The 144179-nt window shown below is 38.3% G+C and overlaps 3 protein-coding genes across 4 annotated transcripts; 1 reads left to right on the plus strand and 2 right to left on the minus strand.

Annotated features, from left to right (window-relative positions):
* The first annotated feature begins 10353 nt into the window (after positions 1–10353).
* Positions 10354–44309, plus strand: TSPAN13 (tetraspanin 13). Its single transcript, XM_027102589.1, has 6 exons — positions 10354–10678; positions 32453–32620; positions 33609–33689; positions 34542–34655; positions 35971–36084; positions 43197–44309. The coding sequence occupies exons 1-6, from the start codon at positions 10616–10618 to the stop codon at positions 43269–43271; spliced, it is 615 nt and encodes a 204-aa protein (XP_026958390.1). The 5' UTR covers positions 10354–10615; the 3' UTR covers positions 43272–44309.
* A 5799-nt stretch (positions 44310–50108) lies between these two features.
* AGR2 (anterior gradient 2, protein disulphide isomerase family member) lies at positions 50109–61831 on the minus strand. 2 transcript variants are annotated; one of them, XM_027102592.1, is made up of 8 exons: positions 61788–61831; positions 58922–59067; positions 58596–58659; positions 58425–58477; positions 57015–57088; positions 53991–54054; positions 51584–51667; positions 50109–50409 (listed from the first exon to the last, which is right to left on the minus strand). In XM_027102592.1, the coding sequence occupies exons 2-8, from the start codon at positions 59058–59060 to the stop codon at positions 50360–50362; spliced, it is 528 nt and encodes a 175-aa protein (XP_026958393.1). In that variant the 5' UTR covers positions 59061–59067; positions 61788–61831; the 3' UTR covers positions 50109–50359. The 2 variants fall into 2 exon arrangements, with proteins under 2 accessions (XP_026958393.1, XP_026958391.1); XM_027102590.1 differs by having other exon boundaries at positions 50118–50409; positions 61770–61829.
* A 38888-nt stretch (positions 61832–100719) lies between these two features.
* AGR3 (anterior gradient 3, protein disulphide isomerase family member) lies at positions 100720–115809 on the minus strand. Its single transcript, XM_027101334.1, has 8 exons — positions 115764–115809; positions 113289–113424; positions 109221–109284; positions 103204–103256; positions 102585–102661; positions 102278–102341; positions 101524–101607; positions 100720–100769 (listed from the first exon to the last, which is right to left on the minus strand). The coding sequence occupies exons 2-8, from the start codon at positions 113395–113397 to the stop codon at positions 100720–100722; spliced, it is 501 nt and encodes a 166-aa protein (XP_026957135.1). The 5' UTR covers positions 113398–113424; positions 115764–115809.
* Positions 115810–144179: the final 28370 nt, after the last annotated feature.

The raw sequence follows: 144179 nt of genomic DNA on the forward strand, positions 1-144179 counted from the left end.
ATATTTTAACCCTAATCAGCTGACATTCTCTGCTCCAACTTCTCCTCTGTCACACTTCTCCCTCCTGTCAGGTGGCTTTGTAGAGGCTGTCCACATATTTGAATTAAGCTAGGGATATATTTAGTTTGGGTTTAGTGTGATATAGTTATGTAGCCTGAAGTCACTTCCATATACAGATATTCCATATATAGTTTAGCTATTTTCATGTAGGAATGTCTTCCAGGAAAATTCATATTGCTACCATGTTAATCCACTCCATGAAACAAAGGTGCAGTGCCAGAATCAGAACCTCTTATGAATTTATCCTATGGAACCCAGCACAAAAAGAACATGGAGGAGAAAGATTGTGATTTGCAGAGCTAAAAGGAAGTCTGTGGAAAATTCTTTCAATCATTAGATATGTAAAATTGTAAATGGAAGATTCTGTCTCAACTGTATGTATCTCATCGAAATGGAAGTTTTCTCATATCAGGTACAATTGCATAAAACCTATAATATGTCACTACTTATGGACATCAATGCAAACTTACTGAGTTGTCGATTCAAGAGTATTTAAGATTATGAAATGCCTTGAAAGGAAGAGAATATATATGAAAGAAATTTGTTAGGGTGAGACCACTAACATCAAAGATACCCCCAATGCCTTCTGGTATTCATGCCCTTGTACAATCTCCTCCCTTAAGTCTGGGTTGGCCATATTGCTTGGTTTTGACCAATGTGGTAGAAGTGATGAATTCTTAGTAGGTGAATTCATCTACCAAGTAGTAGATCACCTTAGTAGGTGAATTCTGAGGCTAAGTCCTAAGAAGTCTTGCAGCTTCTGCCTGGATCTCTTGAAACATGTACTGTAGGGGAAGCAATACATTGTATAAAAAGTCCAATTACCCTAAGATTGCCATTCTGTGAGGAAGCTCAAGCTAGTCATGTGAGAGGGCCTGCATCCTCCACCTATTTCAGCCATGACAGCTGAGGCTCCAGGCATTTGGTGAGAAGCCATCTTTTATGTCCTGCCAATTCAAGCCTCCATGTGATTGCAACAGATTGAGAAACCTCAAGTGAGAAATGCCAGACTGAGTCCAGAAAACCCACAGAACCATGGGCGATAATACCAGATTATTGTTTTAAGCCTCTCTTTTTTGGGAGGGGGTTGTTAGGTAGCAATAGGTAACTAAAATAGAATCACTGTGGTATAGTAAAGACACCCCCAAAAAATCTTTTCCACACTCCTATCAAGAGATTGGGTCTAATTTCCTCTCCCTTGGAATCTGGCCTGACCAGTTAATTCTCTGCCCAGAGTACAAGAAGTGATACTGTGCCAGTTCTGAGGCCTGTCTTTGAGAGGATTGTAAGCTTCCACTCTGTTCCTTAGAGCACAAAGACGTTATGTGGTAAATTCACACAGAGACCATGTGGATAGTCCCTAAGACTAAGTGGAGAGAGAGAACATCTCAGCTGAACCCCAACAGGTGAGGATGTGAAAACAGACTCTGCAGACCAACCTGGTTGCCACCTCAATATCACCTAAGAGTCCTATCAACGTTATAGGGAGCAGAAGAATTGGCCAGCTCAGCCCTGCTCAAATTCTTGACCTATGAAATTATGAGATAGAATAAAGAGATTATTATTATTATTATTATTTTTCAGTACACGGGCCTCTCACTGTTGTGGCCTCTCCCGTTGCGGAGCACAGGCGCCAGATGCGCAGGCCCAGTGGCCATGGCTCACGGGCCCAGCCGCTCCGTGGCATGTGGGATCCTCCTGGACCGGGGCACGAACCCGTGTCCCCTGCATCGGCAGGCGGACTCTCAACCACTGTGCCACCAGGGAAGCCCCAAGAGATTATTTTTTAAGCTATTAAATTTAGGGGTAATGTAATATGTTATGCAGAAATAGATAATGGAGATCAGGGGTTTCTCCAAATTTATGTAACATTACCGATAATGCATTGTGACTGTAAGTTGTAGAGCAAAAAAAAAGTTAAATTATTGATAATAAATAAATTTCAGTTAATCATACTAGAGAGAAGATAATGACTTTTCTGTTTTCTCTGTGGAAAATATTACAAAACGTTTACCACATAAAAAAGAGATCAAAAGTAAGTAGCCAAAAAGAAAAAATGTATTATACAGTTATATAAGGCAGTAAATTAATAAAAGCTATGTTTTTTTTTTCAGGATTTTGTGAGATTTTAGGACTGATCATTTAAAAAATTTATAATTTGTTGTGTTTACCTATTCTAGACAATTACTTAATTTTGTACCAAATTTTATTTTTTGCACTGTTATTCTTTCTCTTAAAGTGTTCCTCCAAATTTTCAGAACACTGAGGTCAAAGAGAAGATTCTATAAAGAGAATAGAATCTTCAAAGAGAATAGAATAGAATAGAATCTTCAAAGAGAAGATCAAAAAAATACAAAATGTCATGAGTGAAGTATCAGGAATCATAACGGCTTTGGACTTTTCAACAACACTGCAAAAGAGAATTTAATAAAGACCTTCAAACTTCTAAGGAGAAATAATTTCCAACCTAGATCAATACACTGGGCAATTTCAATAAAATGAGAGAGACGAATAGAAATATTTTCTGACCAGTTGTATAAAGTCTCAAAAAATTTACCATGCTCCTTTATTTTAGGAAAGTGCTAAACAATGTGTTCCAGTATATTTGAACTTGTAAACAGGATATGACTTAACTCAGACACACTTTTATTTCCCAAAATTATGTCTTTGCCCTAAATAGTACCTGGTAGATTGCCAAAAATATCATGAAGACACAGTTGGCATTTTATGGCAGTAACAGCTACTATACAAAACCCCCTGAGTTGAAATGACAAAAGTCACCTTACGAACTGTACTCCTTAATAAACAGTTATTGTTTTAAAGAAAAATTTGTGCAAGAAACTAAGTTTGAAAAATACACAGGTGGTTTTACTATTTTTTTTTTTTTTTTTTTTTTTGGCGGTACGCGGGCCTCTCACTGTTGTGGCCTCTTCCGTTGCGGAGCACAGGCTCCGGACGCGCAGGCTCAGCGGCCATGGCTCACGGGCCCAGCCGCTCCGCGGCATGTGGGATCCTCCTAGACCGGGGCACGGACCCGTGTCCCCTGCATCGGCAGGCGGACTCTCAACCACTGCGCCAACAGGGAAGCCCGGTTTTACTATTTTTTTCCTAGAATACCATTGTTTATATAATATAAAATATCAGATTACTGCTACTTTAGGCTGTAAGTATTTCTCTCCCCGCTCTCAACTCTTTCACAGTCTAATCCCAAAGTGATCATCCAGGAACACTGTCAGCGCCCGGGGAGTCCCCGCTCACCCTTTCCCAATCACTGTTTCCACACACACTCCCTCAAATGCACGACTACCTGATATTTATGGTTATCGATCCCTCGATTTTATTTATAGTTTTTAAGTCGTCTCTAAATACTGTCATTAAATTTATGTTTTTGAGTTTTATATAAATGGAATTATAAAATCTACATTCTTGCATTTGGGTTTCTTTCACTCAACTCCACGTTGGTGAGACACATCCATATTGTTGAGTTAGCTGGATTTTGTTCATTTTTGGTTTGGGATAGGTTTCCACTATGTGAGTGTACCATGATTTAGTTATCCATTTCTAGTATTGATGGATATCTGAGTTGTTTCCAGCTTGGACGATTTCCAGTGCAACAGAAGCTGCATTAGACTATATCAATCTCACTTTTAGAACTCATAAACTGTTTATAGGTGAGGCAGAAAGATACATTTTTATACAAATTAAGAACATTTAGTCACCCTTATAAATGCTAGGTTTCCTTCCATTTTTCTCAAACATAATGATAGCTTATTTAAATAAGCTATAAAGCTGTTGACAGCTTTAATTGCACCTTTTCCTGTTCATTCTAATATATTTGTATTAATTAAGGCAGTATTATTCGCTTTCAAATAAAAATAATGTATTTACTGAAGTAGCCATTGGACTAAATAAATACAACACATATTGATCTACAGCACTTAAAATGAAACACATTCAGGCCTCAGAATTGAAATAGGGTAGATTTCCAGAAAGATTTTTTTAGGTGTGATGGAATATTAATAAATTGCATCAATTCCCTCTAAATTGTAATCTCACTGGTATGTTGTTAATATAGTGAATAAAGAAAAATTGGAAGGGAGAATGTGGAGACAAAAGAGGCAAAGGGCCAAGAGGATTATCCCATCACTAAAGCTGATTGTCCCACCTCTTTAAAGTCAGCTGATCAGGTTGGATTTGTCTGGCCATCAAGCTGAATTTGCCCATTAGGCCCTGGAACTGTATGTAATTTTGTAATAGCTGAATATGCCACCAAAAATAGTCACTTACAGACATTTAGAATTGAGATTTTAGTGTCATATATGAGAAGATAGTCATATATATCTATATGTTTTAGTCTTCTTGGCATCATATGGAGGGGAAAATAAAGCAAGTAAAAGCAATAAAAACTTCAAGTTTAATTTGTGGTTAGAAGAAAAACATTTTCTGAAAATGAATTATGATTTGAGGTCTTTTAGCATGAATTGTGAAACATCCTACATAGCAAAAGGGGGTCTGAATATTATTGTAGGAGGGATGAATGTGTTGCATTTAATTGCTAAAGTTTGGCAAAACATCAAAAAGGATAACAGAGAAAATAGAGCAAGAGATAGACTCCGAAGGAGACAGACAGTTATTGATCAGCTCCTTCGTCTCCTTCTTGGCCAAGAAACTCCCTTCTCAAGCTTCATTCAATGCAAAAAGCTGCAAATCATTACAAAGGAAAGTTTCTACAGTTCTTTCCTTTATTTCCCTGGAGACACAAGAGTATCAGAGGAATAGATGACAAAGAAATTTGTAATAAAAAGAAAATCGTTATAAATAATTTAACTGGATCAATTCTAGTAAAATCACTGAGAGACATTTAAAAAATTGGCCTTTAATTTATTTAAGGATATTTTATTGACTAAGGAAAATACAGTGGGGTTTAGATATAGCAAAGTGTACTATAGTTGAAGCAATTTAAAATTTGCAGTATTACTGATATTTTATTTGACTATAAATTGTGCATGAGCAATTTTATTTTATATTTTATATATTTTATATTATATTTCTGAGAAGTCTAGAAAGTCTTTTGGTAACATAGTTAAAAGTTCTGTACAATAGCTTAGGAGTAATTTTACTTAGGATTTGTTGAACACAATCAAGTCTTGGTGTTGAATTATTAAAAAAGAAATGTTGACCTTAAACTGAACTGATAGAAAAAGAAAAACAGAATTAAAAAAAATTAAGATCATGTTAAGCTAAACCTAAGCCACAAATAAAGAGTTTTTAAATGAGGATTGTTAAAACATGCAATAGATTACCCAGATGAAGTGAGAGAATTTCCTTCCATGGTAAAATGACGAAGACTGAAAAATTGAAAGATCGTTTGAAATGTGACTAGAGAAATATTTTTAGGACAGAAGGGGAATATGTAGTCACAATTATTTTTCAGGAAAACACACCTCTCAGATCTCTCGTGGGAGCATAACTGAAGCCAGCCCCAACGCTATACTCTGAAATTCATCACAGCATTTGTGCTGATGTTTCTAGCCAATTACTGTGGCAGAGATACCAAGGCAGGCTCATTACAGGAGGGTGTGCTGGATGTCTCTGACATTTGGCTTTGGCTTGAAGACTCCCTGCTTTCCTTGCCAAAGCTTTTAAAAAGTGCACTGCAGTCTAAGACTTTCCTTCCTTCCTCCCTCCCTTTTCTCCTTCCTTCCTTTCCTCCTTCCCTCTATCCCTCCCTCTCTTTTATCCTTCCTTCCCTCTGTCCTTCATAGAGGTCAGACCTGAATTGTGTTCTTTTAGCTCTCCTAGCCTCCTATGGCTCCTTTCCTATTTTCCCTCACAGATGTTTCTCCCAATAAATCTCTTGTGCATCTAATCCAGTCTTGGTGTTTGCTTCTCAGAGAATCTGGATTAATGCACGAGAATTCTGTTTGAATTAGATCAAAAACAAAACAAAACAAAACACATTTAAAACAAAGGAGAAAGAGAAAGGAGTATAGTAATCTCCTAAATTGTTAGAAACTCATCTCATATTACAGATTTATTTAAGGATTAAGAAATTATATGTAAAACTGATTAGATTTAGTTTGTCATTGTTATTCCTATTTAAAAACAGTTAAAAAAGCCGTTTTCTAGGAGACTCAATTTTTTTTTTTTTTTTTTTTTTTGCGATACGCGGGCCTCTCACTGCTGTGGCCTCTCCCGTTGCGGAGCACAGGCCCTGGACGCGCAGGCTCAGCGGCCATGGCTCACGGGCCCAGCCACTCCGCGGCATGTGGGATCTTCCCAGACCAGGGCACGAACCCGTGTCCCCTGCATCGGCAGGCGGACTCTCAACCACTGCGCCACCAGGGAAGCCCGACAAATTTCTTTTATAAAAATAAAACTTCCTCTTCCACTTAACAAAATAAACAGTCTCTTACCTTAGTCTCCAATATAATTCTCTGAGAAGAACTACAGTGCAATGTCCTATTTTTTTTCTCACTCAAAAACAGCAATTTGTCAACAAAGGTGCAACATCAAAGCATAATTTGGAAAAAGGACATTACCTGTGGCAGATTTTATTTTCCAAAGATACACTACAGTACCTAGCATCCTCTGTGCTCTTCTGCAGTGTGACTTGTAACCCTCCCATCAAGAGGTGGGTCTGCTTTCCCCTCATTTTGAAACTTGTCAGGCTTGGGTTCTCCTGACTAGTAGAGAATGGTGGAGGTGATCTTCCTTGGATCTGTGCGTTGATATCTCTTACTAACTTTGGAAAATTCCTGACCATTATTTTCTCTTTACATATTTCTTCTGCCCCGTGTTCTTTCTCTTTTCCTTCTGGGACTATAGTCACACACACATTACTGGATTTTTGTCTCACAGGTATCAAATGCTCTGATCCATTTTTCCACTTTTCATCTTTGTGTTTTAGTTTTGAATTATCTTCAAGTTTACTGTTTTCTTCTGTTGTGTCCAGTCTGCTGAAATCACATTTTCAAAAATCTCTGATTATATTTTTCATTTTATTTTCATTTTCCCCTTAGTAATCTTTATCTTTCTGCTGAAATTCTCCGTGTGCTCCTGTATGTTTTCCACTAAATCCTTGAACACATTTATCATTTTGAGTTTTCAGGACCTGTCTGATAATTCTAATATCTGGATCATCTCTGGTTCTGCTTCTACTGACCATTTCTTCTTTTGACCATAGGTCATATTTTTTTGATCATCCAAGTCTTCCATAATTTTTGATTGTGTGTCAGGTAGTGTGTATAAAAGAACACTGAGAGTAAAGTAAATAATATTTACCAGCAGAAATGGGTACATCCTTTATTCTGCCAGGCTGCGACTATGGGTACCTAAGTCAGTCTGCACTATAGTTGAGCTGGGTCAGGATTTGTTACAGGTTTAGTTAGGTTCAATTCAGCATTGGCTTCAGATGTTTTTGAGGACACAATCAAGATTTTCCTTTTATAGGAAGGAGACCTCATACAGATCTCTTTGTACTTTACAGCTCAGTCACCAGCATTCTCAGCCTCAGATGTGCTTTACAACTTGGCTGTTCCTTTTTTTTTTTTTGCTGGGGAGTGTTCTTTGCTCTTCTGTCATGTCCTTGGCTTTCACTCATGTCCTTATGAGTCCTCTCCCTTTCCTGCTGTTTTAACAGCTTTGGAGGGCTTTTGCAGTATACTGTAAAGAGATTCTTCTCTTCTGCTAATTCCTTAGCCTTTGGCAGCCACTGCTTTGGATTAGGTAAAGACCCAGATTGCTTTGTCTTTCCTGTCCTAATCTGTTTTTAGCCACTGTCATACTTGAGGATGTTTGTGCCCATTGAGGTAGCTGGGGAGGGAGCTCTCTTGCCTGACCACAGCCTATAGAGCTTCAAATCCTTGTACTATGTGAAGGCCCATGGGTTAGAGTTGGCAAGTAGTTGTACACTCACTCTGTGGCTTTTGATCCTTGCATTATAAACTGCCACACTAGACCATACACCCACATTAAAAGATGGTTAAATGATCAGCTAGTTTCTCTTTATCCCTCTCTATGGCAGTCTTCTTTCTATAGCTAATCCATAAGAGATAAAAACACTGTGGGCTTTTTCTTCCTAAGAATGTCTTATTACTTCTTGGATTTTAGTTCCTTTAGATGTCTTTGGTTCCTCAGTTCCATGAGAGGCTTTTTTTTTTTAGTTGAGGTGAAATTGATATATAACATTTCATACATTTCTGGTGTACAACATTATAATTCTACATCCACATACACCACAAAGTGATCATCACCAGAAGTCTCATTATCATCCATCATCATACAATTGATCCTCTTCACTCACTTTGCCTACCTCCCCACCCCTTTCCTCCCTGGTAATCACCAATCTGTTCTCTGTATCTGTGAATTTGTTTTTTGTTTGTTCATTTGTTTTGTTTTCTGATAGGTTTTTTTTTTTTAAAAAAACGATAGTTTTGTAGCTTTTCTAGCTCATTCTTGTTAGGGTGGGAGCAAATGGTCTTTTGCAAATTTCTACATCCAAATTCTAAGGTGGAATCCCACTATGTTCACTTGTTTTGTTTTCCGATTTGCAGTACTTTCTTGGTTTTCTCTCTTAAAGGCCACAACTCCTAATGCAACCCTCCTACAACTTTAGCTCTTGCCTGGTTTCCGTAACTGCTCCCTTAAATTGCCCCCCAGACTTAAGGGGAATTATAATAACTACCTGCTCTTGCTAGCTCTGAGCTGCTTCACTATCCTTTGTTGGCTTCCTTTAACCTTGTCCATATTTTTCAAAACAGTCCCTTTATTAAACTCTTCTCAGTCATTGAAACGAGCCACCTCCTTCCTGCTGGGCCCCTGACTGATAGGGCACATTCCTATGAGAAAAAGTAAGAGATTCAACCCACAGGCAGATAGTAGAGTGTGTTATGAAGAAAGCAAATAGAGAATTGTCACAGTTGGTTGAGTTATGTTGAAGTGGTAGTAACGTTGGTGACATCCACGAATGAGAAGAGAAAGAATAGATTTCCCCCCTAATTCTTCTTTAATAAGCCTCTGGCTTCTCAAATGGAAAGCTGAGCCACAAAGTTTTATTTGGGTTTGAGGGTCATTTTCCAGATTAAAATTAAAAAAAAAAAAGGAACTCATTTGGGTGTATACAAAAGGTTAATGTGGAATACCAAGGCTAAAGAATTAATGTGGCTTTCTTGGTATGGGAAGGTAAAGAGAGATTAGAAGAGGAAGCAGACAATTCCAAGAAGACAAATTATTTTTATCAGCTGCAATATTTTATTTAACATATACAGTATCATTTGCTATCACATAACTTACTCAGCATGAACCCTTAGGTTTCATATAAGTACCTGAATATTTCTCTCGAAGAACCTTTTTTGGTAGAAGGCACCATGAAATAACCAAACCTTTATTGGCTTAGCTTAGTGCTTGGAACACAGCAGGTTTTCAAAAACTGTTAGATATATTAATACTAGCTGACATATATTAAGGACTAGCTGAGTCCTTACACTGTGCCAGGCGCTCCGCAAAGAGTGCTTGACATACTGTTAATATCCCAATTTATAGGTGAGGAATCTGAGGATACATGAAGCATTTCTATAATAGACACTCAAAATGATAATGAATTGACAGAGGTGGAGACTGTGTCATTAAAAAATTTTCACAGTTGTTTGTGGGAAAAAACCCCTCAGCTTATTGAAATGCAAGATTGGAAGACAAAAAACCTCTTGATTTTCTTTTGCATGTATGATAAAATTTATCAGCATTTTTGCAAATCCCTGAAGGATACATCTGACCTGACAAGAGTCACAATTATGGGCCATATACCTTACCTATTTTCTGAGAAAAGCAGAGATTTCATCTCTCCGTTTATTCTTTCACTTGTTTCCTTCCTTTCATTTTCCCCCACTTCATTCTCTCTTTTAAATCGTTCACGTTCATTCATTTATTGCTTCATTCCTTCCTTTTTTCCTTCATTCAAACAAGGCCAGGTGCTTAATTTTAAAATCTCATTCAAAATGGTGCCACGTCACCCGCTGGGGCCAAGAACCGAGAGGTGCTGTCATCTTTCTCCCTGCCAGCGTGGATCTCCGTGGAGTCCCGCCCTCTTCTCCTCACCTGCTCCCCAGGAACCCGCGGCGAGGTCGCTGCCACGCACTCTGGCCTCAGGCACCCTCCCTCAAGGCCTTCGCCCCTTCCCCCTCTCCCAGGGGCCGCCCCTCCCCTTCCCTGCCCTCCCCTCCTCTCCCGGATCCCAGCTAGCTGAGCGCATTTATTTGCATATTTCTACCTTTGTTCCCCGCCGGCGGCCAATCAGCGCGCGGGGCGAGGCGGGGGTCTGGGCGGGGCTCGGGCTCCGACTCCGTCTTCTGCTGCTGCGGCCGCAGGTTCCAGAGCGGATAGGAACCGCCGCGGGCGCGCCGCGCGCTGCAGCCCCTTCCCAAGCCCCGGGCTCCCCACCGCGTCCCCGCTGCTGCGTCGCCTCGGCCAGGCCCCGAAGGCAAGGACAAAGAGGCTGCCTGGAGGCTCCGCCGGAGCCAGACTTTACCTGCAGTTGCCGGGAACCTCAGGCTCCAAGATGGTTTGCGGGGGCTTCGCGTGTTCCAAGAACTGCCTGTGCGCGCTCAACCTACTCTACACCGTGAGTATCCCGAGCCCGTTCCTCCCCGCCTGGGGGCTTTGCACCTGCTCGGGTGCTCCGTGACTTCCCTGTCTGGCCAATGACTCTCACTTCATCCCGCACCCCCTTTCTGTCTTCCCACGCTCTGGCCTCCCCCGCCCGGCCTCGCCATCCGTCCCCGCCGGGGACCAGGAGCCGGCGACTGTCGCAGTCTCTTCCTTTCATTGTGAAGCCGCCGTCTTTCTGGCTCACTGGCCGCGTCTCTTCCCCATTGCTCTACCCCGCCCCCTCACCCACCGCCTTGTTTTTCAGTTATTTGACCAGACCTCTCCACTTTCCCATCCTTATACCTTCTGCAACTCGCTCTTGGCTCCCAAATCCATCTGGGGCGGATTTGGAGGCGGGAGCCGCCTCGGGTTTGAGGACAGTTTTGCAAAAATAGCGTGATCTGAAACTGACAAGGCGGCATATGGATGGTGTGCGTCGTGTTTAGCTCTACGTGCGCCTGTGATTTTAATTGAGGCCACCGTGTAGGTTCACAGGATATCCGCAGCTTCCGAAGTTTGTTTCGTGCTTACATAAAGGAATGTCTTTTTGCGGGGAGCGGGAGTTGGGGGGAGGAGTTTTGCTTATACCTGATGCTTTTTCCATGTATCTCCCCTCTTATCATTATCCTAAATCCATTTTAAGCTAAATTCTCCAGTAAATAAGCGAGCCTCCACCCAGGTTGTTTCTTTTCCTGCCAACCAGCTTGGGCTTTTTAGTTTTAACCGTGCAGTGTATGTTTGTAATTTTTGAGGGGCAATTCAGGGTGAACAGGAGGATGGGAGAGTAGATTGCCGTTTACCAATGGCCTACCACGTCCCAGATTTTACATACACTTTCCTTTTTCTGACAATCATCCGAGGCAAGGGGCATTGTCTAAATTTTATACGTAAGATAATAGACCGAAAAGGGCTTTAATAACTTCACATAGTTGATAGTTGGCGACTCAAGAAGTGGAACCCAGGCTGTGGGATCCAGATCTTTCCACAGGCTTCTTTACCATGCAGAAGAAACTTCATCTTCTGTCATCATCCCTCCATCATAGTCTTGCTCCTGTCTATAAATACACCTGGGTTTGTTTTGCAGCATCCACCCTGAAAACAAACCCAGCTCCTGTGCATTAGCAGAGAGCTAGGCCATCTGTGCAAGCTTAGGTTACATCCTTGGAGTGCGGAGTCTGCCTGTGGTCCCCAGCAGGAGGGAGAGGCTGGGTCCTTTTAGCATTACTGTTCCCTTGTATGTGAACAGGGTTGCAAAGCTTTGAAAGCAAGACATAAACCTGTAAAAAGTATGTCTTTCTGACTAGTTAGTAGGAATCTAATCAACGTGTCACTAATCCTAGATTTGGGAAAAATTCTAGACCACCTGGTGATTCAGGTACTTGTAATCGGAGATCCATGTCAAGTTTCAGATGAGAATCCACCTTTGTCTCACCTGAACATGCCTATCACATTGATTATTTATTAAGTAAAAGCTGACCAATTCTCCAGGTTTTCTTTTGTTAGCATGAATGGCCTGTTTAGAACTTCACATTCCCCATTTTATGCTGACTTCTGCCCCTCCCCCTCATGATTTAGCTACCTGTTTGCCAGACATTTAACCTTATTGTATCTGCTTACACACAGTAGAATGTCTGCGTTGCATACTTATGTCACTGAGGAGGTCTATATAGATTAATATGCCGTATATATTTTTTTTCTAAAGGCAAGTTATTTTTAAGTCTGGTTCTGTTGCTTTTGAGATGTGTCATTTCTGCTTGAATCTCTTGTGTATTAGGAAAGCAAAGAGAAAGGTAACTCTGAAGGAACATATTATATAAGACTTTTATATCTGTTCTAAATTATTGACCTTCAGAGTGTATTCTATTGATTTTAATAGCACTGTAGTAAAAATTAATTGGAAATTCACAGGACTGTAAAGATGGTTGGCCCTTTTAAATCTAAACCTTTTTATTTTTTTTAAAATTTATTTATTTATTTATTTTTGGCTGCACGCGGGCTTTCTCTAGTTGCGGCAAGCAGGGGCTACTCTTTGTGCTCTTTGTGCGGTGCGCGGGCTTCTCATTGCGGTGGCTTCTCTTGTTGCGGAGCACGGGCTCTATGCGTGCGGGCTTCAGTAGTTGTGGCTCGCGGGCTCCAGAGTTCAGGCTCAGTCGTTGTGGCGCACGGGCTTAGTTGCTCGGGACCAGGGCTCGAACACGTGTCCCCTGCATTGGCAGACGGATTCTTAACCACTGCACCACCGGGGAAGCCCTAAGGCTTTTTAGAAAGAGGATATTTCTTAAAATGAATTACTGTCTACTGCTTATACATTGTGAACAAGTTTAGATGAGTTCAGCAGTTTAAACTGGAAATGAATGAAAGGTAAACATTGAACCAGGTCTCAAATAGATGATGAAAATGTGCCATTGCTATTATTTAGATTCTGTATCTTCCCTGGTTTCACCTCAACATTTTAAGATGGGAAATGTCAGGTGGTTGGGGGAAGGGTTAAGGCTGAAGACTTGGGAGACATTTATTTTTAAGGCATGAATAGGAGGACCCTTTATAGGTTCCAATCCCACCTGGGTCGCTGCCTCCCAAATAAGCTCAAAGTTGTGGGATTGGATCTGAGATTATTTCTAAAAGTGTTAGTAAATCCAGGATTGCGTATGGGTGTGGTAGGTGTAAAGGCCATGGTCTGCTTTGAGTCATCACTCTTGCCCTGAAGCATTTTCTTGAGGAACTTAGGGCAGCCTGACTGTCCACGTGCTCAGGTGGCCTGCTTATGACCTTGAGATTAGGGCAGAATTCGTGACCAGTCCAGAAAGCATGTCATTAAAATAGGTTGGATGGAACATCCCCCAAACTTGTCATGGATTTTTGATCACTAGCCAGAGGCGGGGCTGATTTTTGTTGTTGGTTATGGTTTGGTTGTTTTAATTAATAGAATCCCTAGTAATGAACAACTTTACGTTAGTGTAGTGAATATCAACAGTTTATAGATACGGGAGGAAAGGGAGAAGCTATGGTTTCTTTATGCACTTTCATGATGTTATACAAAAGAGAGTGACTTGCTCTAGAACTTCCTACATTTATAGAAACTGAATGTTTCTTCACTCAACAAATATTTATTGAGTGTCTACTGTGTGCAAGGCACTGTTCTGTCTGGGAATACAGCAGTGAACCAAACTGGGCTTTGAAATCAACGTGCCTTATGAAGCCTCTTTTTCATTCACTATCTTCTCTACATATGATCTCAAGAGCTTTCTTCAGTCAATAAACATTTGCTTACTGTGTGCATTCTTCTGAGAACTGTGGGAAATAATAAACACATACAAAGGCAAGTACCTCCTCTGTGAAGACAGGATCTAGTGGGGATTTATGGAGTGGAAAAATTAATGTTATATAAGGGAAGGACTGACTTCAGGTGCCACAAAATTTAGGACTAGGGTAGGTCTTTGTGGGTTGGAGAAGAAGGTATGATTGAATTGAGGAAGTGTGGAAATAGCTTGGTCTTTTTGATACTGTTCAGGATATAAACACAAGTGAAAACTGCTTTGGGAAAACGGTCTATTTTATTTTTAATCGTTTATTTTAAAATAATTTTGATTGAAAGTATTTTGAAAAAAAGTGAAAAATAACTTTATTCCTAGTGATTTGTGGGGAATTTTAGAAGGTATGAAATAAGTGTTGTATTAAAATATGTAACATTTTGAATATGTCTCCTTGTGCTTCTTAAGCAGAGAAGAAAAGACTTCTAGGAATCGACTGCTGTTTATATGTATGTGTGTGTGTGTGTGTGTGTATGAATAGTTTTAATTAAGAACGTAAGGAACAGAATATAACTCATGGTCTTTAAATAAGGGTCATTTCAGAAGTTTCAGTTTTGTTTCTTATTCTGTATTTATTCTTCTAAAATCTAAGTTTGCTTCTGTTGGTTTTTTGCAATATTTTTTCTATATCTTTGGTTGCTTTGGGGAAAAAAATCTCCATGCAGCCAAAAATTATACCAGTTTACATTCATTTTAAGGCATATGTTTATTTGCGTTTTAGGTATCTCTGAAATTGAGGTTGTCTTAAAATAGGTAAAACATAGCAGATAAATATATATATATATATATATATATATATATATATATCTGTACAGTCTATGGAGAGAAAAACAGCTGGGTTTCGGAAGAAAACCTAAATTTGAATACCAACTGTACAGCTTGCTTGGAATTTAACCTTGGGCAAACGTCTCCATCTGAGTTTCACTTTTTTCATTTATAAACTGGTGATGATATTTTTCATTCTTCCCTTGTGGAGTTGTTAGGATAAAAGGAGAGAATGTGGATAAATGCTTTGGATGTGCTATAGAAAAAAGAGCAAGTTGTTACAGCTTCGTGGAAAGAAGTTGACTTATTTTAAATTTCTGAATTACAAACCTGTAAGTTACAATGGAAAGGTTTTTAAGCTACTGGGATTTCTAACACTTACAGGCTGGTGTTAACTCAAGCAGGCCCTACGGGGGCAAGAGTTCATACCCTCAAAGCAGTAATATTAATCTTTCAGTTGTAAGAAAAAAATGACTGAGGTATGGTGAGTATAAATTTGGAACGATTTTCCTGTACATTTTTAAAAGTCCTATTCTGGTCATTAGAGGGCTGGAAAAGTATAATTTTGTTCAGTTTCTACTCCAAAATAAATGAAAAACGCTAATACTTCAGCCAAAGAAAAAAATCTACTTTTGTAATTGCCTTCAAATTATTGTATTTGACATTTTTCAAAATTCTGATCATTATTTTTCAAATTATTCTTATTTAATATGTGGTTAGGCTTATGTTATTTCTCAGCCCTTGTTCAAACTACTGAATGAATTTAAAATATTTAAGTGGTTGCTGAATATTTACTTGGATTTTGAATTTAAAAATGATTCACTGTTTACAGAACCTGGAATTTTCACGTGATGCTGTTGAGCTGGTGTTCATAGTCAGCCTTTGTGCCAAATGTGTTTGTGAAATTTCCCAACTTTTGATTTTAAAACAGTTACCGAAATGTGCTATTTATGTCATTTCTTACTTGAAATGAGGTTATTTTCTTTCACAAAGTTTAACAACATAATGAAGAGGCTTTTAGAAAGAAAGAAAATTTATTAGGGAAATAATTGTATTTCAGCCTACGTTTGAAAAGTGAGATTTGAACATCTCAGTGGTTTAATTTGCATACAGTTTTAGGTAGTTTAAAAGTGGGCCATCATCACCTCAAACACATATGAATTACTGGTGAAGACAGGCTAGGTTTAGTTCGTCTTCCTTCTTATCACATTTCACCTGAATTGTTCCTCCATATTATCTTATCACTGTAAAATGAATAACGCACTTGTAATAGTGGATGAAAACTCTCAGAGAATAAACCCGAATTCCTTAGCATGCCATTCAAGATCTTTCACCATCCGCTCTTCCCGTGTGCATGTCTTCATATATTTCAGCCACAGAGGGTTCTCCAGACATTTTGCCCTTTGTTGCCTGTCTTTGCTGATCCTCTGCTCTTGACTTATAATACCTTGTTCTGTCTTTGTAAAACTACTCAAATAAAGCCTCCCGTTTCTTAAGTCAGAAAGAATTGTTTCCTTAAATTTTCACTTGGGAATCAATCTTACTACCTGAATGCCACCCCAGACTAATTCAATCAGTATTCAGAGACAGGGAGAGGCATGTGAGTTTTTGGTTAAAAAAAACCGTTTTTAAAATCTTCCTAGCTAATTCTAAATTACAGTGAGGGCTGAGAGTCTGTGTTGTAAGATTTTATTTTACTCTGTCTTTGCCATTAACCATACCAATGCTCCACACTATAGATTGCTTTGTGTTTGCTTTTTCCCCAGCTAGACTATCCACCGTTTATTGGCGGAGATCATAGCTTTCTCTTTGTTGCATCCTTTGGTTTGTAGCATTGTTTTTTTTTTTTTTTTAGCACAGAGCTTATACTTTCTAAATACTTCTTGGATGGAATTTGCAGAATTCGCTGTTCCCTTTTCAACAGAGGTAAAACATACCTAATGAAAGCTTGCATAAACAGGATAATATGATCAAAATTAAATCTAGAAGGCAGCCAAATATTTTAAGACATGAAAATTAGCGTTGGGTTAAAAATAATAAATAGGAATTGCTTTTACATGTCTACTGTAGAATCTAATGTTTCTTGAAATACTCTTTTCTCTTTTCTCTCCCATTGTTGGCCAAGCTCTCCTATGCATCTGAGGTTTTCCTGTAACCTTTCCCGTGAACAAATCAGCTTTCCGTAAAATTGTACTAGAGTCATTGTTGGATAGGGTTCTTTATATTATTAGTCTAATTTATTATTATTAGTCTAACATAAATGTTAAGACGAACCCAAATAATTTTTCTTTTATTCATTCCAATAATATTAATTAAGCAACAGCAGCAGTGAGCGAAACAAACCAAAAGGTCCTGCGTTCATGGATCTTACGTTTGGGGAGGAAGGTAGATGATAAGCAAATAAGCAAATAAGTTATACATCATGTTAGAAGGTAAAATGCTATGGAGAAAAATGGAGTAAGAAGGCTGAAGCACAGTGGGGCAGTGGGGGGGGGTAGGGGAGGATAAGGGCATATTTTTATGTGTGGTGGTCAGGATTAGCCTTCTCGGTAAGATAGCAGTGGAACAAAAACTTGAAAGAGTTGAAGGACAGACATCTGGAAAAAGTCAGTGGAGGGAACGGCCTTTGAGAAGATCCTGAAGGAGTATTTCTGATTTATGCAAGGGACAGAGAGGACGCCTGTGGCTGGGACAGAGTGAGCAAGCGGTGGGTGGAGTGGTTGGAAATGAGTCAGAGAGTTTCTGGGACCCAGATTGAAGGAATTGAACTTTTACACCAAGGGAAATGGGGAGCCATTGGTGGCTTTGGGCCTGATTTTCATTTAAACGTTTGTCTGGCTCCTGAATTGAAAGTAGATTATAGATGGCAAAAGTAGAAACAGTGAGATCACCTGTAAGGCTACTGCAGTAATTTAAGCAAAGATGATGGAGGTTTGGACCAATATTATAGCAATGGATAAGAGAAATGGTCAGCTTTTGGGTGTATTTTGAAGGTGGTGCCAACATAGTTTCCTGATGGATGAGAATATGGGGTGCGACCAGTCACAGATTACTTGTGGTTTATGGCCTAAACAACTGGCTTGCTGAATCTGCTGTTAACGGGAATGGGGAGACTGGGTGGAACAGGCTTTGGAAGGAACATAAGAGGTTCAGTATTAGATGTGATGCCAATCAGATACCCAAGTGGAGATGTCAGATGGCAGGTAGTCTAATAAAGGACACTCCTTTTTTTTTTTTTTTTTTTTTTTTTTGCGGTACGCGGGCCTCTCACTGTTGTGGCCTCTCCCGTTGCGGAGCACAGGCTCCGGACGCGCAGGCTCAGTGGCCACGGCTCACGGGCCCAGCCGCTCTGCGGCATGTGGCATCTTCCCGGACAGGGGCACGAACCCGTGTCCCCTGCATCGGCAGGCGGACTCTCAACCACTGCGCCACCAGGGAAGCCCAGGACACTCTTATAATAACAGTTTTCGGAGACAAGGAGGAACTGGCCAAGGAGCCTGAGAAGCAATGGCCCGTCAGGTAGGAGGAAAACCTGGTAGAGGCGGGTGTCTTAGAAGCCAAATGCACGTCATTTTAAGGAGGCAGAGTTGAACATCTGTGTCAAATGCTGCCAAGTAAGATGAGGACTAAGTTATGATTATTAAGTTGATCAATGAAGAAGTCACTGAAAAAAGCAATTACCCTTTTATTTTGTCATATGATAGACTATATGTCCCTCAACAGTAAGGACCGTGTCCCAATCACTCCGGCTTTCCTGAATGCCCAGCACAGCCTTGCCATGTGGTTGACATTTAGTTGATTGAAAGAAGGAGGCAGTGCAGGGCTGTTTCACCCATAATTCCACTTCTTCTCTCCCAAAACTGCTCCGAAGAAGGAAGACGTAGGGTGGGGTTGAAACTTTGTTGGCAGTTGTGAGTGCTACCTCAAACCAGTTATCCTTGGAAAATGGCAAGTCAGGATGCCTTACTTTTGATTCTCTTTATAATTTCTTCCCAGCAGATATTATATATTATGTATTCCGTGCCTTGTAAGTATAAAGCAATCTGCTTGGCACCAAGGAGAACACAGAGAAGAAAAATATGTGACAACAGCACATGAGCCTTCCTTGTATCATCTGAGGAATGACAATGAGACGAAGAACTGCGGTCTTGGCTTCAACACTGAATGTCTGGATATTTAGCAGTCTCCAGATTATTTACAGAATTTTCAAGTTTCCATCCAGATGTTTGGTATCAGAGAAACACATGCTTCATAATCACTGAATTGTTCTTCAGTTGTTCACATTAGGCAGAAGTTCAGAGGGAGAGTCCAGTGTCACGTGTAATTACTCTTATGACTGTTGAAGCATGGAGAGGTCTGGGGCCTTAGTTTTTCATGTATCGGTGGATGCTGCGTTACATTTCGGTGGTACAGTCCTTTTAAATCTTATTACTGCTTTAAGTTCCTTACCCTCCACTGTCATCACGTCTTCTCTCTTGCTTTGGTGCTGACAAAACATTTTTGAATGATTTAACTGCAGAATCGCATCCAGTTTTTTCAAAGTTCTACGTTCCTCTTTCGTCCTCAAAACAATTCACTTACCCTGGTAGAATTTGGATGCTCAAAAAGTGTAGCTGCTCTAGAAATGCTCTCTCTTTGCATGTTGTTTCTGCAGTGTGGTGGATATTTGGTGAAAGAATGAAACTCTCTTTTATAGGTTATATAGAGAAAGAATAATCTGGAACACATGAGGCTGGATTTCTTCACCCCAAATATTGATTATGTTAGGGAATAAGCATTTCCCTATCCCTAAAGCATAATGAACAAGATCATGAGCTCTTTCCATCTGCGGTGTATTGTGAGTACCTCTTCTGTACCAGGCACTTAGCCACATTCTAGGAATATCAGGTCAACACGTGCTTTGACTGTATGGCTCTCAAAGTGTAGAGGGCTCATTAGAAGAATTCGAAGTATGACTGGAGGTGGGGAATAGTGGCTAATGAGTTACCTTGAGAGGTAAGCCAGGCCCTTCGCATTCTTGGATTTGTCAGCCTGGTATTTGGACTTTATTCTGAGATTAGAAACAAAAGATAGCCGGCATGGGAATCACCTGATCTATTGGCTTTAAGTTAAAGACCATCAAAGACTACCATATTAGGAATAGAGTCCAGCTGCTGGTAAGAGAAACGCAGCTACTGCTGCTTCGAATAGTAAGCTGTATTATTTTCATGTAGCAAGATGTCTAGAAGTAGGTAATCTACAGAAGGTGCACAATGCAAGCATGTTATCAAGGTCCCAATTATCCTGCCCTACCATCCTTGGTATGTGACTTTCTTCTTTGTCACCCAATTACATCTGCAACTCTAGGCATCAGGATTTGTTCCCTGCTGCAAGAAGGATAACGCTGTAAAATGCTTTTCCTCATAAAGCTCTGTGTGTGTGTGTGTGTGTGTGTGTGTGTGTGTGTGTGTGTGTGTGTGTGTTAGAATAGTTCTATTGAGGTATTAATGACATACAATAAGCTGCACATATTTAAAGTATAAATTTGATAAAGTTGTGACACATATATACACCTGTGAAGCCATCATTGCTTTCACGACCTTGAACATAATCAACCCCCAAAGTTTCCTTATCCTCCTTTGTAATCCCTCTCTCCTGGCACATAACCTTTGCTCCCAATTTGCAGGCAACCACTGACCTGCTCAGCAGTAAAATTGAGGCTGGAGTTCAATTTGGTAAGCCTGGGGAGGGTGTTTGCAGGAGGGAGGTGGCCTAGGACATTTCTCTGGCCCACTGAGTCACTTCTCGTGTGGTCCTTAGAGTAAACAGTTTCAGGGAGGTCTTTTAGGCTAAAAGGAAGTGCTCCTGTTTTGTAAAAGCCCATTGACAAAGTGAAGGATTTAGAGTTAGTCTAGGCGGGGAAGGTGGTCACAGTGGGGAAGGTAGACAGGGTCACTGCAAGTTTGCAAGTATTAAAAATGTTATGATAAACACTTGCAAGATGAAGCTTGCCTTGACCAGAATTCTTTATAAGTTATAAATGAACTTAAAAGAATGTGTTGGCGGGATAGCACAAACTCTTAGAAGGATATAATTGGGAGATTCAATAGTTGGATCATCAAGTATGGCTGGATCAAGGGGCTCAGAAAAGGTCAGAACTCTCTTGTTCTTCTATCCACTTCTCAGCCCAGCTTGCCTCTGCGTAGATTCTTTTTGAGGCCAGAATTTTCCATGTGCAAGATGGCCACTGGCAGAATCAATTTTAATTGTCCTTATGGCTTGCTATACCAGAGGAACCCTTTTTTTCTCTTTCAATATTCCTGTATGATCATATGGGACATACTAATTAACCCTGTTGGTTTATGGACCCAACCCATGAACCAATCACTGTGTGTAGGAGGATGAGCAACCATGATTGCTGCTGGCAGTGGTTAGAGGGGGCCAGTGAGACACTGTGATTATGGGTTTTATAAGAAATGTATGTGCTGGGTTGTAAAAACACCGTATGTCCCCTACAGAGATCACTTGTCCTCTGAGTAGGAATTTGAATCTTCTATTCCTAATTCTAGAATGTTCTAGCAACTCCATCACGTGAAAGGCCTACTGTAGTGGTTTAATGCTTCAACACCTACTTAAGCTAGATTGTAAAGAACATTATGCACAACACTTTTTTTCTTTCTTCTGGAGTGGCATTGTGTGTAATTGATCCAAAAAGTGCGTAAATACATGTTTATTAGTTTTAAATAATTTTATTTGCTAGAGTGATCTCAAAAATAAAGACTGTGCATCCCGACTAGGATTTCTTGCTCCCCTCCTCCAGGCAATGCACTGTGTGCTTGTGTATGAATGTTGGCATATGTGACAAATTTTCTAGGTCGGGTAAAAGAAAAATAAGCACAAAATGAATAAGCAAGGATTTGGTAGTTAACTAATAGCAAAGCTGTATGAGTGAGGACCTTATTGTTCGTTTATACGTGACTGTGCAACCAGATCTCATAGGAAGTAAGTCAAGGAGACGCTAGTCAAACCTATATCAATCTGGCTACAAAGCAAGAACTACAGTTTCTTATGCATTATAATATTGTCTTTACTATTATATCTCGATGTTAAAAATTACTTAACTATGTTGCTAGGCACTATGATATGGTCCTACAGGAAGAAAAAAATGCACCAAACAGAAAGGTTGCCACAGTTCTGCCTCTGTCATTGGGTATGTCATTTTGCTACTCTGATTTATCACCTATAAAATGAGGGGACTCGGTTAGGGTCACTGGCCAGATAGCTTTGTGCCGCTAGTGCCCTCCTTCATCAGAATCTATGGGATTTCCCTGGCAGTCCAGTGGTTAAGAATTCTCCTTCCTATGCAGGGGATGCAGGTTCGATCCCTGGTCAGGGAACTAAGATCCCTCATGTCACGGGGCAACTAAGCCCACGCATCGCAACTACTGAGCCCACGAGCCTCAACTAGAGAGAAGCCAGGGCACCACAATGAAAGATCCCACGCAACTAAGACCCGATGCAGCCAAAAATAAAAATAAAAAAATTTTTTTAAAAAAAGAATCTATCCATGTGCGCACTAATAGTTTTGCCACCACCTCCTTTTTTAAGGATTTGCTTGGGGAAGCAATACCAGTTATAGACACTTTTATAATCTTGCCTTGGCATGGCTTTTCAGAAATTTTAGCTTTTGTACTGTCTCCTTTAAAAGCTCATTTTTTGTATGATTCACTTTTCTTTGTTTTAAAGAGAGAACAGGAAAGGTTGGCGCTTCCTGTTCATAAATAACATTGCTATCAACAAGTTAACAGATCCATAATTTGTTTTTATCAGCCTTCTGTCTCCCAAAGGAAGGAAACTATTTGTCATAGGTCTAAATTTACTTTCTATTACCATTGGTCTCATAAGGAAACTGTTGTTATTATTAAACAAAAAATTCATGCAGTTTCTTTGTCTACCAGGTTCTAGTTACAAGCAGGCTTTTTAATTATACAGTTAGAATCTTATTGGAATCCATAATTTTTATATCACTCATTTGGAAGACTTCACATAATCCCATTCTCTTCAAAATTACAAACCAGCCATAACATACAATTACCACTATTCAGAAATAAATTGCTTCATTATTACCTTTAAAAGGCTCCTTCTTAGTAAAAGTTAAAGAAACACTGATAATCAGATCTAATTAGAGGCATATCATAAAACTTTAGGTGTGGTTTCTAATTTAAAAAGTTAATTATGAGTACTTGGGGATTTTTGTTACAGTGTGTTAGAGACAGCAGTCACACCCAAAAACATTTATGTTTTCAATTTTGCTTTATTAAAAAATCCAAACAGGGCTTCCCTGGTGGTGCAGTGGTTAAGAATCTGCCTGCCAATGCAGGGGACACGGGTTCGAGCCCTGGTCCGGGAAGATCCCACATGCCGCAGAGCAACTAAGCCAGTGCGCCATGACTACCGAGCCTGCATTCTAGAGCCCGCGAACCACAACTACTGAGCCCCTGTGCCACAACTACTGAAGCCCGCGCGCCTAGAGCCCGTGCTCCGCAACAAGAGAAGCCACTGCAATGAGCAGCCTGTGCACCGCAAGGAAGAGTAGCCCCCACTCACCGCAACTAGAGAAAGCCCGCAAGAAGCAATGAAGACCCAATGCAGCCATAAATAAATAAATGTTTAGAAAAACCCCAAAAAACCCAAACATATTTTGGGGGTTTATCATAAAATTGAGTCACTTAAGTAAGTTTATGTTTGGACAGTTTCTCTGTTGTGGTAATAAATGAAAAATTTGTCTTTGATTGGACAGTTAAATCATGTTCTCTTCCACGTTACAAATGAGAATGTGTATATAGGACTCGGGTACCAGAAGGAGGTGATAGGGTGGTGTCAAGATGCACACGTGAGTCTTCCCAAGTATGACAGACCTAGAGCTTCACTTTCTGTTATAAACAAGTGGAGAGTCAATGAATTACTACCTACTGTCTTCAGGTCTCTACCACCTTCATTTGAAAGCCTTCCTTTTTCTTAAGTGGGTGCAAATTGTAGGGGAGAATGTGAGCAGTACCTGGAGATGCACAGTTGGGAATTAATGTGAAATATTTGAGAGACAAATGAGAATATCTTGATGCGAGTAGCCATGTTTGGGGAATTGTGAGGAAAAAAGTTGGATGAGGCAAGTTGGACAGATTTACAGAGGAAAGCAAAGCGGAAGATTTAGTATTGGTGTTCCAGTAAGAAAAGGGTTGTTACATTTTCAGGCTACTTGTAACTTGGAAATGCTTTATGTGCACAGAAAGTAATATGGTGGACTCATGTGATCCCAACAGCCTGATTTCACAAATGCCAGTGTTTTGCTATGTCTCTTCCTAAGAGGTTCAAAGTTATAAAGGGCCCCTCTCTGTTCCCTTTCCACCCACCAAAAGTATCATACTCACTATCCTAAAATCAACATACGTCATTTCTATGCATGTTTATATATGACAATTTGATCTGGTAATCAACCACAGAGAAAATATAGTGGGTTTTTTTAAAAATAATTTATTTTTCGCTGCGTTGGGTGTTCGTTGCTGCGCGTGGGCTTTCTCTGGTTGCCGAGAGCGGGGGCTACTCTTCCTTGCTGTGCTCGGGCTTCTCATTGCGGTCGCTTCTCTTGTTGCGGAGCACGGGCTCTAGGCGCGTGGGCTTCAGTAGTTGCAGCGTGTGGGCTCAGTAGTTGTGGTTCGCGGGCTTAGTTGCTCCGTGGCATGTGGGATCTTCCCGGACCAGGGCTCGAGCCCATGTCCCCTTCATTGGCAGGTGGATTCTTTTTTTTTTTTTTTCTGCGGTACGCGGGCCTCTCACTGTTGTGGCCTCTCCCGTTGCGGAGCACAGGCTCCGGACGCGCAGGCTCAGCGGCCATGGCTCACGGGCCCAGCCGCCCCGCGGCATGTGGGATCTTCCCGGACTGGGGCACGAACCCGTGTCTCCTGCATCGGCAGGCGGACTTGCAACCATTGCGCCACCAGGGAAGTCCTAAAGTGTTGTTTTTGTGTTTGCAAACTTATGTAAATGGTCTGTTTTATCAATATTTATACAACTTGTTTTATTTTTATGTTTGGAATTTATAGATTTAATAGAAATAGATTAACACTTGTATACTACTGTGTGATCACACCAGAGTTTGTGAATTCCCTAGTCATGGTGTTTGAGGTTGTTTTACATTTTTTACTATTACAACCAAGGCTGCAGTAAAATCCTAATACATGTATGTCTGGCTGGGGACATGGGCATTTTTCTTGGATATTAACCTAGAAGCAGAATTGCTGGGTTAGTAAGAGACACGTATCTGTAACTTTTTGAGGTGCTGCCAAATTGTTCTGTAAAGTGCCTGCAACAGTTGACACTTCTACTGGAATGTGAGTTCTAGGTTCTCTGCATCCTCATGTCATCAGGCTTAATGTTTGCCAATCTAGTGAATGTGAGATCCACTCTGAGGTTCACTAGTGAGTACCTCATTGTTCTAATTTTTGCTTTCCTGATATATAATGAGATCTAACATCTTTCATTTGTTTATTGGCCTTTTGGATTCTTCTTCAGTGAACTGCCTCTCATTACCTTTGACCACTTTTCAGTGTGCTTTTTGTCCTTTTAAATTGATTTGTAAGTGTTCTTTAATATATACTTCTGTGCTGGAAATATCTTCTAGTCCTAGGCATATCTGACATTTTTCTGTTTTTTTTATCATATAGAATTTAAAATTTTAATGTGAGGTATAGTTTGGTGGGTTAGAACATGGATTCATATCGCAGTTCTATCCCTTCCTTGCTGTGTAACCTTGAGCTAATTTCTTAACATCTCTGTGCACAACTTCCCCCATCTGGAAAATGGAGGCAATAGTACTACCTACGTCTTAGGGTTGTTGAGAAGACTGAATTAGTTAATAAATGTAAAATATTTTGAATACTTCTTGTATGTAGTAAATGACATATTTGTATTATACGTGCTTTTGGGGGGTCTTGTTTAAGAGTGTTTCTTTAACCACAAAGGCAAAATATCTTTCTGTATTTTTTTCCCCAAAAGTTAAAATTTTGCTTTTTATATTTAGGCTTTAAATCTATGGCATGAGGTAGAGATTACTACTATTATTTTTCAAAATGGGAAGGTAGTTGTGGAAGAGCTATTAATTAAAGACTGCTCTTTCCCTACTGATGTAGAATTCCGTATCTCATCAAGCCCACACTGTTGGTTTGTTTAGTTACTTGATTTTAATTACCAAACCATTATAATAAATTCTGATGTTTGTTTGGATTATTTTTAACTTCTTTAGTTCTTTTAGTTTTATTTATATATTTAATTTTACTAAATAAAAAAAATAAAACACATTCAAAAGCTATAGAGTCAGGCTCAGGTTTTGAAGAGCATGGTGAAAGCAATAACAAAGACAGAATTTGGGACAGTTAAATGTGACCACTGACAAAGGTTGATTTGCCACTAGGAGCATTTCTTATGCAGGGTGCTAGTGACAGTGTAGCTGGGCTGAGAAAAAGTGCAGCAGACACAGGCCTTTCTCTTTAATCTTCTTAAAAATATTCCTAGCTCTTTGATGACATTTATTCTTCCATGTAACTTAACGGATCATTGTATAAATTTTTACCCAAAACCATGAGACTTTGACTAGAAATACGTGAAATTTGTAGGCTAAATTGGAGGTGAATTGATGCTCTATTATAACGAGTGTTCCCACCGTGAACATGATAAATCTCTTCATTTAATTTAGGTCTTTTCCATGTTCTTCAATTCATTTCATAATTTTCTCCATGGATGTGTCGTAATACTTCTTTTAGATTTATTTATATGTACGTCATATTTTGGGCACCTATTACAAATTGCTTTTAAGGAAGTGCATGAAGAGATTTAGAGGTGCATCAGCATGCTGTTGATTTTGTATAGTGACCTTTCTGTGACCTTTTACACTGGAAATACAGCTTTCTGGAGGTCTAGACATGCAAGGGTCTTAGTTCAGCTTCCCGCTTCTGCCTGGTTTAAAACCCAAGTCCTTCCCCTTTAGGGACAGTTCTGATCTGGGAATTCCTTTGCACCCTCTCATGGCCACACAGTGCCAGTTGTATGCTTGCCGTCTGACTTTCAGTTCTCCTTTCCTTTCTGGCCTGTGGGAATTTCCCATAGTTTCTCTGCACTCAGCTATATATATATATATAAATATACATATAAATAAATATATATTATTTTAAGAGTTATTTGTTTATCTTTTTTGTTAATTAATTTATTTTTGGCTGCATTGGGTCTTTGTTGCTGCGCGCGGGCTTTCTCTAGTTGCGGCAAGCAGGGGCTACTCTTCGTTGCGGTGCACGGGCTTCTCATTGCGGTGGCTTCTCTTGTAGCGGAGCGTGGACTGTAGGCGCACGGGCTTCAGTAGTCGTGGCTCGAGGGCTCTAGAGCGCAACCTCAGTAGTTGTGGTGCATGAGCTTAGTTGTTGCACGGCATGTGGAATTTTCCTGGACCAGGGTTGGAACCCATGTCCCCTGCATTGGCAGGTGGATTTTTAACCACTGCACCACCAGGGAAGTCCCTCAGCTAAATATTTAAATAAAATGTTGTCTTTTTCAATATTTTAAAGTATGAGTAGCAGGAAGGACTCAGTTACGTGGGTAACTCAGTTGCCCAAGTTCTATGGTAGGATGAGTAATACTCTTCTCCCACCAAAGTTTCACATCCTCATCCTTAGAACCTGTGAATATGTGACCTTATGTAGCAAAAGGGGCTTTGAAGATGTGATTAAATTAAGCATCTTGAGATAGGCGATTATTCTGGGTTACTGGGAGCCCTATATAATCACAAAGGTCTGTATAAGAGGGATGTAAGTGGCTTATACTCAGAGAAAGTGATGTGCTTAGAGAAGCAGGTTGCAGTCTGAAAATTTGAAGATACAACACAGCTGGCTTTGAAGATGGAGAAAGGGGATATACCGGCCAAGGAGTGCAAGTGACTCCTAGAAGCTAGAAAAGGCAAAGAAATGGATTCTCCCCTAGAGCTTCCAGAAGGAATGAAGTCTTACTGACACTGTTACTTTAGCTTAGTAAGACCCATGTTGGACTTCTGACCTCCAGAATTACAAGAGAATACGTTTGTGGTGTTTTAAGCCACTAAGCTTGTGCTAATTTGTTAAAATGGCAATAAGAAAGTGATACATCCTCTCAAATGTTTTCGAAGGAGAGGTGCCTAGTATCATTGATGGGGATGACTAAAACTATATTAGAGACACAGCAGAGCGAACTTGGTGAGGAATACTCTCGAGTGAGAGGTACATAGAAGGGTGTAACCTTTTTCTTCTCTTACCTAGAAAAAAAAAATCAGAGGAAAGATACTTGTGAATGTTCTAGATAATGTTTTCAATAACAGCATAAAGCCTAGTCTGGAAGCTAGAACTTCTTATAGAAGTGATAAAGTGCCCTACCCCCCTTTTAGTTATAGACATTATTTTTCAAAGGGGAAAAGATTCTCATTATTAATACGCCTGTAACTTGGGTAGCTGAGAGAGCAGAGAGCAGTTTTCTCCTTTTGTTGAAATGCTGCTGTTGTCAATAAAGGATTTGGTTTGCTGGGAGGGTACTGACAAGGGATACCTGAATAATTCACTCCAGCTACATGGTAGGGATTACGTTGATGGTAAAATATCACGCAGCTTTCTGTAACATGCATTCCTGACTTGTTCATCTCCAAATGCGAGAATTGTTTTGTGTGGGCTGCTGTGACAGATTACCACAACCATGGTGGCTTCAAAACAGCAGAAAGCTATTCTAACAGTTCACGAGGCCAGAAGTTCACCATCAAGTAAGTGGTTGCACTCCCTCTGAAGGCCCTAGGGGAGAATCTGTTCCTTGCCTCCTTGCCACTTTGTCTCTTCTGTCTTCTGGTGGCTGCCAGCATCCCTTGCCTTGCGGTCACATCACCCTCTGCCTCTGTCTTGATATTGCTGTCTCCTCTCTCTGTCTCTACTCTCCCTCTGCCTCTCTCGTAAGGATACTTTTGATGACACTTAGAGGCTGCCTGATAATCCAGGATAAGCTTGTCCCTTTTAGACCCTTAATTGAGTCACATCTTTTGCCATGTGATATAGCATTCATTCTTTTGCTGTATACGGTAATATTCAGTTGGGGTCACTTTTCAGCCTACTATGTGTTCTGTTATGGTTCCTTTGCAGTCTTTGATGTGTTCTGTTTATCTGGATATTTTTGATTATTGTTCTCTACTCTGACCCACTTTGTAAAAATCTCTGACATAGCAATGATTTGTCCCATTGTAGTTTTTCATTATCTCCTACATTGAATTCTAGAATGAGAGTCAGCGAGCTGCAGCCCATGGACCACATCCATTCCATTGCCTATTATTGTACAGCCTGCCGACTAAGAGTGGTTTTACATTTTTAAATGGTTGAAAAAAAAAATCAAAGGAACATATTTTGTTTCATATGAAAATTATAAGAATTTAAATTTCAGTATTTAGGGGTAGCTTGTCTCTGGCTTCCATGTGTAGTGGGCACCAACCATTTGTTGATGAATATTTAACTCGTGATAAGAATTTCGTTAATGTTGTTAAGGATTTGGTACAATTCCCAAAGGATTCTTTAAAACGGTGGGTTAGAAGAATTTTATGTGTCATATTATGCACGCTTCTGATCTTTTTGGCCCTAAGACTCAAAGAAATATAGGGTAAATGTCCTGCCCCTGAATTTAATTAAGTTAGTAAATAGTCATCACACCCAGGACTTGAAGCTGCCAAGTGTTGGTTAATTTTATATGTCACCTTGGCTGGGCTGTGATGCCAAGATGCTTTTTCAAGCATCAGTCTAGATGTTGCTCTGAAGGTATTTTTTAGTTGTGATTAACATGTACCCTCAGTTGAGTTTAAGTAGTTATGGGCCTCATGTACGATATGAAACATGAAAGCATTAAGCACAAAGACTACGTTTCCTAAAGGAGAAGGAATTCTGTCTCAAGACTGTATCACTGAAATCGTGTCAGAATTTCCAACCTGTCATCCCGTCCTACACATTCTGGACTTAGTGGACCCCACAGTTCCATCAGCCAGTTCCTTCAAATAAATCTCTCTCTCTCACTCTCTCTCAATATATATCCTATTGGTTCTGTTTCTCTGGAGAACCCTGACCGATACAGCAAGCTGCTCTGATGTGTTGAGACTGTGGACCATCTTCAGTGTTTGTTGACTATGCTAAGCATCGCTCTCTCCCCTCACTGAGGTGAGGCCCCTCTGGCATTATCTTCCTCTCCTTCCTTGACACCTCCTTCAGGCTTCTGCCTTTTACACCTCGTGAAAGGAAATGTGTTGTATTCGGGTATAACAAAGTCAGAAATAAGCTCATTTGTGATGCGCCCAAGGACTTTTTCTCAATCCAAGATTGTTTGAAGTTGTGAGAAGACTGTGAGTTGATAAAAATGAGACAGAAGCAAATGGATCTGCTGAGAAGAAGCATTTGAGAAAATGAGGAGGACTAATTTCTGGGTAGCAGTATTTGTGAGAAGTTTTTCCTCTTCTCCCTCTAAAAAGAAAAACTTCCTCTGTGTACTAATTCAGTGGAGAACATCAAGTCCATATAACTCCATAACTTGTTCCTATCATGCTATAGATAGTTGCTTTCATTCTCCAATTTTGCTGCTTTATAATAAATGGATAAAAATACAAATAGCTGGGCTTCCCTGGTGGTGCAGTGGTTGAGAGTCCGCCTGCCGATGCAGGGGACACGGGGTCGTGCCCCGGTCCGGGAAGACCCCACATGCCGCGGAGCGGCTGGGCCCGTGAGCCATGGCCGCTGAGCCTGCGTGTCCGGAGCCTGTGCTCCGCAACGGGAGAGGCCACAACAGTGAGAGGCCCGCGTACCGCAAAAAAAAAAACCCCAAAAAAACAAATAGCTGCTGTATTTGTCCATATTTAGCCATTTTACTTGTATGTCTATACATATAAGAAGTTTTACATACCAAGGCATTTAAAAATTGTGTCTGATAAACAATGACTACACTTATAAAAAATTACACATGTGAGTATAGAACCATTTGAGTGAGTGATGATTTATTTTGTATCTCAAAACAAAGTTTATTAAGCCTTGAAGTGGTGCTAGAAAGTTTATTTTACATACTTTGATTCCTCCCAACAAGGTATTAAGCTGTCAGCTTGCTCCAGGAAATGGCTGACTCTCGATTGACTTGAAGATACTGTCTCTTCCCTGTTCCACCCTCCACCCTGCCCCCCCCATACCTATTTAAGTTGTATCTTCTATCAGTTGATTATAATCTTTATATGGCATGCTATTTAAGTGTTATTTTAAAGAAGTAACTGTAACTTTGAGTTTTACAGGTAATAACTGATTGAGGCATGTGTTTTACCTCTTACACTTGATTTTGTTTTATAAGAATATAAATTAAATGATTGGGATATAAAGTAATTTCTTCTTGCTCAGAATGCCATTTTTACTATGAGTAGCTAAAATCTCTTATACTCTGTTCATCCTAAAAGTTTTAATAGTCTCTCTCTCTGTTTGAATTCTCACAGAATAGCCAGTGATATCTAAGGCAATTCATTTCATCAACAATATTGTGAGATATTTTGACTGTTCCAAAGGCGAGGTTCTGTGATAGGTTCTGGGGATAAAGAGAAGTGAAAAGATGGGGTCTCTAAGTTGCTCAGAGACTCCTAGGAGAGACAGGCTTGGAAACGAATGTTCATGTGTTGAAGGGAACAGTGGAACCATATTTGAAGAACAGAGATTGCTCAGAGAATGGAGAGATGAATTTAGTTTGCTGGGGACTGGGAAGGCAGCACAGAGAAGGTTACAGTCCGGGGCTTTTTTTTGTTGTTGTTTTTTTGCAGTACACGGGCCTCTCACTGTTGTGGCCTCTCCCGTTGCGGAGCACAGGCTCCGGACGCACAGGCTCAGCGGCCATGGCTCACGGGCCTAGCCGCTCCGCGGCACGTGGGACCTTCCCGGACCGGGGCACGAACCCGTGTCCCCTGCATCAGCAGGCGGACTCTCAACCACTGCGCCACCAGGGAAGCCCCAGTCCGGGGCTTTGAAGGAAAGATATGTGATTTCCACGTGAAGAAACCAGTATGTCGGACTGAGATGTGTTGGTGTCTAAAAGTTTTACATACGCTATTATTTCAAAAGCTTAAGTAGAAATCGTTTAGGTTTAGTAAGCCAGATGGCCTCTGAGGCTCCATAATAATTTTATAGATTATTGTTTGTGTTTTAAAAACACGGCCAATGGGTTTCCCTGGTGGCACAGTGGTTGAGAGTCCGCCTGCTGATGCAGGGGACGCGGGTTCGTGCCCCGGTCCGGGAAGATCCCACATGCCGCGGAGCGGCTGGGCCCGTGAACCATGGCCGCTGAGCCTGCGCGTCTGTAACCTGTGCTCCGCAACGGGAGAGGCCACAACAGTGAGAGGCCCGCGTACCGCAAAAACAAAAAACAAAAACACGGCCAAGGATTAATATAACTTGTTAAGACAATACTATCTGTGAGATCATGTGTGTATTCTAGTATTGAGTGTTAGCAATCATTTGTAAGATACTAAGTAGGTGCCTGAAAAATGTTCTTGATATTAATAGATAAATTGACGCTTTTCCTCTCTTTCTTCTCTCCCCCCGCCACCCCCCCATCACTGCCCTTTGTGGTTGTTTTTGCAGTTGGTTAGTCTGCTGCTCATTGGAATTGCAGCGTGGGGCATCGGCTTCGGGCTGATTTCCAGTCTCCGGGTGGTCGGTGTGGTCATCGCAGTGGGCATCTTCTTGTTCCTGATTGCTTTAGTGGGGCTGATTGGAGCCGTGAAACACCATCAGGTGTTGCTTTTTTTTGTATCCTCTTTTACAGGTGGGATTTATACCCCACTTGGGTTTGCTCTTATCTTACTGATTACTCCTGTGATAACTACAACTAATTTAAAATAACCATTAGGAAATTAATTGCCAGAGAGCAACTCCTGGCAAGCATTATGCGTATTTGTCCAACCAACATTAGGAACATTTCTTAGGGTTAAGTTATTGTATGTTTACATATTCTCTCTCCATTTCACATCATGACGAATGTATTCTGCAAGTTCAGTATCATCCTATTTATGTGTTGCAAATTCAGTTACATTGAACTGATTCAGAGACTTCTATGTCCTTTCCAAGTCATTAATATTTGGTTGAGAATTTCACAATGATTTTTTTAAGAGTTGATATTAAGAAAGCTTATGTACATTTATCTCTACTTATTTCCTTTTTTATCTATGTAAGAATTTTTATTTTAATCTAAATGAAATTATAATAGATCAGCTTTTTATTTATTTATTTTTAATAATTTATTGAAGTAATAATTTAGTGAAGTATAGTTGATTTACAATGTTGTGTTCAATTTCTGCTGTATAGCAAAGGGACTCAGTTATACATATATATTGTTTTCATATTCTTTTCCATTATGGTTTATCACAGGATATTGAATATAGTTCCCTGTGCTATACAGTAGGACCATGTTGTTTATCCATCCTACGTATAACGGTTTGCATCTGCTAATCCCAAACTCCCAATCCATCCCTCTCCACTCCCCTCCCCCTTGGCAACCACAAGTCTTTTCTCTATAATAGATCAGCATTTAAATAATTATTGTTAGTATTTTTCTATATAATTATACCTACAGTGTATTATCAAAATAAAAATTACGTGTATTCTTCTTGCACTTTCTCTAAGTGCCATTTGGTCTGTTTTCTGGGTGACTTCCTTCTAGGGAGTTGTGAAGTTGCCGGTAACTCTGTTTTATGTTATTTTAAGCATTTCCAGAGCTATCCTTAACTTTGATTCTCAGTACATGATTATTCTCTTACTTGTATTTATTGTACAGTTTTCCGTATCATGTGCTTGTTTAGCCCTGAACCAGGAGCAACAGGTAAGCAAAGATTTTTTTTCTTTCTACTTTATTATACCACATAGTACATGTAGGAAGAAAGGGGGAGGAATGATTAGAATATAAAATAATTTCTTCTTGTTCAGGATGCCATTTCACTCCACATGGCTGAAGTCTTTTGTTCCTCATTGCTTTAGTGGGGCTGCTTACAGCCCTAAAACACCACGTGTTGCTATTTTCTGCATCCTTGAAGTAGGATTTTGCCCTCACTGGGTAAAAAGTGCTCCTGCTAATGGATATTCACCCAGTCTTTCCCTACTTCTATGCAATGAAACATTTGCTCCAGAATGTTTGTGGTTTCATTCTGGCAATTATTCTCTTCAAACTCTAATTTGTTTGAAGAATATGGGTCTCTCTTTTGGGGCAATGGAAAATTTGTCTTGCTACACTCTGAAAACTAGTCCTTTGACCTAAGTGCTTCTTTTAAATCACGTGTGAACGTGAAGACGTTTTATTCTTGGGATCGAAATCACGCCTTCTTTTTGTTGCAGATTGAAGTGTAACCCTTTGAAAAGTTTTGATGCTCTTATAAAGAGTATTATATTAGGTGCACTCAGTTTTAAGAGTTGCAGGCTCCAGCTTTATACATTTTATGCAGGGATGACACTTTTTTTTAAGATTTTTTTTTATGTGGACCATTTTTAAAGTCTTTATTGAATTTGTTAAAATATTGCTTCTGTTTTATGTTTTGTTTTTTTGGCATGTGGGATCTTAGCTCCCCGACCAAGGATTGAACCTGCACCCCCTGCCTTGGAAGGTGAAGTCTTAACCACTGGACCTTCAGAGAAGTCCCAGGATGACACATTTTAATGTATGTTTAAATGCGTTTTCTAGGGTCAGCTTTTGGAAGTTGGTTGGAACAATACAGCAAGTGCTCGAAATGACATCCAGAGAAATTTAAACTGCTGTGGGTTCCGAAGTTTTAACCCAAATGACACCTGTCTGGCTGTAAGTACAAAGTATAAAATGTTTTTTGGAGATGTATTGCATACAGATGAATAATGGTTAACATGGAAGAAGTGGACTTTCTGATGCTGAATTGTACTTTTAAAGTGTTTTTTATATACCAGCATTACATTCCGTGTACACTATTGTATCAATTATCTGTTCTCAAATATCCATCCTGAGGATACTGAATATTCCAGGGCCCAGCCGGACACGGATGCTTTTGGTTCTTTGCCCCTAATTCCTTCCCAGTCAAATCCTCCTAGAGCAAGTTGTGGAAGAGAAATAACAGCAGATCAGCAAGTAAATATCTTGGTTTGGAAGCCTATCAGGGTGGTGGGAGGGGAGTGGTCTGTACTAAATTGGGCTTCTCAACCAGCTAAACATCCCCAGGGTGGAGGACACAAGGAACCACCCTCTTTCCTCTCTCCCTTCTTCCCCATCACAACTTCATGCCCTTTCTCTCTGGGAGCTGAGCTAGCGATAGATCAATTAGAGCCTTCCTGTTGCCCCAGGCCAGACCACTGACCTCCCAAGTCCAGCCCAATCCCGTATGGGGATGGACTTGGAGCTTGGAGCTTGGCTCTCCTGGGAAGTTTACATGTGTTTATATTTTGGGGAAACTCCTATTACCCCCTCGCTGAGCCCTGAGCTGGACATCCCCTCGTTGTGTCCTCTTTTGTGGGTTATTAGTTTTCTATTGCTATATAATACATTATCACAATTTTAGTGGTTAAAACAACACCCGTTTATTGTCTTAGTTTCCCTAAGTCAGGAGCCTGCATATAGCTTAGCTAGGTCCTCTGTTCATCAGGATCTCACCAGAATGAAGTCAAGGTATTGGCCAGGGCTACAATCTCATCTCAGGTTTGGGGTCTTCTACCAAGCTATTGTTGGTTGAATTCAGCTTCTGGTAGTTGTAGGACTGAAGTCCCATTTTCTTTCTGGTGTCTCTAAGTTCCTAGATGCTGCTCAGGTCTTAACTCTACAGCCATCTCACAACATGGCATCAAAGGCAGTGTGAAAATCTCTTCACTTTATTAAGACAGTGTCTTATGTAATGCCACATAAACACGAGAGTGACAGTGCATCATTATTCACAAATCCCTTCCACTCTCAAGGGGTGGTTCTTCAGGGCACGTACCCTGGGGGTGGGAATCTTAGGAGCCACCTTACGATTTTGGACGCTACTAAAGAGCCATGGCTCCAGTTGGATGTGATATTCCAGACAGTAGTTTTTATGTGGGTGTTTTTTTTTTTAATAAGCTCATTATAAATGTACTTTGAAATAAAAGTTCTTTTTTGAAAATCGATACAGAGCTGTGTGAAAAGCAGCCACCAGTGCTCACCCTGCGCTCCAATAATAGGAAAATACGCAGGAGAAGTTTTGAGATTTGTTGGCGGCATTGGCCTCTTCTTCAGTTTTACAGAGGTATGTACAGATAACTCAATAGCTTCCATGCTTTGTTATGAGATTCCTGTTTTATAGGGCAAGAGGGCATGGCACTTAACTTTTGGAATGTATCAATGGATGTTTTCACTGGGAGCTAGTACCGTAATAGGAGGAGCTGTGGCTTGAAATCAGACATCACAGATTTAGCACTAAGTTTATACAGGGTGAAGTGCTTGATCATTAAATTATGTAAAATTAAATGAAGATGTTAGACTGGGTTATCTCTTGGGTCTCCTCTATTTCTAGAGTTGTATGATAAATTATAATTTTAGATATAATTTTGGAATAGGTAGGACATTCACATTGTTTAATATATCTATTAATGTGTAATATACACACATTTATATATAGGTATGCTTTGAAAAGTTGCCTTCCAACCCTATCCACACTCCCCTTTGTTCCTAGCCTTCTAAAACCTGTAGGTAATCGTTGTTATTAATTTCTTACCTATATAACATATATTTGTTATATTAATATATTTACTATATTAATACATTTATATAAATGTCTGAGCAAAACCACACACCTATTATTTTGATAATTCTTGAGGAATGCTAAGTCCTCGTTGTCTTTATTAAACACTCAATAACTCTGGACATTTTTGATGCATCTGAATTGGCAATATGTATTTAAATTAAAACTTTTTTCTTTAACTCATCAATTCTACTTGCAGTGCTTTATTTCATGTAGATAATTATATAACTATGTAAAATGAATACACAAGAATGTTTATTGTTTATAACAGCAAACGTTTGGGCCAGCTCATGTTTGTCAATAATGAGCGGGTGAAACTAGAGTTTATTAGACAAGAGCAAATAGTTAAAAAATGCACTGTCTGGGTTGGAAACCTAGTTCTCCTGCTTTATTAACTGTGTGACCTTGGGCAAGTTCCTTAATCTTTCTTTGCTGCTGTTTCGGCTTTGCAAACAGGCATAATAATGGAAAGCCCCTATTTCATAGAGTTGTTTTGATGCTTAAAGGAGTTAGTATATGTAAAAACTTGTAATAGTTAGAAAAATGCCTGACATAATGGCAAGCGCTGTGTGTGTTAGCTGTCATTTTGTAGACATGAGTAAATTATTGATGTACAAGTCCCCATATTATACCCCCTTAAAAAAAGATGATGAGACCCCTGTGATGGCTGTGTTAATTGCCCATGTCACACCTGTTTTAAACAAAGAATAGCATGTGTAGAATAATGCTATGAAGTAAGATTGTGCATATAACTGTGGAAGTCTATGGTAGGCTATTGTAAGAATGAGCATTTATCTTTAAAAGGAAATCAGAAAAATCTGAAGTGTTTTGTATATTTGAAGTTTACTGTGTCATTTAATTTCTTGCACATTTGATTTCCCCATCAGTATGTCCCTATAATAAGTAATTTCATGGTCAACTTCCTTGTATATATATATTTTTAATCTATATTCCCTAGTTTTTCTTTAGAGTATACCTCCAGAAGGAAAAGATGACACATTCAGTATATGGGCATTTTAAAAGAGTTTGATAAATATTGCCAAATTGCCTTTTGGGGGAGATTCTACCAACTTTTGGTTCAAGCACTAATTCTCGATATTTTTATCTTACAAAATATTTGCCAATTTGATAGGTAAAAATAGTATTACAGTTCTGTTTGCTCTTTTGGAAATGTGACTAGTGAATTTGAAAATATTCATGTATTCATGTGTTTTGGGACCACTGGTATTACTTCTTTTGTGAATTGCCCACCTACTGTCTGTCCTGATCAAGGACCTTTGGATCGCCTGTAACTCAGTCTATGCAAAAAAGGGGAATTTTGTAAAAGAATAGGAGAGTGGGCCTCGGGGGTAGAAGGTTGTTTAGAAAAGAGACCTCAAGGCTGGGGCTCACCGGGTGCTTTTAGAAACCCAGGCGCCCCAGAAAGTTGCCCACTCACCTTTTATTTCCTCCGTTCCCTTCCTGGCTCCCTCCTCCTCTCATCACTCACTCTACTTGGCTTCTTTGTCCTGCTTTCAATTTCTTTTGCATTTACTTAACTTTTTCATGGTTTTTAAATAAAATGTATAGGTTTTACTTTTTATGTGGTTCAGTTTATTGCTTTTTGCCTATATGGTTTATCCAGTTGATTTTTATGTTTAGAAGGCCCTTTCTCATTTTGATTATATATGTTAAAAATGATTAAAGAAAGCAGTTTAGGTGATACAAACAAAATTTAACACTTCATGGACAGTCTCCTTTCAGAGAACTGCAAAATAAGGCCGAAGGCGAGGAGCTTTTATAGGTTAAAGAATAAGGAAGGGAATAATAGAAAATATCTGATTGGCTGGGGCCACATAGTCAGTCTTGTTTGGGGTGAGAAGGCCCAGAGTTGGCTTGGCATTTGGGGATTGGCTGACTGAATATATTGCACTTCCGGTCAAGAGGAGCATTTACAGGGACACAAAGGTTACCCAAGTTTCGGTTTGCTGATGTGGCACCCTGGATAAGAGCAGCTTCATCTTGGGCCTAGAAATTTATTTCTCTCTGTATAATTAAATATAAAAATACAAAAAAATGTATTTTTTGTTTTATCAAGGTATAATTGACAAATAAAATTGTAAGATATTTAAAGTGTATATCATGATGATTTGATATACATATACATTGTGAAAGGGTTCCCCCTATCAAGTTAATTAACACATCCATCACCTCACATATTTACCTTTTTTTTTTTGGTGAAAACATTTAAGTTTACTCTCTTAGCAAGAGAGTAGATTGTACAGTACAATACAGTATTTTGTACAATATTGGATTGTACAATACACTTGTACAATACGGTGTTATCAACTGTAGTCACCACGTTACACATTAGATCTTCTCATTTTGATTGTGTGTGTGTGACATGTATTGAATTTGTGTATATAATGTATACATTACATATATATGTATAAAATGTATGATTAAGATAGCATATTATATATACATAGATGTTTGTGTATATTGTATATTCTAATTCAGTTTCTTTTTCTCCCTTTGAGAATGAAAAATCCGTACATGGCTGTTATTATCAAACTGGAGATAAAGACCAAGCTTAGTATTCACTTTTTTTTTTTTTTTTTTTGGCCTCACCACATTTGCGGGATCTTAGTTCCCCGACCAGGGATTGAACCTGGGCCCCCTGCAATTCCTCCCAGGAATTCTCATTAGTATTCACTTTTCAAAAGAAGTTTTCACTGACATCCCTTCCTACTCTAAGCATATTTTCACTTCACTTTTTCTCAGGAAGGAGTCATCTTACTTCTGGGTTGGTCATGGCATTGATTCAAGAAAATGCATATACCGTTTGAAAACAATCCTGTGCATTTTTCCTTTCTTTCTTTTAAAATAAAACATGGATTTAAAAGTTAAAAGAATTTGTCATAAAAATTTAAAAATATAGGTGGGAAAAAACCAGAATGAGCAACCTCCATTAGCCAGAGTCAGTAATGATCAGAATTTCACCACATGGTTTCTTTTTTATATCTGGGATTTATTTTGAGAATTTAGTTCTTTTGAGCAGCTCCATTTTCTTCTCATCAGATCTCACTGCCTTCAGCTATGCATAAATTACTTTAAAAGGAGGTTATTTATTTATTTTTAGAGCAGTTTTAAGTTCACAGCCAAATTGAGAGGAAGGTCCAGAGATTTCCAGTATCTCCCTGCACCCACACAAGCATAGCCTCCCCACTGTCACCATGACTCACCGGATGGTGCATTCGTCACAGCTGATGAAACTACATTGGCACATAATGACACACAAAGTCCATAACCTACATTAGGGTTCACTTTTGGTGTTGTACAGTCTATGAGTTTGGACAAATATCTCCATCATTATGGTATCATACAGGGTACGTTCACTACCCTAAAAATGCTCTCTGTGCTCTGCCTATTCATCCCTCCCAGCCCCCGCTGTCTTCTAAAATATTAATCATTGAAGAATATAAACTCATGGATCTTAGATTTGTAAGGTGTTCTTTCATGGAGTCCTGCTCTGAATTTATACACCATGTCCTTTTGAAACCTAGCTAGAGATTTTTTTTTTTTTTTTTTTTTTCGATACGCGGACCTCTCACTGTTGTGGTGGCCTCTCCCGTTGCGGAGCACAGGCTCCGGACGCGCAGGCTCAGCAGCCATGGCTCACGGGCCCAGCCGCTCCGCGGCATATGGGATCTTCCCAGACCCGGGAACCCGCATCCCCTGCATCGGCAGGCAGACTCTCAACCCCTGCGCCACCAGGGAAGCCCCCTAGCTAGCGATTTTAACAGTAATTTATCCAACCTGATATTTTTTGGATAGTGACTATTTTATAGGCTCTCTCACTTTTTAAATTTTTATTTTATTCAATATTTCACAGAATCAGCGATTCTCAGAGTTTGAAGGGATGAGACTAACTAGCTGATGATTTCCTGACATAGATGAAATAGAAAGATTTCCTTTGAACTAATTGTAATACATGAAAATAAATTTAAACCATCAAAGAAACATTGATTTAGAATCCCCCAAAAAAGTTATAACAATTAGTACATGTGCTTTGTAGAAAATTTAGAAAATACAATTATGAAGCTGAAAGAGTAAATGTATCTACTAACTAAAATTACCTCCTCAGAAATCATCATTAATATTTTGTCATATTACCTTCTGCCTTTCTATATTTAATAAATATAAAATAAATAACAAAGGACATGCCTTTTGCACACTGTGTAGACATTTCATAGAACTGTACTCTGGTGACCTCTTGCATCCTGGGTGTAGGTTCTAGAGTCAGCAGAGTTTATGATCGGGTCAAAGTTACCCTTGAAAATCTTTAAATCATGAGCACCTTTGTAAGCTAAAAATCCAGTAATTATCTAACTTTGATCTTTTTGCATTTTGGGCATGACCTTTTCATGCTCTCTCTGGGTGTGAGGAGATAGTGGTCCAGCAATGGGACACAAGAAGAGGTTGTTTCGTTTTATCACAGCTTAATTGGAGGAATTCTGGTAAAACGTGACTCCAGATTATGAGTATTTTATTTACCCGATAGCTTTGTTTCCCCTAAGAACTGTAACTTACACCATCGGCACGTATTCTGGGGTGATTATAAAAATATTTAACAAACTCGAAAATTCTAACCAGAAGTTCCCTGTGTGCCGGTATTTCTGAGGCAGGGTCAGGGAAATGATGCTCGGGCAGGCTGAGAGGTGTCAGAGAAGTAGCTGCTTGATAACAGGTGTGTAAGTATTTCAGTACTGTAATAACAAGCATGGCTGAAACGGTAGGTGGAATGTTGTTAGCTTGAGAATGGCCTGTAACACATCTGATTCTCATATGAAACAACATACGTAATGAAGAGCTTGGATCCAAGATTTGAATCCTGGTTCTGGCACTCGTGACCTGTGTAGCTATTATCTAGTTATTTAACCTCTCGATGCCTCAATTCCCTCACAGTTCGTATCATATAGGGTTTTTGGTTAAATTATATGAATTTGTGAAATGTGAAGAATAGAGCCAGTCACAAAGTACTCTTCATAGGTTTAAGTAAATTCCTTCCCCCTAACCCCCGTCATACAGACACCAAACCAGACTTTCCACTTCCTTAAATTAGACTTATGTTTCCTTGATTCAACACAAAGCATAGTTCCATCAGCCCTTACATGTTATAATAAACATTGCCAGTCATGAGTTTTATAGTAACTCAGAAATTATTATTGTGGTAAATGGAGAAAATTTTAGATTTACCACAATTCTCTATACGTAGTTTCAAGAGCTAATGAGTAGTTATGAAGTCAAGTGAACAAAATTTAGATTAAAAGTTGGCACAGGTCTGAAACGGGAAATATAATTTGAAATTCATTTTGTTCCATTAAAATTTTGCATCTTATTCAGTCTAAGAGTTTTTGATTATTTTAAATAAATCAACTTTGAGGTAGCAGAACCAGAATGAACACATTTCTCAATTTAAAAAAAGGCAGGTTATATTGGTTAACTCGTTAGTGAAAGTGGTGTGAGAAATGGCACGATAACTACTTATTACTTTTCTAAAAGTATACGTCCCCCTCCCTTGGAGAGGTAGGAATTATGACATTTTTTATGATCTGTGTTGGAAAATGTATTTATTGTAGGATTTTTGTTATTGCTCAAGTTTTGCCAAACTCTGTTTCTGATTTAGCAAAATCTATGATTTTTTAGCTATTAAGACATTTCAGTCTTATTAGCTAACTTGTGTCACTTTCCTATTGCCACTCTAACAAGTAATCACAAATGTAGTAGCTTAAAGCAACACAAATTTATCATCTTATACTTCTGGAGGTCAGAAGCTTAAAATGGAGACTCATTCTGGAGGCTCTAGAGGAAACCTCTTTTCTTGCCTTTTCTAGCTTCTAGAGGCTGCCTGCACCCCTTGGCTCGACTTTGGCTTGACTTTTCTTCATCTTCAAAGCCAGCAGTGTTGCATCTTCTCTCTCTGAATCTGCTTCCCAGCGCTTCTGTCATGACATCACCTTTTGGCTGTATCCCTGATTTTTGTCCTTCCTGCTTCCCTCTTTTAAGGACCCCTGTGATTACCTCACAGAGCCCACCCAGATAATCTCCCTGTCTCACGAGCTTTAACTCAGTCATGTCTGCAATGTCCCTGTTACCATGTAAGGTTGACTATTTGCAGATTCTGGGGATAATGGTGTGGACAACCTTGGAGGGCCATTATTCAGCCTACCACAATGTTCCTATTACTTTTTCTTAGGATCTCTAATTTGGGTTACATACTACTTTTTTTTTTTTTTGCGGTACGCGGGCCTCTCACTGTTGTGGCCTCTTCCGTTGTGGAGCACAGGCTCCGGACGCGCAGGCTCAGTGGCCGTGGCTCACGGGTCCAGCCGCTCCGCGGCATGTGGGATCTTCCCGGACCAGGACACAAACCTGTGTCCCCAGCATCATCGGCAGGCGGACTCTCAACCACTGCACCACCAGGGAAGCCCCATACTACATTTTAAAAAGAAATCTCTTCCTCTTTGAACAAATAATACAAAGTGCTTCGGAGGTTCCAGATTATTTTGCTGATAAACTGAATAAATACACGCAACTGTTACTTTCTCTTTCTTCTTTTCTTTTTCCCGTTCCAGATCCTGGGTGTTTGGCTGACCTACAGATACAGGAACCAGAAAGATCCTCGTGCTAATCCTAGTGCATTCCTTTGATGAGAAAACAAGAAAAATCTTTCATATTCTGATCTTGTACATTTCCTCTAAGTTAAGCTAATTTGCCTGTTTAAGGAAACAGTATATGAAAAATTACATAATTGACAGTGAATGATATATTTTTATGTTTCTCTAAATGTTTTTCTTTTTCCATTGCTGAAAAAATCTGAAACTTGTGGTCTCCTCTGAACCTCAGTGGTACCTTGTAATCTACTGTTTTTCACAGTGTCTGGCACTGTCCACTGTGGCCTTTCTTAGCGTTTTTACCTGCAGAAAAACTTTGTATGGCACTATTGTGTTGATCATATTGTGAATCTAAACGTACATCTCACTGGAATAATTAATTGTATGTGGCACTGTGCTGTGTAGATAGTTCCCACTGGAAAAAAGAGTTGAAGTTTATTAAAGCCAGAAAGTATGAGATTCTATTCTGTTAAGTTCAATAAGGGAAATCTAAATTCCCCAATTTTTTTGTCCTTTTATTAGGAAAGATGTTGTGGTGAAAATTGTTAACATAAAAGTGATAATTTAGTTCTAGTAGTCCTTCTGATTACACTAATGTACTCTAGAAATAGCTAGGTCTTTAGGAAATTGTGGTTTAGGTTTTGATTTTTACAGGTAAGTGCAAAGGAGAAATGGTTTCATGAATGTTCTAATATGTAACATTTGCCTTCAGCCTTCAAAATGAAATGAGTTTGAGAAATTCAGAAAGTATATCTGTATAATCTTGATATTCTTTTATAATAATTTGAAGTCCAAAAGACTGCCTTTTTAATCAAGTTACTATTAATGCATTGGCCCACATAGCAAAAAGATATTTGACTATCTTACAAATTCTAAATACCTTTTCCGTGAAATTTCTCTGTATTGTCACAGCAAGTCATCAAATCCAAGCGTATTTGAATGTGATCTCCCATAATTTGGAATTTAAATAGTATCGTGGTTCTGTATATTATGTTAAAAAATTAAGTATGGAAACCTTTCTTCGTCTATGAATGTTTGAATTAAAAGAAAGTAATGGAAGGATTGATAAATGAATTAAGTGAAGTGGAATTCTTCTCTTTTTTGCTTCGGGTTCCCTTTGACTGACCTAGAGCTGAGTGTTGCTATTTCAGTGTATAATCCAGCCATGGAATTAACTTCCAGCACCAGTAGTCATCCCAAAATCTTTTCTTGAAATGTTTCAGTGTCTGATATTTTCTCCATAGGGAAAATTGTTTTTTAAAAGAGAAGTCGCTCATTTTGGGGGGAAAAATATGTAAAAGTTCTTTCCTGTTACTAAAAATTACTAATTTCCTGTCTTATATTTTATGTAGTATATGGTATTTCATTAGTAATCGTTTTGATGGCTTTTAGACCAAGAAAGAGGATAAATAGTTAATCTATAGAATTTTAGAGCATTGAGGGTGGGTCACTTACATGGCTCTGGAAGACTGGCTTATCTTTCAAGAAAACTAAATTCCCTTGGTGCAATTCCCATGCTGTTGTAGGGGAAGAAAAATAATTTTTTCTCTGTTCCTCTGAGTTCTTGACTGCGACCCTGTGTAGCAAATGACAGATAACAAGAGAAACAACAGAAATTTATTAACATGTATACCTCATGTATACATAGGAAATATCCAGAAAAACTGATTAACTCCTCGAGATGGCTCAAGCCATCATCTTAAATACCATCTTCAGCTAAAGGCAAAGGAAAGGTGTGTGTGTATGGGAGGGGGGCTGTCAGGAAGCCCGTTATGGGAGGTTACTAGGAAAGACACAGTAAATAAGGATAAGGTTTTTTAACAGTTTCAAGCCAGTGCCATTGATAAAAGAGTTTCTTGTGATTTGGAATCATCCTTTTCTTCCTGGTACAGAGAAGGAGACACCTTCACAAATGGAGATTTAAGTGTAAATTTACCTTACAGAAGAGTAAATTTCTACTCTGTTTTCAGAGCTTCTCCTGTCTGTTCTTTCTCAAAAATAATCAACTCAAAATAATCTTAATGCCGAAGAGGCATATTGTGGGGTGGCGTATTCTGCCCTCCTTCGATTTCATATTGAGCTCTGGGCGACCGTATAAGTGTTGCCACTTGTACCATAAGATGAGATTGTAAGTGACTCATGAAAGAAGTGAGATTTTTGGACTCCGTCTGCCTTTAAGGCATTTTGTATTTTCCCGGTTTGCTTTGTTGCATTTTGAAGTTTCCATGAAGTTCTGGAATCTCCTACTAGAATACTCTTCTTGGTGCGAATGATTTTATGTGGCAAGGGCTGTTCCAGAGAGAACCAACCCATAGCCTTGGTTTGTGCTCTAATTGCAATGGCCTTACTTAGGTCACCCTAGTTACAGACCAGGGACTGAGAAGCAAGAATCTTTAGGACTACTAAACTCTGAATACTGTCCCGAGTTCCGAATGGCTGCTGGCCAGGATGACAGGAGGGCCACTGCCTCTTGTGCGCAAAATGTTGCCACAAACACATTTTGTGTCCTCAGAGGAGGGTACGTTTCAAATCAGGGTCTGTCCTGGAGCGGTAACAAATGTCTGTAAGGCCAACTCAAGACTCCAGAGCTTCTTTCTTCTAAACCTAGCATTTATTAAAAAGCAGAAAAACAAAAAACCTTTTTTAAAAAATTCTTTCATTCTCTGTGGACTTATTTCATTTAGAGAAATGTTTCTCAGAATATTTACCCAGTCAGCCTTGATGTTAAAGTTGAAATTTTAGAAGGCTAATACAAAGGGAAACAAAAAGGTTATAAATTCTGGAAATCCAAGCTCATATAGCTTAAATTCATTTCAGGTACTGTGTTATCTAAGCGACAGTGAGTTTGTGAAAACCAGTTATGCATGTTCAACCTAAGTAATATGCTGCTGAATGGAACCTTTCAGAAGAAAAAGAAACCAGAAGGGTGGCTTTTAGTTCTTAGTTTCTTCAGCCAAAAACCTCCTCCCACAGTTTTTCTAAATATTTGTTTAACCCTGTTTGAGTTTTTCATCCTTTTGAAAATGCACTGACTAAATATATGAAACTGTTTCACCATTTAGCTGGTACTGAGAAAGTTAGAATCACGTTTTTACATAGTATTTTCTAGGGGAAAACCACTTTTGGGCATCATGATTATACCAATAGGATCATTCACATATCAGTTGTTTTGTTGCAATAAGGTTTTATTGCAATCAGTTGCTTTATTACAATAAGGTTAAAGACCAAGTTGTCCAGGTTTCTGGATAAGTGAAGGGATTTGTGTAAATTTGTTCTGCACTTGGTATGTTTGGGTCTAGCAGTTCACTTTTACACCAGGCTCTCTATGCCAGATGCAATTACAAGGTGGGTTTTCAATGAATGTTTTCTAAACAATTTTAAAGGGGCAGTGCCCTTCACCCCACACCTCCACCTGACTCCAGAGGGAGAGGGAGGGAGAAAGAGAAAGAGAAAAGAGACCACAGCTTTTCATGTTGAAGTTTATCTGGAATGTCATGATCACAATTGTAGTCGTTGAAACAATGGGAAAGGGAAGAGCAGCCCCCCCTATACCATGTGCCAGGCTGCTTCTCCGGTCCTCTCCTCTGCTGAGGAAACTCAGCTTTTGGAATTCATTTTCAAAGAAAGGCTTGAGGGAGTTCCCTGTGAGTGAAAATATATGTCAAAGAACGGACTTTGACATCACTTGGAGGGTGAAACCATTTCTGCTTACTTTTGGGATCTTGCTTTTGACAGGTCGATGACGTCACAACTTGCCAGGTGGCCTCTTAATGAGTTAGGCTGACTTCATCTGGACTTTGAAGTCTGCCTCACTGGTAGGGTGCTGGAAAGTTTCGTGCTTGCCTTCGAGCCCTTTCTTTTCTCCCTCCAGCTCCCATTCTCAACAGTGATTACTAATACGAGGACCTCAGTACCTACTTAGGATTACTGAAGGCATCGAACCAGCAAAAAACCAAAGCAGAGATAGCTGGTTATAGGTGATCGTTTGAAGAAGACCACGGTTCTAAAACAGGTAATAAAGGTTTAGTCAGGTATGTTGATCATCTACGTAAATGACTTTTACAGATGACTTTTGTTACTCATTTGTCAAAGTTAGTCCTCTCCCTCCTACCCTCAGATAAAACTGATAAAAAAAAAAATTAAGGTGGTAACATATACATAGAATAAAATGTATCATTTTAACTATCTTAAGTGCATAGGTAGTTCAGTGTTATTAAGTACATTCACATTGTTGCACAACTGTCACCACCATCCATTTCTAGAAGGTTTTCATCTTCCCAAACTGAAACTTTGTATCTGTTAAACAGTAACCCCCTCATTCCTCCCTCCCCTCAGCTGCTGGCAACTACCATTCCACTTTATCTGTATGAACTTGACTGCTCTAGATACCTCATCTTAGTGAAATCAGACAGTATTTGTCCTTTTGTGACTGGTTTATTTCACTTAGCATAATGTCCTCCATGTTCATCCATATGTCAGAATTTCCTTCTTTTAAAGGCTACGGAATATTCCATTCTATGTAAAGCACATTTTGTTTACACATTCATCCATCAGTGGCTATTTGGTTTGCTTCTACCTCCCAGCTATTGTCAACAATGGTGCTGTGAATGTGAGTATACAGATCTCTCTTTGGGTACCTACTCAGAAGTGGAATTATCAGATTGTATGGTAATTCTGTATTTGTTTTTTGAGGAACGGTTATATTTTTTTCATAGTGGCTGTACCATTTTACATCCCCCCTAGGTTACCAACATTTTAATTCAGCTGTTCAAAATAATACTCTAGTCTTAAGGCATTCTTCCATTTCTCTCTCAAGATATGCTCTCACTTAAATTTATTTAAACACAAAGGAAAGATTGTGAGATGACAGTAAAGGGTTTGGTAGAAAGAGCAGGCATTGTTAACATTTCCATGAGCTTAAAACAACCATTTTTATGTTTGCAACTTCTCTTTCTAACCTTTGTTAAGTACACATGTCCTGTAGTTGCAATTATAGCGTAGAAATTCTTAAATTCTTTTTCATTTACCCTTTTTGTTTCTCTGTGATGTTTATAACTTATAGATGACAACATAGTGCACTTTGTGTTAATTATGTATTCATTAGATTTGGAGGTGGCCCCTTTCTTTGGGTATGTTTAAATAATGTTGCCATTGGCATCTTCACAGAACAGTTTCTCTTGAATGATTTTCTTAGGACAAATTCTCAGAAGTAGAGGAGACTGGGTCAAAGTTGATCAATTTTTTTTTTTAATGACTATTGTTCTGTCACTTTCCTAAGGGAGACTCATTTTCCTTGCAGCCTTGACATTTGACTTCTCAGAGATGTATTTATATTTTAAAAAGTATATGGGTGGCTAAAATAGCATGTCGTTCAATAAATTTTAAGGATTTAATCTTATTTCACATCAGCCCAATTTAAAAAAAAAACTATTTTGCTGTACAATAAAGGAAACCTGAAGAGCTTAGAAGTTGTCATTCAAAATATTTGTTTATACACGTGGAAACTGTTGTTTTCCTCCAGTTAACCCTCAGAGAGCTTTCTAAATGGGATATTTTACCTTTTTAAGTACATGTAGCTTACCTACTTACAAGGAGGGCACCCAGTCCCTCTGGTGATATTTTTGCTGAGGATTTATATGTCATTAAATCAACAACATAGGTTTCTGTTGCAGAGCTCTTTGACGGTACTGTGTGAGGGAAAAGTATTTTAAAAAGTATTAACCGGGGAAAGTTAATAATGCCATTCAGAAAAGGCTGTATCCAAACAAACAAACAAACAAAGTTAATTAAGACAAGCAATAGATAACCAATAGACAAAGCATTGCACAGACTGTCGCAGCCATTCGGGGACCAAAGAAGGCAGTGGGGTTGGGGTGATAAAGGAATTTTATCTAACAATGAACGTGAGAGTAAATATGTAGTGAAGTAGTGAATACATGGTTCTAACTTTTGTCAGCAGAATAAAGAGTTAAAAGTAGTTAACTGCTCCCCTATCTGATGGCACCTCCTCTCTCACCTCTTCCAAAGATAAGTAGTAACCTCTGATCTCTACCCCATGGACATGATGTCAGTGCCCTTTGCTCTTGACCCAGCAGGTCACATTTGGGTGAAGAAGATGGGAACATATCAACTGAATTTATTCCCGGCCAGTACTCTAAAACCTTAAGAAAACAAATATATTATGAGTTTAATTTTCACAATTTCATTAGGGTGTGTTTAAGGATACAGATGTTCTTTGAATGACCTTTTTTTTTTTTTTTTGTGCGGTACTCGGGCCTCTCACTACTGTGGCCTCTCCCGTTGTGGAGCACAGGCTCCGGATGCGCAGGCTCAGCGGCCATGGCTCACGGGCCCAGCAGCTCCGTGGCATGTGGGATCTTCCCAGACCGGGTCACGAACCCGTGTCCCCTGCATCAGCAGGCAGACTCTCAACCACTGCGTCACCTGGGAAGCCCTGAATGAACTTTTCTTTACAAAATTAGTCTTCTGAAGGAGAAAGCTACCTGCCAGAGGCTTTCTCAGAGAGCAAAATCTAAACTAAAACTGGATTGCTAAATTCAAGAGTGTCCATTGGGGTTTCTGGCCAGGGTGAGGAGGGGTCTTCAATTAGGTATTGATTTTCCTGGGATGCCTTTGTAGATATTGTTTCACACTAGAGCGTATTGTTTGATACTTCCGTTGTTCAAGCTCATGTCTACTTTTAGTCACCCAGTGAGAAACTGTAGCGAGATGAGATGATAACTTTGTTTTTGGGCTTTGTTGCTTGAACTAGGTTTGTCTTGTCCTCTTTTGGAACATTTTGTGTGTCTGAAAATCCTATTTGGTGAACGAACAGAATAGCTTTTCTGTGAAAGACCAAATTGGGGGAAAAAAGAACAGTTTGAACACCCCTAAAAGGATTTATTTTTAAAAAAATCATGGCTCACTATCGTAGTATAAGATATTGTTTTCATGCATGTATACTTAAGACAAAATTTTAAAAAAAGCTGTTGTAACATGAACCCATCATCTAATCAGTAGGTTCACCAGTGCTTCTGCCTTCTCCACAGTCTTCTAAAATCTCCTCTGGTTCCAAGTCTCAAGGCCCAACACAAAGGGAGGAGCTTGCAGATTTTGTTTTTCCTCTACAATTCAGTCTTCAGGAACTTGAGAGCTTTCCTCATGTTGTCAAGCACTAATGTGGGAAAAAGTTATGAGAATCAGCACATCATCAGAAATCACATTGATAGATATAGCATGAATGTTGGGAACCTTGTAAATTTTTTTCTAAAAGTATGTGAAACGGCTTTTATTATTATAATCTAGTTCTCTTCCAATGTTTATTAACTGCCTTTTTTTACAAGGCACGGTGATATTACCTGTGCGGAATACCTGCCTTTAAGGAACCCAAAGTCTTATTAAGATCTATACTGTTATCTCAAGAATGGTCAATACATTTGGAATGTGCTTCCCTTGGCGCACCCAGAACCTACTGGAGACATTGATAATGGACCGGGACATTCTTTCCTGCTGCCCAGACACAACCTCATAATCCTTCCCAGCATAACGTTCTAGGTTGGTGCCACCCAACGGAAATTTCTGTGATGATGAAAAATAGTCAGTGCCTATTCACTGAGTACTTTAAATGTGGTTACCGTGTCTGAGGATCTGAATTTTAAAACCTTAATTAAAACAGCTACATGTGACTAATGGCTGACATATTGGGCAGTGCAGGTCTACATAGTCACTAGTCATTGAGTGAATTAGTTCTTATGACAAGACTCAATTTTCTTCCCAGAAGGACTAATTAGATGTCACAACTAGGTACAGTCTCCCATTGAGGCTCTTCATCTGCCTTGAGTCTCACACTTTTTTTTTCATGTTATGGTGACCCCAGGGGAAGTCAGTATCTTGGCAAATATTTGGAACCATCTTTCCTACTGATCTTTAAAATTGAACTTGAATTCAACTTTAATAAGCTGGACTAAATGATTTCACTTTTGTTACTTGGAGAAAAGCATTGAACAAAGCATTGAGATTGCTACTATTGCTATTGTAATGGTACGATTACTATTGCGCTCAGGTCTGTGGTAGAAGGAGTTAAATGAGCCTAAGAGAAACCTGAAAAGGAGGTAATAGGGTCCTAGGATTCTCCTAGAGGAAAAGATACCTAATCTAAATAACTCATCTTTAATTGAGTTTTTAAAAAAGTGACATCAATGCTTGAATGTAATTTGCTGGAGGACACAAGGCCAGTTAGGGTCAGACTGGTTCTCTGGGGTCTCTGAGCACAGCTTTTTCTCCCCTCCCATGTGAGCTCTCCTTCCAGTACAGCAGTGAAACAGATGTTCAAAGGAGGTAACACTTACATAGAGCCATATCCGAAGGTTCGTAAGCATAGAGACGATTTGAGTATCTTCCAGTGATGTCGGCTCTAACTGTCAGGGATGGGTCTACAAAGAAAAAGCCAAAGGGAATGGAGGACTATGTTTCAAAATAACCCCTATTGCATGATGAAGCCTACATGTTTATCCACATCCCATGAAAAGAACACAATGTGTCCTGCTGGATGAGATTCTACTCCATCCAGTCTGCAACCTGGCCTCTGCAGCTGGTACCCAAAGCCAAACTGGGAGCATTCAACAGCCGTGCAGTGCTATTTGTGGAAAAGGTTAAGAACCCTGCTGTCCTATCTATAGTAACCTGAAAATAGGATAATATACATTCTTGGGATGGTGTTTTGTTTTTTTGGTGAAAACATTGGCATTCTCTACTAAAGAATTATTTTAAATTTTTGAAATGATTATATTGTAATTGAAATATGTTACCAAGAGCAACCTGGATAATTAGGAACTCACATCAAATGCTAGTTTTCCAAACCAAAGTTTTTTTTGGTTTGTTTTTTAAATGAATAAAAGAATGCAAGCCCTTAAGACCAGCCAAGGTGAAATAAGTGTGTAGTTTTTTTACTTTATTGTTAAGTAGCTGCATTTTAAAAATAGAGATTTAGGCATCTCGCCTTATACGTATATTCCTAAAGGTTTAAATCCTTTTTTGTGTGTGTGTGTTTTATATTTACTTGAAGTTATCAGTTAATGAGGAAAAAACAGGTATAAATAAGATGCATCCAGAAGGGAGGTAGTAGGATATGCAAAGGCCTAGCAACCTTGCCTTGAGATAAGTGATTGGAGGAGGCTATGGGCCGTGTCCTGAGAATTAGATGAGGAGGAAAGATGAGGCCCAGCCACATGGATGCCAAGTCTGTCACCTGAACTTGCTGGACAATCCCTGTCGTTTCAGAATGTTGGACTAGGACCAGCAGACTTAAATTACAGGACTTTCATTTGTTCAAGAAAGACTTAAGACCTACTCTACTTCTGCTCGGTGTAGAGGATACAGACACAGGGTCTCATCTTCATAATACAGTGACATCAGAAAAGCTTTTTCACCTCCCAAGCATTGGCTTACAGCCTCAGCTGCACAGTGGAGTCATCTGCAGAGCTTTCAAAGACTGCCACCTGCGTCCTAGCCACTGAGATTCTGATTTAATCGGTTTGAGGTGTAACCTGGGCAGCTTGACGTTTAAGATTTTCCAGGCAATTCACATGTGCAGGCCTCGTGGAGAACTACTGAGCCGGAAGGAGCAAGCTGCCTGGGACCTAGTTCTTATGACGAAAGGAATTGAACGGGGGTTAAAAAGCCCTTAGACAGGAGCACTCTGAAAAGAATTCCTGCACAGGGTGTGACTGGATGACCTATAAGGGCCCTTTCATTGAAGGGTCTAAATTTTCTAAATCGTAACAAAACCAAATCTGTAAGATTAGCTCTAGTTCAGCCTTCCTCCTTTTCTCCCTTCACTTTTTCTTGCCCCCGTTTTATAGGTTAGTGTGAACTTGGATGCCTTACAGAGGTGATCTGCTCGATCAGAGTGAGCTCTGCTATGTGACGGATTTAATTATGGATTGCCCTTTTATCAGTATCACTTCGATCAAAGCCAAACTCAATTCATTTGTTCAGTCATTTAACAAATACTTATTGCGAGCCTACCACAGGGTCATGATGAAAATATGATGGTGAGCTGAAGAAGATCTAGTCCCTGCCACATGGGGGGCAATATTTATTCAACAATCACCCAATAAATACAAAATTAAAACTGAGGAAAGAGTGACCATTGAGAGGAACATGGTGCCACAAGAGCACATCGTGGGAGTTTGAGCAGGTCAGTGAATGACAGTGATTAACCAGGTGACCTGGGGGTACCGAGGGGGGAAGCAGAAAAGCTTTCCAGCAGAGGGAATGGCACGTGAAAAGTACCAGTGGCCGGAAGGAGCATGTCTCCTTTGATTTTTGTTTCTTTGAGCCCATATTCATAACTTGCCTAGAAATAATGATCAGAAAATGTCAGAAAGAAAAATCCAGCACAGGAATCAAAAGTTTGCCTGATTAAATATTTACAGACCTGATACAATTCAGGGAAATGATTAATACGTTTAAACAGTTAACAGGGTGCTTCTTTCTCAGGTGTACTTGTGGCAGAAGATGAGAAGTTAGAATTAGCAGATGAAGAAAAAATGTCATGTATGGAAATAGGTAGAAGCTTGCATTTCCTAATGAAAATAGGTTGTGAAGCTGAAAGTTAAACCTCCCCAGTAGAGCTTTGTCGTGGCCTTGGCCATGGTGGAGCAGCACGTGACGGTGTGGAGGACAGAGGCGGAGATGTGGCGGCACTTGTGTAATGTTCAGAGTGTGTTTCATCTCATTGTCACTTTTACTTACCAACAAACATAATCCTGGGGACGTACTGGCCATCAGGAGAAAGGTGTTTGTCAGTTGTTTCATACTAAGATTTAAAAAAAAGCAGCTTTCAGTTTGTTTATATTCTTCAGTTATTTTCAAACTTGTTAAAACAGTGTGTCCATTCCTGGGCTAGGCTTTTTTTTTTTTTTTTGGTGCGGTACACGGGCCTCTCACTGTTGCAGCCTCTCCCGTTGTGGAGCACAGGCTCCGGATGCGCAGGCTCAGCGGCCATGGCTCACGGGCCCAGCCGCTCCGCAGCATGTGGGATCTTCCCAGACCAGGGCACGAATCCGTGTCCCCTGCATCGGCAGGCGGACTCTCAACCACTGCGCCACCAGGGAAGCCCTGGGCTAGGCATCTTAAGACACTATAAGGCACATCTCTAACACAGAGAGTTTATAATATAGATGGGGAGGCAAGTTACATGCATGAAATAATAAGACAGAGCAGACTGTGAGGTAGAACATGAGGTAAAAAGCTGATGCATGTGGTGAACAAAGAGCCAGAAAACTCAGTAAGGGAGAATTTGGAAGGAATACAGTGTTTGGGGAAGGAGCTTGGATGAGGTAGGAGGAGCTAGCATAATGAAAAAAAAAAAAAAGAAAGTCATTTTTAGAGAATCTGCAAAAACAGGATTATCTTGAGAATTCGTTTATCCATTTATCATTTTTTAATTTTCTTCGTTTAACAGGGAGATACAGGTAGGAAAAGGAATATTTAGGATCCAGGGGGTGAAATGTTATGATGAAGGATATACAGGTGCATTGGATGCCCAGAGCAGGACATTGAGCTTTATCTGCAGGTTCCGCTAGGACTTTCTGAAGTGGGTAAAGAGGAATCTTTAAAAAGTAAATAGGAGTCAGTTATATAGAAAAGGAGGTCACTCCAGGCAGTGGAGGGGGGAAGATTATACAAAGGTAGAGGAAAGGCCTAACACTATATAACCAAGTGTTTGGATGGGACTAAATGATAGGGATACTTGAGGCGGTAGTGAGAGAAGATGCTAGAAAGCTACTTCTAGCTTTCTTGTGAAAGCTAGCTACTTCTAGCTTGGCTTGTGACTGGCCTTGCACACCATGCCACAGTGTTTACGTCTGCTCATAAATAAATAAGAACCACTGAGACTGTCATACAGAGTGAAGTAAGTCAGAAAGAGAAAAACAACTATCATATAGTAACGCATATATGTGGAATTTAGAAAAATGGTACAGATGAACCTATTTGCAAAGCAGAAATAGAGACACAGACATAGAGAACAGATGTATGGACACCAAGTGGGGAGAGGGGGGTGGGACGGATTGGGAGATTGGGGTTGACATAAAAATGTACACTACTACGTATGAAGTAGATGGCTGGTGAGGGCCTACTATATAGCACAGGGGGAAGAAAAAAGAAGGTCCAATCTGTTTGTAGGACACATATTAAGTTAACCTTAGAAATGCATTCCAGTATACATTAGGGGCAGACAAATACTGTTTGATTCCACTTATGTGAGGTACCTACAGTAGTCAAATTCATAGAGTCAGAAAGTACGTTGGTAGATGCCAGGGGACAAAGGGGGACAGTGTGGGGAGGGGGAGGGGGGAATGGGGAGTTAGTGTTCAACGGGGACAGAGCTTCAGTTTAGGAAGGTGAAAAATTCGGGAGATGGACTATGGTAAGAGTTGCACAACAATGTGAATGTACTTAGTGCCACTGAACTGTACAATTAAATATGGTTAAAATACTATGTTGTATATTATGTGACTTTTATCACATAAAAAGAAAAAGTATTAAGAAAAAAAGAACCACTGGAGGGGTGTTAGAGGCACCATGATTGCAGTTTGATTTTTAGAGTGATTACCCCCGACAATCATGTGGGATTAGATGGGATTTATTTTGTAGGCAGGGAGCCACTTAGTAATACTGCAATAAGCTAGGCAAGGTAAAAAACTCTTATGCTAAAACAGCGGTCCTCAACTGATAGGGAAGTGACCAATAGCAGGAATATTTCAAAGTTAGAACCGCAGGGCTTCTTGACTGCCGGAGGTGAGTGGGAGGCTCACACCTAGAATAACACTCTAATGGAATAAGGAATAGAGAAAAAAGAGCTTTTTGAAAAACCTGGGCCTCGCTGATCAATTCAGTGTTGAACGTGTCGAGTTGAAGCTGACTACGAGATTTCTGGAACTAGGCTGTGTGCATAGGTTGGAAGCTGTTGCGTGTTTGGGGAAGATGTGGGAGTTATCGGTAAGCAGGCATTGATTAATGGCCGATGAAACTGTCCATAGGGAATATAAAATATAAAAAGAGAAGTAGGTCAAGTAGAGACTCATGAAGTCACTCATATTAAGGGGTAGAAAGAGGAAACGGTGCCTTGGAAGGGAGGTGAGGAAGAACCGCTGGCGTGGATGCCCCTTGAAAAAGCCAACTTGTCAACCTGGATGACAGAGAGAAGCTTCAGGGACATACAGTTAGGGAGAGTAGTTTTCTGAGTAGTTTACTGATTGTTTGCTCTCGGAAGGAAAGTGGATACCGTTTGTATACCAAGCAGAAGAACTTGTAAAGGCAGAAAGCTTGACCATCAGGAGGGGTGGTGATGGTGAAGTAGGACGGGAAAGCATGAGGCCATAGCACGTGTGGAAGGATTAGATTTGGATGCCTGGAGAGCCATCTCTTCTGGGGAGAGACGGCACACGGACTAAGGATGGGTGGAGAGCAGCCAGGACTGCAGGAGAAAGGGGCACAGCAAGGAATTTTTAATGACAAAAACGTTCCACTTATTACAGCAGCAGAGAAATTCTGGACCACAGGAGAGTATTTGTCAGACAACTTAAAATTATTAATTGCTAAATAAAAATGTAAACATGCAAGAAGTAAAATCTTTCCTCATTGTAATCTATGAGATGAGATATTTGGAGCATATCCCCGTTAATGCAGTATGACTAAGATGTACAGGGAAAATGAACCATCCATTTCAAATTGTAAGCCACAGAGAAATGGCAGGATGAAGAGTAAACTTACAACTAGATTGAGGAGGACAAACTGCTCTGCCAATTTCTGGATTTCTTTATTTTCAGCAAATGCCTTCTTTAAAGCTATAATGTAAAGAAAAGATTGTTAAGCATTCATTTCATCACCAGTTAAAACCATTATTCTCCGTTGGATTTGAAGTTGAACTGTATTTGTAATACAATATTCAACTCCGCCCTTTCTGCAAATGGTTAGTGAAGTAATATCTAGGCCATTGACTAGCTTTGCTTCACTACTGACCCATCCAATGATTCATTCATTCATCCCTTAATTTTTTTAACCTATATTTACTGAGTGGTTACTATGTGGCAGGACTGTTTCATGTACTGGGAATAGAGCAGTGGGGGAAAAAAAAATAATGTGCTTCCTTCATAGAGCTCAAATGCTTGTGTAGGAGACAGGTCATAAACAAGGAAATAATTTTAGGTGGAGATAACAGTACTTTGAAGAAAAATAAAGCAAAGCAAGAGGTTTAAAAGCTACAGAGTGGTTAGGGTAGACTTCTTTGAGGAGGTGACATAGAAATGAGAGGGGGCTGCATTCTAGGATGTTAGGGATATGTCACACATGGCAGAGGGGACTGCAAGAGCAATAGCCCTGAGCTGGGAATGGGTTTGGATGCTTTGAGGGAAAGCACAATGGCCAGGCTAGATGCAGTGGAGGGAAAACACGGCGAGAGTGGTAAGAAAGGAAAGGCAGCCAGGGGCCAGGTCATGTCCAGCCATTCGGGCCACGATCAGGAATCTGGATTTAATTTTAACCTGTGATGAGAAGCCACTTGAGCACATGGGTGTTAGGATATGATGGCTTCCGTGTGGAGAACTGACTGTCGGGTGACCAGGTGGGTGCCTGTTACAGATCAAGGCAAGATCTAAACTTGGTCTGGATGAGGGCAGTAGCAGTGAGGCAATCGGAGGTGGCTGGATTTGGGCAGGACCTACATAATATATGGGGCCCATTGCAAAATGAAAACATGGAGCCTCTTGTTCAAAAATGATTACGAATTTTAAGACAGCAACAAGAGAGCTTTACAAGCATAGGAACCTACTAAGCACTGGGTCCTGTGTGACTGCACAGGTGGTGTGCCCATGAGGCTGATGCTGGCTTTCAGATAGATGGTGAAGATAAAGCAATGGTATTTGCTGATGTATTGGATATGAGATGAAAGAGAAAACAAGAAGTCAAGGATGAATTCTAGAGCTTGTTTTTTCAAAATTTGAACCAATGGCTAATACAAACTGTGGAAATATTTGAAGTTACTTTAAAATATGTTTTTACTGCATAAAATATTCTTTTACATTCAGCTGTGCTAGGTGCTAAGGATGTAAAGATGAGTGAGCTGGACCCTGGCCCTAGAGCTAAAAGCCTATAAAGGAAATTATATTTAGAAGTATAAATTACCTTGACTGTGTGGGCATTCGTCCAAGTGATGAATAATCATCAAGGGTTTATTGCTTTAAGAGACAAAGAGAGATTGGATCATCTTTAATGAGTAGGATTTCATGTGTAGCTAAAGATCACTAGATGGTGCTCTTGAGAGCTTTGAGGGAATTCTGTAAAACTTGTCTTTACCTTGTCCTGGATTTGTGTAAAGCTTCTTCATATGTCTGAGTCCAGATGAGTTGATCGCCCCAACCTAGAACAAAATGAACCAGTATATTTAAAGTGATTATATTCTCAGGTCCAAAGCTGTTGAAAAGCACTGGTAAAGCTGGGATCAGTATATACTTGATGCTAAAGAAGAGCAAAAACCTCTAGAGAAAGCAGAAACAATGATAAACTTGTATCAATCTAGAACCAACACATAAAAAATATGCTCAGCACACAACTCTCGGCTCTGAGTGTTAAATCTTTACCAATCGAGTATAACTGGAGGCCGACAAGAAGCTGACTCCTACCTCTGGAGAGGGTCTGGGGCAGTTTGGGTTGAGAGTCCTTTGTGTCCTTCTTAGCTCCTGGTTTGACTGTGGTTTCTTTGGCCAGAGTGTAGGAGAGGGCCACAAGTAGCAAGAATGCTGACACTGAAATCTTCTCCATGGCAAATCTGATATGGAAGACAAACAGATAAGCAAAAAGTCAATAAAACAAAAGAGAATTAGCAGTTTTCGAGATCTTCAGATTGTAGCACAACCGTGGGATACAACAGGAATTGAGGCTTAGATGAGATTGAACACGTGCAATTGGAGTCCAAAACTACCTTCCACAGAATTTTCCTAAGAATACATAGTATGAATATCTATCTACCATCTATCTATCTATCTATCTATATCATCTTCTACCTCTATATGCTATAGATAAAATATGAAGATCTCCATAGAAATCGACAATATAGAAATAGATATATTTCTATAGATATATATATATCTATATAGAAATAGATATATTTTAAGAAAATAAGTAGATAGATGTATATATTCTTATAGCTAAGGGAATTTGCTTTTAAATTTATATTTAAAAAATTGTAGTACTGGAAAACACCTTAAGGGTTATAGCCTCTTTTCCCACCTCCCCATTGTCTCATTTTGTAGATGAAGAATCTGAAATTCAAAGAAGTGAAGACTCATGAGATGGGCATAGAGCCAAGGCTTTTGGATTGTGCCATTTTGCAATGCTGGCTCCCATCTTCCCATCCTGAAAAAATTACCCTAAACATACATACTTCTTTAACATTTTGTTAAAATGAGGACACTGCCATTGAAGAATAAGATCCGAGTAAAATGATTTATTTCATTTGGAAACTGCCAGCTTTATCTTTTAACTAAAATCTTGCACCCAGAAAACTCTCTCCCTAGTGTAATATTTACTCAAATTCTATATATTGGTTTTGAATTGGTTAAAATACATCAGTGCAGGTTTCTTTCACTGAACTAATTCTTTGACTCTCAGTGCAGGCCTGTTAGGGTAGGTGGTTGTAGGCATGTACTTTAGTGCCCAAAAAATATTCTATGGGACTCATAACACAGAGAAACCAACCCCATGGATGTCTCTTTGTTATTTTTTTTTCCTTCCCAGTATTCCAAATTTAATTCTCAGGGAATGTTACACTACTGTGAAGCAGATGCTTATGAATGGCAAAGTGAATGACAAGGTAAGATCCATGAATGAGTGAGGAAGTGAGCTAGCTAGCTAGCAAAGTGAATCGCACTAGCCAATCACTAGGGTTATCCAGGGACCATAACATGCAAAGCTGGATACTTGGGATGCCAATAAAGCCAAAGACTGAAATTTCCTAAAAAGAAACACCTAACTCTAATATTCTTGTATGTTTCAAATTAAATCAACTGAACTCTGCAAGGGAAGCAGGATGGACCATCAATGCTTAGTATTTTTAGGGAGTAAAGTTTCTCATGTTCTGATAGAGCAAGTGGGAACCTTTGTTAAGCATTAGCCAATTCTAAAAAAAGACATTGCTAAGTCACCAAATCCAGATGATGCCTTGTATTAAACTGACCAATTATTACCTGTGTTATAGTACGTAGCCACACAACATCTCACTCAAAAAAGGCAAAAGCCAAAAAACAGGGATACACTTTGTTCGTTTTCTATACCCATAAAGATATGGAAATGCCAATAACAATTTTTATTATCCAGCATTTTAAAGAAACAACTAAAGTGTGCTCCAAGTCTTACAGCCTTTTTGGTACAAAGGCTTCTTTTTTTTTTTTTTTTTTTGTGGTACGTGGGCCTCTCACTGTTGAGGCCTCTCCCATTGCGGAGCACGGGCTCCGGACGCACAGGCTCAGTGGCCATGGCTCACGGGCCCAGCCGCTCTGCGGCATGTGGGATCTTCCCAGACCGGGGCACGAATCCGTGTACCCTGCATCGGCAGGCGGACTCTCAACCACTACGCCACCAGGGAAGCCCTGGAGCTATTGATATCTTATACGTGTTTTATGGCAGAATGACTCAAGGGAGCCGAATAAAACTCCTGCTGTACAAACATCCTGCTCTGAGCTGACTTTCTGAGATTCACTGTACTGAGTTTTCATTACTGAATAGACTGTGATCGGCAAACTGCCTGCATAAACCACCTCAAAATAGAAAGCTAACCACCGAGGACATTGATAATTTGGAGACACACACACACACACACACACACATCCTTCAAAACCAGAACTTTTCACTTTTCATTATATCTCTGTCTTCTTATCTTCAGCAAGGAATGCCTTGCAAGAGGTTTCAGTGTCCCTGTTCATAAATGCCTCAGGAAAGCAACCAGATCTCTCCTTGTACAGCCTATCCCATGAATTTAAAGATTGAAGAAGCAACAAGGATATCTTTATATTAGACACAGAAAGAAAACTGTTTTCTGATTTGCAATAATATTCTGAACTATAATTCCAAGCAGCCAATCTGAGCTGAGCTTTCACAGTCCTGTGGGTCTTTGCTTTGCCAGTGGGAAAGAAACAGAGCATTAGATGGTGATCAGGGCTCAGTAACTAAGACAGGGGACTCTGGGCCCTGTGCCGGGCTTGAAAACTCCTGGAGTTCGCTCACTCTTAAACCTTTCATTTCCTGACCGAGAAAGCATTACCTTCAACCAGCTCCGGAGCATAGCTCTGCCAAAGAGAGGTCCCAGTAAGCCTCTGGTGGAAATCCCATGATTCCTTCTCCAAATCCCATTTCACTGCCCATGGAACTACGCTGCACTCCTCTGCCTGTGGATTGCCTGCAACTTTACACAGGAACCAAAGGCCAAAGCTCATTCAATAAGTGCCCTTCCAACACTGCTGTCAGGAGCCTTACCTGGATTTTCCCACCCACCTGTCTGGGTGAGCCAGATGGCATCAATGCAGTCCAAGCTTCCTAGTATGCTGGCTCAGCCCAAGCCTGTATTTATGTACCTGAGCACACCTCAATCCCACCCACTAATCCCATATTCACATGTTGCAAAGTCTGAGAGGAACTATTCTTTTCCCAAGTCTTCCCTGGGCTAAAGAGTTCCTTGTTTTTAAGAATAAGGTTGCAAAGGAATGCCTTTCAGTATGCCTGTTTTTAACTGTTTGTGAAAGTAGATTGTTAAGAGATTGAGAAAAGATGGGCAGAGTGCCAAATCCAGGTAAGCTTTAACTGAAGACATTTGATTTGCCTGAAGGCTGATTTGTCTTTTTGTGATTGGATGGAGTTTGTGGTTTGTAGAATTTTTTTTTCTCCCTCCTGGCGAGACTGCCTCTGTTTAGTTGGAAACACACAAGAGGTGATACACAATTCTAACCCCTACAGTCATACAAGCTGCTCTCCTCCGTTATGGTATAAATTACTTTACACAACGTACTTCCTCTTTCTGGCAAACGAAATGTATAGACACTATAGGTATGAAAACAATCCAAACCAAGCATTCACATCATATTTTAAAACTAAGGAACTTATTGAAAAAAGATATCCTAACACTATGAGTTTTTATTAATTACCTTGCAGCAACTTCCCTCCAAAGAATTCAAAGGTATTTCACAGCTATTCTTTTATTTAATGGCAGACTTTCCTGCTAGGCCTGCGGGAAAGTATTTACATCATTTTTCAGACCTAGAAAATAAGGTCTGCAACTACTTTCTCATCCAGGGTTATACAATTATTCGCTCAACATTTTAAGACTGGACTTGGGTTTTTTGTAAAAAAATTTTAATCCTGTGTTTTGTTCTTTTTTTTAATATAAATTTTATTTATTTATTTATTTTTGGCTGTATTGGGTCTTCATTGCTGCACGCGGGCTTTCTCTAATTGTGGCGAGCGGGGGCTGCTCTTCTTTGCGGTGCGTGGGCTTCTCATTGCGGTGGCTTCTCTTGTTGTGGAGCACGGGCTCCAAGCACACGGGCTTCAGTAGTTGTGGCTCGCGGGCTCTAGAGCGCAGGCTCAGCAGCTGTGGCGCACGGGCTTAGTTGCTCCGTAGCATGTGGGATCTTCCCGGACCAGGGCTCAAACCCGTGTCCCCTGCATTGGCAGGTGGATTCTTAACCACTGGGCCACCAGGGAAGCCCCCTGTGTTTTGTTCTTGAAACTATGCACAATCCTTAAAAGTTCAGAGTAGAGAAATCTTTAACAACAGAAAATTAACTAATGGGATGCAAGCCCTATAAAAATAACTTTTGAAATGAGTTAAGATAATATTTCAAAACATTTTAAAGTATTTAAATTTTTGGATAGAGCCTTAATTTCTGCAGGCAAAATATGAAGTGATTCCCAAAACGGTAAATTTTCATTAGAAATGAGTTTACAGAGATCATTTCTTTAGGAGTTTGAGTGAAAACAATGATTTGAGCTCAACTTTTAAAACTGATAAGCCTTTTATATAGACTCAGTCTATTTAGTCTTTAGAATAGTCAATTCAACCCCCTCATTTTGCAGATGAAAAAAATGTTGTTAAAAAATAAATGACTGTGTGAAGATCTCACAACTTGTTAAGGGCATTGCTGAGACCAAAGCTGTGGTGTCCTCTAGTCTGTCACCTGCTAAGAATGGAAAGTAGGTAGCATGTGGGCTCCATAAGATTCTTGTCTCAGTCCTGCATCCTGTGTTCACTTGCTGGATGATCTCAGAGACATCATTTAACATATCTGAAACTACAGTTTCCTTATCTACAAAACGGGGATAAGATTACCATACATGTCTGTTTTGAGTACGTTGAGATTTTAATGAAATAAGAAATGGGAAAGTACTTGGTACATTCATTTGCTAGGCTGGTATATAGCAAAATACTATAGACTGTCTGACTTAAACAACAGCAACTTATTTTCTCACAGTCCTAGAGACTGAAAGTCTGAGATCAAGGTATCAGCGAGTTTGATTTCATCTGAGGCCTCCCTCCTTGGCTTCTAGATGCCACCTTCTTCCTATGTCTTCCCACGGTCATCCCTCTGTACCTATCTGTGTTCTAATTTCCTCTCCTTGTTAGGACACTAGTCATCTTGGATTAGTGCCCATCTTAATGACATATTTTACTTAATTACATCTTTAAAGACTATCTCCAAATATACTCATATTTTGAGGTACGGGAGTTAGGATTTCAATGTCTGAATTTTTTTTATTGTGATAAAAACAGATCATGTGAGATCTACCCTCTTAACAAATTGTTAAGTGTGCAATACAGTATTGTGAACTATAAACATAATGCTGTATATCAGATCTCTAGAACTTGTTTCTTGATGTTTAATTAAATGAAATTAAAATGAATATCAATGGATTAAATTTACCCCAATTAGGTAAATTTAATCCATTGATTATATTTCAGTATATTAAATTTAATATATTAAATAGCTGCTTGTACAAAATTCTTTAATGAAATACCCCTAAGTATCTTTACCTACATTTACAAATTTAATACCAGTACATCTAATTCTTTTAAACTTTTTTTTTTTTTTTGCTGTACGCGGGCCTCTCACTGTTGTGGCTTCTCCCGTTGCGGAGCACGGGCTCCGGACGCGCAGGCTCAGCGGCCACAGCTCACGGGCCCAGCTGCTCCGTGGCATGTGGGATCCTCCTGGACCGGGGCATGAACCCGTGTCCCCTGCATCGGCAGGCGGACTCTCAACCACTGCGCCACCAGGGAAGACACCTTTTAAACTTTTAAAATGTCCAACAGGGCAGATTTGCAAACGTAATTACCAAAACTTTTCTAAGCACTTTAGCAATTCTTGTAAATATCATAAATTAAAATTACTGATTAACAATTCAAGTTATATTAATCATGTAAATTTTGCTCACAGCCAAATATATTATGATTATCACTTTCAAAATATGGTGAAAAAAGTATGGTGCTTTGGACAATAAATTATATGGTCTAGATAATAAAATCTACCAATGTTCTCTGCAAAAAAAATTTGCCTGTACACACACACACACATAATTTTACAATTATTTCGGATATCTCATTTATATACTGAACTTAATCCGAGGAGCCCTTTGTGGGATCTGTAGACCCAGGTTTTAAAAAAACTCTTGCTCAAATGTTCAAACCTCTCTGTGTAGCCATTTTCAAAGAGCCCACCGCTTTAGAATTTAGCATTTAGCGCTCTGCCCTTGTTTTATAGCACAACCTTGTATTTCTTCCCGTCTATCAGCAGTTTTATACTGTGGTCTAAGTTGGAAAGAATCCTAGTCTCACAGTCATTCAAGTCTTTTGTTGTCCCTGAATAAAGGCCCACAGTTGGAAATCCTTTTAGATTGCAGTGCAGGTGGAGATTATAAGGAAGGAGGAATAAAAAGTAATTTATAATGTATGAACATCCAAAGTGGATGAAGTGATTTCCCCACAAACTCTATCTTTCAGAAGATGGGTATTTATAAAGGGAGCACAAACATCATTCTTTGGAGTTTGAAGGGAATAATCTCATGACTCCTTAGAACTTCCCATTGAAGTGATTTGCTGCTAATGAATTTGGATAGGTGGGAAATGGGTCATTTAAACAAATATATCTGGATCTGGTAACTAGCTGTATTTGAAAGAAGGGTTTCACATGCATTAAGGAGACGTGTCCTTAGCAGTTGGAGTCTGACCCTAGAGTCAATATTGTTACATGACCTACACACTCCTTAGGGTGGAGCCGTGAACAAGCAGAGATGCTGTTGAAAGCTGTCATTCCTCCTTAAGGATGCAAGTGACTTTTTAAAATAGCCTAATCCTACCTTCTGAGGTAGGTTTACTTTGGCTTAAGCTTTATGAATTTCTTCTGATAATCTTTTTTTCACCTTTACTATTTTCCTACCCAGTGTGAGCAGATTGTCTTGTGGTCATGACAAGAGTTTTCTATCTTATTATCTAGCCATCTGTATACTGAAATTGCTGTTGTTTTGTGAGGGATAGTGGTAAGTGAATACCAATGTAATATGGAAATAAATACATTACATATTAATATCATCATGGTAAATATAACACATGGTGTACTGTTACATCATGTAATATAACACTTCAAAGTTTGTCAAGCTTTCTTGAACAAGAAAAAAGTATACATTTTCATATTTTGTATGCACAGTAGAAAACACACTTTACTGTTTAGCAAATGGGCTCAAAAAAAGTGCTTATGATTTTCTAATTTGACAAACAGTAATAAGTAACTTTCCAAGACCTCAGTTTTTTTGTGCATATAATTGAGTCTGTTTCTTGAAAGACGAAAAATAATCTGTGATCTGTGATTCCAGATTTGCTTTGATTCTGCTTGTGTGTATCTTTTATACCAATTGATTCCATTATACTGTTTCTCCAAATGAAATAATTGCTTTCAAAAAACAGTAATTTTGGGGTTTTCAAAAAACTTCTATGATTGTTATTTAAAGAAATACAATCGCTTTCAGGAATTGATCTTCTGGGGACACTTTTTACTATCCAATTGTTATGTCTTATCCTTAAAGTTAGCTACCAGTGAGAGAATAACACGTACTTGTATTCTCAGTATTCTTCTGTTTGCCTGTGTTTTCCATATGACTCATTCTGTAATAACTATTCTCATAGTCCAGAGCAATAGGTCAGTCCTGAAAGCAAACAGAAAAGAAACTTGTCACATTTACTTTCTTCCTGATTTCTGTAAGACCTTGTCATCATTTCAAGGCTAAGCTGTGCTGTGTTCACCATATTACATTTTTTCCTAATCTGTGCTTATAGGAAAAGATACATTTGTTCATTATGAATAGGCTCTTAGACTCCACACGATGTGGAAAAATGTGGTCCAGTTCAGTGAATATTTAAGACATAATTTTAGAAGTGTATCAATTACAGTTACATCAGTTTTCTATTATTCCTATTTCATGTTGGGTTGCAAAATAAATGTCTCTTAACACAGGAAATTCTGCCAACAAATTACTATAAATGTTAAAGCATTTGGTGGATTTGGTAAATCTCCTGAGGCTATAAGGGTGGTTTGAGGGATATTTGAATTTCCAGGGCACAGAATGCAGATATTCTATAAGAAGATTTCCATATGGGATCATTCAGGTCACTTTGTGAATTAGAATTAACACAAGGATGATTTTTGTTTTTTAAGCATCAAAATAGGAATAGGATTTTTTTTCAAATGAGTACATGGACATCTTTTTATGACTTAAAGTTTAGTCTTACCTGTTTCATTTCACTAGCCCCACTCAGGCTCATTTTATACTGGTCTTAAATGAAAATCTTCACTTCTTCACAGTTCTTTCAAACGAGCTTTAGGTAACATGTCCAAAATGTATAGCATTTACATCTCGGATTTGTTTAGAAAACTGGGATCAATGAATTTCTGAAGATGGGGAAAGAACATAAAACAAAGCTGTGAAAATATTTAAAATGTCTAAAATCATACATTTTAGTGTATGTCTTAAATTGTTATTAACTCTGGCTGTGATTTCTGTAGTTTTATTATAGTGCTCAATTATTAAGCACGATACCCTTAAGATATAATTGGCCACTCGTGTTCTATATCCTCTTTATTCCTTGTTGTAAATTGGTTTCTGTCGTTAAACTACTTTCCTTGTAGCACCATTTGTCAACTTTTATCATAAGTTTTTCCTGCATAATTTTGCCTAGTAGAGTCATTTAGATAGCTCAGTGCTACTGGACGATGGAGAAGTGGATAAAAGGGCCTAAAATGATTGCTTTGGGATTTCTAAACTAACACATGAATTTTAATGGAGACTTTTTTCCTACAAAATTACTCTCAAAAATTTCACAAATGAAATTTTTATTCCTGGTGGTTTTGGGTGTTACTTTTGTACCTATTTCAAACAGTATACGTTACTGAATTTTGGCAAAGCTGCCTCCCTTTGTTGACTAACTCCATGTTCTGAGCTAGAATAAACCAGAGACCATGTATGAAATAACATAATATTTATTCTGTCACATGTGATCCAAGAAAGATTAAACTTCAAAAACGAATCCCCAAAGCATCTCAGAAACAAGAGTACACCTCCTGAGATCTTGTCGCTCGGAAACACTGCAGGTTTCGGTGGAACGAAAGATAGATCTAGTTCACAATTTTTTAAAATAACAGCTTTCACAAGGGAGTTTTGCACACCTTCTCGGATTCTGACTTTGTGGCCACTGGAGGCACATTTCAGGTTAGGTAATAACACCACACAGATTTATTAAGCTCAGAAGAAGGAAGTTACCAATGGGAAAGTGGAGCCCAGGAGGCCAGTTGGTGCTTGCTAATTGCTAGAATTCTGGAGTGCTGGATAAGTACAGAGAGTTTTATATTTTATTTCCAACCACAGGTCAGCGCCAAAGATATGGCCACAAAAATGCTTTGTTGAGTCTGTCTTGTTATCTGAAATCCAAGAAAGAAGTAGTTCCAGGGTCATACTTGTACTCAGTGCTTAATGCAAGAGGAGAAGAAATGAAATAGTGCTTCCTGCACCTAATGACATGACCCGGAAGACCCTTTGCCCCTTTTTATACCTTCAGCATCTGTCTCAGCAGCTAGACTTGCTACCCTTAAAGTGCCTCTTCCAAGGATGCCTGTGTATTCACTAGGCAGAGCGCTATATTATGACAAGAAGTTGTGTAAATCAGAACTGAGTCAGGATTCTCCTATGTTGTTCTTGTGTTAGCATAATGCCACTGGGGCTTTCAAGAGAAATATTGTGTCTTCTTATTGCTAGAACTGGGGCAGGGTGCTGTCCTTTTGATATCCTGGGGAAGTTTCCCTTTTATAGAATGTAAATGCAATCATTCCAAGTCCTCCCAGAGAGCACCAGGGTGCTACTCCCCTTTCCCAACCCCGTTTCATAGAACTGGGATGCTCTGATCATTATTAATGGTTTTGTTTTTCATTTCTAGAAGTTTTATTACATTCTTTCTTGATCCACCTGTTTATTTTTATAGCATTCTACCCTTATTATTTCTTTCCTTTTAGCCATTTCTTTAATACTAATTTGATTGCCAGTGCTAAACAAACCTACTTGGTTTGCTTGTTGACTCTTCTTGGGGGGGCGCATTTTGTTTGCAATGGTCTATACATTTTATTTTTGAAATCATCTCTCCTAGGGGTTATTTTTCTGTAGGAGTCCAGTGTGCTGGGTCGTATACAAGTTTTTAGAGAGGATTTTTGAATTTGTATCCGGCAGGTGCCTGAGTGGTATCTCTGATCCGGGACCATTTTTACGTTACTTGCTTTCCTCTAGAAGATTCCAGCACAATGAGGATGGTGTAAACTTCAGTTCCACACCCACACATAGGACAGGTGTAGAATTTTCATTTTTTTTTTACACGACCAGGTTTCTTTTCTGTACCAGGTCTCTGCATAAAAATTGGTTTCCTGTGTTTCTTGGCCACAGGGTGGAATTTTCTAAACCCTTTTCCCCAGGGCCCTCGTTTCAGCAGAGTTCTCTGTTTTAGCTCTCTTCCTTGCACCAAAATCACATTTCCTAAACCCATTTGGCCCTTCTGAATGCTCCTGGAACTCTCAGTTGGAGATGATAGGATATAAAGGCAACCCCGTCTCCTGCAGTCTTCAGGTCTGAGTTGATTTGTATTCATGCAAGCTCTTGTAATTCCTTTTCACTCAGTACTTGCTCCCTGGAAATGAGAATCAGCAGAAAGAGTGTTGTCTAAGCGGTGATTATTGCCATGGTGATGCGGGAGTGACTTTATTTAAGGTCCTGTTGGAGCCGGACTGGTGGAGCCAATATGGATTTTACTCATATTGATTGGTGAGAGGGAGACTAAGGAAGGGAAGTAGAGGAGATGGGGACCTGGCAGCAAGCCTGGGGTGATTCGGGTGGTGATTAAAACTGTGCTGGCAGCAGATGGGTACCCAGACAGAGGCCTGATTAGGGGTGGGTAGAACAACAATGCCATCTAATTCTTTCCGGAGAGGTTGGAAAAGGGCTCTATTTCCTGCTTTTATGTATTTATCCTCAGAGTGAGAAGTGATAGCATTCAGAATATGTGTGCCCCTGCGTAAACATCTAAGAAAAGAAGCCGATGGGACCAGGGCTGAGTTAGAGTACCGTGTACTTCCCAGGATGTGCCATCTTTATTCCAAGAACACTGAGTGTTTAATATTAACCATGTTCATAATATTGTATATCTAATATACTATCCAAGTGTGTGTGTGTGCATACGTGTATACACATAAATGTATACATATATAATACGTATCTATACGTGTGTGTATATATCTACATATCTGTATCTATTTGTATATCTATATATATGCACATACGAGGTGGTTAAGTATCTTTGGTGGTAATGAAGCTTTAGTAAGGGTGAAGGAAGCTTCATTCCATCAAAAAATAATTGTGACTTGCTACCATTTCCAGGCACAGGAAATTCAGCAGTGACTAAAACAGAGAAAAATTCCTAGCCTCATGAAATTTACATTCTAGTGCAGAAAGGCAGACAATAAATAAAATAATTTAGCAAAACATAAAGCTTGTTAGATGGAGATAAGTAGGATGAAGGAAAATAAAGCCAGTGAGGGGACATGGAGTGTTGGTGGAGGGCTCCTGTAATTTAAATAGGATGCTGAGGGAAGAGAGATTGTTTGGGAGGGAAAACTTACTGGTAATTTTTAAAACATAAGGATATAGCAACTGTGAAAACTGGTCTTGTGTCGAGCTGTGGTCATCCATGCCCTGCTTAGACTGGACAGTCTGCAGCACTGCTGGACAGTATGATGCAGTGATAAGAGCATGGGCCACAAAGACAGCACCTGGCTTTGAATCTTGGTTACTAGTTGAAGGACCTTAAGTAAATTTCTTAATCTCTCTGTAGCTCTGCTTTCTTATGGGTAAAATAGTAGCTACTGCACAGGGTGTTTTAGAAGAAATGAGTTCACATTTTAACGTATTAAGAACAGCAATACAGGCCTGGGACACAACAAGGCCTCTGCAAATGTTACGTATTACCCTAAGCAACAAATTCATTCCCCTCTTCTAGCCATTCCTTCTCTCTAGCACACTATCTTTATTGACAGCTTCTACTTGCTTAAACAAATAACACAACTTCCTGCACCTAAGAACAATCTGGAGGCTGTAAGAGAGAAATATATGGGCGAAACCTCTAAACCCTGGGAAAAAAGTTCTTAATTCCCCCAAATGTTAAGTGCTATAGAAATTTCTGGATTTCTGTAGCTTCTAGAATTTAACTTTTATGGATGTTACTTAACTGTCTTTTGGTCTGTCTTTGTTTATAGCAGATATTTTAGTAAATAAAAAATGATTATAAGCAAGAATATGTATGTGTATATAAATAATATTCTCTGTGCCTTCAAGTCATTTGTAAATTAGAACTTAATTTTTATCTCACCTGCATCTGTAGAGGATTTTTGGAGTCTGTCTTAGAATTTGTAATATACAACATAAAAGGAAGCTAAGAATGTGTGATTGGCTCAGAAGCTATGGTACTATTGTAGACTTGTCCACTTCCACTACATCTGTAATATGAGAATCACTAAACTGTCTGTGAATAAGCTGATTCAATGCATGCTTGAGTTTGCAAAAAATGCCAACCTTTGTAGTAGTACAGCTGCTATCAAATAAAATTTGGTCCAGAGTTTGCATAATGGAGCTTATGATTGAGGGAGGACAAAACACAAAAATAGTTAGCAAAAATTGGCAGAAATTTATGGTTTCCTACAAGAAGTGTGTGTGTGTGTGTGTGTGTGTGTGTGTGTGTGTGTGTGTGTGTATTTCAAAGCATAGCATCAATATATGAAAATCAAGGGAGTCTAAAATATTTTGCAGGAATCTCTGAAAGATCGTGTGGTGGGAGAGAAAAAGTAGGCAGCCCCAGTCTCAATCAGAACAACTCTCATTTTGTGTGCTTACACAGTGGGCTTCCAAGTAAAAATTTCTTTAGAGCAAAATGATTTTAGGGACAAAATATTTGAAAGCCACTGGTGTAGACCAGGCTTTTCATTGCCACTCTATTTCGTCCACCACTGAATGGTCAGCACCTAGCACGGTACCTGGAACCCAAAAGAAATTCAGTAAATATGTAGTGAGTGACTGAGGGGAGATGGGAACATGCACACCAGCCATTTGTTGGGAGATTCATATGGTTCAAGCTGGGCTTTTAAGCAAGATGAATAATCTGTTATACTGTTTTGAAAGGGGAGAGAAGGTAGTGGAGAAGACGGAGACTGTAGATGAGGCTTTAATGATGGCTTCAGTTGGGTTCAATGACACTGGGTTGTGCCAATGGAAATGAAGAGCAGGGGACAGAGGAGGTAGAACAGACTGGGCTGGCATCCAATTTGGTGTGAAAATGGAGGAGATGGATTTTACTATCAGAGTTTCGAGCCTTAAAAAGCTAAGAGAGGGGCTTCCCTGGTGGCGCAGTGGTTGGGGGTCCGCCTGCCGATGCAGGGGACACGGGTTCGTGCCCCGGTCTGGGAAGATCCCACATGACGCGGAACGGCTGGGCCCGTGAGCCATGGCCTCTGAGCCTGCGCGTCCGGAGCCTGTGCTCCGCAACGGGAGAGGCCACAACAGTGGCGTACCGCAAAAAAAAAAAAAAAAAAGCTAAGAGAAAGGCAATAAATATGGGATGGGTGTATTGTGTTCAAGGAGTGGTGGAAAATAAAGACTGAAAACTGACAATGATACCTGGCAACAAGGAAACCCTTGACTAAATCTTTGAAAGAACAGTTTCTTTTATAGGAACTTGCTTATCTTTGCTCTGTGCAGTTCAAAGACTCAGACCGGGGAGCTCAGCCACATCCTGGTTTCCAGGACAAATCCTGGCCTCAAATGGGAGGGAAAAGGGAGTCTTAGCTGAGCACACTGACACTCAGAATCAAGTCACGTTGCTTTTGTTGGTCTCTAATCTTGTGTCCTCACTGATCACTGGACTTGTGCGTCATCCCTAACACATCGTTTCCGCAGGTTACCTTGATTCTGCCATATGGATTTTTGTGTTATTTTCTATCTTTAAATCTTCATCTAGGTGCCTTTGCCTAAGGTTCACCTCCTGCCTCGATTGCCCTGGCCCCCAAAACAGGGCATCAGCCTCGCTCTTCTAGTCCCATCCTGGAACTGGCCTTCGGTACCTGGGGCTTGGTGCTCTGCTCAGCGAATCCCCTCGTGCTGGTTGTTGCAATCTCTGAACATGGCCTGTTGCTGAGTATTTGCATGCTGTGTTTATTTGTTAGGGCATCCTGGTCTTCCACGATAGAACTCTGTTCTGGAAGTGTTTGACTGAACTTAACTGCCACTTCCAGGTAATGTTTTCTGCCTGGCAGACTGGATTTTTACTAAAACTAGCATTAGAATCTGAGCCTGCAATGGTTCCTAACTCCAGCAGGTCTGTTTCCAGGATCCATGGTCCCTTACTTCATGTCCTACCTGCTGTACTGAACTGGATCATTCCTCAAAGGCACCAAGCTCTTTCTTGCTTCAGGTCTTTATAGATCTGATTGCTCTAATCTAAAGGGTCATCCTACATTCTTCATAGAACAACTGGCTATTTTTTGCCACCGTTTCAGAAAAGCCTTTCTGACCATGGTACCCAAGTAGGTAGGCTTCCCTTGCTGTCACCAGCATGCAACCTGTTCATCTCTTTTATGGCATGCCTTGTTATTTCCAAGTAATTTTTATTTGTTTACCTGTTACTTAGCTGTCTTTCCTGCTAGATTGTAAAATCCAAGTCACCATTGTATTTCTAGCACCAAGTACAGTGCATGCTCCGAAAGTATTTGCTGAATGAATAAATGTGCCCTGTGTATGACGTAAAAGTAGATCATTGAAAGAAAAAGCCAGATTTTAGGGTTTTGGTATATGATTGGGCAGAGGATAATTTGTGGAAAACCAAATACTGATAACTCAAGAAATTAGGATCAAGAGCGGGGGTTGTAATTTGAGGTAGTAACAGGGCTGATGAAGGTTTACTTTAAAATGAAGGCCATCTGAGTTTGTTAGAGATAACAGGAAAAGGGTCCCAAGGGGCTAGAGGAATTGAAGGAGAAAATAGTTTTGTCTGCTTAAGTGAAGTTGGGAATTGAAAAAGGAAAATATTCATTCATTCATTCCTAAATGGTAAAAAATCCATTTCCCAAAAATCAAGGTAACTTGCAGAATCTATGTGTTGGGGAGGAAGCAGAAGTTGTGGATGGGCTAAGACTCAACAAAGGTGTATAAAGGAACTGTCAGATAGGAAGGGCCGAGCTGAGGTCGGAGAACATGACTTTGAAGTATCCTCAGACAGCCAGGGTTTATGATATTTCTTTAGAAAAACAAATTGCTGCACTAGAGAAGTTCACAGGACAGAGGCTGTGGACTTGCAATTCACTCTCGGCGATTTTCCCCATTTGCTAAGGTTTTTCGTCACCTGTGGGTTTTTTTTTCTCATTTTTGCAATTTCATATTAGTCTGAAATAAGTTGATAGCATATTTTATGGGTACTTTAGCAGATAATTGGGATAAAGGGAAAGGATATGGAAGAGAGAGGAAAAAAGCTTAGTAATTTTTTTTTAAGTAATATTTTTTATTGTATAGCACCAGATTCATATTTTATCTGAACGCTTTTTTTTTTCTTGCTAAGCTTAAATTTTCTTTGCATGGTCGGTTATACTTAGGAGATAAAAGAAAAAAACCCCACAAAAACGGTCATTCAGCTTGAAGACTTGATCCTCACTTGACTGTTAAGTAGAGTATTGTTGGCTACCCTTAATAAAGTGCATGTGCCTTGGGGCCTCAGCTTCTTCATTTCTGTACAGAATGGGGTAGTAATGAACTCCTTTGGGTTGCTAGGAGGAAAATAAACAGATCGGAAAGGATTGGCTAAATATTAAATGCTATACAAATACCTTTGGTACTGCTATTGAGGAAGGATGCATGACCTTTTAGATAAAGTTTATTAAATTTCTAAGGGAAGAAAATGAAGGAATAACAAAGCAGGCATTGCAGTTGGAAATCAGTCCCCTGATACTTTACTGATAAGTAGACTGGTTTTCAGTCATACTTTCCTTTTGAGGAAATGCAAACACTTTAGTAATATGGGCTTGCAAATAGTCCTAGACTTATGAAGCAGGGGGCCATTTTTACAAAGAAGGACGCTTGAGCAAGGAGTATATGTGACTTGATAAGGATCAGCAATACGGCAGGAGAGAGGGGAAACTTACATCAGCACCTGCTTCTGTAGGTAATGAGTCACATACCCCACAATTCAACCAGAGTTGCACCAAGAACAGCTACTATACCTAGTAGGTGCTCAATAAAGGTTTGTTGCTTGACTGAATGTTGTTTCCAGAATGTCCTACTGAACAACCACCGGTCTGCTAATCAGTATGAAATATGCTCTGATTTCCTCTGCAGCAACAGATTTATTCATGACTCTGGGTTTCGTGTGGGTTTTAGGACTGTAATTCTGAGGTTACATCCCACAAACACAATAAGCAGTGACCCAAGTGGAGTGGCAAACAGTCCCCTTCCTGAGTGCTACATGTTACCATTTGCCCAATACTTTTATATTCATTTTCTCTTGATTCCATGAGGTAAGGAGGGTAGGCATTTCTTCCACTTCTCTGAAGGGGAAACTGAAACCTCAGAGGTTATGCCCTGGCCTAATGTGTTATGATTAGTACTTTGCTAGAAATTAGTTTGACCAGAAATGAGGTCTCCTGGTTCATAGCCCCATGTTTGTTTTTTTTTTCTTTTCTTTTTCCTAAAAAGATCCTGTGGTAAAAACAAATGAATACGTAAATAAAATTTGAGGGTCAATCCTTTCATGAAACTTTGGATTAAAACACCGAGAGCTTTTGTTAAATAAAAATAAATTGTCTAGAAGAAGTCTATCATTAATACTCACAGAATATTATATCATAATAGCCAGAAAAGTAGGAATAGCAAATACTCACCCTGTGCCAGACAGTCTCAAAGTGCTTTACAGGTATTAACTAATTTAGTCCTCACAGTGACTCTATGAGGTAGACACCACAAATATTCCTTACTGTCAGATCTATTTAGTTAGTGAGTATGGATAGCAAAGTTGGAAAATGAGTGATATTATACTGTCCAAATCAATTTGATTCCTGATTTTCAGACAGCAAGTAGTAGAAGTTTCAATAGCAAGGGATTTATTCAAATTTATTCAGTTCCTAAATTTAAATAACAAGGATATTTATACTATTATATCTGTTCTATACTAGAGGAAACTGAGGCCAGGGAAAATTAAGTAACCTGCCCAAGGCCACCCAGCTCGCAAACTCTGGAAGCTGAACCTAGGACTTGACTCCAGACAGTCTGGCTGCCAATTCACTTCTTATTTACTATAATACACTGTCTTTCACTAGGACCCCCAATTGTGCCCCAGAAAGTTTAGGACCCTAAGTTTTGAATAGAAAAGAGAAGGACACAGTGAAAACATGGGATGTTAGAATATGGGTGATGGGGGGTGGGAAAGAGAGCAGCTCTGGGGATACAGGTGGGGGACTTTAGGCCAAAGGACATCCACTTACCTATGGTTTTACTTTAAAAACTGGGAAGCAAAAACATGACTTGTCTCTAAAATATCTGATGCCCAGAACCCTATTTATCTTAATGTGATCAGAAAAGTGATGAACCCAGCTGGAATCAGTGTTAGCTCCCCTGGCTTCTTTCTAGGTGCCTGTGTGGAGTCCCAGGTCTGAGGCACATACTGAATAAGTTCTGCTTCATTCAGCAAGTTGTACACGAAAAAAAAAATTTGTTAGTGCTCTGTTTCCTAATGCTACTCGCCGGGCATTATTGCCAAGAGATGTTCTCTAGGAAAATAGTTTTAGAGTCAAATAGGCTTAGAAATCACCGCATTAAAGAGTGCCCATGGAGTATTGCATATTAGCATATTAAAGGCTTTAAGAAGTTCTGCAGGAATGAAGTCTGTTTAATTTTGCTTAACCAAGCATTTTTTCAGACTATTTGATCAAAAAAAGTTTGGAAGGCATTTCATTGTTGTTGTTATTTGCATAATATCTATTAATATTCCAGGGAACAAACTTTAGAAAATCTTGATTTAAGGTAAAAAGAAAAATCTTTCACCAAGACAGATATGTTATAGAATCGGACTGCTGCTTAGTTGATATGACAATGTGCAGCCTATTTCTAGGAAGATAGAGCTACTTATTCATTTCCATGGCAACATACTTCTGTGTACACAAAGTTCTTTTATGTACATCCCGTCGTGTGACTCTTAAAACCACTGTTAGAGAAAGTAGGGCAGCTAAACTTATCCCACTTGACATAAGAATGTGGCTCAAAAATGTAGTGTCACTCCAACTCCTCAGGCACCCTGAGCTATGCTGACGGCCGTCACTTTTTTCACAAATGTGTTGAATCACTTGGGGGTACTTGGGCTTTGAGTTTTATTTTTCATCAGGGTGAATGCTTTCTGTTGATCTATGGTCATCCTTTGTGGTGGTTGCCATTAATGGTCAAGGGGAAACATCTGGCTGATGTGGAAAGGGAAGTTTATGGCTATGGAACCGAAAATAGAAAAATAAAGTTCTATGAGAAAACAGAGGTAGTACTGTGTGTTCTAGACAGTTGAAATAACTAAACAACACTAAAGCACTAAAAAACTATAAAGACTTGTCATTGTGAAGTTGTATTAACTTTCACAAAAATTACTGGATATGGAGTAATAACCCAGAAGCCAATGAATTTATAAATATCATGTTTTTCAAACTATCAGGACTAGAGTTTGTCTCTTGAATATTTTCAATAGGATCATGGATTTTACATTTGAGAATGATTTGAGAGATCAGTTACGCCAGATTCCTTATTTTACAAATGGGAAATAGCCTCAGAAAAGTTACGGGGCAGACCAGACACTCACTGCTTTAGCACAAGATTGGACAAGATCCGCAGTTGTTTCACCCTTTAAGAAAAGGCTTCCTGTTATAGTGAAGGACAGTGGGGGAAATTTCCAGGGCCAGATCTGAATTGCTTTTGACATGCAAATATATTAAGAACCCTCAAGAAAATGAATAGAAACCCAGCCACTGTGTCAGAATCTGATTCACCCCTTCAGTGGTCCCCTTACATCCAGTAGCATTTAGATACTTGCTATCCTACAATTTCTAGAATTCCCATACATGACTGTTTCCTGCCTAAATAGGATTTAGGAAGTTCCTCCTTGTGTGAGAACCTATCAGGGTAGTTTGATGCCTTCCTCTCTTACTTATAGTGGCCATAAGGATTTTCCTCTTGTTCCCTGTTTATTGGGTGTTCATAGATTCAGTCTACTCTCTTGGCTACATGCCCTATTTACTTTGTGTTATCTTGGGATTATAATTCCTGTCAGCAATTATTTTCTCTCCTAAACTCAGAATTCCTCCTGGTATCTCCTCCTAATGAGAACGCTATGAAGTAGTGAAAAAACATTCTAACAATAAAATTCTCTGTTCAGTCACAGATTGAATATTGAGTAGAGACAGATTCAAGTTTATCTTTTGGCCCATACACTTGTCAATGAGATCTGTCTTCTTGGGCTTGTTTAAAGGATTAATGGTAATTTATACAAGATGCCTGATGTGTTTGAGGTGCCCAGTAAATAGAAGACACCAGTATTTTTTTTTTGAATTTTATTTTATTTATTTTTTTATACAGCAGGTTCTTATTAGTTATCCATTTTATACATATTAGTGTATATATTTCAATCCCCATCTCCCAATTCTTCGAAGACACCAGTATTGTTGTTAATATTATCTGCAGGGCTACCTCTTTGAAAAGGCTTGCTGATACCTTATATCAAAATGCAGTACCGTAAAAGCTATTCTGTTTGGGGAGGAGGGACAGGGGTACAATTCAATGCAGTCCAAGTGCCCTTATTTCTTGTGATTTTGCTTGACCTATTAACTCTCGAGGAAAAACAAGACTTTTGCCCTTCAAACAATCAGCCCTGAGTATTATTTTTCTCAACACAACTTTTAATTAATACTGAATCCAACACTGTAGTGGTTATTAGTGGGGCCCACAGTGTATAGACCCATGTGTTATAATCACTAGTCACAGGATAGGGAGGTTGAAGCTGGGGTACAGCTTGTACTGATGAAGGAGATGATAGCTACCAGCATATTTTCCCTAAACCTAGGCAGAATAAGATCTTTTTCCTGTCTTCCTGTAGTTTACTTGACCATTTTTAGAATTCCATTTTGAATCATCTAAAGTATTTCTGAATGCATCTCTTTGTGTGTATTTTCTAGTTGTTACTTTAGGTATTATGTTTCACATACATAACTTAACACAGTTTACTGGCATCAACATTTACCAGTTTGAGTGAAGGGTAGAAACTTTACCTCCCTTTAAGTTGCTTTATCTTCCCCTTTTTTATAATAAAAGAGTTTTAAATATTTCCTTTACATATCTTGAGCACTGCATGATACATTACAATTTTTGCTTCAGGCATCAAATATAATTTGGAAAACTCAAGAAGAGAAGGCGCATGTATTGTATTTGTCCATATTCTTACTCCTTATCTTGTTTTTCCTTCCTTTTTGAGGTTCCCAGATTCCTTCTTTTAAAATTAACATTCTGTTTCAAGGATTTTCTTTAGCCATTCTTTTAGGTAATTTCCCTATACATAGGTAATATATATAGGTAATGTGTTGTTTCACTCTCTGTTTACAAGACTTTGCCTTTAGTTTTCAGATGTTTGATTATCATATGTCTCGGTGTGGATATCTGTGGGTTTATTCTATTTGGATTCTGTAGGTTTATGTCTATTGCCAAGCTTGGAATTTGTCAGCCATTGTTTTTTTCAATGACTTTCAATCCCAACATTCTTTTCCTTTCCTTCCAAGATGCCAATGGCATAAATGTTAAATCTTTTGTTATAGTCCTATGCTGAGACTGTTATAGTCCCTGAGTCTATGCTCTTTTTTCTAAAGTATGTTTATCCTCTGTTGTTCAGATTGTGATTTTTTCACTTTTGTCTTCAAGTTCATTGATTCTCTGTTCTCTCCATTCTGCTATTGAGTCCATCCACTGAGTTAAAAAATGCACTTATTATATTTTTCCATTTAAATATTTCCATTTGGTTCTTCTTTATATCTTCAGTTTTTTTGCTGAGACTTTCTATTTTTTTCATTGTCTTCAAGTACGTTTGTAATTGTTCATTGAAACATCTATATAAGGGATGTTTTAAAGTACTTGTCAGATAGTTCCAACATTGGTGTCATCTCAGTGTTGACATCTAATGATTAACTTTTTTCATTCAAGTTGAGATTTTCTTGGTTCTTGGTATGATGAGTTTTTAACTTTTTCTAATGGGTCCTGAATATTTTTTGGCATTATGTTGAGATTCTGGATGTTGTTTAAGTCTTCTGTTTTATCACTGACACCTCTGATACCATACTGATGAGGGAACTGGGGAGCCATCTCATTACTGCACAGTGGTGATGGAAATTCAGGTTCCCCATTGAACCTCTGTTGACAGAACAGGTGGGAGTGAGTGCCTTGTTACTGCTAGATGCAGTAGGACTTCTGACTCCCCACTAGGCCTCCAATGACTCCGTCTTGCCTGGGAGAGGAAGGGGTGCCTCATTACTCCTCCCTACACAGCATTTACTAAACAACACAGGGGTGGAGAGATGGTGTCATTGCTCTCCTTAACACCATCACAACTGAGAGAGGTGTCATATTATCACCAAATGGTGGTGGAAGTCTTTGCTCTCTGCTTGGGCTTTGCTCACATGGGTGATGGTGAAGCTATAACTGAACAGAACAGGCTGGCAGAAAATATGTCTACTAATAACAAGTGAGTAAAGTATTCCCTGTTTTTACACTTGGATTGTTGCAATAAAGAATTCTAAATATATGAACATTAGGATGGGATTCAGTTCCATTTGTTTGACACATGGTTCTTTGTAGCTCATAATGGTAATACTGAATAAATATTTATTGAATGAATAATTATCATTTATTAGACCCTTGTGAATCCCTAAGCTAGGTACTTTACTACATTATCCTTCTTCCTTACAACCGTATGTCAAGTGGGTATTATTACTACAATTCTGTACTTAAAGAAACAGGTTTTGAGACAAATTAGGTGACTTGTCTAAACTAATGTAGGTTAAAAAGATGGCTGAATTAGGATTTGAGTCCAGCACCACTCAAAGCCTGGGTGCTTCACCACAAGCCAAGGAGTGCTGAAGGGGGCCTGCCTGCTTGGGTGTGAGGATGAGTCAAACAGTGAGCAGAGGCACCCTGTTAATTGTCCTTCATTCGAGCCAAGAATCACATTATGTTGTTAATTAATACCTGCCAGTTGAGTCACTTAGGAAGGTACTTCAAATTTGCCCTTTTAAGGGAGGGTGGTGGTTTTTCTTGATGCTGAGACCCAAAGACATTTGCCCCAAGTTTACCTTGGTTAGTTAGTTCTCTCTGGAAAGCCATAGGGTAGCCTCATGATTCCTGAGGAGAGGGAATTATTATTATATACCATTATTTCTGTCCAGCCCCTTTTTGTTCTTTTAATCCAAATCTTTGCCATTGATGAGTCTGAGTTTCTAGGTACAGCAGAGGGAAAAGAAAGTTAACTTTGGGTTCAACTTTTTTTATAATGCAACTGTATCAATGGTAAGTACCACTTTGGAACAGTGCCTTTTGTGTTGCCATAAAGTTGTACAGTCAATTATCATTAATTGAGACTTTATGATAATGGATATCCGGCTGGTTTGACGTTAAACTTTGATATGCCTTTGGAAATGTGAGTTTGTGCCAAAAAATAGTGTAAATAAGATTTCAAGTGGGAATATTTACCTATTTAAGACAATAAACTAATTAAAAACTGAGCAGTTTAACATAAAACCTACTAAAAGTAAATTGAAATAAATGCTTCTTACGCAGTTTGTCTTCTACATTTAAAACAGACCACTTTTATCCATTCACTGACGCTTTATTAAAGGCCAGATCCAGTTACTGCCTAAACTTGAAAATAAACTACTTCTTTCTAACTAGTCTATTTTATATTGTTCACTACAGTGTGATTGAGGTATTCATTGAGGATATGGGGGGAGTTCCCCAGTTCTGTTAACCAATTTAACAATCTATCCCAATCTGGAGACTAACGGTGTTGATGGGTTTCTGTGAGGCTTGGAGAGCTCTGAAGGTAACAAACAAAACAACACCAAAAGCTACCTGTAGTGAATGGATTGGAAGGCTTGGGAGTATTTCTATTTATTTATTTGTTTGTGCTTGTTTTTTTTTACAGTAGGTTCTTGTTGGTTATCTGTTTTAAATATAGCAGTGTGTATATGTCAATCCCAAATTCCCAATCTATCCCTCCCTCCCACCCTTCCCCCTGGTAACCATAAGTTCATTCTCTAAGTCTGTGAGTCTGTTTCTGTTTTGTAAAGAAGTTCATCTTCATCATTTTTTTAAGATTCTGCATATAAGTGATATCATATGATATTTATCTCTCTCTGTCTGACTTACTTCACTTAGTATAATAATCTCCAGGTCCATCCATGTTGCTACAAATGGCATTATTTCATTCTTTTTAAAGGCTGAGTAATATTCCATCATATATATATGCCACACCTTCTTTATCCATTCATCTGTCGATGGACATTTAAATTGCTTCCATGTCTTGGCTATTGTAAACAGTGCTGCAGTGAACACTGGGGTGCATATGTCTTTTTGAATTATGGTTTTCTCAGGGTATATGCCCAGTAGTGGGATTGTGGGGTCATATGGTAGCTCTACTTTTAGTTTTTTAAGGAACCTCCATTCTGTTCTCCATAGTGGCTGTACCAATTTACATTCCCACCAACAGTGTAGGAGGGTTCCCTTTTCTGGCTTGGGAGTATTTCTAACCCAAGAGGACTTTCCATATCCTTTAATGTATACAGTTCCTTCTGAAAAATCCTTAGCCTTCTGTAAAGCTGTCCCCAGCAGATGAGGGTGGGTTTCTGCTAACTAGTTACCTTCCCCTCGGGTCCCACTTGTAGTTCCCAATCAAAGCTTGAGAAAAAGGGTCAAATTACATCCTACTCAATAATGGATTTAAATCTAGATCCTTAGGTGCAAAAGAATAATGATGTTTACTTTCAAAAGAGAGTGTTTGTCCTATATTTGAAGGTAAGTTGAAGATGGTAAAATGTAACCCTTTGAGGAGTCATCATTTATAGGAGGGTGAATGTTTATCCAATATCAGGGTCTGAAATTATCATCACTCCTTTTAGGGATGAGGTTACAGCAGCCAGTACATATATGTAGCCAGGAAGCACTGGATTGGTCTCTGGTTTTGTTCAAGCCCATCCAGCCTGAGTCAGATAACCTAGAGATGAATGAGAGATGATCTCCTCATAATACCTTACTAGCTGCAGAAATATTTTAAACGCGGTTTTTCTCTAAATGATAATTCTCACTCTGTGGTGAAATGGTAAGAAACACACTCTTAATGAGTTATTCTGGATTTTTAGCCTAAAGCTTAAAAAATCAGGTTTCAGATACAGAAGCTTTTGAATAGGGAAGGAATTAAACCACCAGTAACTAGACTTAGGTAATATAGAAAAACACTTAAAAAACAAACAGGAAAGATACCACTCCCTTTTCTGTTTCCTGACCCATTCCACTGTGTCTGTGTGTGTGTGCATGTGTGAATTTAAAATTACTCATGTGCAATTAATAACTTGAGTGAATTTGGCATTTTATTATAAATGGTGATATGTAAACTGTTACTGGGAGAGGCCCTAACAAAGGGCTTTGTTTTTCTAAATAGTCAGAGCTAGCTTAGTATTTGTGGAAAGAATGTAGTTTAATACTCTTAATTTGCTTTTGCATTTTCTGCTAGGGCCTGCTAGGGCCGGTACATTGAGAGTTGTCCTCACTTTTTAATTTTTAAAAAAATAATTTTATTTATTTAGTTTTGGCTGCGTTGGGTCTGCATTGCTGCACACGGGCTTTCTCTTGTTGCAGCCAGCGAGGGCTACTCTTTGTTGCGGTGCGTGGTCTTCTCATTAAAGTGGCTTCTCGTTGCGGAGCACGGGCTCTAGGCACACGGGCTTCAGTAGCTGTGGCATGTGGGCTCAGTAGTTGTGTCTCGCAGGCTTAGTTGGTCCGTGGCATGTGGGATCTTCCTGGACCAGGACTTGAACCTGTGTCCCCTGCATTGGCAGGCAGATTCCTAACCACTGCACCACCAGGGAAGTCCCACTTTTTAATTTAAGAATGAACATTTTCCCCTAACTTCTTCAGCAAGATTTTAGATAAATAGCTAACTTCATAAGAGAACTTGATGCACTACTTAGATGAAAGTATCAGTATTAGATTATCTTTTATAAAGTTCAGTTCTGTAATTTGTTTTGTGCTGTGACACATATTTGAAAAATACCCAGGATTCTTTTCACCTAAAATAATAAACCACAATAAAATGCCTCTATCGCACTATCTCGAAAGAAATATTTCTAAATAAAAAAGTTTCAATAGCTCAATAAACTATTATCTGAGAGAAATCTGGAAAAGCATGTTAATCCAGACAGTGAGAAAAAAGCAAATTTAACAACATCCCTATGGAAAGTCCAGGTTACAGAATAAGAAGAATAAGGGAAAAAGTGGGTTTATGAGAATGAGCCTGTCATGTTGAAACTTCTGGAACAGTTTCCTGTTGATGTTTATTTTTTAATTGCAATAGTAAGCTCCAGAAATACTGATTTAACATCTATATTTATTTTTCTAGCTAATTAACACAGATCAACTCCAGATTTGTATTTCTATTACCCGTTTGTCCTTATTGATTTCTGGAACTACCTCTGAACGTTTACAGTTTTTTGTTTAAAAATTTGTGTTTTGGCTCATTAAGAGATCTCCCTGAAGGTTTCTGCTTTCTGCCTGTTTGAAGTTAATTTATTTTTTTCCTCTTGTTTCATACTCTTTGCAATTATACTTAAAGTCAACTTAGGCCTTGTGTGATGGGACCCCTGTCAAAGCATGTTGCTCTAAAAGCCCACTGGATCTTTTGCAGACTGGGGAACTTAAATGCCTTCTTCTTTAGAATTTTGCAGTCTATTCCAAATAAAAAGCTTTCTGTGGTACCTTGAACTCTATTCCCCTGTTTTCAATTCTGGCCAGCAGTGTCTGATTGGTGCTTTTAATTTAATGTCCTCAAGAAGTTAATTTTATAAACAAATCAGAAGCATTGTATAGTAGTTGAAAATGCCCAGAGTTAGGGATCAGGTAGAATAGGTCAAATTATTCAGTCTCTCTGAGACTCAGCTTTCTTACCTGTAAAAGGGGGGCAATTATACTAATCTCATAAAGTTGCAAAGTTCAGATATTAAATATTCTAGCAGAGTACTTTGTACATACATGCACTATAAAAGGCCACTATTTTTTAAATCATAAGAATTCTACAGTTTAATCTTAAAACCCAACAGAATTTTTATGAATAGAGCTGTTTTTGCTCACTCCCTTTTCTAGGTACATGCTAACTCTACTGAATTTCTCCCTTTACCTAGTTTATGATGGGTCCTGAGTATCTATATAGCTAAGCACAACTTCATTTTCTCATTGTCTTTGCTCTGCTCAGTTTGAGAAGCACCTTGGACGATTTTTGTTATAGTCTGCTTTCTTTCAAAGTACATGAGCCTAATAAACTTTTTTTTTTTTAAAACCCCATATTTGTTTATTTATTTATTTTTGGCTGTGTTGGGTCTTCGTTTCTGTGCAAGGGCTTTCTCTAGTTGTGGCAAGCGGGGGCCACTCTTCATCGCGGTGCGCGGGCCTCTCACTGCTGTGGCCTCTCCCGTTGCAGAGCACAGGCTCCAGACGCGCAGGCTCAGTAGTTGTGGCTCACGGGCCTAGTTGCTCCACGGCACGTGGGATCTTCCCGGACCAGGGCTCGAACCCGTGTCCCCTGCATCGGCAGGTGGACTCTCAACCACTGCGCCACCAGGGAAGCCCCGAGCCTAATAAACTTTTGACAGTTCTCAATGAGTTTCTGTATTTAGGCAATGGCTATTTGACACTTTAAAATTAAGTGCCTCTCCAAAATGTTTTGCTGCACAGCTATGCCATAAGAGGTATTCATCCTTAAGGTTAACTTAAAAGTTTCTCTCTCTCTCTTTTACTCTCTCTCGCCCTCTCTAGAAGCTTGTATTTTCCAAACAGTATACAACATCTCCCATTCCACATGCTCTTCTTTCAATGTGACTTTGACACTCCTCCCATTAAAACGTGGGCTTTATGCTTCCTCTTTGTCCCACTGGTGGTACTGTGTAATGTTATGTGACTTCCAAAGCCAGGTCATAAAAGCAATACAAATTCTGCCTGGTCTCTGGATATGCTTGCCCTTGGAACCCAGCCACCATGCTTTGAGGGTGCCCAAACTACCCCACATTGGTAGACCACAAGGAGAATACACATACACATTTTCTGACTGACAGTCCAGCTGAGGCCCCAGCATCAACTTCTAGACACAGGAGTGAAGACACCTTAAGATGATTATTACAGCCCTTGGCTGTTGAGTTACTCTCCCCTACCTTCAAGTCTTCCCAGCCGAGGCCCCAACATCATAGATCTGTGCTCTGCATGAAGTTCTGACCCACAGAATCAGTGCAAGTAATAAAAAATAGTTCTTTTAAGATAGTAAGTTTTGAGATGCTTTATAAAATTTGCAACAGTATCTAGAACACTTTCCTTCCCTTTCCTACTCCCTCTTCCCATGGCATGTCAATAGAAGTTAATTCTGTTACTTACCTGTATATTTTGAGTAGATGTGAAATGATAATTTGCTCTGTGCTATGCACCAATGATTCTAAGCACTTTATGCATCTTATTTAAATACTATAAGAGAATACTAAAACAATACCAACTATGCTATGAGAGAACCGCCATTATTGTTATCTGAATTTACAAATGAAAAACCCAAAGGTCAAACATCTATTAATTGTTGGCTCCAAACCTCTCACTTTACATCCAAAAGTGCAGAGGCAAGTGAAAGCAGTAATGTATAATTCTAGGTCAGAGAGCTCAGTTTATGTTTTAGGTACATAGATTGAAAATATTAGATTCCAAATACACTAAAAATATTCATTTAAAACTATTTCCTTTTGAACTTTAAAGAAAACATAAGAGGTTACTTTTTCTTTTAGTAACTTAATAACAAGTTGCTGGGATCTAGGGAACTGTGAATTAGTAAATCTAACCTTAGAAATCAAGATTAACATTACATTCTGTCCTTTACAAACATATTTCTTCTATTCTCAGATGCACATTTTTCAACATTTTTATAGCTCAAGAATGGGAATGCCTTTTACAGTTGATCATGTGTCATAGTTGAATTGGCAACACTTTAAATCATTTTTAGTGTTACACATAAAATAAGGATCTTACAATAGACTGTCTTGTTTTGGTAAAATGCACATATTTTACATTTTCAACCTATTAGATGGTGGAATCTGGCACTGTTGTTGCAACAATGGCATACACATATGAGGAAATGACAAATAACTCAAGAATCCTTCTGAATGATGGATGCAGCAGTGTTAAACTGAATAGTCAAAGACTGTCAAAAGTCTAGGAGGCTCTGAAATGAGACCAGCATTAGCCTCCCAGTATTGTCTTGCAAATACACGTATTTTTACCCAGAGAACTGTCATCACAGATAGACACTAGGTTGTCAGTATTTAATAGGGTCTCTGCTGGAACCAAGTTTCATAGGAACACAGCCAAAACCCGGTGAAATGTATTTTTGCACCTGATGGTGTTGCGAATTACTGCCCTTTTCTGCAAATAAAGGCATCTCTTGCATCAAAGAGCTCCAGTACCTAGTTTTATCCTGACATTTCTCTTGTAAAATTTATTTTTTATAAGTCAATTATCATATATTTAACTTTTCTAATCTATCACAGCAGGTTTGCAAGATTTTATATCAATTTGTAGTTTTTAAGTCATTGTGGTAGTAAACGGGCTAAATATTATTGGTTTTTGTTCCTCCACCGTATCTAATTTTCAGAGATCAGTCATGTTCCTAAAGACTTAACTTAGTGATTTTGTACACTACAATAAACCAGTCTAAGATCTTCATATTCACGGAAGGAATGATCACAATACAGTACGAGTTGGGATTCTTATAGACAGTGTTTTCAAAAGAAGGCATTTCACTGACCAGGTTGGCAAAGCAGCTGCCTGTAATCAGGACTATTGCATCTACTATGGCCATTGCAGATATGATCCCTGCCTCAATAGCTCCAGATTTGTTAGTTTATATTCCTTCTTTTATTGGGGTTTTTGCTTGAAAAATAGAATTTCTTGACCGCTGAGGAAGCAAGGTTTTCAAGATTGGTTTCCTTTATGCTCCTCTGAGAATTTCTTGTTTTCAAAGGGGAAAATAGCAAATAGCTAATTATTTTTAAATTAAATGAAACCTCTATTTCAATTAATAATGTATAAATTACAGTAATTAAAGGTAAAATGAACTTTTAGGTCATTACACTCAATGTGATGAAATCCCTCAGAGATGTAGTGACATCTAAGGTCACGTGGTTAGAAAGGGGGTGTGTATAACTGCCGTGGTTTATTAAACAGCCCACAGCAGAAGAGGCAGTGCTCTGAGTTAAGATCAGAGGAACAAAAAGGAATAAATTGAAAAGCTGCCTGGCAAAGACTCTTTTAGGTAGGAGCAGTGAGTGCAAATAATCTGAGATGGGAAAGAGCTTCTTGGCATGAGAGAGCAATATAAGTGCCAGTGTACGTGGACACAGTGATCAAGAAGAAGACTGGTACAAGACTGTTGGATAGAAGGCCGGGAGAAAGGAAATGGATCAGTGGCACCTTACAGGCCATGAACCATGGACATTATTGGTTGCCTACCTAACTTTCATTTTCCCCTTATTGTGGACTACATATTTGTATTCCCCCAAAATCCATATGTTGAAATCTTAACTCCCAAATGAGATAATATTAGGAGGTGAAGCCTCTGGAAGATAATTAGGTCATGAGGGTGGAGCCCTCATGAGTGGGTTAGTGCCCTTAAAAGAAGAGACCAAGAGAGTGCTTTATTTGTCTGTCTGTCTGTCTCTCTCTCTCTCTAACATGTGAGAATACAAGGAAAGGACAGCTCTCTGTAGACCAAGAAGAGAGCCTTCACCAAAACCCCAAACGTGCTGGCACCCTGATCTCACACTTCTAGCCTCCAGAACTGTGAGAAATAAATGATTGTTGTTTAAGTCACTCAGCCTATGATATTCTGTTAGAGCAGCCTGAACTAAGACATCCTTCTTCCGTTTTTCTGATTTTCTGAATCTTTTCTATCTTCATGCATTGCCCATATTCTTCAGTGAGAAGCTGACCCTGTCTCCGGCTCCATGTATTTCTGGATCTTCCTTATGTGAGTCAGTGAATTCCCTTTATCATTTAAGTCCATTTGAACTGGGTTTTCTTATCTGAACATGCAGAGACATAGTCCACTGGGAAACCATTAAGTGGGTTTATGCCAGGGAGTGGTTTGCCCTTGTTCCATTTTTTTAAAACGTTATTCTAGGTTAAATAATAAAGAAGATTTATTGGCTTATGAAGGAAAAACTGGAGCAAGAAGAATAAAGAAGCAACTGCAGTAGTCTATGCGAAATGTTACAGTGAATAAGTCTAGAGGGTGACATTGGAGGTAGAGGAAAGGTCATATGCAAAGAAATATATTTCGGTGGTACCATCAGAAGGACTTGGTGAAGGGTTGGCTGTGGGGAATGAGAAATAGGAATAATCATGGGTGAGTTTTCCAAAGTCACGGGAAGGTTTTGGTTTGAACCATTAAGATGGCGCCACTTACTAACATGGAGTCTGGCGCCCAGTGCAGAAATCAGGACTGTAAGTAATATTTGTGAGTCATCAGTTTATCAGTAGGTTTTAAATACATAGAATTAGATGAGGTAACTTGTGGAGAGATTATAGGTAAAAAGTAAAGGAAGGCCTAGGATGGAGCCCTAGTGCTTTCCAAGTTTGGAGGTTGATCAGAGATTTGGGGAGGATGTTAGAGAAGATTGGCCTGGAAGGCAGGTAGAAAACCTACAGTATGGAGAGTTAAAATAACAAAAGTAGGGAAATATTTCAAGAGAGGCATCAGCCATATGGAATCCTCCTGAGACTTTGAATAATAGGGAGAAAGGGAAATGTCTGTCTCTTTGCATGTGATGAAAATCTGAGATACTAGAAAGGTCTAAATAATCAAAGATTAATTTTATTATTTAAGACAGATATGTTCTAAAATCTATGCTTTGAAGATATTTCATGGATCATGAATCATAATTAAGCAGAATATTTGATCAAAGTAATGATTCTAACTCAAGTAACTCTCAGGTCTTATAGGTTCCATCCAACAAAAATAATTAAAAATTATTCCCATTTTTACTTGCACTTCTCAAAGAACATAAATGGATATTCATGTCATAACTCACTTCTCTTAAGTCCCTTTTTTCCCCCCTCTAATTGTCTTAAATTTGTGTGTGTGTGTGTGTGTGTGTGAGAGAGAGAGAGAGAGAGAGAAACTGTCTTTCCCTAATATTTTCACTAAATCTCCCCCAGATACTCGTCTGTGGTCCTAGTCCAAGCCATGTCAGGCCACTCTTGCATGACTAGAAAATTCAATTACTGCATTTCTCTGGACTTTCCTTCTGGAAGGAAATATAAGAAGTCCTTTGGAAATTCTATCTCACTCAGATTGCTTTCTCCCTGTGGTGAAAATCAGATGAATCAAATTATCTTCCTTCTTAAATCTAATTTTCCAGTTACCCTGGACGAGAAAGTTTATGGGTCAAACTATTTTGCTTTTTGGGGGAATAGTCATTTAAAGAAGTTTTCCTACTGTGACTCATTTTCAAAAGTCAAAATACCACATTTTAGAGGACCTAAAATATTTACTGTATTTATGAAATTAATTTTCATTCCAATGGCCAACTTGCTTTTCTTTGGTTGCTGCTTTGGAGAAGGTTATGTGTTTTCCATAATGTCACCATCCCATTGAAATCCATCTGTCTCCTTCCCCCTGCAGTGGGGCAGCTCTTTCAAGTTCAGCAGGGAAGCCAAATTAATTACCAGTCTTCCCCCTTTTCAGTAAGTATAGCAAAAACAAAAGTGAAAAAACAGGCCTACAAGGGAGAGACAAGTATGTATACTCGTGCTCTAAAGGTGTAATGTGAAACTCATATTCTGTTAAACCTGTTGAACATTTACTTAAATTTCTTCACCAGTGTGGTTCACATTTACGATGAAAAATGACCATATCATACCGTGGAAAGAAACAACATAAATTACTAGAGAAAGAAGACTAGATAGGCCACACTTTCTGGCTCAAGTTGGGAACCTGACTTGTACCCTTTTATTAGAGCTAAAGTATGCATGTACTTACACATCAAGGGGCTCTCCAAATGGGGGAAATCTAGTAAATCCCCAACAGACCTCACTACACGTCTGCCTTCCATCCTCTTCCTTTATTGACTGGGGCAGGTTTTAGGCAGAAGAGAAAGGAACGATAGGACCCATGGTTCATTCCCCTACCTCCTACAGCAGTTTAAATGCTGAGGTGCCCTAAAACTTCGGATATACTTTGGAAACTAAGCTGAGGTATGTTTTCTTATTCATTCTGGCCCAGTGCAAATATTTGTCTATTGAGAAATATATAATACATTAGACTTGTAAACCCACCATCTGCCTAAAATGAGCCAACACCCACCTGTAAGGAGGCGGATACAGGCTGGTATCCTGTTCCTCCAGCTCCTAAGTGAAGGCTGCTGACGCTATGCAGCCCGGGTTTGTTTGAGCTGCCCCATGCCAAGATGGCCTGATCAGATTCCAAAGGGTGTGGACCTTTGTCACAGCCCATAAGGATTGCTTTCAGGTTCTGTTAGAGAAAACTTTTTGCAGTAATGGGGTCAAACGGAGGCTAAAAACTACCGTCAGCTTTGGGCATGTGGGTGCATTTGTGAATTCTTCAGGGGAATGATCTAGTGCAAGGGATGAAATAAACCAATCAATCACCTCCTGTTCTGCCATGGTAGCAACAGGTGTGATGGTCCACATTAGCTGAGAGAGAAAGAGATCGTCATTGGTGGAGAGGATGATAGCAAGAAAAGGATACTCTGCTCACAGTGGTTTGTCTTTTTAAATGACCAGAAGTCCTATTTGGCTGACCCTTGACCTTCGAGTTCTCCCTGAAAAGGTTGCTCTCGATACTTAACAATAAGCTTATAAAATCTGGAGAATGAATTTGTAGTGGAGCGGTGTTCCTTGAAGCAGCTGCCATTGCTTTGTTTTTTAGTTTTGTTTTGTTTTTGCATACCCCTTTTTATTGAAGTGTAATTGATTTACAGTATCATGTTAGTTTCAGGTGTACAGCACAGTGCCATTGCTTTTTACAGAAGCCCCCCAGAGAACAAGAATTTCAGGATGATCACATCACGTACAGTGTTCCCCTGAAGGGCTTGCCTCTGAGATTGCCCTTCTTTGGAAAGACTAATACACAATGGATACAGAAAGATGACTAATGATTATATTTTAGGGCTTGAAAACTTTGAAACAAACTACCACATAATTTTTACAAAGGTTTTAGAGTGGTATTAACATGGCTGACCCAAGAAACATGATTGTCTAAGACTCCTGTGTGATTTATACAAGTTATTTGCCAAATATAGGCATGAAAGCAAATCAAGCTACATAACTTGCTCTTTTGGGGTGTGTTGCTTTATTCTGCATTTTTTTCTTAGGATACCAAAAAGTTTATGGTTAGTGTAAATAAAATTCCTAAACACCTTAGGATGAATAAAGTCAGAAGAGAGTAGCTTCAATATGGTTTCCAGGTTTTAGGTAGACAGAACAGGTGGTCTTAATGGGTCGTTGAAAGCCCATTAATTGTTAGTACCTGGAGGCCCTGAAGCTTCAATAGATAGCTTCAGCTTTCCATCGTTAAGGGTGGGAACACAGGTGGAAGTACTAATCACAAATATCTTACAGAGGAGAGCAAAAGTCACTGATGTAAGAATTTACGCAGTGCTCCTCCCACAAGAGGGGCTCTGCGTAGCGCATGATTTCAAGAGGGCAATGTGTAACCCGAAAAGAGGTCTTTGAGAATGTGAAGAATTCTGCCAAAGGTAAGCTGTCTTCTTGGAAGTTTTCCTATGGGTACAGCGCGTAGCGTGATAAAGTAGGAATAGTGGGTCACTTAGATTCGTGATTGTCAATGAGGAGGTGTGTTTGGGATTTGAAATCACACCGTCCTGTCCCTCTTCTCTTGGTTCCCTGGATGCTCCTGTTGAGAATCAGTTGCAGAGTCATCAAAAGCTGGTAGAGGCTTGTCCTTCGGTCTGTTGGGGGTGGAGTCTCAAAGCCAAGAATGGCAGGACCGTGTACAATCTTTCTATAAAATGTTAATTGGAATCAATGCGAACTGCCCTTCCTTTATAAAGGACATACTCTACATGTTTTCAGTTATTGCACACTGTCAGTTTTAATTAAATCATATATTTTTTTTACAACATACAAATCCAAAGCAGAATTATATGGTGGTGAAACATGTTGACCCTGGAGCCAAACTTGCTGGGTTTGAGCACTGGCTCTGCTAATTAGCTGTGTGATTTTTTTTCTTCTTTTTTCTCTTTTTATCAGGTTATTGCACATTTTCAGGCCCCAGCTAATCATAAGTAAAATGAGGGTCACGGTATTTCACATTTGTGGTGAGCTATTAATAAGATAATCTCTGCAAGGACCTCAGCTCTGTGCCTGGAACATAGAAAGAGTTCAGTATGTTTGCTTTAATAATAACGAAAAATACCAAATATAATAACTCTTTCTCTAGGTATGACTTTTGTTTCTGCATTAAAACCACAGTGTTAGATGTTGATATTTCATAAACCTAACTTAACTGATTATATACAGCTCTGAGTACTAAAATAACATCTAATTTGGCAGAAATTTGTTTGGAGGGTAGACTAGAACCAGACAAACTTATTGTGAAAAATGATTCTTCAGTTCTAGCAGGCCTTCTTTTTAAGTGTGTGATGAGAAGTTTTGGTGTTTCCTTACCTACCATGGGAATCATGCAAACTGGGGATGGGAGAGGGGAAAGCAGCTGGATTGGTTTTCTAGGGCTGTCTAACAAAGTACCACACACAGGCTAGCTTAAACAACAGAAATTTATTGTTTCACAGTTGTGGAGGCTGGAAGTCTGAGATCCAAGTGTTGGCAAGACTGGTTCCTTCTGATTGCTGTGAAGGACAGTCTGTTCACGCCTCTCATCTGGCTTCTTGTGGTTTGCTGGTAACTTGTGGCATTCCTTGGCTTCTGTAGCATCTCCAGATCTCTGTCTTCATCTTCACAGTATATTCTGTCTTTGTGCATATCTCTGTGTTCAAATTTCCCCTTTTTATAAAGATGCCAGTCATGTTGGATTAGGGGCCCACCCTATTCCAGTCTGACCTCATCTTAACTTAATGAATGATATCTCCAGTGACTCTATTTCCAAATGAGGTCACATTCTGAATTACTGGGGGATTTAGGACTTCAACCTATGAATTCTGGGGGAACATAATTTAACTTGTAACAGCATCCTATCCTTGCACTATAATATACTTCAGGAAGTTGCAGTAGTCAATACTCAGCAAAAATCCAGTAGCCTGATTTCAAAGCTGTGGGCAGTGGACTCATTTCTTCTTTGAAGAAAAGATGTCCGTAAACTGGTATTCATAAAGTTTATCACTGCCAACATCGGGGGAGGTACACACTTAATGGCATCCTCCTGTGGGTGCTTGCCGCAATCCTGCATCCCCGCACAGCAGTCACAGCTTATTTTGTGAGGGGGCGATGTATGTGTGTGTGTGTGTGTGTGTGTGTGTGTGTGTGTGTGTGAGAGAGAGAGAGAGAGAGAGAGAGAGCGAGAGAGAGAGAGAGAGAGACTGATTTTTAAATCCCAAGGGCTTTTCACTTTGCTAAAAAACAGACATTGCATAAGAAACGATTTTTAAAAACAGAAAAAAAGCTTATCTTTCTCTACACAGTAAGGATGTCCGTGGATACACGGATTATGTATTATGCGTCACGTTAAGTACGGTTGTGTTCTAAGGAGTGCTACTGAGGACTGTCATGCACATCTCTATCAGTCTCTATAGTATGTAATCCTATATGTTAAAGAAGTTTGTCTGAAGCTTGACACAGTATCTTAAGCCTAATCTAAAATTCTCAAAGGCGTTACTAAGAAAACCTTGTATACTTTTGTATTTCAGAGTTAAACCAGTGAATGAGAATTTCTGTAGCCCCTATAATGTGCTTTATTCTCTGTCTCATCATGTGGATTTCCGTAATGGTGGAATACATTCTTATTCAAGGCGCATGGGTGCTGCATCCTGTGTGAAGCCCCACTAGGAGTCGGGCCATCTCTCCTCTGCTTCCACATCGTCCTATTACATTATTTCTTAAGGAATTGTTTCTCCTCAGTGATCTCTCTTACCACTAAATTATGAACTCCTCTCGGGAACAAAACAGCCTTATTTTTATCTAATTTATCTTTGGATGTATAATATCAAACACAGTGTCTGGCATAGAGTAGAAGTTAAATTAGGAGACATTAAATGCTATAAAATAATTGAGGTTATTTTCTGGAACTCAGAAACTGAGAGATTGATTTGAAATATAAAGAAATGTTGCAAAAAAACCCCCAACAAAACAAATGTTGCTATTTTAGGCAAAAATAAGGGGAAAGAGGAGAAGGAGGGGCATCTAGTGCAGTGATTCTAAACTGGGGTGGCCATTGTTAGCAAATGAAAGCACAGGTCACCCAGTTAAAAGTGAATTTCACATAAACAGCAAATACATTTTTTGCATAACTGTGTTCCAGATATTGCATAGGATGTACTTATACTAAAAAAAAAATGGTCGCTAATCTCTAATTTAAATTCAACTGGATGTTCTTTACTGACAATCCTATTCTAATGTCTTTTTCAATATGTAACTCTTTTTTATGATTAATTTCTTTTATTGCTGATTTAAAAATATAATATGAATAGACTTTTCACTCTCCCTTCTCATAAAATGTCTATTTAAAACCTCTTCCAGCCAACTCCTACACTATCTTCCCAGAACCGCATAACCACACTCTCCAACCCCGCCCCGCCCAGCTCTATGTGACTGCACAGAATCACAGAACACTCTTTTCTGGTGAATATCTAGAATGCCAGGGGATGCTCTCGACACACCATTTACAACCCACAGAACTCGAGCAAAGCGTCCTTTCGTTTGGCTGCATCACAGAATTTCCTGGCTTGTGATCTCCTGATCTTTTTCTAGCATGTGATTCCATTATGCCTAAATTTAAGTTGCAAATATTTCTATGCCCAGAGCAAATTTCCTCTAATTGCATTTTCTGTCTCATATTTTTTTTTAACATCTTTATTGGAGTATAATTGCTTTACAATGGTGTGTTAGTTTCTGCTGTATAACAAAGTGAATCAGGTATACATAAACATATATCCCCATATCTCTTCCCTCTTGTGTCTCCCTCCCTCCCACCCTCCCTATCCCACCCCTCTAGGGGATCACAAAGCACCGAGCTGATCTCCCTGTGCTATGCGGCTGCTTCCCACTAGCTATCTATTTTACATTTGGTAGTGTATATATGTCCATGCCACTCTCTCACTTCATCCCAGCTTCCCCTTCCCCCTCCCCGTGTCCTCAAGTCCATTCTCTACGTCTGCATCTTTATTCCTGTCCTGCCCCTAGGTTCTTCATGACCTTTTTTTTTTTTTAGATTGCATATATATGTGTTAACATATGGTATTTGTTTTTCTCTTTCTGACTTACTTCACTCTGTATGACAGACTCTAGGTCTATCCACCTCACTACAAATAACTCAATTTCATTTCTTTTTATGGCTGAATAATATTACATTATATATATGTGCCACATCTTCTTTATCCTTTCATCTGTCAATGGACACTTAGGTTGCTTCCATGTCCTGGCTATTGTAAATAGTGCTGCAATGAACATTGTGGTACATGACTCTTTTTTTTTTTTTTTGCGGTATGCGGGCCTCTCACCGTTGTGGCCTCTCCCGCTGCGGAGCACAGGCTCCAGACGCGCATGCGGAGCGGCATATGGGATCTTCCCAAACCGGGGCACGAACCCGTGACCTCTAGCATCGGCAGGCGGACTCTCAACCACTGCGCCACCAGGGAAGCCCACATGACTCTTTTTGAATTGTGTTTTTCTCAGGGTATATGCCCAGTAGTGGGGTTGCTGGGTCATACGGTAGTTCTATTTTTAGATTTTTTAGGAACCTCCATATTGTTCTCCATAGTGGCTGTATCAATTTACATTCCCACCAGCAGTGCAAGAGGGTTCCCTTTTCTCCACACCCTCTCCAGCATTTATTGTTTGTAGATTTTTTGATGATGGCCATTCTGACCGGTGTGAGGTGATACCTCATTGTAGTTTTGATTTGTATTTCTCTAATGATTAATGATGTGGAACATCCTTTTATGTGTTTGTTGGCAGTCTGTATATCTTCTCTGGAGAAATGTCTGTTTAGATGTTCTGACCATTTTTGGATTGGGTTGTTTATTTTATTTTATTTTATTTTTTATTTTTTTTCCCTTTGCTGTACGCGGGCCTCTCACTGTTGTGGCCTCTCCCGTTGCGAAGCACAGGCTCTGGATGCACAGGCTCAGCGGCCATGGCTCACGGGCCCAGCCGCTCCGCAACATGTGGGATCCTCCCGGACCGGGGCACGAACCCATGTCCCCTGCATCAGCAGGCGGACTCTCAACCACTGCGCCACCAGGGAAGCCCTGTTTATTTTTTTGATATTGAGCTTCCTGAGCTGCCTGTATATTTTGGAGATTAATCCTTTGTCAGTTGCTTTGTTTGAGAATATTTTCTTCCATTCTCAGGGTTGTCTTTTGGTCTTGTTTGTGGTTTACTTTGCTGTGCAAAGGCTTTTAAGTTTCATTCGGTCCCATTTGTTTATTTTTGTTTTTATTTCCATTCCTCTAGGAGGTGGGTCAAAAAGGATCTTGCTGTGATTGATGTCATAGAGTGTTCTGCCTATGTTTTCCTCTAAGAGCTTTATGGTGTCCGGCCTTACATTCAGGTCTTTAATCCATTTTGGGTTTATTTTTGTGTATGGTGTTAGGCAGTGTTCTAATTTCATTCTTTTACATGTAGCTGTCCAGTTTTCTCAGGACCATTTATTGAAAAGGCTGTCTTTTCTCCATTGTATATTCTTGCCTCCCTTATACCATAGGTGTGTGGGTTTATCTCTGGGCTTTCTATCCTGTTCCATTGATCTGTATTTCTGCCAGTACCATATTGTCTTGATTACTGTAGCTTTGTAGTATAGTCTGAAGTCAGGTAGCCTGATTCCTCCAGCTCCATTTTTCTTTCTCAACATTTCTTTGGCTATTCGGGGTCTTTTGTGTTTCCATACAAATTGTGAAATTTTTGTTCTAGTTCTGTGAAAAATGCTACTGGTAGTTTGATAGGGGTTTCATTGAATCTGTAGATTGCTTTGGGTAGTATAGTCGTTTTCATTGATGTTGATTCTTCCAATCCAAGAACATGGTATATCTCTCCATCTGTTTGTATCATCTTTAATTTCTGTCATCAGTGTCTTATAGCTTTCTGCATTGAATATGTAACTTTTTAAACTGTTTTATCTCTTTGAAATGCAATTGAAAGTTCCCCAAACTCCTCTGTGAAAAGGCCTATACACACAGAATTGTGCATACTGTTTCAGGTAGCTGGTGTAAGTAATTTAATTCTTAATATTGGATGTGTTAGAGAAAGAATAAATACTTTTTTGGAGGTTACAAGGCTAAAAGTAATAGAAGTAAAGTTATATATACACATATGGGTTCTATGCCTAGTCCTGCATTTCAAAGCTAAGGGTAACTACAGAAGTGATGGAATCTAAGCCACTAATTTTATAAAGTGAAGAAATTAGATAGAAATATCAACTAAGATATAGAATTTAATTGTTAAAGTAGAGTAGAGAAGGAAACTAAATTGGTTACAAGACTACCCTGATTAACATAACTTATTTTCAAATTATATACATATAAACTAGATGTATAGTAAATGTTAGTGTATGTATAATTATATGCATAATTGAATTATATGTAATTTAAATACATATGATAAAAATATAAAGGCACATATATTTTCATGGTAAAGAATAATCAATTTAGTAACATTTTTATACTTATTGAAGAAAAACAAGTGAATATTCTATTTTATTAGTTCTTAAATCAGCAACCTAATTGTCAACTGGTTCCTTCTTAGTTCACTGCAATGACCATGGACATTTTCTGCTTCTGCACTGTTTATGCAACAGTGAAATCAGTTATATTAGTCTTCATACATTATATTATTAGAGTATGCCAGTACACTTTGGTCTCTTAGAATGCATTAAAAAATTAACTCCAGGGCTTCCCTGGTGGCACAGTGGTTGAGAGTCCGCCTGCTGATGCAGGGGACACGGGTTCGTGCCCCAGTCTGGGAGGATCCCACATGCCGTGGGGCGGCTGGGCCCGTGAGCCATGGCTCCTGAGCCTGTGTGTCCGGAGCCTGTGCTCCGCAACAGGAGAGGCCACAACAGTGAGAGGCCCGCGTACCGGAAAAAAAAAAAAAAAAATTAACTCCAAACTTTGATCTAAAATTAAAAAATAGGATATTTAATATTCTTTTGCAGTGGGAATACATGGATATCTAGTGTTGATGGTCTTGTAAACTGTTTATATCCAAATAGATCAGTTGCAGAAAGTCTGCTTAAAATGAACTGAATAATGATCAGATAAAACTTGGAAGAAACCTTTCTTTCTCTGACTCATGAAACATTGGACTTAATCAGACATCAGTATCATAGATGTTGTATATCTGTCTCATATAAATGTGTACCTTTATATTTCAAAACATCAAGTTATTTAAATGTAATCAAATCCTATGGATTAGGAAACATTTTCCCATCTGAAATATTCTCTCATTTCTGAGAATTATTCCCAGCTGATTATGGGGTTTCCATTAGTAATTAGAATTACTCCAAATGATTAGGGAAATTTTTTCATAAAAAATTAGGATTTTTGTGTGTGTGTTATTTAAAGGAATAGAAGACATGAATGTGATCCTACAAAAGCTTCCCCTGAAGAATTGAGTTGGTGGTTGAATGTTTAATAATTTCAGAATGGATAGATTCCTCTTCTGCTAGTTAACTGGAGGTATTCTTTAATATTCTGGAAGCAGTTACATTCTTCTTAAAATGATTAAAAGTGTTAAATATCCACCCAGTAATCAAGCAAAACATATTTAAAGTTTTAAAATATATTTTAAATTTATTGTAATTACTTTTTAAGTGTCTGTTTTAAAGTAAAAAAAAAGAAATAAATGGTTAACTCTAAAAGTTATGCTGCTAAAAGTTAAATAATAAGTGGCTAGAGATGCATCCATTTGCTTTGGCAACATGCAGATCATTTATGACCTAAACTTGCAGGTTCGATATAATAGAGGGATCAGAATTAAGATTAGCTTACTTGGTGGAATAGATGGTAGATGAGGAAATAGAAACAAGCAGTGTAGACACCTCTTATTTAGGTCTTCCTGTCTCCACTATAACTATCAGCAAGCTCTCTTTGCTACTGATGCAGGCAGAAATCAAACCACAATATTGTCATGCTCTGGTTTTGATATTTATTGAAATATCATTTTACCGTCCTAAGAATATTCAAACACATTAAAAGTCTAAATGGTAATGTTACAAAATTCATTTACCCGCCCATTAGTATTACTCAATTAGCCAGAAGTTTTTCTTCGTGACTTTTGACCTCTTAGAGGTAATACATTATAACTCGGATTGAATAAGTTTTAATGCTTTCTTCATGTTTTCTATCACTGTAATAGAAGTAAATATATATTATTCTATTAGTAAATGAGAGTACCAAATTTTTTAATTAACCCCTGAATCTAAACTTGGCCCATTAAAATGAACAGCTATAAAGATTTGGGGATTTATCTGCAACCTTAAAGAATATTATGCTAAAAGTGTACATGTAAATTTAAGGATTAGACCATTCAGAGCTGGTTAATTAACTTAATGTTAAAAAATTTTATCAAAGGGATTTTGAGGGAGTATCTATTTTGTTAACTGATTATTTTGTAGCAGTATTGCTGGATATGACAGGCATAGCTCTCTTATTAAACATAGTTGATAGTGAATGTTGCAAAAATGAAAGTCCCAAGTCAGACTGTATTTCCTTGCTTATAGGCATTAAAGGAAGAGAAAAGATTTAATTATGATCACTTTGAGGAAATCACATATAATCTTTCATACCAGAAGAATGGACTGACTTTCTTAAGGTTTAATTTTCATGTGTACTCTATTCTTTTTGGTGGTGTTAACATTTAGTGATCATAAGAACTATTAGAGATCCCTGTTGAAGAAAGAGATTCTGAGGTGCCCCAGAAATTCTGATCTTGATGGGAGCTAAGAGTTTGCATATTAACCGCTATCTCCACTACCAGCCCCAGGGACTGTGATGTGTGGGTAGCACTGTTTGTGGGGAAGCACCCATGTAGGGTATCATTGACCCTTCTAACAGTCAAGTGTTGCTAGTATCACTGTTCAAGATAATTTGTGAATACTTACACAGCGGTAAATCCTGAGGTTCATATGTATATAATCTGTTTGAGTATCTTCCAGTTATATCAGCTCTGACTGTTAAAGAAGGATCTGCCAAGAAAAAATAAGTACTTTACATATTATTTAAAATATTCTGAAAATCATTCTTGCCTCTTACTCTAAAACAAACGTTAAGCAAATTTATAAGCAAAATCAGTTTTCATACATGTGAATTTATTGTGAGTTAATCTGAATTCTCATTTTAGTGTGTCACAGGTCTCTGTCAACATATAATAGTTTAGAGAACAGTACTGAAACTACATTGGGATATTGATTTCATAGCATCAGTTAATTTAAAACATTAAAATTTAATATTTATAAGTTACAAGTTATAGATATAATGAGTTTGATTGTTGACCTAACAAGAACTGTTAATGACTGGGTTACTAATGACTTCCCTTTAAAAGGAATAGTAGGGCTTCCCTGGTGGCGCAGTGGTTGAGAGTCCGCCTGCCGATGCAGGGGACACGGGTTCGTGCCCCGGTCCGGGAAGATCCCACATGCCGCGGAGCGGCTGCGCCCGTGAGCCGTGGCCACTGAGCCTGCGCGTCCGGAGCCTGTGCTCCGCAACGGGAGAGGCCACAACAGTGAGAGGCGCGTGTACCGCAAAAAAAAAAAAAAAAAAAAAAAAGGAATAGTACTTGAACTAGCATTTAAAAGTAAATAAAAGCAAGAAGGCTACTGATTTTCTAAATCTGATGGAAAGAGATTATACAATTACCCACAAACATGATTCTAGGCACATATTGTCCATCAGGTGATAAATTCTTATCCGTGGTTTCATGCTAGGAAAAAGATGAAAAAAAAGAATGTTATTGGATTGGATTGTTTTTAACAGTTGATTTAAAAATATTTTATGTAAACAAGTCTTTCAGTAAGTTATATGTTTTGGCCTCTTACAATTCTATATAACATTCTATATCCACTAATACTTTATAGCTCTTTTTGTCTTCAAAAAAAGGCAAAAAAAGAGATTCAGCTTTTCCACTGAATTGAGATATTAAGAAAACATTGTAGAGGTCAGGTACCATGAGATTCAGCATGATGAAATTATTCTGAGCCATTTCTTGTATTTCTTTATTTTGGGCAAACACTTTTTTTAGTGCTGTGGGAGAAAACATAATGTCAATTAGTTTCAAGGATCAAGATGCGTTCAATATAATGTAGCAAAATTAAGCTAGTATTTTGCATTTGTTTGCATCTGTAACTTGGATGTAAATAGTTCATTGGCCCATTGCCACTTCGTCTAACTGGAAATCAATGAGGGACAGAGTCTATCCAAGAAGACATCAAGAGAGAATCACATTGATGAAATCACCAGTTTTACAATGTCATGTAATTCATTGACTCATTGGTTAAAACAGTATCTTCTTTCAGCCATTTTTCCTACCTTTTTGTGGGGGGACAGGGGAGGAAGAAGGATATAAAATTCTAAAGGACATGTAATATGAATATATTCAATAGATTACTAACAATCATTGTAGGCTTTAAGCACCTTAGTAAAATGGTGGTACTCTAGCAGTTGTCCTTTTTTTTTTTTTTTTTTTTGGGAATAGAGTTTCCTGAGTGCCTTCTTAACAATTTGTAACCAGGTCACTTTCCTACTTCATATTGGAGATACAATAAGATCTCAGGAGCAAAAATTACCTTGGCAGTATTGACAGTCCTCCAAGTGATGAATAACCATCAGTGGCTTGTTACTAAACAGAGAGAGTGTGGAATTGAGCCAAGTGATTAATCTGAGTTAAAATGTACAGTGAAATTAGATTTAAGATTCTCATACTTTCTATGAGACGTAAAGTAAACATCTTAGCCTGACAAATCACAGCGCTGTAGTCTGTAGTCCTCTTAGTCATAACATGGCCTCAGCACTGAAGCATCAGCATCACCAGAAATGTAGCTCATTAGAAATGTAAATTCTCAGGCTCCCTCTTGGGCCCACTCAGTCAGCATCTGGGGGGGTGAGGTCCAGGAATCCTTAGCTTAACAAGCTTACCAGGTCGTTCTTATGTATACTGTAGTACAGTTAGAAAAATAAAAGTCAATTCTGTCTCCATAGATGAAAGGATATTATGAGCAAGGTAGTATTCATTTCCAATGAACATCTGGTATAAAATTTTGGAATTGTCGAAGTTTTTACTTAGGTTTTTTGTTTGTTTTTCAAAAAGTCTATTAATATTTGACCATTTTCACAACCTTTTATTCTTGTCACAACTTACAATTACCAACAGTCTCAGGGAGAGTTCCCTTCCTATATATTTTTCAGTGTCATTTTGATTTTAACTCTCTGAAGAAAAGTTTTGGTGGTAGCTCATTGACTACCCTGCTGTTTAGAATACGAGAAAAATTAGAATGTTAACTACAGTGAAGGATAAAATAATTATGATTCGGGTATATAAGATGTTTTTAAAAATGTTTCTTTAATTTTGCAAGGATGCTGGGTACAAAAAGAGATAGACGAGTGTATATGTATCAAGCATAAATCTTTTTAAAAACACAGATGTAATCATATGAAATACTTGTTACTGAATAATCCTGTTTTTTCAAACTTTAGTCTCAAAAGTGTTAAATAACACACTTTGAAGTGTAAATAATTTCATTTAATCCTCAAACTTAGAATATAAGTTAATTTTAGGTAAGAATAAATCCTACGACTTATCTCTTAAAATTTATAACATAGAAAGCTAACATTTGCCAACAACTTCACATTTACTGGTGAAAGAGCAGATTAGATATCCAATGAATGAAATATTATTACCTCTTTTTAATTAGTAGAAAACTGAGCCTGAGAATATTCATTGACATTTCTTTAGAGACACATACAGAACTTAGACCTCCTAAGCACCAAGTAGTAATTCTTTTACTAGATAACTTTTTCTCTGATTGCACTTAGGTAGATAGGGGTGTCCTGTGATGGAGAGCAATTCAGGGGCATGAGTCATTCTGATTTCCTGAACTGCTACCCTTTCTTCCCAGCACAGCAGCTGGAAATAAGGATAGCTCTGTGTAAGGAAAGACATTGATGTAACTCTTGGAAAAGTAATTTCTCCATCAGATTTCTAGCCAACTGGAGTCCAAGGAAAAATGTATCAAGACTACAGAATACTCAGTCTTAATAGTTCAGCTTTTAATGGGTTGTTCAGACAGTCAAACCAAGACAGTAATCCGTTTTAGGAAAAGCTTTTGTTTCTGGCAGACACTGAATTAGGAACACCTGAAAAAGGGCTCAGAAACTTTTAAAGCAAAGAGGCAGATGGTAAGTTATTTGAGGTTTTGCAGCCCATGTGGTCTTGTTCACAACCGCTCACCTCTGCTGTTATTGCACGAAAGCAGCCATGGACAATATGCAACAAGGTGAGAGTGGCCGTGATATAGTAAAACTTAATTTATAACACTGGAATTTGAATTTCAAGTAACTTCCATGTTTCACAAGATATTATTCTTCTTTTGATTAAAAACATTCTTTTAATGTAAAAATTATCCTTAGCTCACAGACCAAATTATCAATAAAACAGGTGGTCCCTAGTCTTATGGTTACCAGGGGCGAAGGGGAGGGGGAGAGATAGACTGGGAGTTTGGGATTGACATGTACACACTACTATAGATAACCAACAAGGACCTGCTGTATAGCACAGGGAACTCGGCTCAATATTCTGTAATAACCTAAATAGGAAAAGAATTTTAAATAGAATAAAAAAAATAAAGCATTTTAAATTGTGAAAAAAAAATCTTATGAACTAGCACATCAGATTATGAGAAACTCGAGTGAGAGAAAAAGTAAAAATTTTGGGGAGCTGTACTTCTGAGATGCTCTAAAACCAGAGCCTTCCAAGCCTAGTTGCTTATCAGCATCATTTGGTGAATTATCTTTTAAAATTCTACATGTTTTTCTTTGAAAATAAGTTACAAATTCAGATGGTTTAAAATTCAAAAGTTAAAAAAGTAAAAATTCTTTCTCCCATCCTGCCTTTAAGAAGTAAGCAGTGTTACCATTTTCTAAGTTTGCTTCCAGAGTTTTTCAGGTCATGTAACAAAATACACATGTGCATATGCATATGCTTGTGTATATACTTATGTAAATGTATATGATTATGAATTGTGTATGGTCATATGCATGTCCATATGTATATATATTTATCCTTTCTTTTTTAAAAATACAAATACTAGCACGCTATACCCATGTATTTGCATTTGGCTTTTTTAGCATAATCGTATATCTTGGATGTTATTCCCTTGTGCTTTTGTATAATATTCCATTATATGGATCAACTTTACTTTATTAGTCTCCTCAAAATAGATATTTAAATTCTTTTCAATCTTTTATGTTTAGATTGTTTTCAGACATTTAAAAAGATGCTTTGGTGAACATGATGTTACTTACATATAATTTTGCGCATGGGTGGGTATATTTGTAAATAAATTTCCAGAAGTGGAGTTTCTGCGTCAGAGTATGTGCATTTATAATTTTGATGCACTGTATATACTTTCCTTAGAAGCTGTACCAATTTATATTCTCTCTGATAATGTGAGAACTAAGTATTTACTCTCACTAAAACTGGTTATTGAGCTTTTAATTCTTTTATCCAGTAGGTGAAAGAGGGAAGTTAATGTAGTTTTACTTTCTTATAAAAAATAGTCACCATATGATCCAGCAATTCTACTTCTGGGTATATACCCAAAGAAAATGAAATCACTATTTCACTATCTCAAAGGGATATCTGCATCCCCATGTTCATTGCAGCATTATTTACAATAGCCAGGACATGGAAGCAACCTAAGTGACTCTCAGTACATTTGTGACAACATGAATGAACCTTGAGCATATTATGTTAAGTAAAATAAGTCAGAGACAAATACTATATGATCTCACTTATATGTAGAATCTGGAATTTAAAAAAAAAGTAAAAACCAAACTCATAGAAACAGAGAGTAGATTGGTGGTTTCCCGGGGTGGGGGATTGGGAGGTGGGGAAAATGGGTAAAGGTGCTCAAAGGGTACACACTTCCAGTTATAAGATGAGTGAGTCCTGGGAATGTAGTGATGACCAGAGTTAACAATACTGTATGGTATACTTGAAAGCTGATAAGAAAATACATCTTAAAAGTTCTCAACACACACACACACACACACACACACACACGTTAACTATGTGAGGTGATAATTAACCTTATTGTGGTCATCATTGTGCAATATATACATACATCAAATCATCACATTCTACACCTTAAATCTGCACAATGTTTATGTAAATTATATCTCAATAAAGCTGTAAAAAATAATCTTACTCATATGTTTAGGTTACTAATTTTTTTATTCTGTGTACTATCTTTCCTATCTTATGTTCATTTTTTCAAGGTCATTGCCTTGACCTTTTTCTTATTAATTTATATGAGTACTTTGTATATTAGAGAAATTCACTCTTGTAATATGAGCTATAGTTTTCTGTTAGTTTTGTATCTTTTGCCTTTTTCGTTTGCTTATGATAAATTTCTGGTTTGCAGAAATTTGCATAATCAAAAATATTAGTCATTTATTTTAGGATTTTTCTTTCTTCTTTTTTTTTTTCCTTTGGCCATACTCAACTCTAAAGGAGGACTAGGGTGAGGCAAGGGTAGCATCTAGGGCACAAAAATGAAGTGCTTTGTTTTTGCGTCCTAGACATCCCTCATGCCTCACCCTAATTGTACCCTACTCCAAGAATTTAAAGGAATAACAGTTTTGTAATAGTGTCTTCTAGTACCTTAATGGTTTCATCCTTATAATTAATCTTTATAATTTATTTTGATGTAAAATGTGAGGTATAGATATAAATTTTTTTATTTTTCACAAATGGCTATCAAATTCTAACAATTATTTTACATACTCTATCTCTCCTACTCCTGATTCAAAATGCCACTTAATCATGTAAACAATTTCTGTAGTATCCAGTTTTCTGTTCTCTCCATTCTATTCAATTCATTTACCGGTAACATACTGTGTTATTAAAATGTTTCATATTGATTAAGGGCTAGTCCCCACTGATTTCTTCTCAGAATGTTCCTAACTATTTAAGTCTGTCTATGTTTCCATTTCAATTTTAAAATCACTTAAAAACTTGTACTAATATATTGTGATTGTCTTAACAAATTTTTTAGCTATAGAGAGGATTGACATTTTTACGATATTGAATCTTCCTCTCCAAGAACATGATATCCCTTCACATAGGTTTGTAATTTCTTTCCTCACTAGTACATTTAGTTCATACAGATTTTGTACATTTTCTGTCAAGTTTGTCCTGGGATATTTCATCTTTTTTTATTGCTATTTTATATAAGGTATTTTATAACTGCCTTTAACTATTTTGATTATATATATATATATATATATATATATATATATATAAATGCTGTCGATTTCTAGGTATTAATTTAGTCTCATCTAATTTAACTGAATCTTCGTAGTCCTGATACTTTGGGCTGATTCTCAAGTTTTTCACAAACACAGTCATCAGCTGCAAATGAGGATTCTTTCACTCTCTCCTTTGTAAGTTTTTCTCATCTAATTGCATTGGTTAGTATCTCCAGAACAATGTTAGTAATTGTGGTGATTAAAGAATCCATCAGTGGGATACTTTAATTGTTTTTCCTCAGTAAGCATGATGTTGACTTTTTTGCTGGGATGGATAAGTTTTTTAACTTCAAATATGGATTTGGCATTGTATTAAATGCTTTTTTTTAGCATTTGTGGAGATAGGAGATACTTGTATGATTTGTGTCTTTATAAATATTAAATTATTTTAATTAATAGATTTCTTAATCTTGAATCTTTTGGCTTTCCCAGACTGAATCTCACTTTATCAGGGTATATTCTTTAGTGTTCTGCTGTCTGCTCTTTGCTAATATGTTGTTTGTTTTTTACATTTCTATTTGGAAATAAGATTATTCTGTAGACTTTTTTTTTTTTTTTTTTGTAATATTTGTCTGGTGTTGAGAGTGTTTTAGCCAATTCTTATTTGGAATCTTTTCTTTTTCTTCAAAGAGTTGAATTGAACATTCTTTAGATATTTGATAAATTCTTGGGGTGGTTTTAAAAGTACAAGTTTCTCAGCTCCATCCCCAAAGATTTAGTAGATCTTTAGTAAATCACGTCACTCTTGGTCACTGAGTGCCTGGCACATAGAAGTGGATACTCAGTAAGCAGTTGACCCTGAATATGGATTTTTAAAAAAGCTCTCTGAGTTGTTCTGATGATCAGACAGCCTTGAGAAGTGCTGCTATAAGTCAGGTTCCTGTTTAAGCTTGTATAATGCCCAGTGAGTGATGCTGTTTTGTTTATACAATTTATATTCAAAGTTTGCTTGGTGGATGTTAACTAGACTTATTGTGGTAATCATTTTGCATATATACAAATATCCAATCATTAAGTTGTATATCTGAAACTAATATAATGTTAAGTCAATTATTCCTCAGATAAAAAAGCTTGCTTGGATAATTAAGAAATTAATACAGAAGTGTCTAGAGCTGTTGTTTATAAAAAAATTCTAATAGCAACTCTTAGTCCAAACAGCATACAATATCAGAGCAAATTCTTATTGTATCCTCTGAAAAGCTAACATGCTAGTGTTTGGCACTCCTGTGAGGAGGTATCTGTATCATCTGTCAAAGTTAACTGAGAGGTGTTTTACCTTTTTTGAATATGAAAGAGACCTTCCTCATAAGTCTGCATCCAAGTGATGTCATCTCCCCATCCTAAACAGAAGAGAGAAATCAATGTGTTAACTCAGGACTACCAAAGAGTTCTGAATTGGGGGTGTGATAAGCAGGTATCTATCTACAGATATTTAAGCTACCAAGCAGTTGTCTGACATAAGGTATGGAGGATACATAATTATAACTAGATACAAAGAGGTTGTGTCCTTTCAGGTGATATTACTGAGGTTTTGTGACTATGTTTTAAATCTTAAGGCCCATGGCCTTGAACCCAGTAAGTGTTCAGTAGATGCTATTATGATTAGTGGTTATTGAAAGGACATCTCTGGACCATGCAAGAGCTCTCACTTTCAGAACGTACAGGAGGAAATAACAGTTAATCTTTGCATACTTTGTAAATCTATCGGGAATACTTTGGGCTATACTGAACAGTGTCCTTGAATCTTGAGTGTCAAGAGATGTTGACTCCTTCGAAGTCATAACACATCATTGAAAAAAAGGAATTTCAAATTTTGCTTTGAGTTTTAACCGGGAAAACAATTCTGGCATGGGAATTTCATGGTTGAGAGACTCAATAAAACCCTTGTTTTGGAAGCATCCGAAAGAGTGGAGGAGAGGGAAACAGAACACAACGAGTAGAGAGAGAACCCACTAGCTTTTTTTTTAAAGAATCAATTTTATTTATTTATTTATTTATTTTGGTTGCATCGGGTCTTCGTTGCTGCACATGGGTTTTCTGTAGTTGTGGCGAGTGGGGGCTACTCTTCGTTGCGGTGTCCAGGGTTCTCCTTATGGTGGCCTGTCCTGTTGCGGAGCACAGGCTCCAGGCGCACGGGCTTCGGTAGTTGTGGCGCACAGGCTCAGTAGTTGTGGCTCACGGGCTTAGTTGCTCTGCAGCATGTGGGATCCTCCCGGACCAGGGATCGAACCCGTGTCTCCTGCATTGGCAGGCGGATTCTTAACCGCTGCGCCACTAGGGAAGTCCCCCCACTAGCCTTTAAAGAAATGATGTGAGTAGTTGGGAATGTGTATTAGAGATTGAAGAATAAGACCATTGAAGAGAAGAATGCACAAAACATCCAGAAATATTTCAAAGTATTTTCAGGAAATGTCTCAGTCTATGGATGAAAAAGGTTGAATTAATTTGAAAATAGAAATAGTTTCAGGCTATTTTGGACCCAGATTTTTTCATAAGTTTCATATGTTGTCAGACTGGAATTCCTGGTTTTGATACCATGGCTTAAAGATGTCCAGGACTTATGAAGCAGAATTATGAAGCAGGATAAATATGATCCCATGATTTCTGCCTGCTGGGTTTTGGTTTGTTTGTTTTTTAATAACAACTTTATTCAAATATAATTCATATGCCAATACAGTTCATCCATTGAAAGTATATACATTCTTTTAATATATTTACATAGTGTGCAATCATCACCACAATCAATTTTGGAAGATTTTCATCACTTCAGAAAGAAACCCTGTACCCTTTAGTTATCACCATGCAGTTCTTTCGTCTCCTACAACCCTAAGAAATGGCTAATCTACTTTGTCTCTATAGATTATCTTATTCCAGACATTTCATATAAGTGGAATCATATAAGATGCGATGTATCTTATGACTGGATGCTTTCACTTAATACAATGTTTTTAAGGTTCATCCATGTTGTGGCATGTATTAGGACTTCATTCTTGGGCTAAATATTATTCCATTTTATGGATATACCACATTTTGTTTATCCATTTATCAGTTGGTGGACATTTAGGTTGTTTCTAGTTTTTGGATTTTATGAATAATACTGCTATGAACATTTGAGTGCAAACTTCAGTGTGAACATATGTTTTCATTTTTCTTGGGTATAATCCTTAGAAGTGGAATTGCTGGATCAAATGGTAACTATAACTTTAACTTTCTGACAGTTTTTCCAAGTGAGTGCATTATTTTACACTCTTATCAGAAGTGTTGTTGGTTTGTTTTTGCCTGACCTTAGAATCCTAACATTGGAAGACATCTTACATTAGCTTAGTACCCCAACCTTAGCAGGAATACTTCCTATCTGTAATAACCCTGAAAGACTTTCTTTACAACTTTGCTCAAACACATGTAGTAAGTTTATGCCACGTTTTGCATTAGATAAAAGTTATTTTGGAAACAGCCAGTGAGACTGTGTTCCTACTTAATTTCCCTATTCTGTTGCAAATATCATTCAATGCCAGAATGTCAGCAGTGGGAAGAATTACTGTTCTCTGCTCCTGTTTAACTTAGTTCCACAAATATTGAAGGAACATCTGCTATATGCCTTGCTCCACTTAGCACTGGGTGTATGCAGGTAAGACAATACAGTCTTATTGTTCTCTGTTCATTATCATGATTCCTAATTCCTAATCCATTACTGGCTATGCTTACTTATCTTCTGAGATTTTATTCATTCTCCAGTATGTATTTATTGAGTACTTACTGTATGCCAGGCACTGGACCAGGTGCTGGACGCAGAGCAGTTTTGGTTTAAAAGGAAGTTAAGATTTGGGGTTCACTTTTTTATTGAACCATTTCTTACCTTTTTCCAATTAATACTCCCTTTTCTCCCTAACACTGTGTCTGTTTAACTGGGGCTGCTCTGCCCTCTAAGAGACTCCATATGCTACTTGGTACACTGTAGACAAATTTCCCTTTCACCCATACCTTAAATCCTCATTCTCAGTTGTTTTCTATGTGCCAGTAGAAGATAAAGGCTTAACCAAATGCAAACCATTTCTGAATAATGGAGTTCCCAGCTGCTATCAGTCATCTCCCCTATTGACATAGTTTAACTGAAATAACAGACTCATCACGTTGTTTAAAATTTCTTGTACGTATTGAGTATATTTTTCATAAAATTCACCAGTTTTAATGGACATTTGGAAGTGAATACACAGAATATTGGTACCTTAATTATAGTTACAGCATGCTGCTTAACTCAGCCCTCGAGGGTCTTTAAGGGCAGTGACTTTGATCTTTGGCACTTTAAGGCTACTGAGTTCATTGTTTTATAACTGTTGCATGTATATATGGAGGTACATGATAAATTACACTTAGGAAAATATTTCCCTCTTTTATTTATTTTGCAAAACTTACCAATTTTTTTAGACTTATAGTTTCTGTGATTTTAAACTGAACACTGGCTGAACACTGACAGGCAATTGGCTGGTACCCAATACATCTCATCTGTTAAGGAATGAATTAACTTGGAAAGAAAGTCAATATTTTAAAATTTGAAATTATGCTATAGTTGATCTCCATTTGTTTGCTCCAGTCACATTACCATTCCAAGTACCAGTCAAGTGTTTTTTGGTTTGTGTTACTAATTTAGAATTAGCTATTTGGAGACAAATGATTTTCTTTCCATTTCTGGTAGCTGGAAATGTAGGAATCAATTCTGAGAATTTTCTTTATGAATTATTTCTTTGCAGATGAAGATATAATTGTTTCTCAGGCCAAAGTAAAACAGTTGGTACAAAATAGAAATGTTTTCAGTGTAGCCAATGACAAATCTAGATTATGTCCTCTAAAAATACTGCAGCTGTTTTCTGGAGTCAGCATAGCCAACACTTGGTTAACCAAAATTCTTGGAGGGTGGAGATAAAGTATAATTTTCTGGGGACCCCAGTGTAAAATCATTCCAAATTATTTTCTTGCCTGAATAAAGAGAGGACAGGGCACTGGAACAGATTTTGAGGGAATCCTGATTGCATTTAGGATATCAATATAACGTATCAATCAATAGCATTTTGCAGGACTCTGGTTACCAAAGTTATAGGCAATGAAACCAGTTCTCCACTATTTCTATAGAAGATGCAGCAAATTGTTGTTTTTCATTTCATGTGGCTCACTCTTTAAAATTAACTGATCCTTTCTGTTGTTTTTTTTTTCTCCTATTTTAAAGTGATACACAACAAAAAATTTCAGTTAATTGAGTTGGCTTTATAACTAGACTACAGGCAAGAGATGATGAATTTTAAAACAATCCAAATGACTGAGTCCAGAAAATAAAATGAGATTCCAATACCTCTTGAGAGTGTCTGAGGAGGTCTTTTTCCCTTTTTGATTGCCATGGCAAGGTTAGAAGAAACCGTGATGAGTAAGAGACAGACGACCAAAGCTGAGTGTAACATCATATCTTCTTAAGAATCCCTCAGAAGCAGCTGGATGGTAAAAAATAATTGTCAGAATCTGGTAGGTTACCTCAGGCTGTCATTAAGACATTTGTTAAGAGACCAAACCTGTGCTGCCAGATTGCTCTGCTTGTGTGAATTGACATGGTACAACCACCTAGAACTTTCACATTTTATTTGTGAATTATTGTAAAAATACAGTCAACTCAATAGATGTCCACTTGATGAAAAGCCACATTCCTGGCATCCTGGGAGCAGTACAATGAAGTTGAAAGAGCACTGGACCAGGGCACCCAAAGCCTACTTCTGATGGTATTCTAGTGCTCACGGAACTGCATTAAAACTCTAATAAGATGATATTGATTAAAGGCCTTGCAACTGCTAAGTGCAATGGAAAGGTGACGTTTGTCATGCATAAATATTCTTTGCCCTTTGATTCTTCTTGATCTGATAGGTTAAGATGATATTTTAACTCTGCCAAGACAGTAAGATTAGGCATGAACAAATACTGCTTAAATTAGAACTGAGGAAAATCAGAATATGGAGGTTCTTGTTCTTCAGTTCCTCTACAGTTGCTTATCTTTTTTATCCTTCCATCATTTACTCAGCCTTTTGCCCTTAAATTTACAACCCTGCCCTATTTAAAATTCATTCCTCTCATTTTAGTATCTTTATCTAGCCAGCAGTACATCCCTCTCCTGGATTGAAAACGGTTAGTTTGGTCCTATTTAAATTATTTTCGTTCCTAATCTGCAAGGGACCCACTTTTAAATTATTTTGTATTGAGAAACCCTGTTAAACAATAACCATGGTGCTGATAAGGATCGCAGTTTAAGTTCCTATAACTTATTAATACTGTGAAACATTTCAGCATGCCATCTTTTACCTTATGGGCGTCATCTTGTACCATAAAGACTGAAACAAAGAAAGGGTAGATTTCAGTAGGGGATAAAGACAGCTGACTCTGGAACACAAAGTCCAACGTGGGGAGGGTAGACTCTGTCAGAGTGAAAGTTGCAGTGGAAAAATTGAAGCAACCATCTAGGGTAGGGTCTTAACTTGGGTCCGGTGAGCTTCTAGAAGGTCTATGATTGAGCTCCTGGAGTCTCAAAAATCCCTGAATTGTCTGTAACATTTTATGTGCCTTTGTTCTCTTTTCTGGGGAAGAGAGCCCCTAATTGCCTTAAGATTCTCCGAGGGATCTCTGGAAGTAAAGAGTTAAGAAAAAGCTAATCTGGAGGAAGCATTAGGAAAAGTTCTTTATGAGAGAGACAGAGATTAGTAGGTAGAATCTACAGCAAAAGAGAGAAGTGATAACTTCACCATCTTCTTATTTTAAAGCTGCCAAATTTAGAACGAATAGGAACTGAATTTTTTCAAATTTCAAGTTGCTATGTATTATTGTCAGATTGTTCTACTTAAAAATCAAAATGTTTTTTTGTTTGACATTGATAAATTGTAAAATAGATAGTAAATATATTCTATGACAAAGCCAATCAATTTATATATTATTATCTTTGGATGAACAGTAATTTCCCTGGTAAACAGAACATGAGTTAGTTATGATCCTATAGTATCAGATGCGTGGGTAAAGCTCCTTGGGGGACACGGATGAATATGACACGGTCATGGCCCTGGAGCAGCTCACATTGCCCTCCGCAGGCAAATAACCACACGTCTACAATTAGGTGTTAAAAACACAGATAGTTAGCATTTTCTGACACAGTATTTCACTTTTCAAAAGTAATTTAATGTAAGTCATTTACTTAAATATTATGTAAAAATTCTCTATAAAAGAAAACTGGGAGTGAGATTTTACATTCTTTTTTAATATTCTTTTCCATTATGGTTTATCACAGCATATTGAATATAGTGCCCTGTGCTATATAGTAAGATCTTGTTGCTTATCCATTCTATATATACTAGTTTGCATCTGCTAACCCCAAACTCTCACTCCATTCCTTTGTGCTCTTTCCTGGGGAAGAGGGCCCCTAAAGAATATTAAAAAAAAATGTATATATATGTATAACTGCATCACTTTGCTGTACAGCTGAAATTAACACAGCATTGTAAATCAACTATACTTCAATAAAAAAATAACAGGGAGGAACAACTGTTACTTGCAGCATAATTTTTAAAGGATCACTTTTGGTGAATGTTAGTTTATTATAATATCATTAATACACATAAAGAATAAAAGTATGAAGGCAACAAAGGAAATCTAGTTCATTAAAAGAAGAAAAATATCATTTCATTGAACTTGCCCTCTGCTTTACTGAAGACCTCAGTTTGTACAGCGATAATTTGATCCTTTAAATATAACTGAGCTTGACCACTGATTAAGTAATCTGGAAATTTTGCTTGCTTACCTGAACTTGTCAGTGCTCTTGCTGGAAGTGTATTCTGGATATTTCTGGTTAAAAATGGGTGTGGATTTATAGACACACACAGGCACACACACACCTGATCTACAGCCCCACCTGCATTGAAACAAGAGCACAGTCCACCTGCGAACTTAAAAAACAGCGTTGTCTGAAAAATCCGTGCTTCTTTCCAGTTCTCATGCTCTCACACTAAAAAAAAAAGTGTCCTTTTTCTTTCCCTAAATTAAGATTGAGTGTCCTCATAGAATGAGGCCAAATACCACCTTTGTGCTTTTTTCTCGTCTACCTTTTGCTTCCCAAGGTAATTTAATGTTTGGCTGGAGTTCAACACCCAGAAAAAAAAAAAAGAAATGGTGGCAAGAGTGGAGAAGGAACGGGTATAAATGTAGGAACTGTGTGTGCACCATTGTTCTTGATGAAAGGTCAGTGAGGCTTGCAGATTAGATATAAAACAAATAGAAATTCCTCAGGTTTACTCTCTTTACAGGAGTATAATTAACAGCTAAAGAGAGCAGGTCCCCCACCCTTTTTTTTTTTTTTCCTGAGAGAGAGAAAAAGGAAAAGAGAGAAATAAATAAAAATGCTGTTTTAAAAGTTAACATTTTTATAATTTGATGATTCTTTATAGTCTCTCTGTAAAGCCCCTTACCTTACCATGCCAAAAAATAGGAAAACAGGCCATTAGAGATTATATTTATCTAATAGTTAGATTTTTTAAATTGTATAATTAATCCATGATTATGGTAAAACATTTTTCAAGTGTGGAATTGTGTCAAAATAAAAAGTAAAATTCTCCTCCCCTTCACCAGCATCACCTTTCTCTGATCACTCCACCCCCAAAGACACACACATACACACACACACACACACACACACACACATACACACACAAGTTCTACTTCCTGGACTTACTGTTAAAGTGATCTAGGGCAGGGTCATCAAATCTGGCCCACCTGTTTTCGTACAGACCAAGAGCTACTAATGATTTTTACATTTAAAAATGGCTGGGTGAAAAATAAAAAGAATCATACTCTGTGACATCTGAAAACTGTATGAAATTAAAATGTCAGTGTCTGTAAATAGAAATTACTGGATGCAGTGCAGCCATGTCCATTTCCTTATTATTGTCTATGGTTCTTCTTGCATTCTAAGTGGAGTACTGAGACAAGGACTATATGGTCTGTGAAGTCTAAAATATTTACTATCAGGTCTTTTATAGAAAAAGTTGGCTCATCTTTAATTTAGGTGCTTGTTCAACAAATTTTTCCCTTCCTTCCTCCCTTCTTCCCTCTCTTTCTCTTTTTTTTTGCTTAATTACTCACTATATTAATAAATGTACTGCTAAAGAATGGAGGTGGTGGCTATCTTCTGACATTAAAGAGAGTATGCTTTGCTTCTAGTATTTTAACTTTGGATATAGAGCTGGTTTGATTTACCAGAAGAAGGCAGCCATTGTTCCTATACTACGTCTCTTGAAAGCAGGAATGTTGGATTTTGTTCTATAAAGATGGATAAATGTGCATAGGGTAGCAAATTGATATAGTAAATGTATTCATTTCATATAGTAGATTTATGGTTTTCCTATTGAACCTTTCTTGTGATGCCAAGAGAAACCCCATGTAGCCAGGTTGTATTATTCTTTTACGGTACTACTGATTCATGTATTCATTTAATTGTGCTTTCTTCCTTCTGTAGAATTCTTAAAGGGAACCTTCCTTGGAACATGCTATTGAAATAGAATCCTCCTGCTGAAGGTTAAGGAACTTGACCAACAATTATAATTTTATGTCCAGCACTTACGAAGCAAAGAAACAGCTCTGCAGTCGTCCCTAAGTTTTCCTCTTAAAGAGAGGGGCACAGCTTTCACTTTCTTCTTGACTGGTAGTGGTTTATAGAAAAATCTTTTTCTTTTTTCTTTTTTTACCATCTGTATTGGAATATAATTGCTTTACAATAGTGTGTTAGTTTCTGCTTTATAACAAAGTGAATCAGCTATACATATACATATATCCCCATATGTCCTCCCTCTTGCATCTCCCTCCCACCCCGCCGTCCCACCCCTCTAGGCGGTCACAAAACACCGAACTGATCTCCCTGTACTATGCAACTGCTTCCCACTAGCTATTTTACATTTGATCGTATATATAAGTCCATGCCACTCTCTCACTTCATCCCAGCTTCCCCTTCCCCCTCCCCGTGTCCTCAAGTCCATTCTCCACGTCTGCATCTTTATTCCTGTCCTGCCCCTAGGTTATTCATGACCATTTTTTTTTTTACATTCCATATATACGTGTTAGCATATGGTATTTTTCTCTTTCTGACTTACTTCACTCTGTATGACAGTCTCTAGGTCCATAATCCACAGTTTCGTTTCTTTTTATGGCTGAGTAATAGTCCATTGTATATATGTGCCACATCTTTATCCATTCATCTGTCGATGGACACTTAGGTTGCTTCCATGTCCTGGCTATTGTAGATAGAGTTGCAGTGAACATCGTGGTACATAATTCTTTTGGAATTATGGTTTTCTCAGGGTATATGCCCAGTAGTGGGATTGCTGGGTCATATGGTAGTTCTATTTTTAGTTTTTTAAGGAACCTCCATACTGTTCTCCATAGTGGCTGTACCAATTTACATTCCCACCAAGAGTGTAAGAGGGTTCCCTTTTCTCCACACCCTCTCCGGCATTTATTGTTTGTAGATTTTTTGATGATGGCCATTCTGGCCGGTGTGAGGTGATACCTTATTGTAGTTTTTTTAATTTTCAACATCTTTATTGGAGTATAATTGCTTTACAGTGGTGTGTTAGTTTCTGCTTTATAACAAAGTGAATCAGTTATACATATACATATGTTCCCATATCTCTTCCCTCTTGCGTCTCCCTCCCTCCCACCCTCCCTAACCCACCCCTCTAGGTGGTCACAAAGCACTGAGCTGATCTCCCTGTGCTATGCGGCTGCTTCCCACTAGCTATTTTATATTCGGTAGTGTTTATATGTTGATGCTACTGTCACTTCTCCCCAGTTTCCCCCTCCCCCTATGTGTCCTCAAGTCCATTCTCTATGTCTATGTCTTTATTCCTGCCCTGCTACTAGGTTCATCAGTACCATTTTTTTTTAGAGTCCCTGTATATGCGTTAGCATACGGTATTTGTTTTTCTGACTTACTTCATGCTGTGTGACAGACTCTGTGTCCATCTACCTCACTACAAATAACTCAGTTTCATTTCTTTTTATGGCTGAGTAATATTCCATTGTATATATGTGCCACATCTTCCTTATCCATTCATCTGTCTGTGGACATTTAGGTTGGTTCCATGTCCTGGCTATTGTAAATAGTGCTGCAGTGAACATTGTGGTACATGTCTCTTTTTGAATTATGCTTTTCTCAAGGTATATGCCCAGTAGTGGGTTTGCTTGGTCATACGGTAGTTCCATTTTTAGTTTTTTAAGGAATCTCCATACTGTTTTCCATAATGGTTGTATCAATTTACATTCCCACCAACAGTGCAGGAGGGTTCCCTTTTTACCCCACCCTCTCCAGCATTTATTGTTTGTAGATTTTTTGATGATGGCCATTCTGACTGGTGTGAGGTGATACCTCATTGTAGTTTTGATTTGCATTTCTGTAATAATTAGTGTTGTGGAGCATCTTTTCATTTGACTCCTGGCCATCTGTATGTCTTCCTTGGTGAAATGTTTAATTAGGTCTTCTGCCCATTTTTTATTGGATTGTTTGTTTTTTTGATATTGAGCTCCATGAGCTGTTTGTCTATTTTTGAGATGAATCCTTTGTTCATTGTTTCATTTGCATATATTTTCTCCCATTCTGAGGGTTGTCTTTTCATCTGGTTTATGGTCTCCTTTGCTGTGCAAAAGATTTTAAGTTTAGTTAAGTCCAATTTGATTATTTTTGTTTTTATTTCCATTACTTTAGGAGGTGGGTCAAAAAAGATCTTGCTGTGGTTTATGTCAAAGAGTGTTTTTCGTATGTTTTCCTCTAAGAGTTTTATAGTGTCTTGTCTTACATTTTTTAATCCATTTGGAGTTTATTTTCATGTATGGTGTTAGGAAGTGTTCTAATTTTATTCTTTTACATGTAGCTGTCCAGTTTTCCCAGCACCACTTATTGAAGAGGCTGTCTTTTCTCCACTGTATATTCTTGCCTCCTCTATCAAAGATAAGGTGACCATATGTGCGTGGGTTTATCTCTGGGCTTTCTATCCTGTTCCATTGATTTATATTTCTGTTTTTGTGGCAGTACCATACTGTCTTGATTACTGTAGCTTTGTGGTATAGTCTGAAGTCCGGGAGCCTGATTCCTCCAGCTCCATTTTTCTCTCTCAAGATTGGTTTGGCTATTCGGTGTCTTTCGTGTTTCCATACAAATTGTAAAATGTTTTGTTCTAATTCTGTGAATAATGCCAGTGGTAGTTTGATGGGGATTGGATTGAATCTGTAGATTACTTTGGATCATATAGTTATTTTCACAATATTGATTCTTCCAATCTAAGAACACAGTATATGTCTCCATCTGTTTATGTCATCATTGATTTCTTTCATCAGTGTTTTATTGTTTCCTGAGTACAAGTTTTTTGCCTCCTTATGCAGGTTCGTTCCTAGGTATTTTATTATTTTTGTTGCGATGGTAAACAGGATTGTTTCCTTAATTTCTCTTTCACATTTTTCATTGTTGGTGTATAGGAATGCCAGACATTTCTGTGCATTAATTTTGTATCCTGCAACCTTGCCGAATTCATTGATTAGTTCTAGTAGTTTTCTCGTGGCATTGCTGGATTTTTTACGTGCAGTATCATGTCATCTGCAAACAGTGACAGTTTTACTTCTTTTCCAATTTGTGTTCCTTTTATTTCTTTCTTTTCTCTGTTTGCCATGGCATGGACTTCCGAAACTATGTTGAATAAGAGTGGACGTCCTTGTCTTGTTCCTGATCTTAGTAGAAATGCTTTCAGTTTTTCACCATTGAGTATGATGTTTACTGTGGGCTTGTCACATATGGCCTTTGTTATGTTGAGGTAGGTTCCCTCTATGCCCATTTTCTAGAGAGTGTTTTTTATCATAAATAGGTGTTGCATTTTGTCAAAAGCTTTTTCTGCATCTATTGAGATCATTATATGGTTTTTATTCCTTAACTTGTTAATGTGCTGTATCACATTGATAAATTTGTGTATATTGAAGAATCCTTGCATCCCTGGGGTAAATCCCACTTCATCATGGTGTATGATCCTTTTAATATGTTGTTGGATTCTGTTTCCTAGTATTTTGTTCAGGATTTTTGCATCTATTTTCATCAGTGATATTGGTCTATAATTTTCTTTTTTTGTGATGTGTTTTTCTGGTTTTGGTATCAGGGTGATGGTGACTTCATAGAATGAATTTGGGAGTGTTTCTCCCTCTGCAGTTTTTGGGAACAATTTGAGAAGGAGTGGTGTTAGCTCTCTCTAAATGATTGATAGAATTTGCCTTTGAAGCCATCTGGTCCTGGGCTTTTGTTTGTTGCAAGATTTTAAATTATGGTTTCAATTTCATTACTTGTGATAGGTCTGTTTATATTTTCTAATTCTTCCTGGTTCAGTCTTGGAAATTGTACCTTTCCAAGAATTTGTCCATTTCTTCGTTGTTGTCCGTTTTATTGGCATATAGTTGTTCATAGTAGTCTCTTATAATCCTCTGTATTTCTGTGGTGTCAGTTGTGATTTCTCCTTTATAATTTCTAAATTTATTGATTTGCATTATCTCCCTTTTTTTCTTGATGAGTCTCGTTCAGGGTTTATCAATTTTGTTTATCTTCTCAAAGTACCAGCTTTTAGTTTTATTGATCTTTGATGTTGTTTTCTCCGTTTCTATTTCATTTATTTCTGCTCTGATCTTTATGATTTCTTTCCTTCTACTGCCTTTGGGCTTTCTTTGTTCTCCTTTATCTAGTTGGTTTAGGTGTAGGTGTTTATTTCAGATTTTTCTTGTTTCTTCAGGTAAGATTGAATTGCCATAAACTTCCCTCTTAGAACTGCTTTTGCTTCACCGCATAGTTTTTGGGTCATCCTGTTTTCATTGTCATTTGTTTCTAGGTATTTTTAATTTCTGCTTTGATTTCTTCAGTGATCTCTTGGTTATTTAGTAGTGTATTGTTTAGCTTCCATGTGTGTGTGCTTTTTAGAGACTTTTTCCTGTAATTGACATCCAGCTTCATAGCGTTGTGGTCGGAAAAGACACTTGATATGATTTCAGTTTTTTAAAATTTACCAAGGCTTGATTAGTGATCCAAGATATGATCTATCCTGGAGAATGTTCCATGAGCACTACAGAAGAAAGTGTATTCTGTTGTTTTTGGTTGGAATGTCCTATAAATATCAGTGAAGTCCATCTTGTTTAATGTATCATTGAAAGCTTGTGTTTCCTTATTTACTTTCTGTTTGGATGATATGTCCGTTGGTTGTAAGTGGGGTGTTAAAGTCCCCTACTATTATTGTGTCACTGTCGATTTCTCCTTTCATGGTTGTTAGCATTCCCCTTATGTATTGAGGTGCTGCTGTGTTGGGTGCATGAATATTTACAATTGTTATATCTTCTTCTTGGATTGATCCCTTGATCATTATGTAGTGTCCCTCCTTATCTCTCGTAACAGTTTTTATTTTAAAGTCTATTTTATGTGATACGAGTATTGCTACTCCAGCTTTCTTTTCATTTCCATTTGCATGAATATCTTTTTCCATCCCCTTACTTTCAGTCTGTATGTGTCCCTAGGTCTGAAGTGGGTCTCTTGTAGACTGCATATATATATGGGTCTTGTTTTTATATCCATTCAGCCAGTTTTTGTCTTTTGGTTGGAGCATTTAATCCATTTACATTCAAGGTTCTTATTGATATGTATGTTCCTATTACCATTTTCTTAATTGTTCTGGGTTTGTTTTTGTGTGTCTTTTTCTTCCTTGTGTTTCCCACCAGAGGAGTTCCTTTAGCATTTGTTGTAAAGCTGTTTTGGTGGTGCTGAATTCTCTTAGCTTTTTCTTGTCTGAAAAGCTTTTGATTTCTCCATTGAACGTGAATGAGATCCTTTCTGGGTAGAGTAATCTTGGTTTTAGGTTTTTCTCTTTTTTCACTTTAAGTATATTCTGTTACTCCCTTCTGGCCTGCAGAGTTTCTGCTGAAAAATCATCTGATAACCTTATGGGGATTCCTTTGTATGTTATTTGTTGTTTTTCCCTTTCTGCTTTTAATATTTTTTCTTTGAATTTACTTTTTGTTAGTGTGATTAATATGTGTCTTGGTGTGTTTTTCCTAGAGTTTATGCTGTATGAGACTCTCTGTGCTTCCTGTACTTGGGTGACTATTTCCTTTCCCATGTTAGGGAAGTTTTCCACCATAATCTCTTCAAATATTTTCTCAGTCCCTTTCTTTTTCTCTTCCTCTTCTGGAACCCCTATAATTTGAGTGTTGGTGCGTTTAGTGTTGTCCCAGAAGTCTCTGAGGTTGTCTTTAATTCTTTTCATTCTCTTCTCTTTTTTCTGCTCCTTAGCAGTTATTTCCATCATTTTGTCTTCCAGCTCACTTATTCGTTCTTCTGCCTCAGTTATCTATTATTGATTCCTTCTAGTGTATTTTTCATTTCAGCTACTGTGTTTTTTATCTCTGTTTGCTATTTAGTTCTTCTAGATCTTTGTTAAACATTTCTTATATTTTTTCAATTTGTGCCTCCATTCTGTTTCTGAGATTCTGGGTCATCTTTACTCTCATTACTTTCAATTGTTTTTCTGGTAGATTGCCTATTTCCTCTTCATTTATTTGGTCTTGTAGGTTTTTACCTTGCTCCTTCATCTGTGACATATTTTTTTGCCGTCTCATTTTTCTTTCTTTTTTTTTTTTTTTTGTGGTATGCGGGCCTCTTACTATTGTGGCCTCTCCCGTTGCAGAGCACAGGCTCCGGACACGCAGGCTCAGCAGCCATGGCTCACGGGCCCAGCCGCTCCGCGGCATGTGGGATCTTCCCGGACCGGGGCACGAACCCACTTTCCCTACATCAGCAGGCGAACTCTCAACCACTGCGCCACCAGGGAAGCCCTGTTTTTTTCTGAGTGGGATTGTGTTCCTGTCTTACTGGTTGCTTGGCCTGAGGCTTCCAACACTGGAATTTGTAGGCTCTTGTGTGGACCTGGATCTTGGTTCTGAGATGAGTATATCTGTGAGATCTCACTCTGATGAATATTCCCTGGGGTCTGAGGTTCTCTGTTGGTCCAGTGGCTTGGACTCTGAGCTCCCACCACAGGAACTTTGGCCTGACCCCCAGCTCATGAACCAAGATCCCGCAAGCCACGTGGGGTGGCAAAAAAAAGAACAATAACAAGGTAAAGCATAAAATTAGACTAGGAAACTAACAGATATGTTAGAAAGAATATGAAAATAAAAATATAGATGAAACAACAACTGGAAGGTACAACAGTACCACAATAGTAAAAAAGAGGAGGAGGGAAAAGAAGAAAAAAGGGGGTGAAAGGGCTTGGCTGTGGAGGATGGGGCCTAAGCAAGAGCGAGGTTTTGGTGGTGGATGGGGCATATGCTTAGGACCCACAGGCCTGGAAAAGGCCCTGGGGTCTTTGGAGGGGTGGGACTTATGCTCACCTGAACAGAAGGGGCCCAGATGTGCCCCCATCCCCTGTTATCAGAGGGTGGGGGACCTCACCTGGGAGCCCCAGAGCCTTCCTGGGCTCGAGCCAGTGGGGCAAATGCACTCCTCTCCTCTCCTGCTTCTCCCAGATGGCCCCATCTGCCTCTCCTGCTCTCCCCGGCCAAGGACCCATGCAGACTGGAGGGGTCTTTGGAGGGCAGGAGATCAGCCTGGGAGCTCAGCAGGCTCCCCGTGTCCAAGTGGGCAGGGCAGATGCCCTTTGTTCCTCTCCTCCCAGAGGGCCCCTCCTGCTTGCCTCTCCTGATCTCCTCAGCCTCAGGGATGCCGATCCTGTCCGGCCTCCACTTCTCCTCCTCCCTCAGTCCCCTATGTCCTACTGGTTCACTTGGAGGTTCCTCTTGTCTCCTTGGGCATCAGGGTCCCCCCACCAGTGGCTGGCAGGCGCCCTAGTTGTGGGGAGATGCTAGCTGGGCATCTTCCCACACCGCCGTCTTCCAGATTATCTATTTTAATAGATAGTGAGTGAGAATAAGAAAGTCAAGTACTTAAGGTGTAGTTAAATTAGGTCTCAATGTGTCTGCACTGATCAATATCATTGGTTTTTTTCCCAGTAGTGTGACTCTGTAATATATCTTGTAAACCAGGACAACTTTGAGAGTAAAAGAAGGTAGTAAAAGCTATTGGAATTATGTAATTTTAGATAGTATTTTGAAATATATATTTGTCAGCCAAAATTGGTTTTATTCTATAATAGATGACAAATAGCTCTATTAATGATTATTCTCTGTGTCCACCTAGAGGGGTGGGATAGGGAGGGTGGGAGGGAATTGCAAGAGGGAGGAGATAAGGGGATATATGTTTATGTATAGCTGATTCACTTTGTTATACGGCAGAAACTAACACACCATTGTAAAGCTGTTATACTCCAGTAAAGTTGTTAAAAAAAAAAAGATTATTCTCAAGAATAAAAATCTTTAAAATATATTCATGTACATTTTGGCAAAAATTAAAAAAATATTCTTTGTATATATATATTAATGTTAATCAATTTCTTAACTATACTTGTCTCTTATACCAGGTGGTTGGTATTTTTCTGAAGATTTTTCTGGTATTATTGGTTTTTATTTTTCAGTGTGATCTTATATTTATTTTTTTATAAAATTGCATGCAATCATCTTCAAAGTTGTCCTTATGGTTAATATATTTAAATTGTCATTAGCTTCAATTGGTACTCCTCTGTAGACCATACTATTTTTAATTAAGAAAATACTCTTTCCATAGTTGCTTGGTTACCTGCTAAATTCAAGAAAATTTATTTCAATGGAGAATAATATTTTTAATCTTATAATCAATTTTAATCTTATTTAAAAGTGCTCTCAAATACTTTCTTTCTCTTTTTCTTTTTTTTTCTTTTTTTGTGGTATGTGGGCCTCTCACTGCTGTGGCCTCTCCCGTTGCGGAGCACAGGCTCCGGACGCGCAGGCTCAGCGGCCACGGCTCATGGACCCAGCCGCTCCGCGGCATGTGGGATCTTCCTGGACCGGGGCACGAACCCATGTCCCCTGCATCTGCAGGCGGACTCTCAACCACTGGGCCACCAGGGAAGCCCTCAAATACTTTCTTTTAGTTTCTGTTTAAAGTCATTTCTTCAACATTTCATTCCATTTGGGAATAGAATACAAATTTATCTAATTAAAGACTCCTTTAATAAGTCAAGGTAGTCCACACTTGTTAATTCTTTCAAGGTCAGTGACCCATATTTTTACAAGATTAATAGGTCACATAAACCATAAATTGAATTTAGGATTACCTATCCACTCTGTGTGTGTGTGTGTGTGCGCGCGCGTGTGCACGCATGCACACGTGTATTTGTCCATCTGTCTGTGTTTCAATTTGTTTCTCACTGAGAATATACAAAAAATAAACAGTACAAAAAAGTTGACAGTGGAAAGTAGGCATCCCTCTATCTTCCAGTGTGTGAGTCTCCTTCTTAGGGCAATAATGATTATCAACTTCTTGAGCTTTCTTCAGGAAATACTTTCTCTATATTCAAACAGGACACTATCCATTTATTATCTATCTATCTATCTATCATCTCTGTATATACCTACATATTATATTTTTTATTTTAAAACAAATGGCACCATTCTATCAATATTTCTAATCCTCTCTTTTTCATTTAATAATATTAAATATTGTACCACATAAGAAGAAGAATTTTTGAAACTATTAGTAAATGAAAGAGAAAGAATATACTGTAGAAAATGTTTATCCATCTTTATTTTCTAAATCCTGTAGAGGCAAATATTTATTTTAAAAATATTGATTTTTGGGAAAAAAGAGAGTCTTTGCTTTAAAGGACTAGGTATCTCCAGAATTGGTTATTGAGCCGTGTTAATTTATGTCAAACATTTAAAAGCGTAGTCTTTTTTTATAAGCTTCTCATGTTCAGGGTCTGCAACCTACAGATTCTTGCTCTGTCACGAATGGTTACATTTCCCAATGCAAAACAATAGCCCTTTCATTCCCAGTAAGTATCTTAAGTCTCTTAACTTTCGGGATACTACAACTACACACTTGATAAATGTGCAGTATTTTCACAACATGGATAAAAATGGGATTTATTCCTTGGTACTTGCCCTGTGGCTACATAAAATTAAATAGAATTACAAATGTCATTTTTGGACTACAGATTCGGTCCTTCATTTAGACTCTTACCTGTAGCCTTTCCCTTTTATCCGTAAAAATGTTCCTATGCCTACAAATAGGCAACACATTTTTCCTCTGATGGAGGGAGATCTGGGACCTAGACTGGCCACTCAGTTTCCCCAGATTCAGTTTGGGGAGAGCCTATTTTGGAAATTGTGGGTGACGTTCAAATGGAATGTAGAGAGCTGGGAGGCAGCCATGGCAAGTCCTCAGAGGGATTTAAAAATAGTTTTCAAATGGATGAAGAACATATACAGAAAGTAGGAAGAAGAAAGCGGAGCCAGTGAGTCACAGAACCGGGGAAAGGAGAGGAGAAAGCAGTGGGTCTAAGGATAAATGGGGACAGGGCTCTCAGATGATGTTAGGACAGCTGGCTCTGTTTAAATAGGTGGAGAGAGTGTGGATATGGCCTTATTATCATGAGATTGGAGGATGAAGAATCTTAAGATGGTATCTATAATGTTCATAATGAGATAAATTTGAGTTTCAAAGCTTATGGTTTAATTTGTAAAAAAAGTAAATTATATTCATAAGCTGCAGTTGTGAAAGCACCAAGACACAGAATAAATTATGTTTCTAGGGGAATGATACATCTTTGTATATATCTTCAAAAGATATTAACAGAGGAGTGTTCCCTGAAAAGGATACTGCTCTTGCAGCTGATCTTCCCCTTCACACAGCCAAATGCAGTTCTTGGTCAGGGTTCTTAGGGGCTAATTATTGTACATACAGACCCACAATGAAAATTAATGTTTAAAGACAAATTCCTATAAATCAAGTAAATTGCATATTATAATTCTTCTCAATACGGACTGATACTTTGTGTGCTTAATGAGTAAACAATGTAGTAGCAGACCTCAGTCCTGTTAAAGCTCTTCATTCATCTTCCCTCTGTTTTGTTTCAGACAATACAGGATTTTAATTTCATATTTTACATTTGCTTCTATCCCTTTTACAGAATTACTGAACTAAATACTACTGGTTGCTTACTTAAGACTATTTTTCTTTCATATACGTCTCTTTTCTGAAAGACACGGATTTAGTTCAGATATTCCCTTGTCTCTGTGCTGCTATATATTTAGGGGAGGTGGGCCTCATAGCTAGTCCTAAAGGGAAATCTTGATTGGTCTATTCCAGTGGTTTTCAATCAGGGGACATTTAGCAACGTCTAGAGACGTTTTTGATTGTCACAACTGGAGAGGGTATTGCTGGCATTTAGTGAGTAGAGGCCAGAGATGATTTTAAACATGCTTCAATGTACAGGACAGCTCCCACAGCAAAAAATTATACAGCCCTAAATGCCAGTAGTTCTGAGGTAGAGAACTCTTGGTTTATTTTAACCCAGTCATGGTGGCTCCATTCTAAATTAGTGTTGGTTTACGCATGAACGTGTGATATGATTCTGGCCAATGAGCTGTGAGGGGAAATCTAAGGAAAGTTTTTTTTCTCATTAATGCCATCAATAAATGTAAAGAAAATGGCTCCTTTTCCCATTGTATAGTGTCATCGCTGGATGTAATACATGCAACTGTGGCAGCCACCTTGGTACCATGAGGGTGTTTAAGGAGGACAAAGTGGATATACTTTAAAGAGCCTGATAGAGAGATGGAAAGAGTGCGTGTACCTGTGTGTGTGTTTAAATATCAGAGTCACCGTTTTAACCCGTCTTGGAACCATCATGATTTAGGGCTTGTTATACAAAAAAAAATTTTTTTTCCTATTGTTTAAGCCAGCTGAGTCAGAGTTTTCTGTCACTTTTAGTCAATAGCATCCTAATTGATAAAATTTTTTAGCATTTGCTTGTTTTGTAATTAAACTTTCAACCATTTTGGCATTTAGTTACATTGGTTTCATTTCTTATTGATGTTTCTCTTTTGTCATATCTTTCTCATCAGAATTTTTTTTACTTTGTGGAATTTTAGAGCAAGGGTACGTGGGTGATATTTACTGATCTGTGTAAATCTAGAATGTCTTTCACTCTCATGGGAATGAGAGTTTGGATGTTGAATTATTTGTGGTAAATTCTAGATGTAGCTGTTTAGTGTTCTGCTTGTTTAGTATACAGTATTTTCTGTTTTGTGAAGAAGAAAGATTCGAGGCCAATCTGACTCTTTACTATGTGACTTTATTTTTCTATCCAGATACTTATGGGAGTCTTTTGCTTATTCCTAAAATTAAAAAAATATTAATCAAGATATTGTAAAGTATAAATTTCTGCTCCTTAATTTTGCCTAGAACTCGATGAATTTGTTTAAAGTAAACACCCAAGTCTGCATTCAGTTCCTAGAAGTGTTTTCTCTTACTGTGTAGCTGGTCATTGATTTTCATTCTGTTCACCTTTTTCTTTCTGGAAAACTTGTTTTGTATATATTGGATTTCAGACACTATTATCTGTGTGTTCTTGATAATTTTCATCTCTTTAGGCTTTTCCTCAGAGGCCTAAATTTCTCAAGATTGTTTTCTAACTAACTGATTTGATTCTTGTAGTATTGAATTTATTACTTATTGCTTCCTTTACAGTTAAAAAGTTAGCAGTCACACTTTTAAATTATAAACCTCCTTTCTGTTTTCAAATTGTTCTCTGTGTATGACTACAGATCCTGTTGTATATGTGAGGCAAGATGCCTTTGTAGAAGTGTGTCCATCCAGATATTAAACCTTGGGAGTGACCTCACTTTCTTAGGCCAGTGTCTTTGCCAAATTTACACTGTGAGTGCCTTTGTGGCTCCCACTGTTTGAAGGCTCCAAGTTTTATTGCACTTGCTGGAAATTCCAGCAAAATTGAAATTCACTCCCACAACTTAGCCTTATTTTCAGGCCCCACTGCAAACCTGCTGGAGGGGTCCCTTCATTTATGCCCCTGAAAGCTTTCCTTTATAAATTTTAGACCATGGCCATATCAGTCCTCTCTCACAGTGATCCTGCCTGTGCTATCTTAGAGAGATTCTTTGAATTTTCAGTTTGGCTAAGTATATCTTTCTGTAGTTTATAAGGAGGTATAATTTTTTTCCTACTGTATTCAAAGGAGAGTTTAGAAGCATGTGGGCTTAAGTTGCCATTTTGAACTGAAAGCTACCATTTACTGCACTTTAAATTGAGCCTAAAATGGGTTCAGTGACTTGCCCAAGCTCACGGTGACAGAGCCTGGTTTCATACTTAGATCTTTTGAACGCAACTTTTGTGTTTTTCCCACTCAGGGAGGCATCATACATGGTGGTGAAGAGTGGGGGCCCTAGCGAAGGGGAGCAGACAGGTTCTAACAGCTGGAAGGGTGGTCCCCATGATGGGTCACCATGGAGAACTGATTCTCCAGTGCTGATTGGAGGGAAATCAAGAACTTGAAAGGGGAATTTTCTGTTTTGTTTTATGCTTCACAATGGGACCCCTGATTTTAATCCCATGTTTTATAATGCTTCCTCGAACATTTTCATCATTGCCTTAACAATTGTCATGACAAAACGATGTCACTTAAGGAACAATGATCATGGGACCATTTGTCCTCTCCTGCCAGCCTCTAGTTGTCCTTCTGCTCTAGGGACAGGATGTCTGAGCTCATATACTTGATTAGTAGCTGGATAAATTATTAATGTAAATAGAAATAATGTTAATGTTCATCTTACAGAGTTGTGAGAATTACATGAGAGAAAACTTGAAAAGGGACAGAAAATGAATAGTATCTTCCCAAACATGTGGCTACCAGACTTTCTTATAGTTACTGGCAATAAGACAATATAGAGAATTGCTTTCTTTTTTGGAAGAAAAAATAAATATTTTAAAATGCTGTTTGATGAATTCCCAATAAATATTAGTTCCCTTACTTATTATTATAACTATTATTCAAATGAGCCCACTAAACCCAGAAACTAAATAAGAAAATGCTTTATCAATAGGGTGGACTAATGTAATATTTTAGTTATTTTCCAAAAATGTACACTTTTGTAAAGGGGAGACTTCCCTCAAGAAAAGGCCCACTTTGAAAATGTATCATTCTTATATAGTTTCAGATACTAATTCTATTTTCATTTTAAACTAGTTTAACTCAGTTTTAGTCACGTTTTTCATGGCCCAACAAATTATTCTAGTGCAGTCTGTCTTCACTAGAAGGTGAGGTTGTAATCTGAAGAGCCCCGTCAGTTGGGAGGCTTGACGGAGGTTGAGCTGATCTCTGATTCTGACGTTAGGTGTCACTACAATCAAAGAAAAACAGAGCAAACAAATGAGTGGTGAAGTGGACCTTGAACCTGGAGGGAGAAAGATACACATTTAAATTGTGCTTTGAAGTACCTGGAGAAGAAACGACGTATCCACATTGCCATGGTGAAGAAGGAACATCTTAATACATGGATGGCAACAGCACCCATTTTCCTAAACGTTGATTAGAAACAACTAGTAACTACTTTGCAATTTTTGCTATTTCTTCCCCTAAAAATGCTGAAACTGATAGTGGCCTCCAAGGATTTTTAAAGCCGAATAATCCCAATAGGTTACAAATGAGATTTTCACAGACTTGCTCGCTGAGAGTTTATTTCTTGTAATGAGCTTAAAGCTTAAACTTTAAATATTTAAAAAAATATTTAGAACTTATCAGGTGTTTCAAAATTCCCTTTGCTTTGTAAAGATGTGAAAAATCAAGAGATTCAATGGGCTTAAATTAAAAACTTGTTTCATACTTGGAAGGAAGTTATTTTTGTTTCTCCCACATTACTGACATTTCTGTGTTACCAGGTATGTTCACATTTGTTTATTTAAGCAAAATATCTACAAACAGTTGAAGACAATGGTACCCACCTAATGTTTTCTTCTATTGTTAGGCAACACTGTGAACTGAAAAGTCCATCCTCCCAAGAGGTGTACTAAAATGTATTTTCCCATGTATATGAATTGGCACACACTGTTGGAATAGATTCAGAGTGTTTAACAATTGATACACTGTAGGTACTGACAAATCTAATGAATGCTAACATTAGTGCTTGGGGTTCCAAGGGCAGGGAAGGGTGCTCCATATGTGTGTGGCGGAGGGGACTTGGTGGTGAGCAGTGGTGACAGCACCTATTTATCAGCTCAGGGAAGAAGTATTTCAACAATTTAACAACTGGGATGGCTGTATGAGTACCTACCATTGAATATCAGCCTTGTGTGTGTGTATGGAACTTGGCTTATCAAGGGCCCACAAGATCTCTGGTTTAGACTCCAAATACAAGTATCAAAATTCAGTCTTGTTTCCCTCTTGATAATGGTCTCTACTGCCAATTTTTGGTTAAGAATGACCTTAGTGGTGGGAAGTTACACCTGGGGAAAAACTGAAAAATACAGGGAAAAGCTTGGTCTGTTCATTTCTACAACATCTTCCTTCCTCAGGCTGTGATGGAGGCCTTGATTCATCTTCTGTCATGATTCTGATGGCATGATGATGAAAACATTGCTGAAGATTCAGAAAGCCACATTAATATCTGACATAACTACATTACCTTGGCGTTTGCAGGGGTACACTGATATTGGGGACAGGGGTGAGGTTCTCAGTATTGGTAACATATTCATTTGTTTTAAAGTATCTTGAACACTGATCTCTTTTCTTTGTTCTACTTGGTAGCTAATATACCAGCTTGCATTATATGCAAACTGTTGCATTCACATTGGATGGACAGGAAAGACTGAATTGTACAGGCTTAGAGGGCAGGCATTGTCATGTTCAGTGTTTCTGTGTCATTTGCAGTGATTAGATTATGAGTCCATAGTAGTTGTCCAACTCTTATTTGATATTTGATACTTCTGTTGATTGTCCTTGTTGAAAAGAAAGGGACATAAGACATATCTCAGACCAGTGATTCTAGTATTGTTTGGAATCTGCTATAATTACTGAATACTGAATTACTGGATACCTGTATCATTATCTTGATGAATCACAAGCAAACTTACAACTAAATTATCCAGGTTATATTAACCTTTATACTGTATTAGCATGCCTTAGAAGTGATTGTTTTATATAAAAGGAAGGTGTGACATATCTACGGATGTCTCATGCTGCCTCTGCCAAGCTGTTTCAACAGTTATATTCACTGCCTAAATGTGGATGTGTCATACAATTTAGCAAGTATGAATATATACTTTGACCTTATGACTTTAAGAATTAATGATTATCATGATGTTGGAGGGCTTTTTCTCACCAACATCAGGCACCCTTTGATGTCACAATAAGTGTATTTTTTTCTCTGTATGTGAAATTACTCTCTTTTAATTCCACCATTTAGCATTCTTTACCCACTTTGACTTAGGTGTTTTTCTCTAAATTTCGTTGATACATGTATACAGTTTGTTCCAGTGTCTTGACAGTTCCAATTCATAAGGTTGATCCCATTGTACATTTATGGATTTCACAGTATAAGTTAGTGGTACTCTTGTCATGATGTGAAATTACCCTGATGCTATGGTAGCTCCAAGCATGCTACCAGTAAACTATTTAAGAGGTTGGAGTAAGAAAAGTCTCACAGACCAAATTAAGATTCTCAGATTACACGGTTTATTGAATCAACAGAGAGAGAAGCAAGCAGAAGGAGTTAGCATAGGTTAACATGACTTGGATGGGTTATATACTGAGAGGAAAGGACTACGATACCTAAATCATGTGCTATACAATATCCATACTTCCTGCTGCTTTCTACTGTATCACTCTTTTTTTTGCTAATGGTAGGTTTATGATCATTGAAGTTGGAGATGGCCAAGGGGACTCAGCAGAAGGAAGGTGCTCAGAGTCAGCTTGCTCTATCCAAGAGACGGGACAAAACGTCTGACCAGTAGCTCTCACCAAATAGCAGTGGCTTTTATCTGTATGGGGTAGAAAACTTGAGGGACCAGTCTGAGTGTCAGCAACGGGTAACTGATTTAAGGTTGCCATAACTGAAGATGGCATGATCTGAACCTAGGAAATTTGTCTATTTTTACACCTTAATTGAGAGTAAATTTGCAAACAGTTAAATGCATCCATTTTTAAGTTACACTTCAGTGATATTTTGAGGACACTTTTATCTCATATAACCACCCTCAGAATTAAGATACAGAATATTTCCAACTGCCCAGAAAATTCCCTTATGCCCTTTTACAGTTAATCTCCCACCCCCAGTCCCAGGCAACCACTAGTCAGCTTTCTGTCACTATAGATTAGTTTTGTCTTTTCTAAATAAATTTATATGCGATGTAGGCTTTTGTGTTAGCTTCTTTTGCTAACCACAGTGGTTTTGACATTCATCCATGTTGTTGCATGCACCAGTAAATCATTCCTTGCTATTACTGAATATTATTCATCATATGGAAATACCTCAATGTGTTTACGTGCTTATCTATTGTTGAACATTTGGGTTGTTTCTAGCATTGGGTTATTATGAATGGAGCTGCTATAAGTATCCAAGTACCAGGCTTTGTGTGGATATGTTTTCATTTCTCTGGGACAAATATCTGCAAGTGGAATTGCAGGGTTGTATGATAAGTATATGTTTAACTTAATAAGAAACTACTAACCTGTTTTCCAAAATTGTTGTACTAATTTACACCGCCACGTTGTTCCACACACTTGTCAACAGTTGTGAATCTTTAAGTTTCGACATTCCATGGATGTTTAATAATGTCTCATTGTAGTTTTAATTTTCATTTTTCTAATGATCAGTTATGTCAGGTATCTTTTCATGTACTTATTGGTTATTCATGTATCTATTTTAGTGAAAAATCTATAAAATATTTTCTCCATTAAAAAAAATTAGGTTGTTGTGTTCCTACTATTGGGTTGTTAAGGGTAGTTTTATATTCTGGGTACAGCTCCTTCATCAGAGAGAATACTGTCTCCAATGCATAGCTCCCTTTTTATTTTCGTATGTTGTACTGAAAACTGGTTTTAATTTTTATAAATTCTAATTTATCATTTTGAATTTTTTGTCTTTTCTGTGTTCTAAGAAATCTTTGCCTACTTCAATATTGCAAATTTTTTTCTATATTTATTCTAGAAAGTGTATAGTTTTAACTTTTATGTTTAGGTCTATAATCCATTTTGAATTAATTTTCGAGTTGGTGTGAGGGAAGCGTTGAGATTCATGTTCTTTACCTACGACTATTTAGTTGTTCCAGCATCATTTGTTGAAAAGACCAGTCTTTCTCCACTGAATTACTTTGGCACATTTGTCACAGTTGAATTGACCGTATAGATGTGGATCTGTCTGGACTCTGTTCTATTCCACTGGTCTATATGTTTATCTTTATACCTGTGCCATACTCTTGATTGCAGTTGCTATATAGTAAGTCTTGAAATCAAGGCACTGTAAGTTTTGTTTCTTTTCAAAGTTGTTTTGGCTGTTCTAGAAACTTTACCTTTTTGTATAAATAACAACTTGTCAATTTCCACACATACAAAAAAACAAAACAAAACAAAAAAATCTGTGGGGATTTTGATTGGGAATGCATTGAATCTACAGATTAATTTGGGAAGAATTGGCATTTTAAGAAATCGAGTCTTCCAATCCAGAAACATTTTATCTCTCTCCATATCTTTAAGTCTTCCTTAATTTCTCTGAGTGATGTTTCACTGTTTTCAGTGCACAGATCTTGTACATATTTTGTTAAACTTATGAAGTATATCATATTTGTGGATGACATTGAAAAAACATTTTAAAAATCAGCTTTCCAATTATTTTTGTTACAATATGGAAATACAATTGATTCCAGATATTGTCCTTATACCTCTGTGACCTTGCTAAATTCACTTAATAATTTTAGTAGTTTTTGGTAGATAATTCACAATTTTCCACATATGTATTTATGATTCTATGAATAAACATAGTTTTCTTCCTTTCCAATTTTTTCTTTTTCTTCCTTATTGTGTCGTCAGTACAATTTTGCCTGCTTGTAGTGAAAGCAGAGATGTTTATCTTGTTCTTTATCTTATGGTAGGACATATAATCTTTCATAATTAAAATGATATTAGCTATAAATTTTTTATAGATGCCATTTTATCAGATTGAGGAACTACTCTTTTATTACTAGCTCCCTGAGAAATTTTTTATAATGAATGAGTGTTGAAATTTTTCAAACGCCTTTTTCTGCATCTGTTGAGATGATCATACGTGTTTTCTTTTTTCTTCTGTTAATATGATAAAATGACACTGAATTTCAAATGTTAAACCAACCTTGCATTCCTAGTATGAACTCCACTTGGTAATGATACATTATTGTTTTTATATATTGTTGAATTCAATTTGCTAATATATTTTAAAGAATTTTTGCATCTATATTTATAAGGTATATTGATTAGTAATTTTGTTTTCTTTTTAGTATTGGCATAGAGTAAAACATAAAAATAATTGAGAAGTGTTCCCTTCTCTATTTTTTGAAAAACTTTGCAAACAACTGGTATTATTTTTCTATTTTAACTGTTTGGTAGAGCTCACATAAAGCCACCTGGGCCTGGAATATTTTTAGTGGAAAGTTTGAAGAATGTTTCAAAGTTTTATTTTGAATTAATTGTATATTTACAAGAAATTGCGAAGACAGTACAGAGAGGTTCTGGGTAGCCATCATCCGGCTTCCCATATTGGTCACATCTTCTTACTTAATTATAGTACAGTGTCAATACCAGGAAATTGACATTGCTTATAAAGTGTGCAGCATAGTACTGTGTAATTTTGTCACATGTGTATATTTGTGTAACTACTACTGTAGTCAAGATACAGAAATAATCTATCATTACAAAAATCTCCCCTGTGCTGCCCCTTTGTAGTCACAACCTGCCCTCTCCTTGTCTACATCCATACCCCATGACAATCACTAATCTCCTTTTATGGCCCTTTATTCTCCCCTACTTATAATTATCTTAAATATTTCCTCTATATAAATTGAGAATTACTTCAGGGAGTATTGAAATATTTGTTTTAACTTTCAAATATAACTTAGAAGACTCAGTATAAAAAAGTAAGTCTATTGTATTTAGCCATATTCTTACTCTTGCTGTTGTTTTCTCTTCCTTCCTGATGTTCCAATATTCCATTTTTTATAATTTCAATTCTGTTTGAAGAACTTCCTTTAGCCATTCTTTTAAGATAAATCTACTGACAACAAATTCTCTTACTTTACTTTTATCTGAGAATATCTTGATTTCTCCTTAATTGTTGAAGGGTACTTCACTAGATATAGGATTCTGAACTGATAATTTTCTTTTTTCTACTCTTGAAAAATGTCCATTTCCTTTTGGCTTTCATGGTTTCTAGTAATAAATCTGTTATTTGAATTGGTTGTGTTTTTTTTTTTCCTCCACCTTTAGGTAATGTTTAATTTCCCTTCTCCTTTCAAGATTTTTTTCTTTGTATTTAGTTTTTAGAACTTTGACTATAATATGTCTTGGGATGGATTTCTCTGGGTCTATTCTGTTTGTGGTTCACTCAGAATCTTGAATCTGTAAGTTTATGTCTTTTACCCATATTGGAAACATTTCAGCCATTGTTTCTTTGAAAATTTTTTCAGCCTCACTCTCTTTCTCTGAAGCTCTGTTCATTTTTTTTCCTAGCTCATTTTCTCTTGATGTTTCAGATTAGGTAGTTACTTTCATTCTGTTAGCAAGTTCACTGATTCTTTCCTCTGTTCTCTCCATTTTGCTGTTGAGTCTATCCAATTAGTTCTTATTTGAGCTATTATGATTTTCAGCTCTAGAATTTCTGTTTGGTTATCACTATGTTCTATTTATCTATTGAGACTTTCTCTTTCTTTGCTAAGGATTTATACTTTTTCCACTTGTTTTCTCATGTTAGTTATTGCACATTGAATAATCTTCAATGCTTCAAAATCCTTCTCAGATAACATCTCTATCGTCCAATGACACCCTTAGATTGTTTGTTTTCATTCAGGTTGATATTTCCCTGTTTGTTGGTGAGTGATTATACACTGAAACTTGGACATATTTGGTATTTTATGAGAATCTCCACCATATTAAATTTTCTGTTTTAGCTGTTCTCCTCTGACTCCATTCTCATAGGGGCAGGAGTTGAGGAATAATGCCCATTATTTCCAGGGAAAGATGGAAGTCCAGTTTCCCCAAATGACAACTGAGTTGAGAATACCACCTCCCCACAATGCCTTCACTAATGCCATTCTGCCTGGGAAGAGTAGGAGGGCTTTGTTACTTCCCCCCATATGGCTTCCATTTATGCATCAGCGGAGATGGCCTCATTACACGGGGTGATAGTGAATGTCTATCTCTGGGCCTCTGACACTAACCCCACAGGAAATGGGAGGAGTAGTTTGCTAGCACCTGGTGGGTAAGGAGGTCCATGCTCCCCGTGTGATATCCACCAACATTGTAAGAGTGGGCCTCATTATCACTTCATGGATATCAAAATCCAGGTCCCTTTTTGGCTTTCTCTGACATCACTGTAATAGGTGAGGTGAGGTACCTCTTTCCAACCTGGCATGGTTTAGTTCCTCACTCAACTTCTGCTGGTAGGAGTAAGTCTTTTGTGGGTTTTTTTTTCTGTGATGTTTGGCTGGAGTAAAGTGGATATTGTCTAAACATTTTTTTTTTTCTCTATAGCCAGGTTTTCCCTTTATTGCTTTTGCCTAGAGTGAGCTGTCTTTTGTTGGGATTCTTTTTGCTCTGTACCTTTTGGTATTTTGGGCTTGCTGGCTTCTTTGACACTAAGTTTGGGATATAACAGGCAAAAAGAAAATCCAGGAAACTTCTAATTACCATGTCATTTCTCAGGGCCTGAGTTCCTTAGCTTGTCTGTTTTCATCTCTCCATCTTTCAGGGTCATCTTATCTTCATTTTATGCATAATATCCAGAGTTTTTAGTTGTGCTTAGGGGAAATAATAGGAAAGAGTATTTCTAATTCTGTATTTCCAGAAGTGGAATGTAAAGTTTTTAATTATGAATTCAGTTTTGTTAAATTGGTATAATGTTACTCAGGTTTTCTGTTTCTGAGTCAGTCATTGTAATTTGTGTATTTCAAGGAATTTGACCACATCATTTACATCAAATTTATTGATATATGATTCTTCATAATATTCCTTCCTTATGACTAACAGCTCTGCCATGTATATATAGCACATCTTTTTTATCCATTCATCTGTTGATGGACACTTAGTTTGTTTTCATATCTTGGCAATTTTAAATAATGCTGCTATGAACACTGGGGTGCATATATTTTTTCAAATTAGTGTTTTTGTTTTTGTTTTGGGGTATATACCCAGGAGTGGAATTGCTAGGTCATATGGTAGTTCATTTTTTAATATTTTGATAAGTCTCCATACTGTTTTCCACAGTGGCTGCATGAATTTATATTCCCACCAACAGTGTACGAGGGTTCACTTTTCTCTGCATCCTCACCAACACTTGTTTTTTTTGTTCTTTTTGATGATAGCCATTCTGACAGATGTGAGGTGATAATTTGTGGTTTTGATTTACATTACTATGATGATTAATGATGTTGAGCATCTTTTCATGTGCCTATTGGCCATCTGTGTATCTTCTTTGAAAAATGTCTATTTAGGTTTTCTGCCCATTTTTTAATTGAGTTGTTTGGTTTTTTAATGTTGTTGTATGAGCTATTTATATATTTTAGATATTAACCCCTTATCGGTCATATCATTTGCAAATATTTTCTCCCATTCAGTAGGTTGTCTTTTTGTTTTGTCAATAGTTTTCTTTGCTGTGCAAAACTTCTAAATTTAATTGGGTCTGATTTCTTTATTTTTCTTTTTATTTCCTTTGCTTTAGGAGACAGATCCAAAACAAAACTATGATTTATGTCAGAGTGTTCTGCCTATGTTTTCTTCCAGGACTTTTATAGTATCCAATCTTACATTTAGGTCTTTAATCCATTTTGAGTTCATTTTTGTACGTGGTGTTAGAGAATGTTCTATTTTAATTCTTTTACTTGTAGCTGTCTAGTTTTCCCAGCACCACTTGTTGAAGAGACTGTCTTTTCTCCATTGTATATTCTTGCCTCCTTTTTCATAGATTAATCATGGGTTTCCTTCTGAGCTCTCTATTCTGTTTCATTGATCTATATGTCTGTTTTTGTGCCAGTACTGTACTGTTTTGATTACTGTAGCTTTGTAGGATAGTCTAAACTCAGGAATTATGGTTCTTCCAGCTCTGTTCTTCTTTCTCAAGATTGTTTTGGCTATTCAGGGTCTTCTGTGTTTCCATACAGATTTTAAAATTATTTGTTTTAGTTCTGTGAAAAATATCATTGGTATTTTGACAAGGATTGTATTGAATCTATCACTTATCTCTCTCTCTCTCTCTCTCTCTCTCTCTCTCTCTTATATCTTTATTGGAGTATAATTGCTTTACAATGTTGTGTTAGTTTCTGCTGTGCAACAAAGTGAATCAGCTATATGTATACATATATCCCCATATCCCCTCCCTCTTGAGCCTCCCTCCCACCCTCCCTATCCCACCTCTTTAGGTTGTCACAAAGCATCACGCTGATCTCCCTGTGCTATGCAGCAGCTTCCCACTAGCCATGCATTTTACATGTGGTAGTGAATATATGTCAATGCTACTCTCTCACTTCTTCCCAGCTTCCCCTCCCCCCATGTCCTCAAGTCCATTCTCTACGTCTGCATCTTTATTCCTGCCCTGCCACTGACTTCATCAGTACCGTTTTTTTAGATTCCATATATGTGCATTAGCATCTGGTATTTGTTTTTCTCTTCCTGACTTACTTCACTCTGTATGACAGACTCTAGGTCCATCCACCTCATTACAAATAACTCAATTTTGTTACTCTTTATGGCTAATATTCCATTGTATATATGTGCCACATCTTCTTTATCCATTCATCTGTAGATGGACATTTAGGTTGCTTCCATGTCCTGGCTATTGTAAATAGTGCTGCAGTGAACATTGTGGTACATGTATCTTTTTGAATTATGGTTTTCTCTGGGTATATGCCCAGTAGTGGGATTGCTGGGTCATATGGTAGTTCTGTTTTTAGTTTTTCAAGGAATCTCCATACTGTTCTCCATAGTGGCTGTATCAATTTACATTCCCACCAACAGTGCAAGAGGGTTCCCTTTTCTCCACACCCTCTCAAGCATTTATTGTTTGTAGATTTTTTGATGATGGCCATTCTGACCGGTGTCAGGTGATACCTCAATGTGGTTTTGATTTGCATTTCTCTAATGATTAATGATGTTGAGCATCTTTTCATGTGTTTGTTGGCAATCTGTATATCTTCTTTGGAGAAATGTCTATTTAGGTCTTCCACCCATTTTTGGATTGTGTGGTTTGTTTTTTTGATATTGAGCTGCATGAGCTGCTTGTATATTTTAGAGATTAATCCTTTGTTGTTTCATTTGCAAATATTTTCTCCCATTCTGAGGGTTGTCTTTTTGTCTTGTTTATGGTTTCCTTTCTGTGCAAAAGATTTTAAGTTTCATTAGGTCCCATTTGTTTCTTTTTGTTTTTATTTCCATTTCTCTAGGAGGTGGGTCAAAAAGAATCTTGCTGTGATTTATGTCATAGAATGTTCTGCCTATGTTTCCCTCCAGGAGTTTTATAGTGTCTGGCCTTACATTTAGGTCTTTGATCCATTTTGAGTTTATTTTTGTGTGTGGTATTAGGAAGTGTTCTAATTTCGTTCTTTTACATGTAGCTGTCCAGTTTTCCCAGCACCACTTATTGAAGAGGCTGTCTTTTCTCCATTGTATATTCTTGCCTCCTTTGTCAAAGATAAGATGACCATATGTGCATGGGTTTATCTCTGGGCTTTCTATCCTGTTCCATTGATCTATATTTCTGTTTTTGTGCCAGTACCATACACTGTTTGCAGATGACATGATACTATACATAGAAAATCCTAAAGATGCCCCCAGAAAACTACTAGAGCTGATCAATGAATTTGGTAAAGTAGCAGGATACAAAATTAATGCACAGAAATCTCTTGCATTCCTATACACTAACAATGAAAAATCAGAAAGAGAAATTAAGGAAACACTCCCATTTACCATTGCAACAAAAAGAATAAAATACCTAGGAATAAACCTAACTAAGGAGGCAAGAGACCTGTATGCAGAGAACTATAAGACACTGATGAAAGAGTTCAGAGGTGATACAAACAGATCAAGAGATATACCATGTTCTTGGATTGGAAGAATCAACATTGTGAAAATGACTATACTACCCAGAGCAATCTACAGATTCAGGGCAATCCCTAGCAAATTACCAATGGCATTTTTCACAGAACTAGAACAAAAATTTTCACAATTTGTATGGAAACACAAAAGACCCCAAATAGCCAAAGCAATCTTGAGAACGAAAAACGGAGCTGGAGGAATCAGGCTCCCTGACTTCAGACTATACTAACAAAGCTACAGTAGTCAAGACAGTATCAGTTATCTCTTGATAGATTTCTCCAAGTTCAAGTTCATTTGAGTTTACAGATGGGAAACTGTGAAAACTAAGATTTATTGCTAAACTAGCAAAAACAAAAAACCTAGTCTGTCTTCCTTTTTCCCTTCTGTTTTCTCTCTAATCATTTCTCTAGGACAACAGTGACTCTCTTCCATTGTGCGTAGTTGACTTGTTACTCTGCTTCTAGATTAGCAATGGTAAATACACTATATGAGTGTCACCACTCCTCCATTCCATCCCCATGCACATGTTGTTCCATGATCACAGCCTCTTTTGATGTTGGGGAGAAGCCCTCTAGCTCTGAGCAGCGTCTCCTTCATCAAGAAAACTGGGGTGCCTAGATCCACTCAGCTATTCTGAAGTGTTCATTGCCTTTTGCTATTTGCATTAGCATTTCTAGGGCTCCATAATCACCAGAAGATACTCCTGGGGTACAATAAGTCTCAAAGTCTCTATTTTAAGGTTCTGATTATTTAGGATCTAAGTTATTGGGGAAGGATGTTTATGAAAGATACTGTAAAGTAGAACAGGGTTTAAACTATGTTAAGATTGGTAAATATTACTGTCTGAGCTGAAATTAAGATGTTTCCTTTACTACTCTGATGATGCTGGCTTGTGTCATGAAGTAAATAAAACTTATGAGTCCGAAAGCCAGAATGGTTTCAGTCTCCACGATGTTACTCCAACAATTTCTGAGAAGCCAAGACTATTTACTGTGAAGAATTGTAGAACTGGTTAAAACATTTCCCAAAGCATTGTCACAAAGTGTTAAAATGTATGATGTAACATATACCATAGGCTATGGGTACAGAAGAAGCCAGAATCTTCTCTGTGATTCTGGAATCCTGGCATCTTCATGAATATAAAGTATCTGGATGGGGTCTCTGTGCTGACGATGAAGCTGCAGCTGCAATAGGCTCAGCCTCACCCCAAGGTTTGCTGGAAGGACATGGGGTGCATAGTTGTTTCCTGTGGTCTACGTGTGGGGTTTACCGACGGGGACCTCTTGTGTTCAAAGAGAGCTGCCCGCAGGGGAGCAGCAGTGCACGGGGAGAAAAACCCAACACTTCAGGGTCGAGGAAGGAGTTGGGAGTGACAGCCCAGCATGGAGAAGCACCTGCCGTAGTCGAGGGAACTTCAGAGAAGTCTCCAGTGAGAAGCCCCTCTGAAGAGCCTACGTCCGTGTCCCTGCAAGAGAGTTAGCCCTGAACTTCTGCCAGCCCCAGAGTGTGGGAAGCCCGCTTAAAATAGTCCCAGTTCAAGTGAAATATTTCTCAGCCGTTTTCTATACTTGGCACTGCCTCATCTTGTCCGCATATTCCCCCCTCCTGCATGCTTACCCATCTCAGAAGGAAAAAGAAACTAGCTAGGAAACAGGGAGGAGACAGGAGGGAGAGATGTGCCTGAGGGAGAAAGAGAATCCAGCTGTGCTTTTTTCCCCCCAGTGTAGGCTTCTCCAGAAGCTAGCCTAAACCAGGGGAAGGGCGAAGACTGTGACGTTTATTCAAAAGAGATTTTTTGTTTGTTTGTTTGTTTTTGCGGTATGCGGGCCTCTCACTGTTGTGGCCTCTCCCGTTGCGGAGCACAGGCTCCGGACGCGCAGGCTCAGCGGCCATGGCTCACGGGCCCAGGCGCTCCGTGGCATGTGGGATTTTCC

The sequence above is a fragment of the Aethalodelphis obliquidens genome, unplaced genomic scaffold (assembly GCF_003676395.1).
Source record: "Aethalodelphis obliquidens isolate GAN/ISIS:26980383/991018 unplaced genomic scaffold, ASM367639v1 scaffold5, whole genome shotgun sequence".
Lineage (NCBI taxonomy): Eukaryota > Metazoa > Chordata > Mammalia > Artiodactyla > Delphinidae > Aethalodelphis > Aethalodelphis obliquidens.

Coding starts and splice junctions, on each gene's coding strand:
- TSPAN13 (XM_027102589.1), top strand. CDS start 10,616: ATGGTTTGCGGGGGCTTCGCGTGTTCCAAGAACTGCCTGTGCGCGCTC. Junction 34,656..35,970: donor CAAATGACACCTGTCTGGCT/GTAAGTACAAAG, acceptor AAATCGATACAG/AGCTGTGTGAAAAGCAGCCA. Junction 36,085..43,196: donor TCTTCTTCAGTTTTACAGAG/GTATGTACAGAT, acceptor TTCCCGTTCCAG/ATCCTGGGTGTTTGGCTGAC.
- AGR2 (XM_027102592.1), bottom strand. CDS start 59,060: ATGGAGAAGATTTCAGTGTCAGCATTCTTGCTACTTGTGGCCCTCTCC. Junction 58,660..58,921: donor GCCCCAGACCCTCTCCAGAG/GTAGGAGTCAGC, acceptor ATTTTGTTCTAG/GTTGGGGCGATCAACTCATC. Junction 51,668..53,990: donor CCCCAGGATTATGTTTGTTG/GTAAGTAAAAGT, acceptor TTTTCTTTGTAG/ACCCATCCCTGACAGTTAGA.
- AGR3 (XM_027101334.1), bottom strand. CDS start 113,397: ATGATGTTACACTCAGCTTTGGTCGTCTGTCTCTTACTCATCACGGTT. Junction 101,608..102,277: donor GCCTAGAATCATGTTTGTGG/GTAATTGTATAA, acceptor TTTTCTTGGCAG/ATCCTTCTTTAACAGTCAGA. Junction 100,770..101,523: donor ACCTCAGGATTTACCGCTGT/GTAAGTATTCAC, acceptor CTTCTATTACAG/TGATAGAAAACATGAAGAAA.